This window comes from Taurulus bubalis (genome assembly GCF_910589615.1).
Source record: "Taurulus bubalis genome assembly, chromosome: 14".
NCBI classification, from domain to species: Eukaryota; Metazoa; Chordata; class Actinopteri; order Perciformes; family Cottidae; genus Taurulus; species Taurulus bubalis.
In genome coordinates, this window is record NC_136602.1 from 9,252,300 (window position 1) to 9,396,478 (window position 144,179).

Here is a 144,179-nt window from a genome sequence, read left to right on the forward strand (position 1 = left end):
ATCTGCATGAAGATCAGGGTGTAGTGAGGGAGATTAGTTTGGGTAGAGGTAAAGGTCTAGTTAAAGGGACTTCCACATTAGTTTGACGGACACATCGGTCTCTTTCGGTGCACTAGTTGATCTAGGCAACGCCGTCTGATTTAGATGTGGCCTTTGACCTCTTCTATTATGGCAGGGATAGGGGACTTTGTTACTACTTCATGTGAGGGGTTTCTGGATCATCGCACGAAAGATTAGCTCTTGAAAATTGCAGAAAATTATGATATTGATCTAAGTGGTTTTGGTGATAAACTGCTTCAGGAAAATGTAACGGCTGTTGTTAAACTGCAGTTGGTTGAGAAAGGGGTGCTGGTTGCTCAGCAAGAGGGACTGCGCCAGTTAAAAGCTGCAAAGGCACTTTCAATTGCATCAGGGACCCTTATCTTTGAGCGGCAAAAATAATTGCTTTTAGTTATCTCATGAGAAAAATAAACAACAATTAGAACTGTAAGGCAAAGGATTGAGATTGAAAAATTGGAGGTGGATAAGCGAGTGGTGAGATCTGTGGTAAAGCCCTGATGCAATTCATAGCTGTTTGGCATCCCTGGTTTCATACGAAGGGACCAGGGATCAAATCTTTCTTCTCAACTGAAGTCCATTTTTTACGCAAAGTCAAGGCGCTTTGGAGCGGTTTCCCCAAACACTCAAGTCTCCTTTGTTCTCGTATTGTACTGAGCTAGAAGGGAATTGGGAAGATGGGCTACGGTGGTTGCTTTTTGCTGCACGGGTGTCCACTGTCTTTGAGGGTGGAAGGCGTCGGATCCGACCACCAACCTTATTGATTATGTGAATGGGTGTATGCACCGACTTTATTCTGCAGGGGAGCTGGCAAAACAAATGTTGGCTGCGAAGAGGTGGGCTAAAATGAAGAAGAGGTGTGATCGCCGGGCTGAGATGCCTGAGTTTAGTGCTGTTGATTGAGTTGTCTCTTTGTCCGTTGGTGCGTTCACCCTTCCAGGCAAAGTTTTCTGGTCCGTATACAGTGGTTAAACAACTATCTCAGGCGAGAATGATTTGATTTAAACTCAAAACTGTTCAATGTTAACTTCCTTGAACCCTACTATGCTCACTCAGCTGGTGCACCTGGTGCCTTCCAGCCTGAACCAATGGCAGCGAGTCCTGTGGCTGATGCAGTGGATGCAGTTTCGGTTGAGAGTATTGATGCTGTTCTTCAACCTGCTGAGGGGTCTGGTTGGCTAAACAATTCAGGAACCCTCAAGCGGTTAAAAGTGTTGTTTGGTTATTTGCCAAAAGCACGGGCTGAGCACATTTTTTTAAGTATCCAGATTTGTTTGGGAACATGCCGTCCCGCACTAACTGGGTGGAGCACGACATTGATGAGAAGCGCAAATATTTAGATGCTGAGATAAAGTATGACATTGCGGTGCCTTCATCATCAAGCTGGGCTTCTCCATGTTTGTTGGTGCCTAAAAGTGACAAGAAACCCAGGTTCTGATCAGATTTTGGAAAGATCAAACAAGGCGACATAGCCAGATTATTTTCCATTGCCTCGTATGGATGACTGTGTAGAACAGGTGGTTGCTGCAAAGTATGTCAGCAAATGTGATCTGCTGAAGGGTTACTGCCAGGTGAAGTGGCAGCTTTTATCACTCCATCTGAGCTGTATTCCTATGAAGTGACGCCAGTCTGGTTAATAAATGGACCAGCCACTTTTATAGGGCTCATGAATCGTGCAGTGGCTGGCCCGGCCGGATGATATAGTGGTCTATATTGATTCTTGGTTTTCCCACAGGCAGCAGATTAGAGCCCTGTTTGACCGGTTGGCAGAGGCCATGTTCACAGTAAATCTAGCAAAGTGTGAGTTTGCTTGTGCAACTGTTACTTACCGTGGTTGGACAGGGGCATGCGGCTCCTGTGCTTGTCAAATTCTTGGCAGTGAAGCGGTTTCCATGGCCTGCCATGGAAAAAGGAGCTCATGAGAGTCTTTGCGATGGTAGATCTCATTAAGCCCATGCCAGTCTTTTGACATTATTACACAATAAAAGTAACAGAAATTGGTATTAGTTCTGGAGGTCGTGTTGGGCCTATATCAAAATAAGCTAAGCGCCTTCTGCTGGTGGTCTTAATTAAATACCAACCCAATGATTTATTGACCTTTTCTAAACCTATGGAGACACTTCAAAACTTGGCATAAAAGCATGTGCACAGTACCAGCTGTTTGGTGTTCCCTCATAATACTTTGCCCTGGAAGAAAGTCTTGGTTTTGTTTTAAGTACATTGTACGAATCAAAATATATTGTTGCGAAGGCCCACATTTCCAATAATGCAGAGCTAGACCGCGCAGCTAAATTTGCCTTTCATGTTCAAAAATGTAAATGTTTTGTGATATGCCGGTTCAAATTTTGTTACATTATTTCTGTGCTAATTTCTTCAATAACGTATTCTGTTACATGTTTGGGGTTTTCTTTACTGTGAATACTGACATTGCTTCCTACCTCAAGATGTGATATTAGGTGCAATATTATCAATCTGATGAATCAATGAGCAAATGTAAAAAAAAAAAAAAATCATATTAAAAACATTACTTCTGCCCTCGCGGCAGAGCTCACATTACTCATCTACAGCTCATAACCTGGTATTTTCACATTTTGTATTATCTTTTCTACAGCACTTTGACACCCTAGAAGCAGCGGCCTGCTGTTCTTTTCCGTAAGAGGCTTGGCAGGAGTAACCATACAGAGCCACCCTGCAGTCTGGATGAATGTCTCTTGATTTCGGCTGCCCAGCTCCATAAAGCTGCAGAGGTCAAAGGCCACCTTAGCACCCAGCAAGGCCACCCCGAGCCTCCAGTGCAGATTCCTGCTTGGATTAGTTCAGGTTGCTGGCTTCAGCCACAAGAGAGAGCACAACAACACAGTAGAAAAACACAGGCTACACTTCAGTTGTATCAGAACGCTCAGCAAGCCTTTGGACAAAGATATCCTCATGTCACTCTTATGATGGGCATTCTGACGAGTTTGTATGTGAGAATGAGCTACAGTTACCTGTTAGCCTAATGTGTCGTCTTTGCCCCGTTCTCCTCCCACCACAGGTTATTGCACCCGCATTACAAAAGGTCTACCGTGTTAAATGATCCTGGAGTGATTGATATGGAAAACACTGCTTTGGTCCTCAGCCAGTTAGAACCGGCTAAAACCATGTCGACTACTAGGAAATGGAAGTTACACACCGACAAAGAATCAAGAGCCTGTGTGGAAGAGGCTTATCACATGATGCCGTTTTGTTACAAATAGATCATCATTGATACGAGGATTGACTTGCATAACATACGACGTTGTTTTTTTTTTGTTTAGCAAGCCCAGTGATTTAGGATGACATTTTAATGTTAAGTTGTGATGTTGTGAGGCACAACTGTAACAGATTTATCAAAAAAGATTGAATCAACCAAAGACATGAAGCCTGGCGTCTGTGCTGACGTACTCCACATAGTCGGCCCTGGCAACAGGCCGGAGACGACTCGTTCCTGGCCTGAAAGTAGGACATGCAGTCCTGCATGTGCTACATATTTAGAAATATGAAAGATATGTAGCAAGTGTACACACACATTTAAAATATGTAGAAACTGAAAAGCTTCTTCCCCACAAAACAAGAATATCCAGGTTAACAGTTTCTATCTTATCGGTTGTCTTTTCTTGCACTAAATAACATTACGACCCCGCCTTGAGCAGTTTCACATGGTTTTATTTTTGCTCTTGAAGAAAATGTATATTTTCAGTAATTTGAGTATTACGTTATTTTTCTAGATTTAGGTGACCAAAACTAAACAAGGGACTTACAAAAATATGCTCGTCAGTCCCAAACTCTGGCTGCAGCATTGAGCTCGTCACGAGGCTGATGGGAACGTCATTAGTTTTACGAGTAGACGGTCATTATGTAAAGTATTGGACAAGAAGAGAATTGTACCTGATGACGGTGCTAAAGATGAGAGGTCAGGGGATCAAATTTATTACAATGTATCCTCTGAGGACCATGAATGTCTCAACCAATTTGCATACTTCCCAAAAGGAGTCAATGTCAACCTCATGGTGGCACTAGGATAAGCATGAGGAGATTACTTATGTAATAGCAATTATGGAAATCTACTATTTCAGTCAGAAATTGCAAGGTTATGAACTATGGTAGCAAGACGACAATAACACATGTAATCGTCCGGTGAAGCAAAACACACAAAAAGATTAATCCAATTCAGATTCAGTGCACCTGTTAAGATCTGCCAAATTCAGTGACCGCATCAAATCACAGTGTCCCTTCAGGGAAATAAATATCAGAGAACAGACTGATAGTTGCAGCAGTTCTGAAGTCTACAAAGCTTACTTATCAATGTTCAACTCTATTTATCAGATTACAAATAAGTAGCAAATGTTACCCATATAACTGACAGTTAAAAACAGAGGTTGTCTTCTCAAGAGCTTTAATCATACATAGAAATTTAGTTCAACAGTACCATTCATTTAGAATGTTTTAGCAGTATGTATATTTAGTGTAAAGAGCATCGTTTTTTTTCCTTTTTCTGATGAGGAATATCCACAAGGATGATAGAAGCTTTCAGAAATACACCAGAAAAAGCTAGAAGAGCCGAGAGACCGAGTACATGACTATGTTGCAACACCTCAGACTACATTTTTAAAACACCTCAAAAGGCGACATTTATCTGTGGTTTATGTACCAGTGTCCATCCTCCTGGATGCTTTTTTTCCTTTTCATTATAACTGAAGAGCAGCAGAGCCTTAAATTCTTTCAGAAACTAAATAACTGTGGCACAAGCTCGGTTTGATCAATGCCCTAGAATGGAGAAAGTCCAAGCAAGGTTTCTACGACACCTCTTGTGAACCTAGTCAAAGCTGCGTTAAGCTTGGGGTTGGGGTGACGCGTTGACATTGTTGCAGAGACGAAGGGGGTGGGGTGAGCTGGAGTGGAGTACATTACTGCAATCAAGTGTCATATTATAGGCATGAAAAGAATCAACAACATCCATCTATCAGTCCATCCATTGATCCAAACATCCAACCTATCGGAAAACACCACCATGAAACATACTTTATGTGCTGTTTGTGCTATCTCAGAAGCGCCACAACATCAATTTCAACCAGCTAAAGTCCCAGGCAAAGAAAGAACAAAAAAACATCATGTACAAGACAGAATGTGGAACAGATAATTGGCCTAAAAATCCCAGAAGTGATTATTTTTCAGTCCATCCATTCCGTTTAAGAGTAGTTAAGTAACGCCACGTGTGGATTTGGCAGACGGCTGGCTTCACCGAGGGCGAGCCCCCGCCTCGTTCCTTTCCCCTCTTAAGACATCTGAAGCTGCTTCTTTTGTGGAGTTGGTAAAGAGTAAGAAACGTGACTTCCAGAGCTGGTAATGATGGAAGCTGCTGTTGCGGTAGCGTCGTGGCATTCAGCGGGCGCTCTCACGCGCAAAAGACAGAGACGGCGTGGTGCGTTAAGGCTGGGAGGGAGGCTGCTGTGCTGCATGCTGCGACATTGCAGCCGGGGAGGACATGGACTGGACCATGGGCTGGGCGGGTGGGTGAAGCGGAGGCTGAGCCTGCTGGGCCCCTGAGTGCGTGTTGGGGGAGGGTGGGGGCGTTGGACGTTTGAATTTGTCGGGGCTGTTGCTTCTTCTTGGCGAGGGCCTCTGTTTTGAGAAATAGAAAACATTTTTAACAAATATGCCTCATCTTGCGTAACACAACCACACAGCAGAATTTGAGATGACTTTATTAACCCCGACGGAAATGTGCCAGAGTTTGATCAAATATAAAAACAGAATAGGAAAAAAAACAGTAGGACAAAAAAATAGACATAGATGAAAAGCAGAGTAATAATTAGTGTAAAGCAGTAATGCTCACACCAGTGCAAAAATAGAATAGCAATACAATTGAGGTAAACATGGTAAATAGAAAAAGTGCATTTCAACATTAGAAAGGGTTCGTACACATTTTGACCAATGGATTTCCATGACTTTTAACCAAATTTTCATGACTAAACATTTTGTGACATCCCGGTGTATACATGAAAAAGTGACAAAATGTAGTATTTAAACTAACAATGAGAATTGCAAAGCATACAGTATACCTTAATTGTCACAAATGAGTCAGACAATAGTTTGATTAAAAGAATAAACATTTATACATATACTCAGCGTATGCCTGCTTATATTTTGAGCCTCTTTCTTTTAAAAGCATATTTATAATTTCAAACTGAGCGTAAATGAACGGCATGAACATATAAATATAACACATTTCTATGACTTTTACATAACTTTGGGGTTTTAATTTTTTTCAAGGACTTTTCCAGGCCTGGAAATAACGATTTTAAAATTCCATGAATTAATGTTAGATTAAAAACCGAAAAGTAAACAAAAACATTTGAAAAGTAATATAGTGCATTATATTGAGTAATATTGTCAATGATATTGGAAACTAATAGGCTGTTAGAGGCAAACCGAAGTGTTTTGAGAATGTCAGTCCGACAAATAATAATAATAATAATAATAATAATAATAATAATGAGAAAAGCGTTTTTAAAAATGTAGGTTTAGGCAGTTAAAATAAGAAACTACGCTTGGATAACAGCATGTAAAAAAGAAAAGAAAAAGAGGCTATTTTATTTTTACAAACTACAAAAGGAAAATACGATTGAGAGTGCCGAGGCCGCTTGTCTTAGTCATGGTTTCCCTTCTGAGATAATGGTTATGACCTGACAATTGCAGTTCCAGTCAGACTGGAAAGAGAAAAGAAAGAAGGGGGTTTAGAGAAAAATTAATTTGTCTGAGGTTCTGTCCTTGTTTAACTCTTGGGTGGTCTGAGTGGTGATGGGAGAGATATGGTCTGTACATCCACATAGATCAAGAGAAAATGAATGGATGTCAAATACCACAGAGGGAGAACACAAGAAATGGGGGTGTGCGAAAGAACAGTGGGAAGAACAGTTTACTTATGGAAGGAATAGGCTGCAATGAAAGGACTTAAAGCATAATTATTCAATACATTCTTCTGCCTATACAATAATACACCATCATGTTTTGAACCCTACAAATGCTGCATACCCTTCTTTATCTTCTATTGCAGCGGTCCCCAACAACCGGGCCGCACCGAAAGAATTAATACAAAAAGTGAAAAAAGGTTTGGAAATATATTTTATTTTGAAAAATGACCGGATACATCCGTCTGTGCGTCTGAGCCTCTTGACACGTCAAGAAGTCATGTGATACGTTACCCCAAAAATGAAACTTAAAATATATGTTTCAACTCTGCCGGTGTTCTGGATTAAAATCAAGGCAGATTATCCTGAGATGGCCAAAAACCTCTGAAAACCCTGCCTCCATTTCCAACAGCTGTCTTTGTGAATCAGGTTTAAGTTACGGAGTAGACTGGACCCTTCCCATCACCCAGAGATGGGACCGGCTCGTAGCAGAGAAACAAGCTCAGGACTCCCACTAATTCGGCGTAATGGCGAGTTGTATTTTTATGCATCTTATGATTGTCTTTATGCCGCTCGTATCATTTTATTACATCATATTTAGGCCGGTCAGTGAACATAGTCTTACACGAAACCGGCCCGTGGCACAAAAAAAAAAGGTTGGGGACCGCTGGTCTATTGTACTCTTAAAATTGCACAATCATTTACTAAATGAACATCATGCTGTATTAAAGAAGACTTGAAACTAGCGATTGAAACCATAAACTTAGGTTTACAACTGAGGAAGTACTTTGTATGTGAACCAAATATAACTGGTACATCAACTGTGTACCGCAGACAATGCTTGGCTTCAGCCATTCATAAAGTTGTGATTATGACAGTTGTGCATCCTCAGCGTGGCGTTTTCTGGAAGTGGAATATCTCTTAACAAAATTGGCTGAATTTCATTATCTCCGCTAGGAGGATCATGCGATCAGTGGCATCTGTCTGCAGCTAATCCTGCATTCAATTTTGGGTGGCCAGTTATGGCTGCATGCGCAGTGGTTCACAATTTCCCAAAATATATTTTAAATCTCTTCTCAATTGGGCTCCGGCCAGAAGGGGCCACAAGTGGATTAATTAATGAATTAATCTTCATAAGATTCTGAGTTGAGATTCTTTCTTAAAACCATCTAAACTAACAGCAATTTTAAGAAATATTACTATTAAGACACATACTTCAAGTCATGCAGACATAAGTGGACACAGTTTATGTAAGTGTCAGTCATAACTGAAACTAAAAATACATTGGAAGGCGAAGAATAAAGGCTGTAATGAAAAATAACTCTGGTATAAAACCATAACATAAAACATAAACATAAAAGATAAGTTGATGAAGAAGAGTGTGACTCAGGTGAGATGAGGCGTGTTGATTCAGTTATCGCTGAGTTAATGAAGAGATAAATGCAATGCCGACTGGACCTTGGGACATTTATGGAGCTAAATGTTCTATTTTTTTATGCCATAGCAACAATATCGGTGCGATAGCCAAGCCAGTTTAAGATCTGCAAATGTTCACACCCATAATGGATGAACAGTGTCGGCTTGTAACCTTTTTTTATGGCTTATTGATATAAAAAAAGGACCACAGTTTCACTCATAACTGCGAGTGCAAACAATACATTTGTTTGATGTCAAATGTAAACCTGTGGCACAAAGATTTGATGTCTTAACTGTCTGAACTAAATGTTTGAGTTTTGGGTTGCAAACTTCCTGACAACTACAACAAATATATATAATATTGTAAAAAGAAGAAGAAAATAAAACATGAGCTCCTGGGAACCATGCACTATTTGCTAGACATCTGGTTTAGGAGGCGTGGGTGGATGTTACTTACGGCTACGGAATGAGAGGAGCTTCCGTGAACGTGCAGGGCGGGGGTGTTGTAGTGGGAGATGGCAGCTCTGGACAGCGTAGCTGGAGGAGTGAAGCCAACTGTGTGGCTGCCATATGAGAGACCTGTGACGCAGACAGGAACATGAGGAGAACGTTGCACCTACTGTACGGTCTTTTGTTCCAAGTCTTTGTATTGAACTAGAAATTAAACTCTGGTTGTTGAGACTGAGGTACAGCTAATTCTCTATTTTACACCAGGTATCAGGAACAATAGGTGAATTAAATTTGTACCTGGCTGGCAGAACAGAAAAACAGCTGCACTCTGTTTTATCATTGTGCAAACATTTAGGCTGTAAAGGGATATCCCGCTGAATTACTTTTTTGCTAACTTTAAACAACTCATTAACAGCAATGATACACCAAGTGTACAATTCTGCCCCCTGAAGCCATTTTCAAGGAACTTCTCAAATACTTGATGAATAAAAAATAAAACTTTGTTCTGGTTATTTGGTTTCGTGTTCAATAATTCACCAGTTGACTCAAGGCAAATACCTTTTTTTTTTTTTAAATACACAACCACCTTCTTCTGTGAATCTTAATTAGAAAAAACATTGTTTGCTGTAAATGTTAATCTTTGGTTGCTAATCTTTATTACAAAGATTAAGCTTGTTTTCAGGAAACAAGTTGTATTAATTGATGGCAATTATCTCTGATGCAATATAACTTCTTGACTGCTGGATTTCCTGCCAGCGCAGATGTGCTCACCAGGAGATATGGGTCGGCTGGAGCTGGGGGACGGGCTGTAGGGGATGGGGCTCGACACGGTCCGCGCTCGCAAGCCCTGTGCAGACATCTCGTTGAAGTACCTGAGGATGACATGACCAGTCAATGAAAATACAGTCGATTTCAATGTGCAACACCACTGAGGATTGATGATAACGCTCCTTTATGCCTACTTAAAATTGGTGTAAAAAAAGTACTCAATTCAGCCCAAATGGTATGTGAGACAAACACGTTTTAAAGTCTCTAAAGAAGAGATATTTAGCGGAGATTGATGAAAGAACAATCTAGTGTGTGCATGATGTTTAGAGGTCTTTGGTTCTTTTCTAAAATACAAGCTTTGTTTATTTAAGGGCCATACTGGTGCTTTTGTATGTTTTACGCCCTCTTGGCACTGCTGGAAAAGGTTGCAAGTTGATTTGATCTTTTATGGAGAAAAAAAACATGTGTATTGTTCAGAGGTGTCAAGTAACGAAGTACAAATACTTCGTTACCTTACTTAAGTAGAAATGTTGGGTATCTATACTTGACTGGAGTATTTATATTTCAGACGACTTTTTACATCACTCCTTACATTTTCACGCAAATATCTGTACTTTCTACTTCCTACATTTTAAAAATAGCCTCGTTACCATTTCATTTTGGTTTCACTCCGGCTTGTCATCGTTCAAAAACACACACAAAAAACCTCTCTGCCCCGTTGCCCACAGATACTCTGAACCCGGAGCAGCTCTCTGAACCCGGAGCAGCTCTCTGAACCCGGAGCAGCTCTCTGAACCCGGAGCAGCTCTCTGAACCCGGAGCAGCTCTCTGAACCCGGAGCAGTTCTCCTGCTCCAGATGAAACGAGCCAAAGTGCTCGTGTCTTCTACCAACAATGAGCTGCTGGCTTCACATATTACAAAAGTACGAAGTACACGGATATAAAACTAAGTCATTAATAAATACATGGACAAATGCCTGTACTTTCGGGTAAATGGTTACGGTACGCCGTTAACAGGTTACGCTTACGCATGTGCGATTTGACATACTTTAATTTGCCTTGTATTGTTGTATTTGGATATACTAGATAGATAAGTATTTTTTTATCAGGTACATTATACCGGGTAAAATATACTCGACGTTAGTGATGGTGCTACTATTTGTAGCGTTAAGTGTTCTAGGGTTAAAAAAGCAGCCGCACAAAAAAAATACAAATTATAGTCAGACAAAAATTAAATGAACACCGACATAACAGGCAATAAAGTCAGTGCAGTAGCCAATAAAAAAAGATAACAATGAGATGACTTGATAGATTATCTCATATGTACTGAGATGGAGCAATGAGAGTGGCTTTGCGACTGAAGCACTAGAGCCGTCACAAAAAACTCAGTCAAGTTCACAACGAACTGGAGAACCATCTGGGTATCACTTGGGTGCCTGAGCTTTTAGAAGAAAAGCGATCAAAGAGATCACACTGAAGAGACCAAATATTCTGTTCGCCAATAGAAGGCAGCATTTGGCTCCTGATAGTTTGGCTCTTTTTCAATTACATTAAGCAAACACAGATCTGGGTAAATGAAACTAGGCTCAAGCTAATTATGTTGACGTCGCCCTGTGTCAATATTGGCGTCTTAAGCAATCTTGGCAGCGGCGGCCTGAATCAAAACTGTGCGGCAGTACTTATCAAGTGGCCAATGAAGCCAAATGCCTCTCCAGTACGCAAACCACGCCATGTACAGAAATCAAGTCCCTCTCAACGACCTCACTTGATGGGCCGACGCGTGTGATTTTGCACCCCTGCATTAGGTTATTGTGACCTTTTTTATAATCTGGATCCTCTACCTCTCATCGTCCATCTCCAGACTGGATTCACTCTCTGACAGTTGTCTGCACAGGGCCTCCCTGCGCTCCATTTCTCTCTGAAGCTTTCTCTGCAGCCGGATGTTCTCCTCCCTCATGTGTCGCTCCTCCTCTATGTACTGGGCTCGTTTCTCTGTATCTGGGAGGGGACAGACAGAACACATTACATCAGTTAAAATATTGTCAGGATCACATCCGTGCCACTAAATATCAACATGAAGGACAACAATATTAGAATCATGTCAGAATTGTTGCACAATGAGCCAAAATAACGTTGTCTAAATTCTGTGCAGATATAATTAAATCCCCTTCAAAGAGCAACCCTGTTTGTTATCCAAATTCTCCTTCACAAAATAAAGTGAGTGGGTCACTGCCGATAACAATTTCCGATAAGGCGAGCAACATCATGATATTTTCCAGTAGCAATTCTGGCAGTTGACTCAGAGGTTGGACTGAAAGCGCCCTCCAGTGGCAAAAAAAGAAGAAGCCTAGACAGAATGCTGAGACACTTCCAGGGATGCGAGCAGACTTATTTTCATTAATCAACTATTTTCTCTGAGATATAATTGCGCTGAATAAACACTTCCGATTGTCTAAGCAACGAACAAGAGTTATTAATTTTGACACAATAGCTTTTGCTGATGTGTTGTTGTACTGCGAGATGCTTCGGCTATTTGTCCACGCCCTATGAGCTTTAGTAAACCCACAAACATTTAAATCTGCAAACAGTTGATAATGCAGTGACCATTATCTGCTAGTCCATGTGTCTTTGGGCAAGATACCCAAATTGCTCCTGCATGCAGTGCCTGCGTTGTGTGAATGTGTGCAAATGGGTGTTAGACTCCTGATGGGCAGGTGGCTCCTTGCATGGTAGCTCTCGACAGTGTATGAATGGGTGAATCATGGCATGTAGTGTTAAAGCACAAGTCTACAGCCGGCCTGGGGTTCTAGCTTGCTATGTTAGCAACAGTCCGTCCTCATGTTGTATAATTAATAGATAGGCTTTTAGATAAATAAAGGGGGGAGGGGGAGTAGTAGTAGTTTATGACCAACATTGACTTTCATAGATGCTTGTTGTTGATCACTGTGCATTTCCACTTCTTTGTATACCCTAAGTACCACCAGGTGTTATGTGACCAGTGAATAACAAGTAGGTAACAAAGATGTAAAGCAGACCGGTTCTTTCTGGTCTATGGAAATCAACCCATGCCCAGGTGTAGGGTGAATGTATATTTCAATGTCATCGTGTCAGTCAGAGGGTCCGTTTTACTAATCACATCCTTAATCAACACTTGATGGCATCTGCCCCGACAGAGCCTACACTCCCTTAGATCATCGGACAAGTTGAGGCCACTTACGTTGCAGCTCAGTGGTGCGCAAGCTTTTCTTAAGCCTCTCCACCTCATTCTTCAGGAAACGGATATGCCGCATCATGTTCTCTGGCGAGTCTATCTCCATGGAAACGTCTCTTGGGGAGGGAGGAGCTGATACGGGCTGGTCCAACTTCTCTTGAAGGATTCTAGTTCAGAAAACAAACAAAGAACACTGTTATTATAATGAATCGACAAATGATGGGCATGATGACTAGCTTTTACAATCTTTTCAACCTTTTCTCATTTAAGACATCCTCAGATTGATTTGAAATGACTCACAATTACAGACAAAATCAGGCCCTTCAGGAAGGTCATTATTCTAAGCTAAGACCCTTTGTTTTTGGTGACTGGCAGGCATTTTGTGTGCCTGTGAATGCGTGTGCGTCCATCAAGACAGAAAATGGACCAAAAGTAAGGATGTGCGTTTCACCATGTTAAAAAAACAAAGCCATATTAATGAACTACTACAAATACATTAAAAAAAAACTAAATAAGCTATACAAAACAATTACTGTATTAAAACCTGTTAAATGTGCAGTGACGTCACATTTAAAAGGTTTAGTAATTAAAGTGTAATATAAGTAGTTTTACACATGTATGTCACAGCCAACCCATCAGGTGTCATACTTATAACTAGTGCTACAATTCCATCCAAATGTATATATTAGTTGATCAACAGATGATCCACTGATTAACCCACAAGATGTTGCTGAAAACAAGCTTTGAATTCAGGCAGATTGTTAAATGTCCATCGTGGTGGACATACAATGTGATCATTCCCCACCTTTTCTCCGCCTCCAGTTTGTCCATCCGTTTCCACAGTCTGTTGACCAGGGCTTCTTGTTCCTGCTCTAATGTGTTCTCAAGATCGATCTTCTCCCGCCTCAACTGGCAAATACAAGAAAGAGTGGAGAGTGACGTTCAGAGGTAGAAAGACCTTGACGTTGAAAAGAATCCACGAGACCGCACACAAATAGACTAATGAAAACCAAAAGGTCTCCGTCCAGATAAGCTTCTCTTTTACAGAGCGACAGACTCTATGGCGGCTTGTGATAGAAAAATGGTCTATACAGATGTCTTAATTGCAAGAAAATGATCCTAACGCTGTTAGTGTTTATGTGGTGAGGTTAAACATTAATTTAACTCCTGTGTCTGTGCTAAATGCACAGTGGTATTAAGCATCAGATAGATAGATAGATAGATAGATAGATAGATAGATAGATAGATAGATAGATAGAATCCATCACAAAATAATTAAGGTTGACAAAAACATCATGTAGAGATTGGGAAGATATTGTTTGACAATAACTACTGATTGATTATAAACTTGAAAAGTCTGATACAAACACACACATACACACACACACACACACACACACACACACACACACACACACACACACACACACACACACACACACACACACACACACACACACACACACATTCATGAGTGAGCAGCACAATCCTGTCATCAGAACATGGAAACACATGTATTGGCTTCAGCAGACACAGATTTGACTCAGCCACAGACCAAAATGTTCTTTCCAGCTAAAATGGGAGTGGGCCAAATTAAAGATGGTGAAATGTTGGCATCTTGCAATACCACAACTGGACAGACGAGTTCAGGAATATAATGAACGGTTCTTGCTCTGGCACAATTAGCATACCTGTTCCAGGGTTAGCTGCTTTGAGATGGTTTCATTCTCCATCTTTTTTATCTTTTTCATGAGCTTGTTAACCTGGAACTCTTGCTCCTGCTCCAAGTGTTGCTCCAACTCTGCCTTCTCATGCTGGAGCTAGGATGGAAAAAAGAGGAAGACAGTGGATTAACAGAGGAAAAGAGGAGGAGGTGGATGAAACAAGAGAGATGAGAAAGAAGGGAGAGGGGAAAGAGCACAAGAAGAGGCACATGGTGAGTCACATACAAACTATGCAATGACCACAGTGAACAAACACACTGGTGTCAGGTCATCACATTTAGCTTACACATTCAGAGTTCAACAAAACAGGAAGCCAATGATACAATTGTACCATATTCATGGGTAAACTTCCCGGAGGAGAAAATAATGATTTGGCAAAAGAAAGTAACCAACGTTGGCAGATCACCAATACAAAGACAGGGTGCGGCTCAGCACCGATTCAAAATGGGATGGCTGTGTGATGAATTATATAAGCAATTACTCATTACAGGGAAGAGATGTAAAGCCATTCATAGGAAAAGAGTGGATAGGGCAAAAATAATCATTTCCATCATGCTACTAACAGAACCAACTAGAACACCTCAAAGCAAGGCAGTTGATTTTAACTTCCAATGATTGCATTCATACTGTCGAGTGCTCTGCTGAATCCTGGCTGAAAGAACAAGCCACCAAGTCTTGCCACACCCAGTGCAGCCATTTTTCTTCCAATTACATGTATTGTTTTGATAATATGTCTCCTTTCAGCCAAAACAACAGCCAGCCATAAAAGACTTCCACCCCACTGTACTGTGAGTGGCAACTATGCCTGAGTCTTTTAGTTTCAGCCTATGGACACCGTGCAGAGATATGTTATCCTACTTGGGTTCTCCAAGCAGAGGCTGTTTGTAAGAAATACATGAAAAGTGGCAATGTGCTTATGTCTGCATAATGTATATAACTCTAAAAACACAAATTTAAATTGGCACATTACAAGATTCAAGACAATCAAATTGACAGTGTGTAGCTCATAAACTGTGCTCAAAGGGGGGAAAGGACTCAAATGCCTGCTGATGCACTTGCATCATTTGGCATTCAGAAAACTAAAGTAAAAAGTCCATCATTAAAAGTAATGGTGTTTTCAAAAGCTCTTCTGCACAGGAGCATTTACACACCATCTAAACTAAAACGACCACATTTGCTCAACTCTCCCTCAGTCATCACAAGAATATAACATTTTAGTATACAGACACACTTTGGGCCATTTGTCAGCACCAAGTCTACGGACAGAGACAGACACAAGGCTGTTCCATGTTGAGTGAGAAGAAAGACAACAAAAGCCCAAACAAGTCCATCTGTATGACCTTCAACAGGGGCTGCTGAGGCATTTGCATGTATCCCTTCCAGACTCCCACTTATTTAAACATCAACAAACTATTAGTCAGCCTACGGATAGCTATTGAAAGTGAGAGGGCATGTGTCTACGTGCTGTGCGCAGTTGGGAATATAAGAAGTGGAAAACAGACAACCAAATAACCGGCAGAAGGGAGTAGAGTAATTTGAGAGTCATTTAGGAGTAGCTAGCAGCCACAGTGAAGTTATCTTGAGGCAAGTACCAATACTGTTGATGAAAATGCAATAGCTGCTGTTCCCTCATACTTGCATAGACACCCACCAGGCAAGCTGAGGCTGTACACGACTACAATACTGTAGCCAAAAACGTTACATAATTTGCATCATCTTTCCATCAACCAGGGTGAAAGTTGTAAACCGATGTTAGGGTATTCATCATGATGTCTGGGGCAAACAACTCCAACCAGTGATCACTTACATTCATGAGTTTCCTTGACAGTTCATTGGTGAGAAATTCCTCCTCCTTCTCATAGTTGACCGCCAACGTCTCCTTCTCCTTCTGGAGGGCCTGGATCTTCTTGAACAAGGTGTTGCTGATAAACTCTTCTTCCTGCTCCGCTCTTGCTTGCTGCAGGACAGAAACAAAAGAGAGACCATGGCGCAACATCAGTGAAATACTCTTCTGAGATCTTGCACATCACATCCTGATTAAATTGACCACGAGCTGTGCATATATAGGCGTACTGCAAACATACGCAGCAATCAAACAAACTACTGCAGTGAAATCTCCCAGCCAAAGAGGAAGCAGCATTTTCCCTAATGACTCAATGGGTGTTGCAGTGCTGACAGTGAGGGGAAGCGTGAAACATGGGCCACTGAGGAAACGTGTGGGACAGCTACACCAGCTAGCATTACAGTGTGATGATCCGCCTGTCCTGGTTAGCTCCCGTCTCACATTCTCCATCCGCCTCGTTCTTCGCTGACCTCAAAGCTAAACACTTGTTTTGCAAGCTGGTAGAAGGTGGCAGTTGTTTAAGAACAATAAGGGGGCAAAATAAAAGCACGCAGCTATTTGAGCCTCACGTTGACGGGACAGGGTGTACTGGGGCTGACTTGCCAACATATAAGCCTGGCATTTAGCTAGCTCGCTAAGTTTGGCCTACATACTTCCTCATCTATTCGACAGATCGGTTACATATTAAAGCTGGGGCTGATAAACCGAGCACGAAGACATGACGCCAACGCGGCTATTTATTCCCCCGGTTCGCGTCTCCTCGTCGGGCATAAGGTGGAGACAACGTCTAGCTCACCAGACAGCTAACACCAGTCAGTAACTTGCATCGTGAGGTGCCCACCTTGTGTTTTACCGCAGTTTAACTCAACGTTGAGCTGCCGTGAGCAAAGATGAGCAAACCAAAACAAAGCCAACTGGCTGTAGCTGTCCAGCCACCACGTTAGCCCGCTGGCTAAGTTAGCTACACAACAAACTAGCCTTAGCTCGTGTTAAAGCAAAACACCAGAGTGTTGCTTTCAAATACAGATAACATGCCCACGCAGCGTAACCCTCCCGGTGTGTAAACGTGAACTAGTTACCAGTAGACCAACATTAGCCACAGCCAACGTGCTGACAAATGCAATATAAGAAGTGCATAGCATCTAGCTAGCTAGCGATGCTAACGTTACTCACAATGGTGACGCTGGCTTTGCGGAGGTCCCGATTCTCCTCCTGCAGGGCTTTGCACTTGAGTTTGAACGTCTCCAGCTCAATCTTAAGAACTTTGTTCTCTTGCTGCAGAGAGGCCAGGCGGTTCGTCAGTTCTTCCAGACGAAACTGTGAAATGACTATGCTCGGTTTCCCCGAATTGGAGGCGGAGGACGACATCGGGGTGGCCGAGCTGCTGCCCGCTCCGTCCGTGTCGCTCTCGCTCGCGCTGTCGGCCATGGCTGTGCGACAGTGAGGGAGTGTGTGTGTGTGGGAGAAGACGACGGCAGCTGCAGCGTTTGAGGAGCGCAGGCAGCAGAATGGCACACCGTGTGACCTTGCTCACGCGCGCCGGCATAGCGCCGCCACCAGGATGTCTCCAGTACCGCACACATAGCGTCCATGACACAGGAAGCTGGAACCTTTCATACTTTTTGTTTACCTCCTCCTCCCCCAGGTGGAGCTTGCATCTGATTGCCAATCGAGCAGAGTGGGGCAGCTTGACCCTGAAGCACAGTTGTTGTGCCCTGTCTTGTGGATATTCCTAAATGCATTTGTGTTTATTCAAAGCACCACAAAGAGAGGGGATGCAATATGGGCCAATCTAGCTGTGAGAAGATTTGCTCTACATACATACTCTTCTACCTACCGATTATTTATTATACATCTACAATACATAATCAGTAGGTAGAAGAGCATTTCACAAAGAACAGACTACTACGATCAACTGGACAGTTCCACTAGTGTACATATTTTCTTAGTAAGTAGTCTTTTAGTTACAACTAATTAGTCATCATTTGCATAAAGCATCAATTTAAAGTGAGATAGGAAATGTTAATAAATCAATAGTTATCATCTGCATAAAACATACATTTAAAGTGGGATAGGACATGTTAATAAATCATACATGTGAGAGGCAAGACTTGGTGAGACTGCTTTGAAATAATGTTTACATTTGATCATGTATTGTGGCTCAGGAGTTAGAGGGGTTATCCTCTAATCAGGGTTGGCGGTTCAAACCCAGACTCCTTCTGTCCACATGACAAAGTGGCCTCTGGTTTTATAAATGCAGTCCATTAATTACTTATTCAACAGAAATGAGCAATATCCTCATGGGGAACTCTTGTTTATTGGCCCCACAAGGTGGTGCGAACATAGAAACAAGCAGCACTGGAGAACTTTGCTCAAGGACACTTTGGTGGGCAGCACATAACTCTGTGTCTCTCATGACATCACTTGCATTGGTTACATAACAAAACAATGCTCAATGACACAAAGACAACACGAGAAACAGTTGTATTGCGAAATCAATGCTTTTTTATTTTTTTATTTTTAGGTAGATTTTTTTTTTTAAAGACGTCTGAAACATTTGTGGTGGCATCATTGCTGCTATAGCCTCTAAAATACCTTGAATAACCAAAGTGCTAGAATAGTTACATTTCAATGGCTTCACTCTGTTAGTAAGAATTGTACATCAAAAAATCTGCTCAGGTGAAAACACATATCAAACAAAATTGACAGTTCAGCCATATCAAAGGATCCTCTTCCCCCTGATTGACACAGTAGTATAAGGGGATGTGGTACAGCACCCTACCTGACTTCCTTTACAACCCCCCCTCCCACCCAAAAAGTCACATAATTTTAATGTCCACAGCATAGACATCAGCATACTGAGCCATTGTGCCAGTAGAACACCACACTTGAACTACATGGGCATCTAATGAAAACCAATACAAAGATAATTCCTAATGTAAAGTAACATTTTCGACACTGCATATACAGACTCTCAAGCCTAAAAAGATCACACGTTTCAGAGTTAAACACAATGTATTTAATGCTTAAATAATTGTTTTTGACCATCCAGTGTTTTTGTCATACAATATGCTATTCAGAGCTACAATCAAATAATGTCTTTATGTGTCCTTAATGTGAGTAGGTTTTAAATTAAGGAAATACTTCACCAAAAAAGAAATCGAATATGAAATGCCCCAGTTTTCCTTTAATGCCACAGCAGCCGTTATAAAACCAAATTGACACACTGCTAAAAATGATTACAAACAGTCTAACAGTGTACAGAGACTCCTACACCTTATAGCCAATACGCACAATACAGTTATAATTTTACAGCGAGCCAGCCTACTAGCAGTACATTCAGATTATTTCGTTCTTGTAGCAGAAGCTGTCCTCCGGTTTTACATAGACAGACAAGACATCACACCCTCAAGAAGCTATCAAACTCTTTTTCATCCTCATCCCAACATGATCAATGTTTTAATGGTATTGTTTTTCATTTTAAAGTATAAAATCGGTGACAAATGTTTGGGCTATATGTGTACACAGACAAAGGGGCTTATTTGTCATTTGAATACAATGTTAGCAAACCTGTAAAAGTTGTACTTAAAATAATGTGAACAGCATGCATGAAAATATGAGTACTCTGAAAGGCTGCATTTTGTAGGATTTGATCCATTCCCACTTTGGGAATTACTGGAATTTGATTTTCTGGAAATTCCCTTTGTTAAAATCAAACCAGCTTTTTTTGTTTTCATGTACAAACATTATACCTGCTCTACTAGTTAATTATACAAGAACCTGTGAAGTTACACTCAAAACTTTAAAAGTGGAACCGTTTCAATACGTTTTGAAAGCACTTGAAGAGGTTAGTCTCCTCAGTGCATTCTCAACCCCTAGCGTACACTTTATTAAGAATTTTACACATTGTAATTTTATATACAGAAAACAGCTTTTGTGTTAGTATAAGTTTTAAAAAGGAAGAAAAAAAATCCCCAAACAATTTACATCCTGACAACAATGGTTTCAAGAAAAAACTATAAGGCGAGTGTTGAAGTTGGATCAGAAGTGTTCCATTAGATTTAGTTTTTTTGTGTTATTGTGTCTACTTCATTCTTTCCACCCACCTTGTGGATTGAGCTCTTGTGCCATCTTTGGTCACAGTTACACCTGTGTGGTTGTCGGTAACGGAGTCTTTATCGTTTTCACAACAAATGGTGCTCCTCAAACAGAGCTCTCACACAACACCGGTGGACCGATGGCACGTATCGTTTCACACAAAACAGGAAGCAGAATCATTGTCCACGGGTCCACCGCAGTCAGATAGGCCAGAACCTCCGGGTCCTGTCACTGTCAGGAGGCGAGTTCTTCATGCTCATGTGTAAGTCAGAAGGGTCAACTCCGCTCACGTGAAAACCGTTTGTTTGAAGCAGATAGTTGCAGACTGGACCCTGAAGACGCCACACTGTCGCTTTCTAGCCCTCTGAACTCGTCCTCCCAGGAAACTTCTAACCTTGTTCCTGGACATCTGGAACACACAAAATAGTACGTCACATATCTTTTCAATGATGTACCCCCGGTGAAATAGGTGTTCAGCCAAGCACCCTCAACAGTGCAAAATTATTTTTGGTTGAAAAAAGATCTAATACACAGTGCTGTGCCATCAGTGTCTAATTTAATATAGATTATATACATTTATCTTCATGAACATACACTTATATTTTATTGAATATTTATGAAATAACTATTTTAAAGGATTTTTGAATGGATGCTAATTTTTAATATACTTTTTTGTAATCTCACATACGCCCTGGAGTGCCTTCATGTACGCCCAGGGGTACAGGTACCCCCATTTGAGAACCACTGCACTATTGTAATAACTTTATGTGAAAGCACAAAAACGATGACGATCTTTCAATCCTCTGAATGACAGAATGACAACACGTTAACACAACCTGATATAGTGACCTCGGTTACCATAGAAACTCTTTTCAAGGCTTCACAGTAGTGCCATATTTTTTTTCTGAGTCAGTTTTGTGCAGATGGAATGATTCACTGCAAACACAACACACAGGCGAACAGCAGCAGGGATTAACAGTCTGGCCAGTGGGATAACACACTCTTTTTGGATGCTACAATGCTGTTGTGAGTTGGGGATTTAGTGGACAAAAACAGGCATGAGGCAGTATAATGCTGAGGTGTTTACCGCCGTCAGCCCTGTTCCCTGTTCACACACATGGAGGGCAGAAATGTTGCCAGGGGGATAACCAGGCTCAGACATCAGTCAGCCTTTCCCCTTTTGAGTCTGTCGGACAGCGAGACAGAACCACTATCTGGGGAGGGGTAACCTAAAGGGATAGTTTGACATTTTGCTTTCTTGAGATCAATGCCACTCTCATGTCTGAAGTCAGGTACAGAGCTGCTGCCAGGAGGTGCTTAGTGAAGCATAAATACTGGGGGCAAAGGGAAACAGCTAGCTTGGCTCTGTCCAAAGTAAAAAAAAAAAAAGAACTCCCAGCAGCCTGGCGCATACGCCATAAATGTTTTCTAGCTTCCAGGTTTCCTCACGGGGGCGTGTGGTCCACTGAATACGCTCACTAGTGTTTAACCTGCCAGGCCCCGCCTGCAAACCGCTGCTCTGTTGCATTGTAACAACGTCACAGATGTTTAAATTGCTTTTCTCGGCATGAGGAAGGTTAAACAAATGGATAAAATATTCACAATAAAGAATCATAATTGACCTTGTTTGCAGTTTGACATGTCCTGTCAACAGTTTTACAGACGCCTCTTTTTCAATAGCATGCTGCAGGGATGACGTCATTTTATAGGCCAACCCCTAAACTTCGCACTAGTTCCCTCGTAAAAAAATAAGAAGGGATTTTTCGACTGGATTTTGGATTATTGCATGATATTAACATGTTGTATTCGGCAAGATACGCTGCACAAATAAACACTACCTTTATGATTTTTAGAGCATGAATGCAATCGGCAGAAGTGACTACACCACGGTTGCATGAGTGTAAGTATAAATACAACAAGGCTGTGAAGGGGGACTAGTCGACGGGATACCGCTTTCCACTCTCATTTAACCACTTTCTAGAAACCGGCTTTTTAAGACACGTAAAAAGCTTCAAAGTTCACAAGACGGCCATCTACTGACACATACGATATCGTAGAACAAAACGTTAAAATCCCTTCAGCTTGTGTTAACCACAGATCTTATTTGGGACATCTAACCAAAAATGCATTAAAAAAAAAAACATTGACTTTGAGATATGGGAACCGGAAACTCCTTTCCAGTTCCTATTATAAATATATAGCTAATACACACATACAGGTGAAAATTACTTTTCACAGTTTTCGGTGAAGTTTCGTGCTGTAACAATGTTTTGGCAAACCACAGTGTATCCGTGTATCTTCTGTGCAGCATATCCACGGGTTGCCTGGCAACCTCACTGTGTGTGATGTCATGTCTCCTGGAAGTAACTGCGCAACGCTGTTGTTAATCAAGAAGCAGTTACAGCACATAACTCCCCCTCAAGCCACAAAACGTTATTACATTATTGTACGAGACGCAATTAGCAGTGACGGTAGGTGGATTTCTGAACTTTGGAGCAATTCAAGCAAAGAAGAGAAAAAAAGCCAATAAGCATAATTGCCAAAATGTTAATTTCAAGGGAAGTGTAGAGAGTGAGTGTGCACTGAAGTGAGGAGAGTTTGAGGACAGTACAACTAAATGGGACCAGAGTATAATAGAGCTGAATGTTTTCAAGAAGAGAACTTGGGAAATTGCCCAAAATTGGAGCCGGTATGAATGTAATCATATGGAAAGAATAATGTACAGATACTGTACACGGATTCATTCATACTCTACACACATACGATGCTAATTGTGTGACGGCACTGTACCTGGTAGAGCACAATCATCCCTATGAGTGTAGCTTTTTATCCCCTGATCGTCTGTCATCCTTTCTCCTGCTGTTTCTTGACCCTGCTGGCTAGAAAACACAAACACACACAGAAATATAGTTGAGACGTGGCATTCTTATCTTCCGATAGGAGGGGGAAAAAAACAACACACAAACCTGGAACACAAAACTGAGACAAAGGAGAAAACAAAACCCTCCACACTGTAGGAAAAGCAATCAGAAACGTGCAGGTTAGTAGTAGCTTCATTGTTAGGAATATTATTAGGAACCCAAACCACACAGCAACCAGACCTGGAGGAAGACATGTTATATTACTATGGAAAGAGATAGAAACAAAAGAGGCAGATGGTATTTTCACTGCAGAGTCACGGCACTCATTAGTCATATTGTTGACTAATCGGCTCAATACTTTAAAAGACCATTAAAACCACACAGTCAGGAGCAGAGTCAGCATCCCCTTTGTTATGCAAACACAATAGACACCACACAGTGTCAAACCACAGCATGCACGAATGCACTTCAAATGGCTGCATTTACGTTTTTTTGCGCAGAAGAGAGATCATGAGGACAGTTATCCTGAACCAGTTAATCCAGTGTTAATCAAACATTCACCTGCGCCGCTGGAGGAAAACAGGATCACTCTGATCCTCTGTTTGACTTCATTGTTTATCTTAAAGCTGCACTCAAACAGCAGTGAGATGTAAAAATAAGGTGCCTGAAAATCACATGTGGTAACAAACTGGGCTTTTTTTAGAGACAGATTTTCATTCTCGACCTCTTTAACCCCAATTTCCCTCTTAACAATCCTCCTAAAGAAGCTTTAAAGTTCCAAAAGTTATTTCATTCACATGCATGACAATTTCACAGAGTATTTATTCTGTATCTGCTTGTTCCAGAACGAAGTGAAATATTTAAAAAATGTTTTTCATATCAATGTCTGATTCATTACATATGTCCAATTGTTCTTTTGTGGTACAGCCCCAGTTTGTGGTTGAGGCTGATAAAACAGTCTTTTTTTTACATTTAGTCTCACTGAAGTTGTAAGCCTAACTTTTGTATTATCTGTGAACCTTCCACCAGTTATGTTCTCCTAACTCCTGATCCAGTCATCCCATCCAGAATAGACCTTGAACCCAGGAACACAGTTCATGCCAACCTCTGACCCGTCTTCCTGCAGAGGACTCTGCTGAAGGTCTCGGTGCCACCTGTCACCTCCTTGTTTTTCTGGTGTTGGAGTAGAAACGCGCCGAATAACCTTCCTGATTACCTGCCCGTGCAAGAAGGATGTCAACAAAAGGAAGAAAAAAATCTGATGGAGTCTGCTCCCTGTGACGAGAGCTGGTTAAGAAAGTGATTAGTTGTATAAGTTATACATTACTTTTCTACTGACGAGGTTACCATCGTGGTCCATATAGTGTTCCTCTGTCACAGTCTCGCCTGGGATATTCTTTGCTTGTTCTCCCTGCAAGCATTTGTGGTTATCACATGTATAAAAGCTCAGAAAGGGCTGATTCAAATGTGAACAATCCTTCACCATCACCACACCGAAACATCACTTCAAGAGAGAACCGCCACGTCAGAAAGAGGCTGAGTGCTACTTTAGTTTTCAACCAGCCAATCTAAAAACCATGAGCTGTGAGCTATGTTGTATAGTCATGTACACAAACATGACTATCACTGCAGTTATAAACTATCAGAACACCAAGCAATACCACTACAATGCACACCAGACTGAGCGGTACAAACCAAACCAAAGCTCAACCCAGCTTCTCTTCGAGGTTTTCGAAGGTACCTTTATAATGAGACGGCGTCTGAAGATTCTGGTGGTTACAGTCTGTTCATCCTCTGAACCGGAATCTACACTAAATAGCTGTACAGGAAGGTTTTTATAAGATCATTACACAAACAGATGGAGGGAGTCAGGAGGAGAAAGCAGCAGGAAAAATGTGTTAGTTGAGACATTTTTGGTGATGTCCTTTATGTACTTCAACTCCACGGTTGGCTGTATGAAAAAAAAGAGAAACCTGCAATAAAAGCCTGAAGTTTATGTTTCTTCAGCGCAATTTATACCATAGGTTTAGACGTGTCTCCTGCAATACAATATATCGTTCTTTCGTAGCTACAGATAATTAATTATGTACTACGCTGTTTTAAGGACTGTTTAGGGTATTTTTAAATTGGTTAATTCTTATTACCTGGACTTTTTTCTCCGACACTAGTGCTCCCTCTTCCTTTCTGCCATTCGATGATTCCGACGAGCGGTCCTGAGGTGAGTGCTTTGAGTTTTTGCCGTTCTGTCGGGACCTCCCTGATTCGGCCCGAGACGAGGAAGTGATGGAGTCACTGGAGTTCTCTTGGCTGTTGGCGAAGAAGCACAGAGTTCATTTTTTCACAAAAGTGAAATCATTTGGAAAAATATGTTTTTTGTGTCTGAAAAGAAAAAAGCAGTAGATTTCAAATTCAGGTTCACAAGACCTTTTTTGTCGTTCTGGGAGAGATTGTGTTTGAAGCCTACAGTTTGTTTTATACTTTTACCTTTCCCGCCTGTCGAGCAGGTCCGAGCTGACACTGCGGCCTGGAGTCGGTGGTTCCACATTGACGCTGGATGAATCACTGTGCCAACCTGAAAGTGAACACACTTCTTTTTCTGCTTGTTCAATCTGATCAAGAGTCTCTTGAACACTGGCCTCGGGCATCTCTCTGTCCTCCTCTTTCTCCTCTGAGCCTTCTTCTTTCTCCACCTCCTCCAACAGAGATGCCTCTTCTGTTTCTCTGTTTCCCTCCTCTTCTTCCTCATTGGATTCAGACTCACTGGGCTGACGTTCCCCGAGCGCCTCAACCCAGGCCTGAGGGGAGATCGGAGCAATGGTTCGTTGCTCGGCTGCCTGGTCCTCTTCTGTTGTCCCACAAATATCTCTTTCACTGCCACACAACCCTTCTTCATCTTTAAACTGCAGTTGTCCATCTGTGTCATCCTGGTAGACCCTTTCCCCACTGCCCCCATCAACATTTTGAACCTCAGCAGTTTCATTTATACCCTCTATGACAGCCTCGGCCTCTATTGCGATACAACCTTTTTCCACCTCATGTCCAGTTTCTACAAGATTATACTGCTCCTCTGACAGATTCTGCACCTCCTTGTTCCCATGACTTATCACATCTTTCTCCTCCTCTGGAAACCCCTCCTTCTGTTCCTTCAAAATGTTATTCTCTAGTCTAGACCTATCTTTTGTTATCATCTCACATTTTCTTTCCACATTTTTAATCAAGTCCTGTTCGATCCACTTTTCCACAAATTCATTTCCCTCAGCTAACTCTGCTGCAACCATCTCAACAACCTTCTCTATGTCCACTGTCACTTCCTTTTCACCTCCTTTAAAAAATAAATCCTCCTGTGTTACATTGGGGGAACCCATATGCACTCCTCCATCTCTCATTTGTGGTCTGTCGGGCGATGAAGGGGTTATGGATGATACTGATGAGAGTGAAGGGGAAGATGTGGAGTAAGCCATGTCGATGTCTAACTCACACATCGCAGGAAGGGAGTGTGACTTGGGCCTGTGGCTAAACTCCTCCTCCTCGCTCAAAAGCAGCTGGTCGTTCAGAGCGATGTGGGGCTTTATGACCTTGGGAGGAACAGGATCAGGGAGTACAAAAACTGGGGCAGACAGGGCCAGCTCACATGGTCTGGGGGGACTCCTAGGGGGGCTGTCTGGCTCTCTGCTACCGGGCTCTATCTCCGGGCTCCAGGGCAGGGGCTGGGGGTGGGAGTCAGCCAGTAAAGGAGTGTCTGGTTCTGGGTAATGGTAGCGTTGGTGGTGTTGGGCAAAGGAAGGGTTGGGGGTGACGGGGAGTTCGGGCTCCAAGAAGTTGGGGTCAGAGTGCAGTGTGGCGGGGGATTGCAGCTCCGCTAGAATGCTCTGATAATCTGTTGGTGACAGGATGACAAATGTAGAGACATACACACACCTAAACATACCACAAAGGAAACATAACACACACAAACACACACACACACCCTGACACAAACACTGTATGACGTGGACGATGGCACAGAGGTTGAAGTGTAAAGCATGTATCCAGACAACCACTAGCTGAGATGATGATGTGTCACAAGCTATGGCAGTATGACAAATTATTATCAAACATACCAAGTAAAATGTAATACATATATACAATACATTTTGAAGTATATATGTTTGAAAATGCAAATATTTAACACTTAAACTATATTTAAGATATATATTTAAAAAAAATGTAATCATAAAAGCAATGTCGTGTCCATCAATAGTTGATTTCAGGTGAGGTAAGACATTGAAATTGGGATACATTAGTGATGTAAGGCCATATTAATCATGTAGTGTGGGATGGGATGAGAGTAAGATATTAATATTTGCCAGGGTGTTCGGTTACATGCTCACATGACACAGTTGACAGATGAGATATATGAGAAGGAAGAGGGGAGAAGAAGAAACTAAATAAAGGAAAGAGCATGCTAAATCAATATTTCCATTGTTGAAGGGTCAATGGGGGTTCGAGTTGGAGGCGGGGAGATGGATGGAGCAAAACTAAACTGGCAAGCAGGACAGGGAGACAGGGAGCGGAGAGGAGGGGAGGAAGGAGTGGGGCTTGGACAACGTGACCCAGAGGCAGAGACGGGAGGGAGAGTAGACAAGGAGAGAGGGGAGACAGGGCGAGAGGAGGCCAGCTGGGTCACAAGAGACTCTTTTCTTGGAGACACAGTGACAGAAGATGAGGCCACACCTGAGGGTGAGGAGGAGATGGGAGGAGCAGGTGTGATAAGGGGTTCAGATGGTTTAGGGGCAATAGAAGAGGGCATAAGGGTGAGGATGGCAGGTATGGTTGCTGGTATAGAAGGTGCAGTAATATGAGAAGACGGGCCAGAGCTAGATCCGGATAATATGAGAGAGGAGGTGTTTGGTTCAGCAAGTGAAGGGTTTAGAGTTGGCGTGGTTAGTGAGGGGGAGGTTGGGACAGACGTGGGAGAGCACGGAACTGAAGAAGGAATGTGTGAGTCAGCAGCAGGTGAGGGAGGTAGAGGTGAGGTGATGAGGGGGATTGGGGAGGATGGGCAGGGCGAGAAAGGGAAGGCAGGGGTCTGACGAGGGTCAGCAGGGGGGCACTGAGGGATGAGGCGTGGGTGACGAGGGGAGAGGGAGTTGGTATGTGCTTGTTTAAATAGCGCTGGAGGTGCCAAGTCTTTGAGCGAAATGGAGGACTCGTAACTCGGAGAGCGGCGTGGGGAAAAGGGGTGGAGTGAAGAGTGAAGTGCTGCAATGGATGTAAGGGGAGTGGGTGGCGGGGTTGGGGTCACCGATGGACAGAAGTGGATGGGTGTCTGCAGGATGAAGGCAGCTTGAGTGCTTCTGGGGGTTAAGGGGATAACCAGGCATACTATAGGAATGGAATATGGCAGGATGTATGCAGAAGAGATACAAAGAGTTAATTAGAAGAAGAAGGAAGAGGAAAAAAAAAAGACATTTGTTTAATGTGAAACATGCTTGCACAAGAAGACAATGGATGATGTAATGCAAGGGTGTGTAGAGGAAGATGCAAATGAAAGATGGATAAGGACAGGGCAACACATGGCTCTTAATTTGTTAAGAGCTGTTATGTGCTGTAATCAGCAGTAGATGCTGCTGTGGGGAGGCGACGGGAGGCAGGAGAAAGAGGAAGAGGAGGCAGTCTGGAGAGATTCTCTCATCTATCCAAGGAAGGCTCAGAGGAACTGGAGGAGAACTAAACTAAAGCAACAGAGAAAAGCAAACTCTACAGGGTTATATAATTTCTACTTAAGTCAGAAGTAATTGGAAAAAAACATTTAAAGTAGTACGTAGTATGCAGCATGCACTTATTGCTCATTTGTGACAACTGGAAACACAATTGTGATTATTTGCTCTGAGACCTGATGCTGATTAATTCAACAGAAGCCAATTAAAATCAGTGCAAGTGTTAAAGTGATATTAAAAGCATGGTTATCATTTAGTGAATTGAAGACCAAGACATTTATATTTAAAGTAGAAAACCATAATCATTTAAACTGTAAAGCATGGAAATCAGGAATGCATTAGGAGCCAGTTGTCCAAACGAAATCCAAAGCTGACTATTAATCAGCTTCTCTAGAGATTTGAACCAGGACTATAAATGTCATCCATGCATTGACACAACAAAAAAAGGAAGCAGGGAGAGGTAAGAGGTCAGCTAGACGGAGCTAAACTTTACCATCAGCCTGATCCCGGAAAACAGCGTTATCATCGGTAAAACATCTCGTGCCTGAAATGTTACCATAGTCAAATATTGGGCCCTCCAGTAAAGTCACAATATCCATCCGATTGACTTTGGTCAGCACTGAAGTTAAGGCATCCGCTGCAGAAAAAAACAAAAGAAAAGTAATTTATTGAGTCACCCCTAAAAAACTAAGGTTTGTAATTATGAACAAAACATCTTAGGCCAATGTAGCAATAAGCTTGTCCCTATATGTAAGCATCTTGTCCGGGTTGATGCTTAAGGATATCTAAACAGTTGACAGGTTAGAGAGATGAAAAATACAGACAGAAAGAGAGTATAGACAGAGAGTGAAGGTGACTAAGATGGACTACACAGACACTGTGAGAAAAAACCTTTGTTTTAGTGGACTAGCATGAAAAGTTTGTCTTCTCAAGGTGATTAACTTTTTAGCCATAAATCAAGAGAAGAAAGACTCAAGAGAAGCGAGAAAGAGACAGATACATTTCTCAGATGTAAAACAGCCTTACTTGTGGCGTTTTTTCCTTCCCGACTGACCCATTTCTTAAGTAGCATGAAGCTCTGGGCTGTCAGAGAGTTGGGGTTCTCAAGCCTGACGTGATTGATCTCATCCACTGTGAAGTTCATCTCCCGAGCCAATTCTGTGACGAGACAAAGACAGCGACTCAGAAATATTTAAACTTTAATGTACTTAAATATACTTGCTATTTATATTCAAAACACACATCAGAGGGTAGTTTAGATAGCCAACATATATTCTTTGTAAATTACTCTGTCAGCCTGAAGATGGCAGTAAATAACAGGGTTTGAGACCAAAAGAAAAAAAGTTAGGTAGAAGCAGATTAAGCAAGAGAAAAAAAAAAAGATGCAATGCAGAATGTTTGTCACCTGTCCAACTGAGTCCCAGATGATCTGCAACGATAGCCATTCGCAGGTCTGTTCGTTCACAAGGACTCTGGGGACCTGACAAGATAGAGGAGAATGACTCATCAATAAGATTCACATTCTTCTCTCCCTATACACTTATTTTAGAGAGAAATAAACATGTACATAATGTTCCTTTTCTGGCCACTTGTTCATTAAAATTAAATATATTAATTGAGGTTGTGTTCAAATTATACTACAATGGTTAGCATATGAGTGTTATATGGTTGTAATATGGGTTAAATTAGTTCCCCAGGATGGCAAGAAAAGGATATTTCACACTAGAGACATTATGGGCAACTGAAATATGTTCATAGAGTAAGTGGTGCTCTGTGACTGTTTGTGGTATGTATCCTCTAAGCAGGCAGTAACTGTCATGAGAATCACACAAAACAAAGCATAACATGACTGTCAACAACAGACTCATTGCTCTACAAATCTAGGGTGGAAAGATCTATGTTAGAATCTAAAATGTCAACATGCGAAGACGCTTTTGTGTTATTTGCCAACGCTAGTCAGCTTAAATGGCAATTGATAGCATGAGAAATTCTGTAAGGACAAACTACAACAATAACTTGGTAGCCACCCCGCACAGACAGACAGACAGACCAGGTAGTCAAAAAAGGACTGGTTGTGCCAGTGGACCAGTCACAACTACTGGCATGCTTAATCTACTATACAGCAGTTTAAAAGGGTTGAAAGAGGGGAACAGAGAAAAGAGAATCTTGCAACAAGGACAATACAGTACACAGTACATCAATGACAAAAAAATAAATTTAAATGACAGCTACTGTTCTGAAGAGAATATGTAAACACGCCACAGGCATTCCAGTCAATTCATTAAATCACGATCACAACGATGTCATGCAACTAAAAGTGAAATATATAAATATATAGATGTATTTTAAACATAGTGTGAAAGTTTTACAAACTAGGCTTGATCTCCGCGATGGGAGGCGTTCGAGACCCTGTGAGTCCCTGACTGCCCTCCTTCCCACCAGTCCGCCTACTCCTCCTGCTCCTCTCACTGCCGGAGGCCCTGTCCGTCGTCGCCACCTTTGCCCTTACGGACGCGGCCCCGGCCTCAGCCCTCGAACCTCTACCAGACCTGGATGAGCGGGAGGGCTGGGAGGGCTGGGAAGGCTGGGAGGCGTCCGACAGAGAGGTGCTCCGGGAGGTGCTGTCTTCCTCCGACTGCTCTGTCTGCGTCTTTTTCTCCTCGTCTGACAGGCGGTCCACCAACTTTAGCGTCTCCCCGCTAATGCCTTTAAAGTATTCGATCGTGCGCTTACAAACCTCACTAGGGTTCTCCTGTCTGTCCTTTCTACATGCTCCATCAACTTTTACATTGCTGACCTGATGTCTATCCTTCAATGGGAGCCTTGTGGGCAACTGTATGGCGGCTCTCCCTGTATCCAATGCCCTCGTTGGCTGTGAGGTAACCCGAACTGAAACAAGTGAACTAGCTGCGGCAGCAGGGCTGCTCTTTTTAACATCCTTGATGGGTATTCTAGACCTGGGTTCTACTTTGGCTATGGCTGGTTCTCGTCTCTTCCTGACCTCAACCTTCACTGCTTGTTTGGGCTTCTGTTTGCCGATGGCTGTTCCCTGCGTGTGAAATGACCAACCTGATGCTTTAACTGGAAGCCTTGACTTGGGCGGCTTCACTTCACTTTCTTTGACGGTTTCACTTTTCTGCTCTTGCACTTCACTGCTGCTGTGTACTTCCACTCTCTCTTCTACATCCCTACAGCATAGTGTTTCTATCCTGCTAGCTTTTTGAAGAGTGGGCTCAGAGGAGGACTGCAAATTAAACACTACACTGCCACATTGAATGTAGTTGGCCTGAACACTGGAGGACTCAAGGTTATTGTTGTTGTTGCAGTTTTCAGAAGGGAAATCTCTTCTCTCTAACTGGGAGTCAGTGTGTCTGCTAGACTGGCTCTCTGTACACTGACCCTCTATACTGATGTATTCTGGCACCATCTGACCCTCTGACATCTCAGCTTTACAATCGGTGAGATCCCCTGAGTCTTTTTTCACAGTTATAGAGGCAGCTATGCCCATCTTAATAGGAGTGCGTAATTTGGGATCAACCTTAGAGGCTGTGATTGTGCATGAGGAGGCGGTCTCAGCTATGGCTTCACAGGTGGGGGCATCAGTACCGGTATAGCCAGTGTCACTGCCAGGTTGTGCAGTGCTGCATTTTGCTGTTGTTGTTGCTGGTGTTGGTGGTGTTGTGCTGCTGTCTGTGGTAGTATCTATAACATTCACCATCCCATCTACTGTGGCCCTCTCCCCTGACTGAGAGGAAATTACCCCCAGGATCTTGCCCCCTCTCCCCTTTTCCCCTGTTTTAGGGTCAGAGGAATGCTCACCAATCTGGAAAAACTGAAGCCTCTCTTCAACAAAGTCCCGCTTGCTCATGTCAATAGCACCACTGCGGGTCATCTCAAACATCTTGCCTTCGTGGAAAGGGAAGGGGTTAGGCTCACTAGTTGGTGTGCTCTCATCAGTTGGGGTTCGAGCGGGGGTTGTGTCAGGTGTTGTAGCCTGTGATTGGTCCTCCACCGATAAACCAAAGGGCTTGGGGTCCTCATCTTTTGCTTTGGACTCAAAAACTCCATCATTCTCACCCCCTTTGGTTGACCAGGGGTCAAAGTCCAGGCCTTTGGTGGCAACAGTTTTAAAGGTTGAATTCAGCTCCTCTTCAAGTTGGTAGCCAAAGTAGTTTTCTGCCAAGCTCTGCCTTTCTGGATGTCTTCCTTCAAGGGTATAATCTTTCTCATCTCCACTGGCTGAGGATGTATTGGTTTTAGTCTTTCCATTATCTTCCTCACATTTCTCTTCCTCTATCACTTCAAGCTTGGACTGGCTAAATGAGCGGTCGGTTATTTTCCCATCATTGGACAGACTAGATGTTTTAGGGTCCTCGGTCAATCCATCATCTTCATCCTGAAGGTCATACCCATCCAAAGAGTCAATTTCAGTAGCATCGGTGTCATGGGAGAACTCAGCAGTGGTGGCCATAGAGCAGTCAGTGACTGACTGGTCATTGCCATTTTGGTCAGAGTCAGCATCATCCTCCTTTTCGACACCATTGATCGCAGACTCATTATTTCCGTTTTTCTCAGATTTATTGGGCTGTTTCTCTCCATCTTCTTTCATTTTGAAAGTGTACTTTTTGACAGGGATGGGATGGAAGACTGACTCATCATCACTAGAGTCACTGTTATCAGCTCCAGGGGGAATGGGGGATGGAGGCTGGACCCTGATGATAGGCTCAGCTAAGAGGTGCCTATCGTGCTCCTCTTGGAGGTTCACCTCAATCATTTCTGTATCTGCCTCAGAAGAAGCACAAGAGCCCCTTTTCTCAGGGTCGGACTGCTCTGCCTCTAAAGGAGGAGGAGGTGGAAACTCTATGTAAGCCACTCTTTTACCCCTTGACTTTTGTCTCTCTGTTTCCTGTTTTCTACTTTGATTTTCTGAGGAAGCTGGCTTTGATTTTTCCTTCGAGGGCCCCTTGTAGATGAAGGTCTTCCCATCTTCCTCCTCAGACTCCTCTGTGATAGGGCTTGGCATGCCAGGCATGCAGCCTATCACAGAGTCTGGTGTTCTTGAAGCCAGACTCACGTCCTCTGTGCTGGGGGTCTCGGGGATAACAGGACTTTTCCGAGAGCTGTCAATGAAAGTCACTTGTTCTAGAGTATCTTCTGGACTTCCTTGAAAAGATGGAGACTGCTTTTGCTTCACAGTGTAAAATGCACCCCTAGTCTCATGCACTGTCCTACTCTCATGGCTTACTATCTTTTTGTACGTTCCCAGCTGCCCCGAAGCCGTTTCTTTTTCATACTGCTTTCCTACTTGGATGCTAACATACACAGGTAAAGGTTTAATATCTTTGAACCCCTCTGTGACAACTACAGGAGTTAATTCATCCAAATACTCTACTTGGTCACTATCAACACCGTTACACACAACATTCGACAGGCTACCGTCTGATGAGTCTGTGGATTTTCCTAGTGATGATCCACGAGTAGACTTGTTGGATTCAGAGCTACTATGCAACTGATTTCGAGCTAAAGTAGGTACATGAGACCCTGTCCTCTCATGGGGTTCAACAGAGGCATCTAATTTTAAAGTGGTGGATTTGTGATTTTCTGAGAAATTAGATGGCTTTCTTATAGGAATTTGTGATTCCGAGTTTTTTTTTAGACTATCATTGCTATTTGGACTTTCTCGGACAACGAATTCTGTGTAGATTATTTTCTTGGTGCTTTCTTGTCTTTGTGAATCACTATTATTGCCTTCTTTGATCGAATCATGGATTAAAGACTGAGATAATTTGGGCGATTGGGGTTTATAGGTCCCGTGGTCTTGGCTCTCCCATGTTTTGAATAACTTTTTCTCTTCCTGATCTTTTCCACTGGTCTCATGCTTGGGTGAGAACTTGTTTGATTCACTATCTAGACGTCTTCTCGGGTTTCCCGGACTGTCTGGCGTTTTTGGAATGTTTGGACCAGCGAACACCTGATACACAGGGAGCTTACTTTCCTGGAGTTTCCTGATTGGAGGATTTGAATTTTGGCCACCCTGTGGACTCCGATCTTGCCTTTGAGCCTCTTGTTCAAACTTTAGCCTCACTGCACTGACTTTGGAGGAAGACATTTGAAAAGGTTTAGCACTTTCACCTGTGCTCCCCTGTGATTTAGTATCTCCTTGTTTTGTTGGGTCTGATTCGCTGTACTGCACCAATACTCTTCTCTCTGGACTGCTGGGCAAACTAGCACATTTCCTGTCACTGGAGCTGAACCTGTCTCTAAGCCTTTCTCTACTCCACTCTTCTCCACTACCTCCATTCCTATAAGATGCCCTTTCTGGACTGCTGTGTGTAGAACTGGGCCCGGATCGTGATTCTCTGAAGTCTGGTCTTCGAGATTTCTTTTCTGGAGACGAGAGCTCATCATTGAGTTGTTCTGTTTTCTCACGAAAGAATTGAGATACCTCACTGAGTTTTTCCTCTGCCTCCTTTACAGTCCTGTCCACTCTGTCCTCATACATAAGCTGTTCTCTCTCCTTACTTTGTGTGTCATCTGACACACGCATCCAAACTGATTGTTTTGGGCTACCAGGCTCAGACGAATACTGCAAAAGTGTCAGTTTGTCAAAGTTATCATCAACATTGGCCACTCTTCCAGATTTATCATACACATTTCTCGACGACCTAAATACATACTCTGTCCTTGGTCCAACTGATCTACCCTCACTGTGACTGCTTCTTTCTGGTGAGTGGAAGCGAGACCTATCTCTCAGATATTCCTCTGTGTCAGAATGAGACTGATCAAATTTCTCAGAGAGGAGCATTTTCTCTGCAAAATTATAAGATTCTCCCCTAAGCTCTGACGCTTCATCCTCATTGTACTCTACAGATTGCTGGCTAAGTAGCTTCAGTGTTTTGTAAGAGTCATCTGCCATTAGCTGGGCTGAACTAGGGCGACTATCTTCCTCTTGTGACATGGGTGTGTTCACTCTGGGGGAGTCAAGGTACACTGGAAGGGATTCCTCTGGCTCCTCCTCTTCCTGTCTATTCCCTGGGTAGTAATACATTTCCTTCTCTGCATGGTTTTTTGTCTCTCTGATGATGACCTCTGTCGGTTCTGTTTTATTGCCTTTTTCAATGTGAACCTCAATTATTCTTTCAACCTTGGGTTTGGAGTTGATGTCCTCAAGGACTCTTTGGGATGTTTCCTCATTGCCAGACTTGTGTTCAAACAGTCCAGCCAGCTCTCTAGAAGGGTCTTTGCCTGACTGAAAAGCCTTCATTATATCATGCACAGACATAGTTTCCTCACATCTCTCCGATGCTGCTTCTTTGCCAGGCGGTTTGTGGTACACCATCCTGGTGGTGGTAGTGATGTGAGTCTCCTCCTTTACCCTCATCCCTTTTCCCATTGGATCCTCATCAGGGATGACTTTTATTGAATAGCATTTATTCTGATCTGGAGTTAATGTAGCTTGATGACCTTTAGAATCTGAATCAATATATCGGACAGAATGTGCATCCTCCATTGCAGGTTGTTTGTTATCCTCTGGAGGCTCATAGCTCCTAATGACATGAACAACCTCAGTCCTAGTTTCAGTGATTACTGGGGGAACTGGGATATCCTGAAAAAGGGCCTTGGGGCCCAAGCCCTCAGCACTCTGAGGAGCAGAAGGTGTCCTTTCACTCCGGGTCTCAAAGCCACTGTCTGAGAGGGGACTTTTATCCTGTTCGTGTGAGATATCGTCAGGGGAGTCTAGCACAGTATCTGCACCAAAAAGCGCACCTGCTACTTTACTGATCTCTCTGTCTGAAGATGATGAGCGCATGTTTGTTGGAGGCATTTTGAGCTTATGCTCCTGAACTGCTATGGTGGGTTTAAGGACACGTTTCTGCTTCTCCTTGCCCTCTCCTTCTCTCTTTCCCTCATCTGCTTTATGTTTTGTGTCATGCATTTTGGAGAAAGAGCTGCTCCCAACATCATTGGTCAGGTAGTCAACCACTTTGGAGAGATTAAAATCTCTATCTGGTATTGTTTTGGATTTTGCTTGAGGAACCACAGTCTCATATCTTGGTGGATAGCTCCAGTTGCTTGGTGGTTGTTCAACTTGTACTTTTGAGAAGTGTATGTCATCCAAAGAACCTCTTGAAACCTTACCATCCTTCACAGCGTCTTTGGTAAGGATTTCACTCACTTTTACCAAATCTTGTTTTACTTTCTCCACAATTCTATATGGCTCCTCGTCCTCTATCCGAGCCTCTTTTGAAGAATCAGACTGAAATCCTTTATTGGCTGTGGAATTTGGGTCTGTCTGCAAAATGGCTGACATTCGTATCAAGTCCTCTTTCATTTCGGCTACATCTTTCAGGATCTCTTGGCTGGATGAAAGTGGCGATGCGGTATTTGATTTGAGGCCAGCAGAAAAAAGAGGCGCTTTGATTGGGGAGAGAGTTCTGGCAAAGGAAGACTGAATCTGAGCATTCACCTCAACGGGCACCGTCTTCCGCGGGGACAGAAGGGCAGCAGATGACTTGGACACCTCAGGTAACTTTTTAAACTGGGGCTCAGGCAGCACATTAATAACAGAGTACACTGGAACAGTCATTGTACTGGATGTTACAGTAGTGGTGGTGTTAGGAGGGGATCTCAGAGAGGGGTAAAGGGAATTAGAAGCTGATGATCTAATGGACTGATATGAGGAGGATGGTGAAGAGGACAAGGACTTCAAGGTGCCATAGCCCGCAGAACAAGAATTAAATGTTTTTTCAACCTCATCAAAGGCAGCATTGACACTTGTAGTCGCAGCATTGGTGGTTGCTTGTATTCTCTCTTGAAGACTGCTTGCGAGAAGAGATGTTGGAGATGAAGAGCGGTACTGTGTAGGTGACACAGTTCCATTGATCAAAGCTGCAGCACTTGGTGGGGTGTTGGATTTAAGTGGTGACGAAAGTGAGGAGAACAAGTTTCTTGCAGGGCCAGTGACATCTGAGGCAAAGGAACGCACAGAGGAGAGACCAGGGACTGTTTTAATGGGTGAGGAGGAAGATCCTGTGCCACAAGAGCCCCCCATTTGGGTCTTGTATGGCAGGGGTGAACTGAACATACTCAGGGAAGATTTGGGAGAGGTTGGAGGGGTCATGCTTATTGACGTTCTCTCAAGAAGAGGGCTTCCTCCTCCAGAGACAGTTATCGGGGAGGTCCTAGCAGACAATGCTGCCAGTCCTTTCATGGATATCGTATCTGGGGCGCTTCTACCTGGTGAGGCCAGGTGACTGGGGCTGACCTGCACTGGGTACTGGGCTTGCTGGGCTACAGTTTTGATAGGTGAGGAGATGGTTCTGTAAGATCGGATAGGAGAGGCCATGTCACTAACTGACTTTACGGATAAGGCAGGTGATCCCGGGATGTTGGTCTTGATTGGGGAGGCAGAGTTGATGGACCAGACAGACTTTAATGGAGAGGCAGAGGGCGTGTTGGATGACGAACTGGAGAGGGAGCCAAACCCAGACTTGGCTTGGCAAGGGACGGCGACAGGAACAGGCGACCACGCCTGATAAGATCTCGTTGAAAAGACAGGTTTGTGAGGGTAGCTAGAAGGCTGTGTTCTCGGCGAGCTCCGATCAGTTGTTTCTTCAACAATAATTTAAATAAAAGGCAATAAAAAAAGTAAAAATAAAATGTAACGGAAAATAAGTTGAAATAAAACATAAAAACCAGAAAGAGAAATTTGAGTCAGTCAGAAACAACATATTCACAGCAGCAAGACAAAATTTTACACAGGAATTTTAAGAAAGGATCCTAGTTAAAAACCTTGGATGATATGCAAATGATGGCCTAAAATCATTGACTAGTGACAAAATACATCCGATAAAGAACAGAGCATGTATTGGAACAAAATGTTTGACATGTGGAAGACTTGACAAAAAATGACATGATAACCAAAACTCACAATTCCATTGACTTTTGATGTGCTTAATCTATTTGCCTACTTGCAACAGTGCCTTTTACTGTACATGTTTGCTTGACATGTGTTCATTTGGTTTATTTTCAATGCCAGAAGATGACCCCACAAGTGTATACCATAAATACAAAAAATCACTTTACTTGTTTAGTCATGACTTAAAATAAATAAATATGAGGTTGCACTTTACAAACAAGTTACAGTAAGTCAGCCATGCATGCATGTCCAGCATGCCCTGCAATTCAAGTCATATTTGAATTGTGTCTTTTTCAGTTTATTCAACGTTTCTCAAGATATATCTATGAATATAATATTGATCTCAACATCTCTCTTTAAGAAAAGATTTGGATGGACAAGACTGGAATGATAAAACAAAACACAGACAGTAACTAAACAATTGTCAAACTTCTGTGTTATAGTATGCATTATAAAAACTGCCCATACAAATCCTGCTTTAGCAGTCTAAATGAAGGGAACTCACGTTAATGTAAAGTGCAACCTGTTACCACATCAATATACACAGCCGCACACAATCATAAAGCCAATAAGAGTGAAATGGTCAAAGAAATGAGAACTATTCAAAAGAATATTTTTATTCAACATGAATTAAAACATTTGTGTTGAAATGATAAATGAACAGACAGACATTGATTCCCAGTGTTTCCACAAATGTGAAATAACAGAACAATTGAAACAGGGAGACGTTTTGTCAACATGGAGTGGGTAAGCGAAGCGTAACACACAATAAACCATGCAAATGTTTGATGAACGACGGATGTTCAAAGAGTATGTGTCAGGTGAATAAAATAAATGATTGATGAACAAGTTTTGTCAGGTAGATCTATTTCTATACTAGGACTATATGAAATCAAATATGTACACTGTATAGAGGGACCTTTAGACACTAAAACTAATTAAAATCACATTAACATCTGAAATCCATAAAAAAATTGATGCAAGTAAAAATGGGAAACTCACTCGCTGCTGGGTCGGTCAAATAGCTGTAGCGCTTACGCAAAGCTAAGGAGGCAAAGGTATGACGTCGTTCTGGCTTTTCAGTCTGAAACAAACAAAAAAGAACAAAAGATGCTTTAACATAAAAAATATGGTGAAATGTGATTCGGATCTATAAGAATTAGGTCTAATATATTAATGTTAATTTGTTAATTTAGATATCTCAGTAGACAAAAACTGTCTTATTTTTAGTGTATCAGCACATGCTGTTAGTACTGGCACAAGGAGACACTGCAGGTGTACTGTAGTGCCTCCTCTGGAGAGTAATACATCTCTTCACTCACTGCATTTCTCAATGTCATAGCTTCAGACAAAATGTGCTTGTCTGTATGGCCTACTCCAGTAAGTGGTCAGCATGGGCATAAACCAACTTCCAGTTAGTTAAGGTGTGTGAAACGAATGTTCTCCTATTATGAAAATGCATTCCTCACTCAGATCATCAAATGTGGTAACACGGTACACCTTCCTAAAATTGAACTAATAGTAATAATTGTTTGATTTCAATATTAGGACAGTGATACAAATTTAGCCCGGTCTCCAAAAATTATGTTTATAGTTGGACAATTCTGCATTATGGAATTTACAGTATCATTGCCAGTGCAATTAATAGTGTGGCCTTTATGTAACAAGTCAAAAAGTAAGGAGGAGCGATGAATGTGTGTCTATATTTCATCCGCCTCTCCCACAATCAATGTGATGTTTAAACTATGACTTTTTACAAATCTTAACATAATGAATTGCAAAAAAAAACAACTCAGAACAAGGCTGAAATGATGATACAGCATGTCTTCAACCTCAGCTTCTATAATAAGTCTATAATGAACTGTGTAGCCAAAATACAGACACTCAGACCCTTAACGATAGAAATGTCCACGTTAAAACAAATTGTTTTGATTGCACGACCTCTACACATTCAAATCAAGCATCATACTATATCATGCTTTCAATCTAGCAATGGCTAAACATTTTATTTCATTACTATTTTTCACCAGATTTAACCATTTCTCATCTTTGCCCTGTGGGTCAAATACATGCTATTTTCCTGGTTTCTTCTCAGGTTATTGCTGCTGTATAACGGAGTACTGCAGTGTTTGATGTAATTTATCAAAATCAATGTTCTTGCTAATCATTGACATATCCCTAGTACTTATTATACAGAAAATCATTTTATTATTATGGGGATTATTTCTCCATTTAAAAAAACAGTGGCATTATGTAAACAAACTGAAATTTAAAGGGTTAAAATTCTAAAAATGAATGCATATTTGGTTGTTATGATCAGTACTAATGTTGGAAACAATAAAGTAGAAAACAATATCAATATATAACTTCATGGCAGTTGTTTTAACAAGGACATCTTTGTCCTCTAAGGACTTCAGAGCATAAAATGGGATGCACAGGAGTGTTGTTGTTAAAAAAGGTTTAATAACCTTCTGAATTCTCCAATGTCAACATTCTGTCTGACGGGTGGGTCAATATATTTATGTAGAAGTGATATCACACACTATAATGTAAGTATTCAAACATAAAAACAGCCTTATCTCCCTTTGGTTAAAGTCTCCTATAAATGTTTTGGCATGCAGCTGAGTTAGTTTTCGCTGTCGCAAACAAGCCAAGGACAAGGGTGAAGAAGGGAAACCCCAAAACAACAAAACAATGACTAAGACTAAATGATAAGAGTCAGGGTTTCATCTGAAGTTGACAAAAGGTACCATAGTCCTGTGTGAAACTTCCTATGAGTTAATAGTACGAATGGAGACATGGTGATTTCCTGTTGGACATGTATGGAAAGGAAGATAGAGATGGAAAACAAGCTGAGGTGTGGCACAGCAAATTGGCCAATTGTCAAATGAAGACAACAACAAATAAATCCTTGCTGATTAAAACCACTGCCATTTCCACTCATGCACTACATGGGGTCACTTCAGAAATCACGTAGCTGTGTAAAAAAAACATGCAGTCCGAAGCATCTTTTACACCAAGGTACAGTACAGGGACAAAATATCTGCGACACGCATATTTACTACAGCATCTGCAGTAAAGCCAACAGAAAGGACGACAAAGAAGAAGCAGTTCCATGTGATGATGAATAATCTGTTTTACCTCATCATCAGGATCAGACTCCAAATCCTGTGGTATTCCAAGATGCATTGCAGGAGAGGAAAGAGATGACACAATGGAGAGCAGGGACGTTATAATGAGCGGGGAGGTGGAAATAAAATTCAGGGGATGAAAATGGAGCAGCAAAAACAACAAAAGGCATCAGAATAAATCTATGGGATTAATACAAAATAAACAGCAAAGTAACAAAAGCAGAAGCAAAATAAGTTCAGTTTCTTGTGATCAATCTTGTGATCAATCGATACCACAACAAACAAATTATTCTTATGTACCCACAGTGAGCCAGGCAATAGAACAAAGCACGATGTGCATGTGCGGCTGCATGTGTACGTTGTGGGGTCTTATGACTGGCACAGGCTTTAACACTAATAAAAGACACAAGCAGCAGGCACTCATTTCTAGACCAAATGCACTTCAATGGCTCCTCTTGATGTCAGGACAACATCGCTGTCTGTATTTCAATTTCATTTACATGTAGATGGTATGATATGGCCTGGATGAGCTATTCCAACATGGTGACCCTACCTTCTTGTGGGTTGGCAGTGTGATATTCAAATTGCATATGGCAGTCTGTGGAAGGCCTTTAATGGATTTTGGCTCTCTCAGGAAGGAGAGGCGGCCACATGGCTCCTGGCCCATATCTCTGATCTGCAGAGGACAGCAAAAGGATTGCATCATAAGTTGACCGTGACAAAAAAATGTCAAGAACGACCATGCAAAGTGGAAAATGTGTAAAAAGAAAGAAGCATTTCTTCCTTTCTCAAGGAGCAGAATTTTTTTTTTTTTCTCCCTCTACTGAACATTTGGAAATTGTCTCACAGTATATAGATTCAAGCAGCATGCATTTCATTTGGCATGTATCCCCTTCCATGTAAAAAAGACTAGGACAACAATTGAGTTAGTGTGTAGCTCTGAACATTTACTGCAAAAAGAAAATAACTATTGCTATAAAGGTCGGCTGATTACCAGAGGATGATCGGACATTTCTGACATAATTTAATCAGCGAGGCACATTTACAAAGCAGAGCAGAGTGAAAAGCAGAGAAAGTAAGATGGCAGAGAGAGAGAGGAATATAGGGGGGGGGGATACATGTTATACCTTCACGTTGAAAGGAAGCCTGTTTTCCTTGAAGGAGAAGAAGTTAAAAACCAGCTGTTGCCCACTTTTGGTGAGAGGGGACAGGTTGCCATAGCAATCCACATGGATGGGCTTGCCCTCGAGAACCTACAGAAGTTTACAAACCAACATGCGGTTGATGGATATTGATGCATTGTATTTCACAAACACGTCATGATTTGTTTTTCATTTCTCATCCACATGAACACACGACCCCCACCTCGATATCTTTGCTCCGGGCCACTTCCTCAAAGTTCTCCTGCTGCTCGAGGGTCTTGTCCACTTTGTCGTCCGTCATGCAGAAGCAGCGCAGTCGAGCCTCAATAGCGTCGTTCATCTTGGCGAACACCACAAACTTGGCCAGGTACGGCACGCAGATCAGCTCCCGGTATAACTGAGACGCTAGACTCACCGTCTCAGGAATCTGGTGACAGTCTGCGAGCCAGAACCTGTGGAGGAGAGGAAAGGAGAGGAGAGGAGGAGAGGAGAGATCGGAGGAAAGAGGAGAGGAGAGGAGGGGATAGGAGAAGCAGAAAAAGAACGACAAATCTAGAATGAGCCACGTGAACAATTTGCTTGATATGAGAATGACTTAAAACTGATTCAAGTTTTGAACTATTTTTGTATCACACTGAAACTTAAGCAATGAATCAAACAAGCTGGGTTAAAACAAACACATGACAGCTGTGGAGAGATCAACAACAGGGTGCTCAGTTAACATCAGGCTGCACACTTGCCACATGATCCCAGTCTAGTTCATGACTTTGAGTACTATAACCATGAAGTTCGGTTGCTGAGGTCAGTTTAGGGGCAGGCCTCAACAATGAATGGGTAACGTGACTTTGTACTATTTTAGGCAAAATGCGTAAGTAAGTGTAACCTTGTTAGCATGCAGGGCCACAGAGAAACGTGATTTAACTTTACTAATAAAACCGTGAAGAGAGCACCGGGAGGACAACAAACTCAAAATGAAGTCACTTAATTAATTAAGAGTCAGCCAATAACATGTAGAGTCAGACTCTAGAAGTGGGGAACTAGCTCTCCTTATGTCTGCAGTGAAATAGAAGATCAGGAAAAGATTTGATGCTCTAGTCAAGAAAAATGCAAAACAGCTGCCCAGAGTTGAATTTTGCCAACTGACAGTAATGTGAGTTTTTGTCTTGTGATATATTTTGGGATTCACTGCCAACTTTTCGTTGCTTCCCGGTAGTGCACTGTCACCATTTTGAGGCACACTGAAATATCTTCTGGCAGTGATTTAAAAATTCCTTGGATGTACTTGTATATTCCAGAGGGGTAGGACGAAGGCTGCAACTAATTATTATTTTCATCATCGACTAATCTGTCAATCATTTTCTCGATGGGTCATCTGGTCTATTAAAACTTCAGAAAACAGTGACCCTTTAGGCCTGGAGCCATTCCATTTTTGTCAGTTTTGCTTGAAAAATGACTTCATTATCAAAATAGTGGCAGATTCATTTTTCTTTTGAACGCCTAATGTACTTAAGAAAATTAAGAGAAGCAAGACCTCAACTGCTTTGTGCTTTGTTTATCCAAATGGTAGAAGTATATATTTTATATATTTCACAAGAGCTGCAATTAAGTGTTAATTACTCAGCTTCAGAAAAATAGTTGTAATATTTTTATAGTGATCAAATGCATGGCACACTATGAAAAAATCTAACAGTATGTGTTCAGTATGAGTCTCACCTGGCCGACACATTTGTGGTGAAGGAGACGCAATCGGTGACAAAGGACAGCGGTGTGGTCCCTGTGATGTCCTCCCACTGGGCCGGGGACGTCCCTCCTGCATGAAACAAGCACCAAAAGATGAGCTCACTACCTTTCCAACCTTGCCAGAGCTTGAGCTTTTGTAATCCTCATCCTTTTATCTTCTTAGCTCTTCATCTTCTCTCTATCGACCAGTGGCTTTTGACATCAAAAGTAGACCTGATGTGCCCACAGCTATTCAAGTCACAGTGAGTCAATAACCCTGTTTCATGTAAAATAAATGGATGAGCAACTACGACTGGTGTCACTAAAGACATTTATGAGCATCTCAGGATACAATGTCAAAGTGTTTGTGTTAAATAACCTAATGCTAGGCCTGTAAAAGCATTTTGGAGCGAGGCACTGCTGCAGTGTTGTCGTGCTCTAGTGATCCTCAGGTCCACTTGCCTGTGATGCTGCAGAGCAGACGCAGGCAGGGTGGAGCGTCGCCTCGGTGGCCGCTGGGATGGCCTTCTGCCGATCGAGGCGGGACAGGGATCGTCATCGTGATCGGCTTGTGGAACTTTCTCCTCCTTGGCTCAACAGTGACGATGGGGCTGAAGGTAGCTCTGTTGCCAAGGATCGCCCTCGCCATGTCATCTGGCACAGGCTGGGCCTAAACAGACACACAGGAAGAGAAAAGGTTTGTTGGAGAAATGTTTGGTCAAACTTTCCCTGAACTTTCTATGAAATAGAAGCGTCAAGACGGGTGAGGCAGCATCAACTATTCAACCACAAATAGGTCAGGCATATAAATAAATAATAGGTTCAGTGGGCAGTAAAAGCTGAGTCATGAAACAGTTGCAAGATGCAGATCTAACGAGTCCTGCAGTACCTGCAGGCCAACACGGATCTTCTTGGTGAGCGCCCCCTGTGGGAACGAGGCCTGGACCATGGACACGGTGCTGCTGGACAGCAGGCCTCCGTCAGGACCCATGTGGTTAGACTCCTGCTTGATCCGCGACACCACGGCAAAATACTGAGGGAAATCGGTAGTGACGATGCGGCAAATGCGCTTCTTCTCCAATTCGATAGGACTGTCCAACTCTGTGACAGAAAATGTTACCCTCATGAATGTGTTTTTAAGCCACATTTAATGGTTGCTGTCTCTTAAAAATTCACTAAATTCTAGTCTGACAATATATCTTAATGTTAGGTACTATTTAGGTATGACATTTTGGTCAGTGTCGCAACAAAACAGGACAATAAATAGGCTAAACAGAGTGAAAGTTAGCTTTTCTAGGTCACCAGCTGACATATAGCCCTGGGTTATGTAGTGTAGGTTTTCACCTTCAGTTTAGTTCACCTTCATCCATTCACTGCGGACACAACAACTGTCTTTGTACAAACTGTCGTTGATAAATGTTAAAGCACACAGAATAACCTGTCCTTTACCTTCGTCCATTCCCGTAAGCAGTTCAAAGAGGTCTTCGGATCTGGCATCAGACTGGTGCTCCTTCCACGTGTCACCATTGTCACTCCTCAACACGATCAGCTCCCTCTCTTTCCCCCGCATGGACCCAAAGTGAGGGATCTCCACAATCACCGGACTAAAAGAAAAAATAGAACATGATAGAACTTAAGTAAGTAAAAGAAACCCCAAACGTAAGGGCAGCTTTGAGGTTTTAATGATAAGTCTAGTTAATTAGCTGTACTGGCAAGTCATGATATTCTAAGTTGATGTCAGAAAATATCTCAGTTTTTTCCCCTGGCCTGTTGAAGACTCATAAGAAAGAAAATCCCAAGTGTCCTACCCGAGGAACTGAGCACCCGCTGGTCCGACCTCCACCAGCCGGCTGACTAGCCCCTCCCCCTCCACCATGGGTGGGGGGTAGGCCAGCTTGTGCCTTTTGGCCAGGCGGCAGGTGATGCGTGTGGGCGCCGTACACTTCCGAGGAGGGATGATGATGCGCATGCCATTGTGGCGGCTGCCTCTCATGGAGCCGCCGCGGGCATCCACCATGAAGCTGACCAAGAACCTGCAAGGTGTTAAAAAAAAGCAACGTTAGAGGAGGAAAAGACGCAGACAGACAGATAGAAGGAAGCTTTACCACGGACACAAGTGAGGAGGACAATTCCCATGCTGTGATCACCGTACACCCAAATAAAGAAAGGAAAAGAGAGAAAATAACCAAAATAGAGAAAAAGCAAGAGATAGAACGATTGGAAGAAGAAGAAAAAAAGATGCTTTGGGTTCTGAAAGTTGGCAGATCTCACCTTCACGTGCCTCAATTTAGAACATTAAACACAGTTTGAAACTAAACAAGGTGCTAATGAAGTTGCAAAAAGTTTAGTTTCCACTCCTGAGGCTGAAGGTGAGACTATTGCCACATTTCAGTTCCTCTAAAGCAACACATATTAAAACACCTGCGCAGATGTTTCACCAAAATAGATATGTGATATGTGATGTGTCTTCAAATATAGAGCAGGTTTTGGCATCCCATGTAATCATTGACACAAGTAAAGAGTTAAGATGGAGTAGGATGTATTCTTTATGAGCAGCCCTTAAGCCTAAAGACAAACGTGGCTGTTATGTTCACTAACAGTGTTATGTTATGCTTTTTCTCTACTGTATGCTGGAAATAGCAGAATCCCTGTAAACTGTTGAGGAAGATTTATTTTCAACGTGCGCTGTGAGAGGAAGAGATGGCACATCGATGAAAAAAGACTCCCAAACACGTTGACTACACACTTCTAATATCTAGGCAGTGCAAATGAAACACCAGACCACACGGATGAGACGAGCACAGAGCGGAAGAGAGAAGGCCAAGAGGGGAAGAGAGTGTCGAGGTGAGAGGGAGACAGAGGTGGCGGAGTGAGAGTGGAGTCACTGCAGCATCGTGGGTAAGAGCAGCGAACTCAGTCATCACCTGGAGTCATACTGAGGGAGCGGGGAGGAGAGGCTGCAAAATAAACACAATGGAGGCAATGCAGGAGGCAAACCCCCAGAACCTAGTTTTAGTATCAAGGTTTCACAATCACTGTTGGGATCTGTAGTTACTAATGAAGATGGAGGAGAGATTAAAAACGGCAGAGGTGGAAAATCAAGGGAGAACACAAGACACACTGAGGACCAAATTACAATGAATGAATAAATAAATAAACAGACAAACACACATAATCTAATAATGAAACTGGACATGACAGATCCCAGTATTTCCTTTCTGAGCAAATGGTGCATTAAGTTCTGTACAAAGACAGCGACATTCATCCAGAGCAGCATTTTTACGATGTCATATATTCAAAGTATGTGAATGAGAGCAAAATCTTATCTAAATGAAACACACGAGTCACTGTGACATGAGCTCACATGGAGTCTGTTCTTTGTTTCTGTGGTGACGGGAATAGAACTGATGTCAGTGAAGCAGAGGGTGACATCTGGACCATGTCTTTATACTTGTGGTATGACATGAAAGCTTTCAGAGGATAGACTGTGTCTTTTGTTGCTGTAATGCAATGTGTACAATAGCAGCACTGCGGAAAGCCCACAGCACTGCATCATGTCTGCATCATTGCTGCAGGGTTTGCTGAATATTTACTCTTGGGGGGGGGAACAAAAGACAATACACCGGTTGTGTGCACAAAGCATAGAAAATGTATCATTTATGCAAGTTGTGCATGCTGTGTATGTGTGAGCTTTTGAATGTGGTGTATGTATGCGTGTGCAGTCTGGTAAACAGATCGGATGAGACAGTGCAGCTGGTCTTACCCGGAGTGAATGGGACTGGACACAGTGTTGTGGCTGTGGCTGTGGTCCATAGTGTCCGGAGTCCAGCTGTAGCGCCGCATACACTCAGAGCTGTAGTCTCTGGTCACATCCAGGTGCTGGGAGGGGAAGAGCCGAGGAAGAAGAGATACGTCACGAGAAAGAGGAGGATTGAGAGCGGCAGATAGATATGAGGTTGTAAATGGAAGGAAATATGCTCACCAAGAACACAAAAAAGAGCTAATATGAATCATTGTAGGAGATAACAGTTGACAGACATAAGTACCCTCCCTTCCTTTTTTTTTACGACCCTCGATTCATGCATGGTATGGGGCAATGAGCTTATAACATTCACGGCTTCTGAACTAAATTGGTCACAATCAGGGCAAAAAGAAACTATAAATAACACAGTGAATATGCTACACTGAAACGCACAAAGGTTATGTGCAGCAACTATGAAGGCCTTGAAAAACTAGAAACCAGCTTTAATAAATGATATATGTGAACATCGAATCATGAGAACTCACGTACGCTGAAAGAACATGAACATGGGAACGACCAAAATACAGACCGGCACTAATGAATGAGATGACAACGGCATGGATCCAAAACAAACACATATACAAAACTCAAGAGCAATGGAAGCTGAACCACAGGGACTGAACAAATAAACAAAACTGAGGAATGAGTCGGACATCCGTGAACTCTTTATACCTTATTGAGTGGGTCAACCAAGTAGGAAATGTCTTTACAGACACTCTGAAGCTTAGGGGAGAAGAGAGACAGTTCAGAGGTCACACTGAGGGCACTGTGAGGTCCAGACAAAGGATCACGCAGCTTTGTTTCACTGAAGGATTCAATTTCCACCAAAACAAACATGATCCTATCTCTGTGAAGATTAGTTTTACAAATGTAGTCAAACAATTCCTATATAACTGAAACTTCATCCAGCCTATGTAGCAGATTATTCAAAGATGAATGGACCACCATGGAGGAAAATGTTATTTGACCTCATGTATATTTATGATATGATACCAATGTAATGGGAAGCTCTTTGGAAGTCCAAAACATTTGCTTATTTTGTTAAAGAGAGTTGAGGGAAGTGAATATTTTGTCCATGTCTAGTTTGAGATATTGGGTCATGATGTCATTGAACTTGTTGGTTATGTCACTAATATTGTTTATGAGAAGGTTACAGTTTCTGTTTTGGCTCCAACCAGCGTCGGACAGGCGAGACGAGCTCTGCAGAGCACTGCGTTTTTTCCAAGAGGAAGCAAAGAGAGGCCTCAGAAAGCCCTGAGGTGTGAATAAACTCTTCGTCAAGGTGTGATACACTCTCCCTCAGCACTTTGGCAAAAAGAAAGCAGCGCGTCAACGCTGCTTCGGTTATGACCTTTGTGCAAGACAAGTAAAGCTACCCGGATTTAAATCTACCCAGCGGGTTTTCCCTCACCAGGCCACTGACAGAAAGACCACCAGGGAATTTGATGAAGAAGAGACATTAAAGCTTGAAAAACAGACAGCTGAAGATACAAAGGAAGGAAAAAGTGAACATCTACAGAGAGAAGGAGAAAAGGGCAAGAAATTGATCTTACCGTGTCCTTCGTGGGCGCCAGAATCTCTTCGATCATCATACTGTCCCGCGCATAGGAGCTCCGGTTGAGTGTGTTGGACCTATCCGAACTGAAGGAGCGGAGGCTACATGTTACCACGCAACCCGGCGCCGTGGGCAACAACAAGTGACGGGCAGGGGAACACAACATAAAACAAAAAGCAAGGAATCCGTTACTACATGCAACCTCCAGGGAACCAGCTTTTTTTATAACTGGACGGAGAGAGTCCAAAAGTTATAAATGGAAAATAGAGGGAGAGAGAGGGAGAGAGGCTGTGGAGCCCGCAGTTTGACAAAGATAAGAAAACTGCAGCAGGTTATTCAGAGATGGAAATGTGAGCGAGGTCAGTTTGTTTGCATTGAGAGATAGAGGGGAAGAGACTGAAGGAGAACACAGACGGCTGTTCAGAGGTGTGCGTCAGGAACACTGATGATCACTAAGTGTGTCTAAACGATGAAATATGACAGATTTGGGGAGAGTACACGTGTGCAGCTCGCTGACACATTTCTTGCACTGACAGTAGAAAGAAACTGGGGCAGCTCAAAACGGTTCAATCTGACTCGAGCTCAAAGACTGACACTGCTTTATTCTAAGATTAGCAGCTGACCTAGACCTGTTTCTGAGCAGCAAAAGACACAAAAGGGAAGCTGGTCTTTTCTATCTGTCCTGCTGCAGTCTGCTTTATGGCTGGGTGTGCGGTGACGTGAGCCTATTTGTGCAGCCTCTTGGGCTCAATGCGGTGCTGTAGATTCCTTTCAGGTCCTTCTTTGTGCGTCCTGTGCTGTTTTTGCTACAGGGTTTTTTGATCAGAGCAGAAGAGCCGACGCACAATCACGACACAGACATTTACAGTCTGCTGCGCACTTGTCTGGGCATATAAACAACGTATGTGATGAGTTTTTGGATGTGTTTGTGCCCTATGAGGGGCTTGCGAAGAGATACAACTCCGAGCCATATTTTGAATACTGTACTGTGTGTATTGATGTGTCCTGTGTGGAGGGGGGAGAACGGGCATGCGAGGGGGGCAAAAAATGCAGAGCTCAGCATGTTTGAGTGGGCACACTATTCAGCACAGAGAGAAGCCCTTTATTCAGCACTGCCTGCCTGCCCCACCATCGAAGTTACCAAGCAACTCTGTGCGGCCTGAATGGACTCGCTGGCATGGCAGCACTACCCCGGCACCACCCTCTGCTCTCAGCCCGACTCTGTTTGTTCTTCACAGCTTCCTCCTCTTTCTCATTCTGTCCATCCTCCTCCCCTCCCTAAACACTTCTCATTTTTCTTCTGTGCTTCCTTCTAATTATTGTGGTTGACTTCTTTATTGTCTGTCATTAATTTCTGCATGTCATGCCACCGCTGTCCCCTCATCTCTTCCTCTGTATCTACCGTCTCTATCACTACTAAGACTGCACCGTTTTAGGCAACAGTTCACTCTCCTCTTCCACACCACTACATTCCATGTTGATCAATCTGTCTGCCTCGCTGTAAACTACACTTCCCATTATCCAAATAACTTGATTTTTCTGCCTGGCATCTCCATGTGTACACCAACGTACTTGTGTTTTTAGGAAGGCAACTCTGTGGACAATCGTGTGCGTCATTGTGCGTACATGTGAGGGGTTGTGCGCAAATGCCTCTGTGTACGTGTGATGCCTGTGTCGATGATTTCTAAATGCAGCGAAATCTCAGGCCGGTAACTTTCCATCTCTGCAAACCATAATTTAAGATCCATGTTAATCCTGAATTAAGTATCTTTATTTACTTAGATTTAAATAGATGGGATACAAGGGGGCGGATTATTAAGAAATGGATGTGTTTGATCCCTGGAAGTTACACCCAGTGGCACTAAACAATTATACAGTGCCACTTAACAATAAGCCACCTTAAAAAATTATAGAATTATTTCACACAAATCAAACTAAATAAAAGTCTGCAAAAAACAACAACAATACACATGTGGCTTTTATTCTCTCAATCTCTCTTCCAGAAAGATTGCTTCTTTTCCACACCTGCATCAAAAACATGTGGTTTTCAGGAAGAATTAGAAAATATGGTGAATGGCGATCAGCTAAAATGGAGCGACGATATCAAAAACACGTGACGGCAAGAAAGTGACAAATCTGTTACCACAAACAGAATGACAACAACACTGGATGATGCCAGTGTCCAATGGATGGCTGATGGGTTGGGTTAGTGGTTTTAATGGGTGTAGGGTTGAACAGGGTTCATGGGTCACAGGGAAAGGGAGGAGGGGGACATCATTCACAACTAATGACGCTTACTACTTCTACAACTACTACTCTGTTCTTACCTGAGTCTAGGGCTAGAATGAGGGACACGGTGCAGGAAAACAAGGAAAAGAACAAAATAGAAGAGTGAAAAGCGAAGCATTTTGAAGACATTCAAGCATGATGTGGCTTTCATTTTTGTTTTCATACGACATTGATGCTGAGCTTTTGCATGGTGGTATGCTATGATTAGTTCATTCTTGAGTGTGTGTGTGTGTGTGTGTGTGTGTGTACAGCCCAGTCAAAAAGCAAACCAATGTTGATGTCATAAACAGAAAGTAAAGAGGAGGAAAGAACATCATACATTTGCTGATCAATAAATAAATAAATATAATATATATATATATAATATATTTGTTTTGCTTACTGTTCTTCTACTTCATATGCAATTACACAAAGGCACCTGCATAAAGGATCAGTTTAAGTATGTGGAGTTCTAATTTGTAGCAGATGGAGGTATTATTTTTTACAAAGAGACCCTTAAATAACAATAAACTGTTGACAACAGTAACAAAAACTTGAGTTTGAGCTAATAACTGAAACTTCAAACCCTTAAATATGGTCGCAAACCACTTTTAACTCCCATACTATTTCGAACTCTTAACAACCATTCACACAGTTCAATTCAAACCTCTTTCCAGTAAACAACCCATTAAGCTCGTCAAACATGTTTGTTTATGGAATATCTCCATTTAATTCACAGTTTCCCATGTTTTCTTGTGACCCGCTGATGTAAGCAGCTTCCTGTCACAGTTAGTGTCGTTGTTTTTATCCATCTAGGCATCACAGTCCATCTGCCATCTGTCCGTGTGGCTACAACATACACTCCGGGGCCGCACGACACTCGTCCTGTGTGCTGCTGGTGTGTTTTCACTGGAGCCTGACAGCTTTCCACTACGTACTTTGTTCACTATCTGAAACTGTAGTTAGGCCTGTGTCCAATCTGGATGAGCAGCTTGTTCACGTAGAGTATCAAAGGCCTCACCATTCAAAGATGCAGCTTATATCTCCTGTGTGACACTATGGGCCATTTGTAATCTTTGCCTGGGTTTTGAATGAGGCCAGATAAAACGCTGAATCATTTTGCCGGGTTGAATCATTGGATGGCAACTTTCCAGCTGCTTTCTCCAGCGATTTCCATTATTCTGTTTGTGTGTGTGCGAGTGTGCCCGAGTTTCTGTGTGTGTGTGTTGGTGGGGCTGTAGATCACATGCTTTGTTTCACCATATCTAATGCGTAGGGTGAACAACCACACCATCGATAGCAAATATATATATATATATATATATATATATATATATATATATATATATATATATATATATATATATATATATATAAACCTAGCCACAATAGTCTAATGACAAGGTGGAAGCTATCGGCATTGCGCCAAAGAACATCAGTGATATTCATAATATAAATGACAGGTGCTTACCTGGCTGAGCGGGCTCCTATGCTGAAACCCATGTACCCCTCCTGAGGGAGAGAGTCATCCCCCAGCTCTTTGAGGTCCTGGGGCCGCAGGTATTTGTCCGTGTCCCCGGTCAATGCATCCTCACCTGGTATGGGGGATGATATCATGAAATCCCCTTGTTAACTTAAAAAAAAGAATCCAGGCAAAGAGAGGTGATGCGGCACCTCAGGAAGAAAAACAAGACCTCACTGCCGATATCAGTCTCTCACTTATTGGATCATAGTACATAAAGGAGGCCTTGGATCATGTATCTAAAGGACTCTGTTGTTTAACCCAACACACCTCACTGCAACTGCATAGCCCACTGCAACTTTACCTCTTCATATGACAGTGACAGAACAATAACAACAACATGAAGCTGGAAGACTGAGCATCGCCGATGCTTGGCTGTTTTTAGAGGTTAGACAGTAATCATTTTGGAGAAAAATGACATCAGAGGCAGCAGCAAAAAGCCACTTTGCGGTATATCTGAAGCTCTCCTGTAAAACCAAACGCAGCTCTTTTCGAAGCACTCAGAAGATGGAGCGCAGCGGGTTTAACAGCGACTAAAAGCATGCGCACAATAAACAGAGAACAAGCACAGAGTGCAGAACCGCACCGCACCTCGATCGGCGGACCGGTGGACGATGACACGCCGGTCAATGAAGCCGGCGGAGCGGCTACTGTGTTTCCCCTTCTCCCTCATGTCGGGCTCTGTCCTGCCTGCAACACTGCGCTCCTTCACCGCAGCCCCTCCCCCTGCCTTCAATACTGCCGCACTCCGCTCAGACACCAGCACCAGCGGCAAGATGACAACAATAGTAGGCGTTTCCGGTGTCACATTTCAAAATAAAACCGTCGGGGAAAGATTTTTAGGTTGTCAAACCTCACCTAAAACAATGAAATGTGACACCTGCTCTTCAACATTCGGACGCGAGTGACCAAATGAATTCCCTAAAATGCTAACATTATATTAAAAGTTTAAGTTGTTCATTCATGTGCTTCAATTGGGTCTTATTACACAAACGACCAACGTCTACTGTCTACAATAGGACAATAGACTAAAAGAAATGCAATATGCACATGATATGTGCGGCCAAATGCTTTGAAATAAATAATTGAATCAATATCATTAGGTTCAATGTATTCAAGAGTGCATCCGGCCTGCCAGGGGGTCCAGTCTGGCCCGCAGGGTAATTATTAAAATTGCAGAAAAAAAAGGAAAAGAAAAAATAACTGCCCTGGGTCTTGAACCACAAAACCTCTAAATTGTAAGACAGGCATGCTAACCATTGAGCCACTCTAGAATTCTAAAATTCCATTCTAGAATTCTAAAATTTCATTCTAAAATTCCATTCTAGAATTCTAAAATTCCATTCTAAAATCCCATTCTAGAATTCTAAAATCCCATTCTAGAATTCTAAAATTTCATTATAAAATTCCATTATAAAATTCCATTTATAATTCTAAAATTCCATTCTAGAATTATAAAATTCCATTCTAGAATTGGAGCACTGACATTACTAGAGATATTGCTCAACTGGTCGTATTCATTCGTGGTGTTGATGAGATTTTTGCGGTCACCGAGGAGTTCCTTGAGTTGATACCCATGACAGACACCACTACAGCCAATTACATTTGTAGCGCTCTCGTTGAAGCGCTGGACCGGGTCGCAGTGAACTGGACCTGTGCTGTCAGTGAGGCTACAGACGGTGCACAATCAATGATCGGGAGAAAAACAGGTGTTGTGACAAAATTCAAGGAGAAAGTACAAGCTGCAAATGGAGGATAACGTTGTTGGACATTTCACTGTATTTTGCACCAGGAGGCATTGTGTTGCAAGTCTTTAAAAATGGATCACGTCATGAAAGTGGCATCACAAACGCGTCACAAAGCGAGGGAATCTGCAGAGGAGAGCTCAGGCAAATAAACAGTGGGCTGATGTCTGAATTGTTGGTCTTTATGTTTCTAGTTTATTGTAGAAATACCTTGAAATAGGGTTTATCATCCAAAAACCTCCACCAATGATTTAAACATAGAGAAATATTGTCGTTATGTATGCATTATTATGCTATGATTTTACTGGTCCGGCCCACTTAAGATCAAAATGGGCAGTATGTGGCCCCTTAACTAAAATGAGTTTGACACCCCTGGTCTAGTGTTACCACATGTATCATGCAAAACTTCGATATCAACTAAAGAAGGAAGCAGAAAGCAAACTAACATAATATTACGGTTTTAGAATTCAAGACAGGCTGCATAGCTCTAATTCTTTATGCTTATGCTATGCTTTTATTCTGGTGGTTGACTGATCACCTCACTTCCTGTGTTTTTCTAGCTGTTTCTGTCTGACTTCACAGAACTGGAAAACAATTGGCTTCCCGCTGCTGTAATGTATCATCGTCCCATTCAAGCTCAGTTACCCACCACACACACCCACGTCCACACACACGCTCACGCGCACGCACACACACGCGTGCGCACAGACATCCTATTGTTGGCTATCATCTATGTACCAAAGTCACCGCATCAAACCTCACTCTTTCTCTAACTAAGCAGTAAAAAACGAAAAATAAATGTCCGTAGCAAGTAAAAGGCTGAGTGAATTGCCATAACCTTCATCATCCAATAACATCCAATAATAATAATGAATACGCAAATAATAAAAACTCCACTTTCTGTCTCTCGGTCGATCCACGGTGTGTATGTTTTTCTTCTTTCTTTCTTTTTACATATCAGCCTTCAAAACGCCAAAGACAGCCATTTAAACTTCCTCTAATGCTCTAAGGACTTACCTTTGTTCAATGCAGCCATTATTGATCACAACTCTTCTGATATCTCCTGCGTTATTTCTATTTGTCTAAAGCTCCGTTAAACGTCCCCGGTATGAAAAGTAGATCCAGTGAGAGGCGAGGACTATCAAGTAGTCCATTCAGTGCTTCTGGCGCTGATGGAAAACGTTGCCCTCTCTCCACCCCACGCACTTAACTCCACTCAGACCAAGTTGCGCGTTTGCCGCCGCGGTGCGCACATCTCTGCCGCTCTTTCTCCGCAAATAAATACAATTCAAGCTCTCTTAAAGTTCTGAAAAAGTGCACATTGCTGGACAGAAAGAGTAAAAGTCAAAGCAATCTGCCATCGGCGGCCACACCGGGGTTAATTCTCCTGCTGGCGGCTCACAAAGCTCATCTCATGGGATTTAAAGAGAGGACGTCTCGGTGCGCCCTTTGGCTCACCAGCATCCACAACAAACTCCGGCTGAAGAGAGTCAACAGAAAGTGTTTACCGCTCTGTGGAGAGCAGATCAGCTGACAGGTCGTTTGAGAAAAAAAATGCTTGGGAACCTCCGCAGAGGAGACATTGACGGAGAGAAGAAGAGGACTCTCACTGGACACTCCTCCTGTCTTTTCTTCCTCTATGGTGGAAATCTGGCTGCATGTCAAAATAGAAGTGGGGCTAAAATAATGACAAAATAACCATCGTTTTGCAATTCGAGCAACATGTCTCTTCCTTCTACATGTTGCACACACTGACTAAAACTTGCACAAGAATATGTATATTTAGAACATTTATGCAAGAGGTGTTTGACAGTTAAATACCAGTGAGGAGGATACTCAATATATGACAGACAGGAGAGCACAACAAGGGGTTAGGTTGCTCTCTAAAGATGGAACAATTAGTGGCCATAGGTAGTAGTCTATACAAAGCACGACATGCGCACGTGATTACACAGGCAGGCGCCACACACACACACACACACACACACACACACACACACACCAGGATTGTCCCCCACAACTACATCTTAATAGGATTGGCTTTAGGATTAAACAGAGATGTGGACACTCTTTACTTCCTAACTCCCTCTCTTACACACTTTCTCTCTCTCTCTCTCTTACACACACACACACACACACACACACACACACACACACACACACACACACACACACACACAGATGAAAGATCGCAGGCCTGAAAGCAATAGCTATTGACGCCGGTCTGGTGCTGCTTTCTATTATGCACACAGTATAAACAGTTCATGAGGCCGTGGATACTCTTATTTATATTGCATGGTAGTGATAACACATCGACTCGTAGATTTGCCAATGAGGATCTTCATCATGCAGCCAGAGCGCTAACTCTTCCTCCTCCACCTGATATGTCCGTGCACGTAACTTGTTGATTCTAGCGGTGTCACCTGACATAGAAACTCCACACCCCCCTCCTATACTGTCCCCTAAGCAACAAGCTCATCAATTTTACAGGCCTGTTGGCTCTGTGGTTCCAAAACAAAGGGCAGGCGACTGAAGTGGGCAGCCCTAAACAATGTGGCTTGTTCTGTAAACTGGGGGTGGTTCTTGGTCCAGCAGATTTTCTGTCAGGATTTCATTATTTTTATGTAATTTATTAAGATTTACATGCAGTGAGACATGATTGATTTATTGAATGCATGCAGGCCTTTTCATAGTCAGCTGAATAAAAACATAAAGTGAGTCAACTCCTTCAAAGAGATTGCAAGCGAATGAAACTTCACAAAGAGTCTTTTATAAGGACAATCACGCAGACTGACGATGTGCAAGAAGTTAAAAATAACAAATGTGTTTTCAAGTTGCCGTGAAAATAACATCAGCAGTGTCAGTTTGTGAAAAGAAACAGGACACTAAATAAGCCAGAAACCCAAGAGCAGATTCAGGGCGAAAACAGCTGAGAAATGTTGATGCTTGTTGATAGATAGAAACAGCTGAGACCGCATTCTGTCTGATGATGGCTGGCTGAGAGTAAATAAAACAAAAGAAGTAAAATATCTGCTATCTGACCCTCCTATTGGCTCTTGGGATGAGAGTATTCTTTACATCCGTATTTATAAACTGCATAATAACTCAAACACACGATCAGAGCCTTTAGTGAGTTTGGCTGTATTATGTTCAAGCGAGACAAAACAAACAACAGAACGGTGGAGGCAAACTGGTGACAAATACCTTCATCAACATCATAAAAGACTCCTCATTGAGCATTTCTGGCACATTGGCCCAGACTGTGTGATTTGAATACACATGCAGTGGCACATGAATGTGTTAATGAAAATGGCATCACATAGCACACAGAAACAAGTGTATGGAAATCATGCAGTGTATTGATATTACTTTATTTGTAATCAAATCCGGAAGTCAAAGCAGCGGTTTGCAAGTATCAAGTGATGTGATTTTAGGACTAAATGAGTGAAACATGGCAGAATAAAGCAGTTTGAGCATTCTTTACATACCTTCATCGTCGGACATGTCGAGGAACTCATTCATGGTCTCTGGGACATTCATTTTGTGTTTTTCTGTTGCACTCTGTAAATGTGGCGAAAAGATGGACAACCGAACAATTATTTTTTGCTAAAATAACACATTATTTTTCTGTTTTTTTTTCTGCACAAATTCCTGAAACTTTAAATCTGTTAGAGATGAAAAAATACAGTACATTTTTAAAAGAATATAATATATCACTTGATCATTTGAGTTCCCTATTTATACTTTTAATAATTTTAAGACTGTTATGACCTGAAACTTCAAATATTTTAGAGAAAACTGTAGTCAGTTAGTGACAAGTTCAGCATTTACATTCTAACTAAAGTGTGGCCTTCACATTATGTTTCCTTATATGGACATTAAACTAAATCCTAGCCGTGGCCTCTGTCAGAGGAAGAAATAATAATACTGTTTGTTTGAAGGCCAATTTACTCCACACAACTGAGCAGGCTGCAGAGTGAATAATAGATCCATCCCACAAAGGTGTAGGGAATCGACCTTGATCTTCAAGTTATTTCACTGTGCACAGAGACAGTTATGACTCATACACTTTGCAGCTGATTGTGCAGGATCCTCATTGACCTCTTTGTCCGTCTCTTCACTACCCCCCCATCCTTCGACCTATCTTCCTCTTCCACTTTCTCCCTCCCCCTCTTTTGCCCAGACACGTGTGTGTGGTCAGATCGCTGTTAGTGACCTGCGCTATTTGAGGAGAAACCTTAAGCTCCGATCTAAGCCCTCTCGCTCTCTTAATCAGGACAACTTCACACATGTGACATAGCGTGACTTACTTTCTGGCTGTTTTAGTCCAACAGCGACAAATTCTCGAGACCATTTTCTATAGCATATCGGAAGGTTTTAGCAACAAACATCCAGAATTGTACTATTTATCACACATCGTCCAAGTTGTTGTTTTTTGTTGCCTTGCAACTCCTGATTGCAATGCTTTTTGGTGGCTGCTGAGATTTACAACTTTGCTAATGATAGTTTCAAGTTGATTTTAAAACAGTTCAGGAAGGAATAAACATCCTGATTGCTGCCTGAAAAGTAGCAAATCAATTAAAAAACGTCTACTACTTTAATGCATTTGATTGAGTAAATGTATGCAAGTATGTACTCGTCAATTTGCTAAAAGATGCATAACTGAGGATGCTTCTCACTTTTAAAATGTCTTGTTTTTCCTGGGTACTAAAAAACCTCAAGAATTTTTCAATGACGCAAATTAACCTCAGTGTCACATGCATGTGTTGTATCTGGCTGGCTCTTTTATTCAACCTGTTTCCGAGTTATAGAAAAATACTTTATCGGTGATGAGATAGAGCTTGTGTGCATTGAATCATATGAGATGCCGAGAGACAAGTGTCTCACCATGGTGGTCAGGTTTTCATCTGTCACGGGCCTCAGAGTGTCCACCACAGAGATGTATCCCAGGCGACGGGCGACTGATAGGGCAGTGTTCCCATTCTGACCAATGAGAGAGCAACAGGAAGTTATTCACACGAGGTGTACAGAAAACACAAAGGAGCATTCAGTATCTCTTCACGCTTCAGCTCTGGTGCAGTGTGTGTGTGTGTGTGTGTGTGTGTGTGTGTGTGTGTGTGTGTGTGTGGGTGTGTGTGTGTGTGTCTGTGTGTTTGTGCACTGACCACGGTGAGCTCGTTGGCCAGGGCCCCTCGCTGAAGCAGCAGGTTAATGATGTGGGTGTGGCCCTGCTGAGCCGCTTGGTGTAGAGGAGTGTACCCGTTCTAGAAAGAGATACACAAACACAGTCAGGGAAAGAAAGAGAAGAAAGATTCAAATTGTATGAAATCTGAATGTGAAAGAGCTACACAAAAACAGTAACATATGACCGTGCATGTGTGTGTGTAGGTGGGTGAACATGTGTTTTTCCACCTTGGTTTTGCTATTGGCTCTGGCTTGGTTCTGCAGCAGGAAGTTTGCCATCTTTGCGTTGCCATAGTGACAAGCCACGTGCAGCGGAGTGTAACCCATCTGTATGAGGAAGGGACACGGACGTTAAAGGGCGAGGAGATGAAAAGGGAGGAAAATACAGGTACGCATGCTGACTGGTGGCCACAATTTAATCAACAGTGCCATCTTTGACTGTAAATACAACTTAAAAACTGCGTATTTCATGTTCTTGTTGAATTATGAGTACAGTGCATAATGCTAATGGATGAGATCAGTGAGTGAATAACCATTTGCTGTAAACAAGCGTTGTGTCAGCACAAATATACACACGCATGCACGCGCGCACACACACACACACACACACACACACACACACACACACACACACACACACACTACATAACCTTGTGTAAGTCCAACCTTCAACTGCTACAGGTTTGTCTCAGTGAACGTGAGCAGTCTTTTATGGGGCCTGTGTGTGTGTGTGTGTGTGTGTGTGTGTGTGTGTGTGTGTGTGTGTGTGTGTGTGTGTGTGTGTGTGTGTGTGTGTGTGTGTGTGTGTGTGTGTGTGTGTGTAAATGAAGTGAATGTAACTAACTGAGTGTGACTGAATATAAGTGCATGTACGTGCCCATGTGCATGTGTGTTTGTGCTGGAGTGTGTGCCCTCATAAAGACATGAACACCTTCCTCTCAGGTATCAATCCTTTATTCATCTATCACCTGAGATGATTGCAGACAAGTGTGTGTGTGTGTGTCTGGGTGCAAGAGTATTTTTCTGATGCCATGATTAGACTAAAACTATACAGGAAAATCCACTTTAAATAGAAAGAAAAACACAAAGGCAATCGTATAGTCAATGATGTGTGTAAATAAAAAAGGTTATACATCAAACCCCAACTGTAAAAAGTGATTTGACGACCCGTATCTGTGTGAATTTATAACATACGGGCTGAGAAAGCGCTACCTTTGTTTGTGGGTCGACATCAGCGCCGTGGTTGAGAAGGACTTCTGCCACGTTGACCTTGTCTTCCTGTGCCGCTAAGTGGAGTGGTGTAAGTGCGCTCTGTGTATGAGGATAGAAACACGTGTGAGAGCTTGTGGGAGCACATGAGACTGAAACATGCCATCGCTCTCAGTAAACAAGATGCTGAAAACCAATGGTCGACATCTACATTCTAAAATGAAGGTGATAACAGCGAGGGTTGGTATTTAGGATTATTGTCTCGTAGCTGGTTACATGCTGATGCTCCGTCACTGATTTCACCTTATTGCACATGTTGACGTTAGCGTTCTTGGTGAGCAGCAGGGACACCAGGTCCACGCTGCCCTCCTGTGCTGCGAGGTGAATGGGGCTGATGCCTTGCCGCGTCACTGCGTTGGTGTCGGCGCCGTACTCCAGCAGTGTGGTCCCAATGTCCATTTGGTTCTTTTTGGCAGCGATGTGGAGCGGCGTGTAGCCATTCTGAGGCAGGTCAAAGAGATGCAGGGGTCAGGAGGCTGGATGGAACTCTTCTTTTACTTTAATAATGGATTATTTGATCTATGGTATGGTATGGTGGCTTGTTTTGCTCAGTGCTGCTTAAAACAGGGATGATTTCCATCAGTGTTTTCCTCTATAATGGATTTAATTCCATTCTGAATCAAAAGTTGAAATGTTCATTCATTATAGACTGCAGTATAGACAAGGTTGTAGGAAAGATCACTATGGCTAGTCATTTCCATTCAAACAAAACATTTGAAATAATCACAGGAATCAGGATTGATAACCAACAGATTTTTCTGCATCGGAGGAACCCAATTCTAAATCAAGACACTGACATGAAGCAAAAACAATGAGCTTCTCCCAAAAAAAGGTCAGATAGTTCAGTAAGTTCAACATTACTGCAACCACATAAGTAATAAAGCGGCATCAATCTCAACATTTAGTCGTGACATCAAATACAGTTGTGTGGTAAGATTTAACATAATGGTCTCAACTGTCGATTGATTAAATTTACAATCATGAAGGTTGAAGTGACATTTTAATTTAACATTTTTCCTTGTAAATCCCACTCCCAACTCCCACTTTGAAGAGCTTGTGAATAAACATCTTAGACCTCAGACACAATCCCGAGATGAACACACAGCTGTTCTGACTCACTTTGGCCACCATGGAGAGGAACTGCGAGACTGTATTAAATTAAAGAGGGCGTTTAAATAGATTTCCCTGCTAGGAACTTCACTGGTGGTAGTGTGAGCTGCAGGTGAGCTTTATTCAACTCTCTGGGCAGCCTTGAGGTCCACAGAGGGGTGGAGTGATTTTAGCTTAAAAGAGAGTAAAAGGCCGAGGTGAGTCACATATATCTCTAAGGTCGTCGCTGTCAGCTGAACTCACACGTTACTTCCAAACTGTCCTCTTTTTTGAGTCAATTTCACGACGCCAGCTCATCCTGTCTTTAGTACAGAGATACGACGCATGCACCAGGCTTCTGCTACACGTCTGTGATCGTGTACTCCTCGCATGTGAGTGAACAAAGGGTTGATCCCTTTCCAAAAGCCCTCAAATTAGACCAAGCACACCAGCTTTAGCACAAAGCCGAATTAAACACAATTTATAGAGGGTGAAAAAAATGACCAAGTGTGTGGGAGGGAGGGAGGGAGGAATAAAAAGAGACAGATACAGATTAAGAGAGAGCTAGCAGGAGACAGTGACAAAAAGGGAAGACAGAAAGCAAGGGTAAATTAGCTTTACAAGCTTTTGTCCCCTCTTGCGGTTGACAGTTCAGCCAAAATAAGGCATTTCCTGCCATATTTCAGTTGGCAGTTCTACCATTCTGCTCATACTCGTTCTGTGGTTTGGCCAGACGGCCAAAGCCTCGCCGGAGACAAGCCACAACTTCACCATATGTCACCGACCATGTGTGTTTGTGTCTGTCACACATTTCAACAAGAGCAGTAACTTTTCTCTTGTTTTCCTTTTTTATTGGTAAGCTCTGGAACCGACTTTACAAAAGAGTGGTTGGAAGTTTGAAGCCTGGATTCATTTACGACATGTATAACACATCACCAGTCCGTTTCACATGTGCTCTACAGTTTTGTTTGTTGTGAGAAATATGAAAATAAAGCATCCAGTAAACCACCAAGCCCAATATGCTGAGTTGAGTGATTTCAAAGACTTTGCTAAGCTCAAATAAAAAGCTGCACATTCACTCACAACATCAAAGACTAGTCAAGATGGAATGGGAGAAGATGGGTGAGCATTAGATCTTCATACATTACATACAGAACATTGTTATGGTCTGAGATGGAGCTGAGGGCACAAGCCAGATGAATTCATTGTTGTATGTGTGTTGATGTGTGTTTTTTGTGAATACCTTGGCGGCAGCGTGTGGGGAAGCTCCCTGATCCAGCAGAAGCAGTGCCACTCTCTGATTATCGTAGTGAGCGGCTACATGCAGTGGAGTTAGCCCACTCTAAAACACCCACGCACACGCGCACACACACACGCACACACACACACACGCGCACACACGCGCACACACACACACACACACACACGCACCCACCCACGCACACGCGCACACACACATGCACACACGCACACACGCGCACACACACACACACACACACACAAGCACACGGCGATAAGTAAACTGAAAGCACCAAACCAACAGAATGTAGAGATGTGAAGAGAGATGGACAACAAACTGATGAGAGATAGTTAGTGCAGGAGAAAGTGTAGAGCAACAACTTCATGCTGTAATCTGGAAGCAGCAGCTAGGGGGCGCATGTCTTCACTGGTTTATGAAATGTATGTCCAATTTGCCATCTTTGCTCCAATATCTTTTTTTGTAATGGTTTATTTAGCTTTAGTAGGATCATGTATTCAACACATAAAGGAATACTTCAAAGCATTTAACACTATCGGACTAACGGTGAACCCAAAAACAATCACAGCTGATGCAGCAGAATTAGAGATATTATCTTTTATATTCCAGTCATTCTTCTTTGTAAAAAATGTGGCGTCTACATTACCCACAATGCAACTGAACAGCTGTTAGAGATACAATATTTGACCAATGTAGCCACAAGCCACCATCTTCAAGCAGAGATGACGAGCGGGCTACAGAAGTCTGGTCAGCTCCACACCACCAGATGTGTTTTAATTTTTCAAATTGTAGCTATCAGACCCAACCGATGCTGACTCAAGTGACATCGCTTGAGGCAATTTATCAGACTTTGAACACCCCCTTCCAGAGTCACAAAAGGCTTAAAAGGCTTACATCTAATTGGAGATAGATGATTTTTATTAGTCAGCGATGATTCAATAATGAACTATTCATATTTTGGTAGTATGCCAGTGGGAGTAGCAGTATTAGAGTGCAAGCAAAGCAGTAGCAGTATGTTGTTGTTATTGTTTTAGTCGAAAGATCTCCTCTTTACATGTTTTAAGACACTAAAATACAATGCATGAGTATGTGCACTCTGAGTTACACCCAAAGCATTGCATCCACACAAAGATCTCCTTCCATCTCAGGACGCGAACCGAATCACCGAAACATCCCAAATATTTAACAAACACTCAAATGTACGCAGTATATATCCTGATAATCTCATGAGCTGCTGTCATGTGTTGTTTCAACTCTCCTGGAGACACGAGAGACATGTACGACATTTTGAGTCAAAATGTGAGGAAACCAATTCAGTAATTGTCTTTCTTCTCATCTCTAAAGAAAATGTGTGCAATTCTAACTGCAATAAAGGCCTAATTTGGCTTTTGTGTTTGGACTCAGTATTACAATGGGCTGATTTTAGCATGACACCACCAAGAGGCATTGTGGGAGCTTCATTATCATACCTGACTGCCATTATGTTAAACGCTCTCAGATGGTTACACACACTAACACTATAATCAGTGCCAGTAGGCCTATGCTAAGTAAACGCGTCAATATGTGTGAGTGCATGTGTACACAAATGCGTTTCTACAAGGGTGCATGTTGAGGTGGAATGAGTGCATCATCTGGGGAATAAAAGCAAATCTACTCAGAAGGTTTTTGCTACAGGACAAGCATCTGTTGGCTGCGTTGTCCCAAACCTGCCGTTCCTCCACACAACTTCCTCCACCACTGACTCCGTGTCTCGCTGCAGCTTGGAAATTACAACTTGAAAAGGGTTCTGCTTATTCTCTTAAAGACGGGTTGGATAAGGGCAGGCGACAGAAAGACTTGCAGGATGATAATAAATCACAGTATCTAAATTACTTCCTGATCTTTCTTCGATTTGTTCGCCAGGTCTCACCAGGAAAGTTGACTGTTTAATCCTTTAAATCATTACAAAGCTTCAAGATAACTCAACAGCTGCATGTGTATACTTTATTATTGATGCTTTCTTCTCTGTTATGTGAGGTGATCTTTCACATGCAGCTTCTAATAATCCAAATAGAGGTTTTCCTAGGACTTTTTATCTTTTATGTTCACTGGATTATTTAAGGAGGGTTTGAAAACTATGGCTCTGATCGTGACACACCTTGGTTGTAACGATGATATCGAAATTTAGAGCTTATACTTTTCTGTGTCGGAGTCTTTTTTTAATCTTCTGCCTAATATGTGGATTATTTCATGTGCCAGGTCTCTCCCTTTCCAGACAGCTAATGTTTTCTAGCAGAAATACATTCATAAACACCCATAAAAGTTGTTGTGCACGAGACCTCTCTTCTTTTTAAAGACATCTCACCTTTCCAGCAGCATCAGGCGGGGCTCTCTTCTGTAGGAGGAGACTGGCCACCTCCATCTTGCCGTACTTTGCTGCCACATGCAGGGGACTGAACCCTTTCTGTTGAACACAGAATGAAATACATCAACAAAATGAGAGGATAGAGAGGAGGAGAGACGGGTATTAAAACAGGAAGTGAATGTTTACTTTGTTTTGGGTGAGCCTTTGCTGGCCTCTTCTTCATAACAACATAGTTTCTCACATCGTTGTAAATAGCTCATCTGAATGGTTAAGTTCAGTGTCCACTTTGACTTATAAAATAAAGGATCTGTACCCGAAACATGTCTGCAGCAGCACAACTGAAACATGGATTTACTGCAACAGTTGCTAAGTTTGTTCTCAAACTGAAAAAAGGTATTGTTTCAAAACACACTGTTTCATCCGAAAAGGAAAATGTATGTTAGCTGCAATGTTTTTGCATTTTCTTTGGATGACATTAGACCGGTGACATTATTATTCAAAAGCATTGTCGACCTGCTATATTCATTCAAGAAATTCAACATTGAAAAACGTTTTTAAATGTTCAAAAGGATATTTAACTATTATAAATGAACTTAATTAACTACATTAAAACTTGCGATAACCTATAAATGAGTATTATCTGTGAATGACAACAAGGAATGTGATACCCTGAGAAACGGAGGCAAAGGCCCTTATATTCGTGTGCGTTCCAGATCTATAAATGTTGTATAATGTGATCCTGTGTGTGTGTGAAGACATTTTAAGAGATTAGGTCATATTTTTCTGAGGAATGTGACTCCCACAGATTCCCATTCCACGCTCTGAAACACTTGACCTCATTTGTTTTGATTGTTTTAGTATTCATGCAGCTTATTCAGTAAAGGTTCATTTTAGAGAAGACTAGTTTTAAATGTTTTTAAATGTGTTTCTTAAACATCACAAATGGGTCAATTCATGGTTCCATCCCACACCAGATTCGTTTGTCGTTTTGTCGTAGAGCTGACTCAAGTGAAGTCCCAAAAGATGTGTGTGTGTGTGTGTGTGTGTGTGTGTGTGTGTGTGTGTGTGTGTGTGTGTGTGCATGTATGTGAGAGAGCGCTGGCACCATGGGGTTTACCGCTTATTAATCTGTTCCACTGACAGAGGTCACCTTGAAAGACAGCCCACAGCAACATACAATCACACACACATACACACACACACACGCACACACACGCACGCACACACGCACGCACACACACGCAGAAACCAATTCCATGAAGTCTGCTCTAAATCTCTTTTTAACCTTGATCCGTGCAATTAGTCACATGTCAACCAGCACCACCAAAAACTGACATCATCCGTCCATGTTGGGCTGCACCTATGCACTTAAGCACTGAAGTGCTGTCTTACATTAGTGAGCCAATACACTAATACTGCCACTGACCTAAATGTGAGCACTACAATTCCTGTGACTCCTTTATGTGACAGAACTTCACATGTTTGAGCATTGAATACGCTGGTTATCGGTCTCTATGAATGCTGTTTGTTGTGACAGAATATTTCAGCAGCAACAAACTGACTGATGAACATAATAAGACAAGCATCCTGGAGACTTTTGGGTACTGGTGCCCACTAGTGGACATATACGGCACTGAAATAATAAAGCTGCTCTGTTCTGTGACACTTGGTTCTTCAGATGTGTGTGTTTGTGTTTGAGTGTGTCTGTGTGTGAGTGTGGAAGAAATCGAGACATCCAAGTGTATGACATCATGACGATCCTCCATTGGACTCACCTTCGTCGAGGAGGAGAGCGAGGCTCCGTTCTCCAGCAGCATCACAGCAACATCTTGGTGTCCTTCGCGGGCAGCCAGGTGAAGGGGGGTGTAGCCTGAGGTGGTGGCGGCATTGGCCGAGGCGCCGCACTGCAGCAGCTGTTGGACAATGTCGACTTTCCCCAGCCGACTGGAGATGTGTAACGCCGTCTGGTCGTCCTGCGCAAAGGGGAAAGTGATTTTTAGCCCAGTATTTCATCATTGTTTTGTCTTGTTTTCTCCCCGACACCGTGATTAACGATGAGGCTCAGTGTTCTGACCTTGGACTTGGTCTCCACCTTGGCTCCGTTCTTGAGCAGGTATCGGACCACGTCTGCCTGACCTGCCCTGGCTGCCATGTGGAGAGACGTCTCTCCTCGCTGGAAGGAACACAGACACGGTTTTCAGTGGGAGCTTTTCATATGTGATGATGTGGAATTTATCAGGACTTAACTCTTAACAGAAACATGTACTTCTAACAAATGATCCACTCACTACGTTGGTCGTGTTAGGTGAGGCCCCGTGGTTTGTCAGTGCATGGACAATGTTCTCATGGCCCATGAAGGCTGCCACATGGATGGGCGTGAGGCCAGACTGGAGACAAAACAAGTCCAAACAAAGACAAGCTCTATTAAAGTCACAATACATACAATAGTGAAGCTCAGAATAGTTAAAAGTCAGCGCACTTCGGGTGCCAAGTGCTAACAGATAGAGAGTGAAGTAGAAAATAGTGCTCAGTACCTCAGTGACAGCCTGGATAGACGCTCCATGTTTTAGCAACAGCTCCATCACTTTCACTCTGTTCTTCTTGCAGGCGATGTGAAGCGGAGTGAAACCGTTCTGCACACAGAAAGACAGAAAGGAAAGGTTGGTGTGAAGCTCACACTCACACAAGGGATGATCTTTCCACAGTCACAGGATGTACAGTATATGCCTGCTTTTACTTGGCTGATTAGGTGAAGCACATCTGCTAGAACATAATTGGTGCAGAAAATGTTAGTTACATTAACTTTTTCTCTCTTCATTTTTCTCCTCCTTCTCATTCATCATTCCCAGATCTCTGTTTCTCTTCTCTTCTGCTTTATGTGACAGTTTATTTTAAGAGAACTTTGTACCCCTTAGTATCTCATTCTCCTTTCAAACCAACACACAAGTGCAGCCAAAGGCAAACGGCTCATTATGACATAACAAACCTGCACAATGCAATTGTAAAATAGCATTCAAATATCTCCTTTGCGCATTGCCTCTATTCATTTTATTGATTACATTCTTCATGAAGGACAATTCCCCTTTTTTTGCGAAGAAAAACATTTTGTAGGAATGTTTAGTAGTTTTAATAGACTTGAAAATGATCAAAATCAGTCACATTTCTATGAGTGTAATCATTCTATTATATCATATTTCTATAATATATTATATTACTGCTATTATTATTATCATTATATCAAATTGACCCTGTCTTTTTGACAACTATAATATCAAAATGTGTCTTCATCATTATGATAATATCTGTTTGACACTTCATTATTCACTTTATTTTCTTTGTATGCATACAAAGTATGATGTACATAATAAATGTATTATGTACATCAATATACATTTCTGGTCTTTGTTTTTTTATAACATAAATGAAAAGATTCTTCTTCTGGTTAAATATAGTGACGTATTATATGTTAATTTCCTGGATGCTTTTGTCCAATATGACCTGGTCACTTTCCACACCCCTTCCCTCGTGCAGCCCTTCATTACATTACATTAAATTTCATATAGCTAACGCTTTTATCCAAAGCGACTCACAATAAGTGCATTCAACCATGAGTACAAACTCAGAACAACAAGAATCAAGAAAGTACAATTACTTCAAGAAAACCCAACTACAGAGTGCTATACCTTAATTATATGCCATTTAAGTGCCACTAAAGTGCTACTATTTTATTCAAGGTATAGTTTTTTAACTTCCTCCCTACCAGAGCCTTGGCGTTTGGGTTGGCCTTCTTGTCCACGATGAGCTTGGCCACCTTGTAGTGACCACAGTGGGCAGCGACGTGCAGCGCCGTCAGGTAGTCGTTGGTGACGTCGTCCACCGGTACGTCGTGCTGGAGCAGCAGCTGGACGCAGTTCAGGTGGTCCCCCTGAGTGGCCATGTGGAGCGGCGATAGCCCGTTCTATAGTGGGGGGGAGAGAGGTAAAGGCAGAGAGAGTGGGAGAGAAAGAGAGAGGCAGACAGAGAGGAAACAAAAAAGAGAGAGAGAGAGACAAACACACGCAGACGGACACATAGACAAATGGACAGACAGACACAGTAAGTTAGGTCTCGGCCTCGCGCTGCACAGACAGACTGTGAAGGAAGTTGTTGAGAAGGTTACAGGAGCATTGTTATAACGAGGCCATTACAACAATGTCTATTGTTACACTGGTCGTCCTGCGCGGTGCAACTGTGGGCCTACGCGGCGGAGACAGGCCGCTCTGGAGAGGTCGCACAGACGTTATGGAGACAATGCGACAACAACAGACGTCAAAGAGCTCTGTGTGCTGAGGAAAGCTAGTTCATACAAACATCTGTATGACCTAGTTATTAACCATGTGTGCCCTGTTTGAAGGGACATGTGATCTATATCTGTTTTGTAAGAAAAAACAAAATGTGATATGAATTTGTTCCCTTTCCTAGGCTGAGCTAAGCAGCGGCTCCTGAATTGATCGTCCCTGTAGCTACCTTGGTCTTAGACAGGAAAGGAGCTCCTCGGTCTAGTAGGATTTCTACCACTTGCTCGTGCCCGCTCCTCGCCCCACAGTGAAGAGGTGTCAGACCATCCTGAAAATGAGAAGAAAGACAGCTAAAGTGTTAATAAATCACAGAAGATTGAAAAAAAATCATCATCCATGCTTTTCTACAAATGTTGAAAACATTTGATATGGATTGACTTGTTGAACATTGGAAATTAAGTTTGGTTCCAAAATATTTAAAGAATTATTTTGAACTCTAACAAAGTTGAGACAAATAAACTTCACACTGAAAAGATGAAAAAGGGACATTCCAGACAAAGACACAGCAGCATTCACCACAAACTTGATATTCTTTTGATCAGGACACCTATGCATAACAAGGACAATTAAACATGTTCATGTGTGTTTGTGTGTGTGTGTAATAAAATCCAATGCAACAAGGGTGGAGAATTGAAAAACAAACGATATAATTCAGCCACATGTGATCGCCATCATTGCCATCAATGCCATCATTCTGAATGTCTTTCAGTTTTCTGAGGAGAAGTGGTCTCACCTTAGTCTTTGCATCAATTTTGGACCCTCTGTCCAGCAACAACTTGACCATGTTGCTGTTGCCCCTTTTTGAAGCCACATGAAGCGGTGTGATGTCATTCTAAACCACAAAGAGGAAACAGGTGTTAGGATTCAGCCGCCAAATTAAATGTAATTGTATATTATCTACACAGAATCATGCACTGGCATATAAAAGTACACAATTAAATATAATTTATTCATTACATATACACCATGTAATCTTTTATTTTAAGTTGTAATATAAACCCTACACTCTGCTTATTAGGGTACATAGTCTTTTATTATAAAGCCAACAGCTGTGTTTAATTTATCTCCTCTGCTTTTAACTCTTTAGACCTGAACCTGTAATCAGAGTCAAAAAGCAGCACAAACACAAACACAAACACTCGCTAGCTGATATAATTACGGGCCACTGTTGACTCTGGTTAGCTAATGTCTAATAATGTGGAAACAAACACTTTCTTGCGTTACAATGTGAATGTCTCAGTAAATAAAAAGCAATCCCACTCTGCTTATTATTATAAAAACATTTCTTTAAGCAAGAGTGAAGCCTACAGTGATACACATATTATGAACCCTGAAAGGCACATCATTTAATGTAACGTATACTGCTGTGGACTTTATTTAAAGTACACAATGGTATGATATGTATCCCAGAGCCCACTTAAAATAGATGATAATGATGCCTTTTTTCAGTTGTCATTATTTACAGTGTGTAACAGTGAGAATGCACACACAGCGAGGTGCAAACCGACTTGAGTGAGCTTCAAGTCCATCAAACTTAAAACACACTTTGCACATACTGTCATGTTTTATTCACTACAACTCAGGGTGCTGTCTGACGGTTGTATACACTCTATTCATCAATTGTGTGATCACCATAGATATTAAGTATACAAAACAGCCCTAACATCATCTCCATTTAACAAATGCTGTGCCTAATTTTTCACCAACACATCATATTCAAATCACTTGCATGTCTTTATATTTCTGAATATCTTGAACAAGTCAATCTGAGGGGAATTTGCCAATACCATTCTTTAACAAAATTTCCAGAATCCAAATTTAATCCAGAATGTTCTACCTCATCCTTTAACCCTCTTGGGCAATATGAAATTCCAAAAAGCTGCCCTCTTAAGGAGCATTGTCTCTAAATCCTCCTGTGAATTTGAGGGAGATGCCTCAATTCATCTGCAATGTAATGCAACTCGTCGATCTCACATCTGTACAGGATCACTGTGCTCAGCATATGCAGCGTAACACTCCCGTTTACCTGTTATGTTGGTAGTACCCCTCCCAAACAGCAGAGGGCAGAATAAACTCACCCGAGCCATGAAGTCCACAGCAGCTCCTCTGTTTAGCAGAAGCGTGGCCACATTAATGTTTCCATAGTGAGCCGCGATGTGGAGGGGGGTGAAACCACTCTGAGGATTGGAAGAAAGGCGAACAACACACACACGTGCAAACAGACAAGCAAACATTACATTACAAACTATGAAACCACCACACATGTGCAGTACAGACCTGGAGCTTTACAGCAGCCTACACGGGTCTACAGTTGACATACAGACAAGGACAAACGCTACTATACACTGTTCCACTGACACCTGACTTTCTCCACAGAGGCAGAGAAAGTCTTTTTTTTTTTTTAAATCAAACATGGGGCCAATGGTATGCTGACAAGGAGAGGGGTTTTAGATTCAGCATACCATATGGGCTTCTATGTGCTTTCATGATCACACTGGGCAAAGTAAAGTGAAACTATATAGGCTTATAACTCCAGTTTGACGGATGTTGTTTAATAATTAATCTCTGCAATCTAGATCATCTCATCCTGATACTTTTAGGGTGTAAGTAATGTGTCCTGCAAATGAACCTAATGTCCATTCGTTACCATCTTAAATGAAGGTAATTTCCTGGTAAACCCCCTGGCTTAGTAAGCAGCAGCAGCTGTAAAAACAACAGAAGGACACTGGAAACAATCTGTCCAATAAGAAGATGAATCTCACAAGCTATTAAGCTATTTAATCATTGGCATCCCACTTTCAAATAACCAATAATCCAGAGGAGAGCAGGTGTATCCACTCGGCTGATATCTAGTGTCTCCGAAACCCCAACTAATAACTCTATGACTTTGAATAATCTCAGAATTTATTCATACACTCAAAAAAAAAATCTGTAAATTAACCAAAAATTCAAATGAAGCATGATAATCCATCTTTTTATAGTGAGTCAATGACTTTCTTTCATCTTCCATCAGAGTACTATGTAAATATTTTCACCACGATGCAGGAGCCTCAGATCACAAAGCCATTTTCTGAATGAATCACATCAGATAAGTGTCCAGTCTGCCAAAGTCAGACACAATGCCAACCAAAACAGGCTCACACAAAAGGTGGCCACCTGACTTTGGTGTGACGAAGGGGGCCTTGTTCCCATAGAAGCAGTGTTGAGGTAGCTTGTCGCTTTGGTCCCATGCAAAATGCTTTAGATGCAAGGGTTGGGGATTAGGTTTGACGATCTAAAATCAATAGAGCGTAGTAAACTAATTAGATTAGCTGTCTGTTGCTAGAAGGCTGGGTTCCTTTACAGCTTAATGGGGATTTGGGTTGCCATGCAGGTTATGTACAAACCGCTGCTTTTTAATGAATGATAACCACTTTTCATGCTACCACTGGTTATCATGTTAATCGGTTTCATGGAAGGACTGTTTCAGGACACATTAGGACAACATTTTGTCAACAATCACTATGAATTTGGGAAGAATAACAGCCGCAGCTTTGGACACCATGAAACCATTAGAATCAGCTCGATACCCAAGCCTCCAGCCTCAGGATTGACTAAACCAGTATTAGCGAAACATGCACTTTTACTCTGGCTTTCTCAATGGCTAAAGGTATCCATTACATGAATGACGAGATGGAGAGGAAGATGAGACTGAGGGAGGTGACAAGGGGCTGCAGAAACACAACTGCATCAAGTCAGGGGCACTGAAGTGTTTGTTTGTTTGGTTCTTCAGAGTTTTTATGAGCTGCGATGGAGAGACTACATAATGTACAGAGTAGAGGTGTACCTCTGTTGTTCTATTCACCATCATCTACAGAGTCAGCCAAGAGAGGAGAGAATGGGCAGTTAGCGAGCAAAAAACAGAAAAGGGCCTCCACTGACATGAAGTGGAGGAGCAGAGAGAGGGGAGAAGGAGATCAGTACAAAACAATTTATGGCAAAAAAGTTAGGATTTTAAATTTGAGAAAGACATTGTCAAACCAGAATTTTTTTCCAGAATGATCATAAAGTATATTCACAAATTCCTGTGTCTGTCAGCTGAACTTTCTTATCTACAGTGAGTGTTATTCTGATCAATAATGTGATTTAATAAACAAAAACAAAAAAAACGTACTTCTGCATCTCTCCCCTTTTTGCCAAAGGATGAAAAAGAGAAAAAAGGCAGCAAGAAAAGAACTGACTTCGTAAATCAAAGACGTCAATAATCAAAGAAACCATTAAACAATCAAATAATAATAATATCAGACATAAAAAAAAAAGAAACAACCAACTGAAGATCCACCACGTGGCTGCATCAGCGCCGTCACTCACCTTGGACTCAACATCTGCGTTGTGGTCATTCTGCAGGAGCAGGGCCGCGGCCTTGGTGTCATCCTTGCGGGCAGCGATGTGCAGGGCAGGTAGGCGTACCTTGCCCTTTGTATCGTTCTCCAGCAGCAAGGAGACCACCTGGTCATGGCCCTGCTGGAGGGCCACCGCCAGAGGAGTGAAGCCATCCTGCGTGTGGGGAGAGAGAGGAGTCACTTGGGCTGGAGGGGCGTCGTAATGCATGGAAGGTGACGCGGCGGATATGAGATGGTTGGTGTGACTGGATGGATTATCATTTTGTGGCAGGCAGTGAGGACAGCAAAGCAAGACCCGTGAGTCCTATCGGAATTTAAAAGGTTATTAATGGTCCAATGAATTCCAGCGTATTTCCTGTTGTTTTATAAGATTGTTTATATAATGTACAAATGGTACTTTAGTCTGAGAACTATTTGGAACTTGATTTTCGTCACTAAAAACCCCCACTAAAATAACTCAATTGATGGGAAACATCAAGTCTAACTGCAAACATTTTGTTTTGTGTGAGTTTTATTCAGAAACAATCCAGAGAATACTTTATGATTGTATTTGGAGGTTACATTTTCCATCTTTATGTTGCCACAATCCAATATCTTCTCACTGAGGAAAAATAATCATCTGGAAACTTAAGATAGAAAGTTTAACCTTTAGTCTGATCTGCCTGGACAGGATATAAATCGTAACATAATAACCCATGTGTCAAACAGATGTAGAGATTAATGTACACTTTCAGTGTATTCTCAAGCCTCCTCGCCATATAGGACACTAATGCAAGTTACATAATGAGATAAAGGGTTGAATAAAGGCTCACATCTATCTCTTACACACATTACTCTCATAATGCATAATTCAGCTGGAGGCTCCCTGCTACAGCACTGTGTTGCTGCATACCTCAATGTCTGTGTGTGTGTGTGTCGAGTAAGTATTTGTGTATGTGCATATGGGCCTACACTTATATATCATGTTTATGTGTGCAGGTTAGTGAGTTTGCACATGTGCAAACATATTCTATGTGTATCCATGTCCTGAAGGGCATCCTGTGTTCAACCATGTAGCCCGTAGATGCAAGCTAGTGGACTGTGCTAGTGTGCTTGGGTATTCCATCAGCCCCATCAGCTATTTGTCTCTGCATGTGCTTGTGCCTGTGTGTGTGTGTGTGTGTGTGTGTGTGTGTGTGTGTGTGTGTGTGTGTGTGTGTGTGTGTGTGTGTGTGTGTGTGCGTGTGTACGTGTGGGGACTGGTAAGTATGTGTGTGTACAGGTTCCACAGGCTGAGCAACGTAAATCAGAGCAGTAACAGCAGCAGCAGCCGTGGAGGAGAGGCAGCGAGCGAAGCGGACCTCATCTGTGACCCACTCAAGGTCACTCTGCCTCCACCACCATACACTACCAATCAATGATGCTCTCCCTAGTCCCTCATGAGGAGATGCGGAGGGAGGGAGGAGGAGTAGGGGAAGAGGAGAAGGGGCAGGCAGAGGAGGATGGCGGAAAGACAGTGAGGTAGTCAGAGTAGGAATGTGAGACAGAAAGGACACAGAGACAAAGGAAAGTAGAAAGAGACACAGGCAGATGCAGAGTGAGTGGGGTCGGGATTATCAAAGGAGGAAAGGGAGGAAAGAGAGGAGAGGAGATGAAGGTGGTTAGTACAACAGATGTAAGGACCATACATGACCGAGGCAGAGAAAATTCATGGAGACATACTTTAACGGTATAGAGAGGTGCACACAGGACTTGCAAACACACACACACACTAACAAACAAACACACACACACACACACACGTGCGTACAGTACCTCAGTAGCCATACTCTGGCTGGCGCTGTGCTCCAAAAGGAACCGTACCACCTCCAGGTGATTCTCTTGGGAGGCCATGTACAGAGGAGTGAAGCCATTCTGCACACAACATAGACCAACACACACGCACATTTACATACAGGCTTAAATCTTTGCTGCCACTCAAAGAGATAGACGTTTCCTTGTTTTGGTCTCTTATGGTTGATCTTTTCCTTGTTTCATTACACTGAATGCAATGTAAAATATACCAATATGCCTTAGATGATGACACTTGTACGACCAAATTCTATAAAGGTATTTCAAAATCTAGAGAGTGACACATACCCAGCCACAAAACAAAATGTTCAGGTAAAGTCTAAAAGACTTTTGTGTGGCTTGTACGTCTCTAGTGGCTGTTTCAGGGTTTGCTTCGAGCAGAGAGAAAGAAGGTGCGTGTAATCTTTCTTCTCACCTTGATCTGATAGTTTAATTTAAAATGCAAGGGCATCAGTTTCCCGGAGAGGCCTAGTTGGCATGATGCCAGATTGTGTCAACGAGGCTGTTTCCACTGAGTGATTCCCCTCTGCGTCAGTGATTTCACGACACAATATCACACAAACAAATGTGTGAACTATAATTACATTTAAGTTGCTCCAGGTCCTACATGTAGACCAACCTCACTGTCATTTTGACATTGTTGTGTGTGTGTGTGTGTGTGTGTGTGTGTGTGTGTGTGTGTGTGTGTTGTTGAGTACATCCCACCTGTGATTGTGAGTTGACGTTGGCTCCATTTGTGACTAGCTCTTTGACGACTTCCGTTTGGCCAGCCAGCGAGGCTATGTGCAGAGCAGTGTTTCCTTTCTGGATGACATGGAACAGGCAAAGGAATGTGTGTTAAGCTCTGCCCCACCTGTCCAATCATATTGCTTGTGTGTGTGTGTGTGTGTGTGTGTGTGTGTGTGTGTGTGTGTGTGTGTGTGTGTGTGTGTGTGTGTGTTTGTTTGTCACTATAGTCTGTACATATCCATGTCAGTCTCCATGTGCACCAGTGAATCCCCCCACGCCCACCACACTTTTGTACTGCTGACATTCCAGCTCTGGCATCCCCCTGCCTGCCCTGCCAACAATGTGTCACTTCGGATGCTCCGTGTACCACATAAACAAACTCCCCTTGAGCCCCGACCATAAATAAAACTACAGGAGGCGTTTTATGAACCGGTACGGGTCCTTCTGAAGGCAGATTCGACCTCTAGCCTTTCTTTCGGGCGCGTGATAACGGGCTCTGGTATTCGACAAGTGCTGTTACACAATAGTGATCATCTGTCACATGTACTGAATACTGGAGCAAGGAAATCAGATAGCAGGGCAAATTAATAAAGAGACAAAGAGGCTGGTTGGTATAGAATGTAGCTGAAGACAATCACGTGTGTGCTCTACTGAGTCTAAAGACCTTTCTGTAATATGAAGCAGAAAAAGCAATTATTCTATTAGTTTATGATATGAATTATACATTGACATTTGGTTACATTATTGTGTATGACAATATCTCACTGATTATGTTTTATTAGAGATGTTTGATATAGATTTGTTCCCACAGCAGCTTTACTGGAGTGTATATTCTTTGGAAAATGGTAACTTTATGTCTTTTTAAGACTTTTATGGCAACTAATTATACAATGTAAATGCCTCCTCTGCATGTTGGACACAATGCCATCATCTTAAGTGTAAAACAATGCAATCTAATGCAATAACTATGCAATATAGAGAATACTACCTTTGAGAAGCCTACATGATTCAGCTTTTGTTGAGAACGGTATTGATTGAACTTCCAACGCCCTCTTCCCAAAATCTGCCCTTGAAATTCAAAATCTGCTCACAGTATTAAAAGCATGATTTAAGTTTGTATGTCTCTGTTCTTCAGTGAAAGAGGACTCCACTGATTTAGAAGTGTCTTTTGTATTGAACGCATTTTTTCTTTCCTACATTACCCACAATGCAACTCAATCACAGACAGTTTGGTCAGTATTCCGGTGTGTTGTAGTAGTAGCGGCTAATGTTTCCTCCTTTTCAAACTTGTAGTATTCAGCCCCAAATGATGTTGCCTTATTCAGTGACAAATATTTATACGATTTTCAGTCTAGTGAAACACACAAACTCAGCCCCAGAAATTGTAAATAAAGTGAAATCAGCATCTCCCTGACAGTCTCAACATCGTTAGCTTCTTAAGAATAGCATTTTTTAGCTGCCAAGGGGCTAATGAACCGAGGACACGGCCTCTTGTTTAACTCTCCCACAACAAGAGCAGCACAACACAATAGGGGCGGATATACAATTAACTTTAGCATTAAACACCCAGACAGCCTAAATGCTAAAACACTTTGTGTTACTAAGTCTAGGTACCCTAGATAGCACTGCCTCCCTAATTGTCTCCATCAGCCGTATAAAAGAGACACTGATAGGCGTTAGGGTGCAGGCGCTGGATTCCCAAGATCTCAAACTAATCCCTCAGCATCCTCAGGGTCACAACAGAGAGAGGCTTTAATTGGGGAGATTTTCTCCTTGATCTTGAATATTTCATTGTGTCCTCTGTTTATGTCAGCACGAGGCATGTGGCCTGTGGCAGAGAGGCTGAACCAGACGGCTAAACGGGAGTGAAAGCCTTCTGGGCTCAGATCTGAATAATGTGTTCAGTGGCTCTCTATCTTTACTCCTTTTGGCACTGGAGTAAAGATGCTTCAAAGGAAGGGACCCTCTACTGATGAATAATACTATTACAGTACATAAAATACAACACTTCTGCTGCTTTTGACTACCTTGTTCTTTATTACATATATTTAATACATTAAATTATACTGAACTCCCAATGTTTCATTTTGACATAAGTCTTATTTTTACTTTTTCTTGCAGCATTCCCCACTGGGATCATTAAATATTGATCCAAAATGTAACTTTAAACGAAGGCTGTACACTTGTGCTGCAATACATTGTCGACCTACGACATGGAAAAGTGCAGGTGTGATTCCAAAGGGCACTGCACACACTAAATTACCTTTTTTTATAATTTTTTACTTTGTGTGGTGTTATATGGAGCGTGTGTGTTGGGAAACGTGCGCCGCAACAACGTTGGAATTGTCATTTCCATTCAGTTGATTTGTGCTTTTTTGCGTGCATGCAGTACTAGTTTAATCATCTTGTCTCTTACGACAGGGTTCCCGTGGATCCTTGAAGTGTCTTAAATTAGATTTTCAGAAACATTTCTCAACAGGATTCTCTAGTTTTTAATTTAAAGATGATATTTTATACATTTCTTCTCTTTGTTAATGGTGTTGTGGTAATTGATGTAGGCTCTCTGCAGATGCTTGTTAAGCTCAAAGACTTCAAAACATCGTTTTGCTGCAGGCGTCCATGTTTTCTCGAACAGATGCACTGGGATGCTTTTAGTTTGTAAGTGGGTAATACCTACCCAGAAATATTGACTTCCGACTTACAATGGACTGCACTATCACAGTAGTAGTAGCACTGTAGCAAAGTGCAGCCATGTTTTGGTCTGGATCCAAATATAGCTCTCCGTAACATCAGCTGACATAGGGGATGGGGTGGGCCTTACCTTTGTGGCTGAATCCACATCTGCTTCCAGCTTCAGCAGCTCAGCGACAACCTCCACATGCCCCTCCTTCGAGGCTAGATGGAGAGCGTTCAGACCATTCTGAGAAGGAAACACATTTAGTGCAGTCTGTGTAGCTCTTGCACAAAGACATACTCATGGGATAATGTTAAGTTGCAATATGATATGATGAAATGATACAGTATTTCACCTAGAGGGTGATACTGCTTGTTCAGTTGAGCCTTTGAACCTTCAATTTGAAATTATGCCGATGCAGCAGTATGGTGATAGCATGTGTATGTGTGTGGAAAAGAATAATTTAAAATTGTTCTCAACCCCAAGGAGGACAGACACTCGCAAGAACTTTTAGGTTTCTTAAAAAGGGTCTATAAAACATACCTGATTGCAAATGTTAATCTCAACCCCAGACTTGAGGTAGTCGAGGACCTTTTCTAGGTTTCCGGCCCGGGCAGCTCGCAGGTAACTGGCATTGCTGTCAGACTGGAGAGGAGAAAGCAAAAGCAAAGAGAGAGTATAAGGATGAGAGTACGTAAAGTCAGACTTTAACCACACGCTTATCTGCGTCAAACTGTTACCTATTAGGCATACGAGAGAACAAAAGCACATACAAATGTCAAAAATGTAATATACCAGGTAGAACTCTGTCATAATTTCTCAGGTATCCACAAAACATCTCAAGAGGGGAAAAACAGAGCCAATATCCATACACACTTCAGATTCATTGTCACATTAAAGCCAAAGTCCACTGGTGTCTCAAATTAAGGCATCAAAAAAAGTAAATCCATGAAAAAGCGATCCGAGCGACCGCACATCATCCCAACAATTCACGTCATCCAGCATCATCCATCAGAGCCCACCGAGCTGTTATTTCAGCTTTGTTAAATCCAAATGTCTCCGATTCCCAAAGGTAGGAAGTTTAGCGCCCGGGTGGTTCCTCCAGCTGCCTCAGAGACCTCCTCTACTCAACTGAGAGCTCTCTCTGAATCCACCAGCAAAGTAGTTGTATGTGTATGTCGCTGTGCTACCGGGAGCAGAGCCTTCTCTATTATGCTTGACTGTCCTTTATTTCACTACAGAAATAGAGCTTTGCACACCAACAAAAAATGATGAGGCAAGCATATTTTTGCCCCTATAACAAATGGTGTGTGTGTGTGTGAGAAGAGAAAGGGAGGGAGGGAGGATAAGAGTAGACAAGGAGATGGAGAAAGCTAAAAAGAGAGAAGACGAAGAAGAGAGAGGTTGCGTTTCTCTTCTGTATTCATGTTAGCTCTGAGGACATTTGGTTTGACACTAAGTGACACACAGCAAACTCTGCACATTTTGTCTTCCTTCTTCATAGCAGCCTTGCAAAGAGCATTTTGTAAAACTCAGCACTCGAGCTGCTGAGAGAACGAGGGAGAGAAGCTGTGACACGCTGCTTCATAATAGAGGCTCAAAAAACAAAGTCCCCTGAATTATCAAAAGCCCCAGACCTGCTAAATTTAGCCTTGCGTCCGGTGACACTTAGGATAAACTCAGCCGGGACAAGCGGTACAAGCGGTTATCCAACATTGTACTCTCTCCCTCCGCCGTGCTTTTCCAGAAATAACTCTGGCAAACATAGAAGGATCTGACCCAAAGCCAAAGTGTGAGTGAACAAGACATCCAGCATCAGATTGTTCCACTGATAAGCCGTATAAAACTGCGAGAGGAAAATATGTGTGTCTGTGTGTGCTCATGCACAAACTAAACAATGGCAGATGAAGCAGCGTTAAGTGGAAGTCATTTCCTGTTTACAAGAAACCATTAAGCTAAAGCTCATATCAGCCCACATCTAGAAATGTCTTCTTGCTTTTTCCAACCACCGAGAGAACAGTTTGACAGCACTGAACCACTTATGATCTTTCTGTTCTTTCGTTCTGTTCTTCTGGCCTGAACCATCATGATCACTAGATTGTATTTCTGTTATTCTGGATGTCAACCACAAGAAAAGACCAACGTTTCCACAGCGAACAACATCAAACCAACCTGCAACTCATCATCTAAATATGATTAAACTCAACATCGTAATTCAGAAGATACAAAGACCCCTATACTCTACTACAAGTCAGTTATGGACTCCAAGAATCTGCGTCCTTCATGGTGACCTTGTTTGGCTCCTCTCCATTCTAAACCCAGCCAGCAGACCACCTCAACACTTTCACTAAAGTAAACTCCTTCACTTATTCCATGATAAATCTAGGTGATGTTCACATCTTTATGATATTGACATTAATCACAGTGACTATTGGGTACCAGTGTTGCACTGCAGGAATGAAAATAACATCTTTGTGATGTGAAAACATGCTAGAAAGATGGGAATATAAAGTCGGATCAAAGTGGTCATTTCCTGAAAAGAAACTTCATCCACTCTCTTTCAACGTTTACATTTGACAACTTCTTCTTTTTCTTCTCCTCCTTCTTGCCGTTCCTAGTGTTTAAACAAATATTTTCTGTTTGAATACTGTATGTATGTAATGTATGTAGATGTTGGTTTTTTAAAGAACATCTTCTTAAAATCCAAATATTTTTCCACAAGTTCAAACATATGATTGCTATATTTAATCTCACATGTATTTCCATGGTACTTATAAGATGTAGAAGACCCAGCAGAACTACTGTATTCTTTCTTTTTTGTGTGCATTTTATAATGTCATGTTTATCTGTATCTTGCCTGTACACACCCCAACAGTGGTTCCTGTTTCTTATATAACTGCAGTGAGTTTGATGCTGTATACAGAACGCCTGTGGGACCTACAACTCTCCGGCTTTGTTGCACGACAACTACTCCGTGATTTACCCAATACAAAGGTGTGTCACTCAAACATGTCATGTAATACTGAAGTCTTGTACTCTTCTTTCAATCGTTCAATGCATATATTTTAAAGAAGGCCATAAACTGAGACCAGACTAGAAACAAACACTCTCACTTTAGAAATACATCTGTAAAAGTATGGAAATCTAAAAGCATTTTTTTATTGCACATGCTTTTTCATAGGTTAGTCTTTCAAATAACACAGTTCTCTCTCCTTCTCCTTCTGCCCAAGCTTAAGTGCCAACAGATTAAGTAGTCTTCATCCATAAGTCACTATTCATTGCTCTCGTCAGTTTATCCCTTAATGCCTGCAGTGAAAACCAGCGACCAACATGTCCAACCCTCCATGCATATCCCAGCTTGGTCCAAAATGAGGGATCTTGAAGTCTTTGTGAGTGAAGCATTACGCAGGACAGGGCAAGAGATTAGTAAAAGAAATATCATTAAGCCTCCACAGATCAGAGGTTCAAAGAAAATGGGGCCATTAAAGACTAGGTTAAGCCTGAAGGAAAGCATTAATCTAATGTTAGATAGAAGGAAGAGGATATGAGAGAGAGGAATCTGACACACAAGTGAGTGGAAAAGCCGAGAATTTTGCATTCCCAATTACAGTCTTACATCGTCAAAAATGCAGCTAATTTCCATGTGAGTCGCTGTAAAAATGACAATTAACCATCTCAGTTCTAATTAAAAATGCCCTCTGGTCACTGACTGGTGTCTGCACATTCTCCTTAACAGGGAGAGGAAACACTACATTGCAATGACGCCTTAGTATTGACAGTTGAAGGGTCGTAATACGTTGGTTTGATCAGATTACTACACATCTATTCATTCAGACTTTTCGATCAAAATCCTTAAAGCTGAAAAACCCATTAATGCTCAATCTGCAAAGCCTGTAATACAGCCCAACCTATATATGTGAGGCAGAGACCAACATCCGTAACTGAAAGTGTGAAAATATCCCCTAAAGGATCCCTACATTTTCTTTAAAGAATTGTTACGATGATGTTTACTATTTGGAACATTTGGGGATGAAAAGACAAGTGAACTTGACACTGTTCATAAGGACCTCTGGACAGAAATATCTTGTTACTTATTGTCCGACATAGTACTCTGATACTGATACATCTGCGATAGTAATGGCCAATATATTGGCCTGACCAATTTAATGATGAAACCATTTTTCGTTATTAACGGCCCGAGCACTGCAAGCCATCTTCCACCGTTCCACAATTTTTTTTTTATTAAAAATAATATACCATTAAGATCTTAACCACTTCTGTTATATCAATGGTGGCCAATTAATGAGAAATCTTTCTATCTAGCTTGGGGAAATCTTCAAGTTGTATCACAGTTTAATACCACATACTAATATTCAGCAGGTTTTGTGTACACAGTGTTTTATAATGGAAAAGTGACAAACTAAGAATACTCACGAAAGATAGAGTGCATATAAAACAACAACACACTTGATTATTGAGTGATGTTGATGAACACTACTGTATTGTCCCACAATGACTGACTTTGACAAAATAAATGGAGGAGCTACTGTAGCTACAAATTATTAGAAAAATATCAAATAGCAAATATTACAAATAAAATGCATTCATTTGTTCTCTCTTTTTTGAAGGTTAATTGGCCATAGCATTCCAAAGTCACAGTTTGATGTACAACGTTGTATTAGAAGTAGTTTATAGTATGGAATTAGAACACAGTATCTGTCATGATCTCCAATAGAAGACGGGCTACTTTTGGGTGGTTCACATTGTTCCATCTTTCTAGGCATAGAGTTTTTGGAGCTGCAGAGCGTTTCTATTTATTTCTGCTGAATCTGTACTATGTACTCCCTCTCCTCGTGACATCAACACAGTGATCGTCAAGATGAATGGAGGATATTTAGATGTATAAAGACTGATGTCCCCGGGCCGCCAGACTGCAATGATGTCAGTCTGGCACTCGAGCGTGTAACACAACAGAAACCTGTGCAGCATTTCACACTGAACACAAGTCGAAGAAGGAATGCATCAACACGTTTGAGTCTGCACACAAGAACAGTGTCGACGAAAAACACATGCAAGAAAAACATACACACAAACACCGACAACACGGGGAACGTTGATGTCATTGCTGCAGGCTGTGGGTGAACTGAGCGAGCTTACAGGAGGAGAGTCAGACGAGCAGCGGCTGCATTATTTCACCATATCCCCTTCTCTCCTGACAACACAAAACACACAAATCGCACAAAGCCAGGGGCATCCAGTGGCAGGCTACAACACCCAGCAGTGCCAAGGGACATCACCCCACCAACTATTTCTCTGATCTCTAAACTGTCCCCTTTTCTGCCTAGCACCTCATCCGGATTCCTCTCAAGGCAAAATATAGTAACGCCATTGATTCATTAATTAGTAAGGCTTTAAAGAGGTGTGGATGCAAAACAGGCTAGTGGCAACACAATTCATGCTAATCTATAACCCGAGATTTTAGAGCCTCTGATTCAAAAGATACACAATGTTCTATCTACAGAGCATAAACAGCTGCCTCACACCTCTTATGGCTGTAAATATCACATGCTGTTACTCTAAAACATCTCTCTATTGGAGTAATGCTGCTAATGGAAAGCACCACAAAGAGGAAACACGTGGGTTAATGTGTCATAACCGCTAATGGCCACTAGGAGGAATGACTGTGAGAAACAGAGAGTGAGTGAATGACTGAAGCTGAGGTCAATCCTGAAAATACCACAAACAAACCTTACATCCAACACCACCTGCTTTTATTCCATCGTCAAAAAATATATTTGGGAAATACATTGTTTTGCTGTCTTGCAGAGAGTTACATGAGAAGCTTGATACCAGTGTTTGTACGTTGAATATGAAGCTGGACCCAGGAGACTGTTGGCATATTTTAGCATGCAGACTGTACACAAGGGCAAACAGCTTGCTTTTCTCTGTCTACAAGTAATATATAATATAAAAAATGCTCACGAATCAACACATTCAAACTCATCTTGTTTGTTAAATGTCTGAGAAAGCACATAAACGCATTCTCCAAAATGTCAAACTATTCCTGAAAAAAAAAAAAGTATCCAACTAATTTACACAGACCTCTATATACCACATGAAATTCGACAATTCACTTTCAAGACTCCCTCAGGTTGGATGAGAAACACCTCCTGCATGTAAATACGCTACAGACAAACATATTACACTTGACATCTGACAGCAGCAGATTGCTTTTCCATGTCCATACACACCCAACCAGTCAGAATGAATGACACAGGACATTCTAGTGGTTTGCTGCACCACTGAACTCACAACATCAACCTCTGAGACATCAGTAACCTCTATCACATTGTGTTCAAAACAATACCAAATCACAATCACTAAGCTATCAAAATAAAAAATATATATAACACTTCAATCCAAATGTTTGCATTACTCACTTGTGTTAGGAAGACAACACCTTCTTCAACAGCCATGTTCACTTTCTCTCCCACCTTTCTGTTTCTCCTCTTTATGAAGAGGAGTGAAACCTGAGCTAAGAGTGGCAAAGCAGCCAACCAGTCATCTATTCAGTCAGTCAGTTAGCGCTGTCCTTATCTTCACCTCATGGGCGTCCATCCCACTCAGAGCAAAGAGCAAGGTGCCATTGGCTCAGGTAAAGAAAATCAAAGCGCACCAACAAACGTGAGCGCTGGAGGTAGAGGACACAGCAGCTCCTTCCGCTGACTGATCGATGCCCTGCACATGATGAAGAGGGGTGGTGGGAGGAAAGAAGTGAGTAGAGGTGGAGGGGGCTAAGAGCGTGCCGGGTGGAGAGCAAAGGAGGAGAGGGGGTCTATCTAAGTCCTCAGTGGTGACTAAACAAAGCGCTGAGTGTCTCGCTGCCTTTCACGCTGCAGAAAGGACACACCACAAATCCCATCTGCTGCCTCCCTGTCCTCCCTATCTGTATCCTTTTTTTTTTGTTGGTTAAATATGTCAACAAGGGTAAATCCCTGCAGCCTCGCAGAAGCTGGCCCCTGCCCTACAAAGCACCTCTGAGAGGGGAGGGTGCAGGAGGAGCACCCTGACTTACCATAGTAGCTGAGGCTTCTCCCTCCCTCTCCGCCTCCTTCCTTTTCTTCCTCACCTTCATCTACTCTGAAGGGGGTGTCAGTGTGATCTTGCTACCCAAGGTTGGGGAGGCGAGCAGGGAGAGAGGCCAAACTGAAAATAGCAGCTGAAACAAATACTTTAGCGAAAATGACTCGGCTGTGATATGTCAACACGCAATCCCCCCCACTCTTCTCTCTTGTTATCCCACCCACTCTCCCTCTTTCCCTCCCACTCATTTTCTCTGGTTCACTCTCCCTTCCTCCCTCCTTCTCTACCAACGGCTCTTTATTGTCATCCTGCTTATCAGCTTTCCCCCCACTAACAAAGACCAGCGTGACTGAGCGTGTGTGTGTATGTGTGTGTGTCCAGGCTGGGCTAGCTCTACCTGGTTGCATGACATCCACCACAGGGATCTCAGTGGTCATATGTGTGTCTGCTAAAGCGGGTTTACAAATTCAATAACAGCAGAGAACAACAACAATAACACCAGACACTATTTTGGGATGAGTGGGCCGGTGGAGGGCGCCCCCGAATAGTCAATGGGGACACTTTAACAGAGGATTAGGGGCTTTTCCTCTGGCATTAGGGACACCCTCTGTCCTCTCACCCCTCAGCAGACACATCCCACTGCAGTCAGCTGAGTGAGAGCCGGGGATAAAAAAGATCACCCCCACTGATTTCTCCTCACAAATCCTGCTCCAGCACAGGAAGATAGCAGCCAAGTAGATTCACCGCTCTCCTGGAAAATGTACATAAAGAGCGTGAATCTGATTGCTATCTGTGATCTAAGACAGTTTGGGCAGCTAAGTGAAAGATGCAGCATAACCGTGTCCATGTTATATGTTTGATCTTGGGTTATTACACCTGTGGGAGTGGTAAGTGATCCGATTATCTTATCTTGGAAAACCACCCACAGCTGTATCGCTAACCTTTTTTCCCTTAGGGAAGCCAAACTGTTTAGATCAACCCCTATCACTAGACTGAATGTTGATAAGAGCATTGGGGATCAGGACTCCCCACGGAGGTCACACGATAAATATGAGAGGTCATGAGATGATAAATCTGGTAGCAAAGACTCAAAAAACATATTCTGCTTCACAAAATTGTGTTTTTTAAGGACTTTTCCATAATTGTTTAGCCCCAAACGTTCTCAGACATTGTTAAAATGTAATCATCTGAATAGGACAAATCGCTCATAGCATAAAGGAATAGTTCAACATTAAGGAAATCTATTTAGTCCCTTTCTTGTTGAGAGTTAGACGAGAAGATAATTGACCGACATCCATGCAAAAACAGAACTATAGACTCGAGGTTGTCAGGTAGTGGTGGAATTTTTTGCAATCATTGTACTTTATAATCCGGCACATATCAGCCATCTGGTTGCGAGCTTTATTGATGCTGGTAGGGGATTTCGTTATTTCCCCCTGTTTCCAGTCTTTATATAAGCTTAGCTAACCGGTTGCTGGCTGATGTCTCTCTATATATTTACACATGACATCTATTGCTTCTGTCCATCCGGGGAGAGGGATCCTCCTCTGTTGCTCTCCCGAAGGTTTCTTCCCTTTTTTCCCTGTGAAGGTTTTTTTCTATCTTTTTGGGGGGAGTTTTTCCTGATCTGATGTGAGGTCCCAGGACAGGGATGTTGTATGTGTACAGATTGTAAAGCCCTCTGAGGTGAATTTAGAATTTGTGAGTTTGGGCTTTACAAAATAAACTGAATTGAATTGTATTTACCATACAGACGTGAAAGGGATATCAACCTTTTGAACTCAATGCAAAAAAAAAAAAAAAAGAGTCAGGGAATAAACTAAAACACTTAAGAAAAGATCATGATCGTGTTTAAAAAAAACAAACACTGATTGCTGGTCTGTGACAGGATGCGAACGTTGGTTCCTGAATTATTCGATAACAACATAATTCCTACTCGGATAAAGAGATGCTTTTGTTGTCAGAGGAAAATCTGCTCTCATCGGATGTGTGAACCAATGATGTGATTCCAGCACATGGAACATCCCTGGGACACCCCGCTATGTGGACACTCTTCCCTTCTGCCTGGTGTTTTGATAATAAATGATCATATCACACCCGTAAGCGGCATTTATAATGCTGTTGTTCTAGCAACGCTGCCTGTAACATCACACACACACGCACACACACACACACACACACACACACAAACGTACAGGACACACATGCAGCCGTCCCTCCCTCTGCCACTGCGTTTACACTCTGTCACTATTCCGGAGGAATGGCACCACTGCATTGTGGGTATTTTCCAGTGCTATCAACTTTCAGGCGAGAGATAAAGAGCGTCAGAGGCAGTCAGGAGGAGGGAGCGACAGAGAGTGGTGTACGTGAGCGCTGAGCGAGGGAGTGACAGATGCTCTGGACCAGAAGAGGCGAGTTGGACATGTGATTGGTGGATCACACGCTCACACCGCAGTGAGCAGCCTTCCTTGGAAAAAAGACAGGGTTACCATGGTGACCGGGGGAGGGTTACAACAGAAGAGAAAGGGAGTCAATAATACTTATGGAAAATTATCTCTTTTGAGACAGTTATGCTCACACAAACACACGGCCCCCCCAATTGAATATTTTAGTTATTATTAGCAAGAAGTAAACAATATAAGACTCAGAAGAGGTTCAATGTGAATAAAATATTTCACATATATTTTAAGTAATACTTTGCTCCAGAACTGTTTTATGCTCATGGCATCCAACCCTAAAAATATGTTTATGTATTCAAAGGGAATAGAAATGGCTCTGGGCAAATCCAGTTTCAAGTCTCCCGGCTGACTTCCCTTTCCTGGTTTCACAAACACGCTCTGCAAGCTCTGCCATCTCAGAGGAACCGTCGAATATCACACCATACTCAATCTGGGGAGTATCCTCAATATTTGTCGATAGACAGCAGATATTTACTGCTCCTGCTGCATGGAGCTCACTCAAGGGCACAGCTCCCCTCTGTCACCTGGGACATGAAACCGTCGGGGGAGGGAGGCGGGGAGAAAGATAGGGAGGGAGCTGAGAGGAAGGGTAAAGGAAAGAAAGAGGAGGGAGCAATCTTGAAAAGAAAACTAGGTGAACCATTCAACTAGAGCAGAGAATTAATCCTCACGCAGCACTAATATATGTTCAGATTTATTATCAAGTGTATTACTTTATTAGAAAAAGCATCTATGTAAAATATCTATTGATTACATTATTGGGACCCCCTTGGAAATGAGATTCAACATTTCAAATCTTATTTTTTGTGCTTGCTGTTAAAATGTAATTATTTCCCACCGTATCACCATACTTTATGTACTGCATTTCCACTACTGCTGCACACGTGAAGCCGCATGTCTCTCTACTGTTGAGGACGATGATGCTGACCCTGACGTGGGGAGAACTTGAATGTCGTATTGGATTCCATCCAACTGACTCGTCAGCTGTTCAGGTGAAATCTACACACTAGAGCACCGCGCTTGATCAATAGCTGTCCCGCCAAAAAAGTTGGTTGAGAGGAGAGAAAGTCAGAAAGAGAAGAGAGTGTGAGTAAAGCAATAGGAAGGTTATCCGTATGAGAGATGTCGAAGAGTGTGAGACAGAAAAAGAAGAGAGGAAGACACATATATGGCGACAGAGACATGAGTTAGAAAACAGAAGGACAGGGCTCATGGCCAAACTGAGACGAAAGAAGAGTAAACAACATACCAACGTTTAGTTAAATCAAACAAAGTCAGAGACATCAAACTCCTCCTCTTCCTCCTCCTCCTCCTCCTCCTCCTCATCATCATCATCATCATCTACCCTCTCCTCCTCTCCCCTCTGCTCCTCCTCCTCCTCATCATCATCTCCGCTCTCCGCCTCCTCTCCCCTCTGCTCCTCCTCATCATCATCTCCCCTCTCCTCCTCCTCTCCCCTCTGCTCCTCCTCCTCCTCCTCCTCCTCATCATCATCTCCGCTCTCCGCCTCCTCTCCCCTCTGCTCCTCCTCCTCCTCATCATCATCTCCGCTCTCCGCCTCCTCTCCCCTCTGCTCCTCCTCCTCATCATCTCCCCTCTCCTCCTCCTCTCCCCTCTGATCCTCTTCCTCTTCCTCCTCATCTCCCCTCTGCTCCTCCTCCTCCTCCTCTAGCCTCCGTTTGACCTGCAGCAGACTGTGTTCAACAGTCAAACACTGGACTCTGGTGGACATGCTGGACTCCTGCATGACAATTGTTTGAAACATCGTAGGTCTCGCTGTGAGATTCTCTTCAAGTGTCCACGGCTGGTGTCGGGAAAACAAACTAAAAATAGACCTTCAAGATGTTTTGTTGCACTCAAATGCAATAAACCGCAACGGGACATGTAGTTGGCTCACATTACATATTAGGCTGATTTTTACAATGATTGAGTCTTTAATATATCTAGCTGTGCATGCAAACACTTACATCTGAGTAAAGTGTAGATCTTTAAGTTATACTTTTGTGTTAAAAATGTATAAAAGGCTGGTTTAATGCCTGCTTCTTTATCCTTCTTTTATTTGCAGTTAATGCTTGTCTGCATGTTTTGTCTTTTATTGCCCTTTGTACAAAAGTGAGTAAGCTGCTCTACTTGGAAGATCCTGTATAAATAAAGGTTGAATGACTGAATTAAAGAAGATGCATTTCCCATTATATGATACAGAAAAGATAAATCATACAAACATATATATTGTGCTAACGTGCGTTGCTGCAAAGAAAGAAAAAGAAAACACAGGAGAAACAAGCTGTGAACACAAAATTAATATCTTATCACTGAAGGTTGACATAAAGTTGACATACGAACTTTGGAAACATTTTCCTATTTACCGAAAATACACTATCATTCATGTGGTGTAGTAGTTCTGTTCAGCTGATGAATGTAAATCCAGTAATTCTCTCTCCTTTTTGTGAAATATCTGTCTCTTTAGCTGTCTGCAGTTTGAATGAATGAATGAACGTATGTTCACAAACACTAAGACTAGGAGTTATTAACACAATATAAATGTGTCGTATACCAAACACACCTCCAGCTCCTACACCTAGCCTTTCATTTAAATAATCCATAGTGCATATTGCTGAGAAGCGAAGCCTTCCCGAGGTAATGACTAAAGAGAAGTCCATAAACCATCTTAAAACACATTTTGTGTCAAAAAAAGGCAGTTCTCAACAGAGACATTCTCTTATGAGTGTCTTTCCACTCTTTGTGATTCAGTAATGGAACATAAAAATGCAAATGACCAGCCAGTAGATGGACGGAAATGACTATTTCCAATAATAAGAGTCAATCTTGTGTGAACAGCGGGTAGTATGCACGAACTGTGGGAGCTGAAATTAAGATGAGTTGTAGGCTGTACAATTGTGTGTGTGTGTGTGTGTGTGTGTGTGTGTGTGTGTGTGTGTGTGTGTGTGTGTGTGTGTGTGTGTGTGTGTGTGTGTGTGTGTGTGTGTGTGGCTTTGTATGGAAGAGAGAGAGAGAGGAGCATGTGACGCATTAATTTCAGAGTGTGGGAAAATGGGACAAAAAGAGTGGTCAGTCAATTGAAAAGTCATCATGAAAACGGGTTGCAGTGCAAACGTTGATATCACCAGGTTTGCTCATCACAATCTTCACTAACTACAGTTCTCTCCTCTTCCGCTTTGATGGATGTGTGTTAGTGTGTTAGTCTCAATGACTCAACATTGCAGCCACATGCTCCCCTGGTTACACAGCATGCATGGATTGATGCTGTAATGGAGATACAATATAAAAGGGCGGGTACAGAAACGCAAACTTTACACTTATGCACACACACACACACACACACACACACACGCACACCCAAACCCACACATACACACACATCCACAGGCCACAAAGAGAACATGGATCAATTACATTCTTCAGTTTCTCTGAGTGTCGTATAAACTTGAGCAGCCTGAACGGATATGACACGATTAATCTAATCACAAGATTGACTTTTTCCTCCGACTCAGTTTGTTAGGGGGCTGAGCCCGTTTGAGCTGCAGGGTATCTGTTACCAGGACGTTAGATCCACAATAAGAAGCAGTAAGAGGAGACACAGCTTGCTCCCAGAAAGTACTGTATTTCTTGAAAATGGCTCTCTATGTCTCTTTCAAAAACAGGTGCATGATTAAACCACTTCATCAACTGCTGGCATCAATTCCTCCCCTCAACTTGGTCAAATTATTTCTGGTGGAAAAGACATGAAAGCGATGAAGGCACGGATGTGAAAAAGCTTTCAGAATCCTTAAGCTCCCTTTTTCCTTCCATCTTCCTCTCTCTCCCTCTCATTCAAATCTTTACCAATTCCCCTGTCTCTTCTCCCTTCCATCCATATTTCCACTGTCCCTCCATCCATTCTGCAGGCATTTATTCTTGGTCAGTGGGTCTCATTTCCTTCCCTTTGTCTTCCTCATACACAGCCTTCAATGTTCAATATCTCTAAATAATGTATATTCCAGTTGACACGTTCTCCCTCCCAACTCTTCAAATATACCGACACTTGGTCAGTAGCCCTGAGCTTCAAACTATGGCGCTCTGGGTAGGTTACCCTCTAGTGTCAGTTTTGGAAGTGTGAGTGTCAGTTTTCGAATAGTGTCTTTAAACTTCTGAGATAGGTTTACTTGCTTTTTAGCTTAGGTTTATGCCACACAACTATTTGGTTAGGCGAAGGAAAAGATCGTGGGTTGAGTTACTTAAACTGCATTGCAACTTTTATTCTATTTTTGGATTTTTTACCGTTTTTTTATGTTTTAATGAATGTTTAAATCTTGTTTTCTTCTGCATTATGTTTTGATGCTTTTCATGGTTTTATGTGAAGCACTTTAAATTGCCTTGTTGTTGACATGTGCTATACAAATAAACTTGCCTTGCCTTGCCTTATGTGGGTTTGCATGTGTCCAGACTGCGTCAGACTGTGCTATATACTATGTAACATTCTAAACCACCTGACATCAATGAAGTTTCTTTACCTTATTTTTAGCCTCGGACACGTCCTATCTGTTCCACTGGGTCAGCACCACAGCCGGGCTACAGTAAGTGAAAACACTTTGGAAAGGGTGAGAGACTGAATATCCATCTGGCTCCTCAATTGAACAGGACATGGTTAAATTGAAGTCAAGATGACTTTCAGACTAAAATGAAATTTGAAGGAGTCTTGTTATATCTTGCCAGTCTGTCTGTTCGTTTCCCTTCCCAATGTCCTGATTGTTGGCAACTTATGTCAGACACACTGCACTGTATCTAGAGTAGGTGTGTGAGTGTTTGGGACCGTGTGTGTGTGTGTGTGTGTGTGTGTGTGTGTGTGTGTGTGTGTGTGGTGATCATGTTCTTCTGTCCCCTATAGCAGATAGAGACCCTCTACTCCAGTCTTTATGAGAAGGAAAAAAACAAGTCTAAAAGCTTCTTGTCCACATTATCACCTACTGTATCAGAGTGTGTGTGAGAGAGTGTGTGTGCGAGAGAGAGAGAGAGAGAGAGAGAGAGAGAGAGAGAGAGAGAGAGAGAGAGAGAGAGAGAGAGAGACCATGAATACATCTGTATGGAGAGACTTTTGCAAAACTCATCATGCCTTTAAATTGAGATAACCAGACAAAGCAATTGCAGAAATGCCCCTGATATATTACGGAAGTAAAGTCCTGCAGTTTGGAAGTTAAACACATTCCTCCCCGACCGTCAAAAACTATGTTGTAATCTTTCAACTACAAATTTCCCACAGCGCCAAAATCAAAAGCAGGCTCTCATTGTCAGATGAAGTCTGCCGGAGAAACAAAACAAAATCTGCTGTAAATGTCACATTCTGTAGCTTTCACCATAACATTTTGATAGCTCGTAAAGCTATCTATAAAACAAAAAGAGGTCTGTTAATTTGGCCTGTCGAGCGGGGCTGAATGAAGCTGAGAGTGCTGTAACTGTTTTCGCCTGATCTTTGGCAGGCAGCGAGCTCCAGACGAGAGCAGACCACGAGCCATCTGTCCCCCCTGAACCCCCTCTGTCTGCACACACACACACACACACACACACACACACACACACACACACACACACACACACACACACACACACACACACACACACACACACACACACAGAGGCAGGCCGACATAAATGTGCACAAAAGGACCTAAACTAAACAAAATTAGGGGACAATATTCTAATCCACCATGATGACACTTTGACACGAGGCCAGACAAAACAAATGCTCCACCCTGACACAGAGAGAGGAGGAGAGGAACGTGAAAGGGCAGGAAGAAGGAGTGTGTGGAGTGGCAAAGGGGATTTACATTCACCAATACAACTGCTGATCTTTCATTTATACTAAATCTGTGTACCTTCGTCCACAAACACAGAGGTTATTACACATTACAACCTCCCATACGGCAGTAATGGCCTTTCAGATCCTGCCGTTTCTGCTCCGCAAACAGCAGGCTATTAGATGCTGAAACAGCCAGCTGCCCCTCAGGCAACACAAAGTAATAGGTTGTTGAATGGGGAGGCCCAAATCTGTGGTAGCAGCACTCCCCAAACGTGCCAACAAGACAGGCAATTGTGGGTGTTGAGAGTAAAGAAATTCACCTTCATTCTGTCGCGATGAAATGCGGTCAATATTCCAAAACACACAGCACTACGACTGCAAAATCCTATTCAGCCATTCAGTCAGCTGTTGGAAGGCAGCAACAACTCACATAAATGATGGCATGAGCAAACCATCAGCAACATAAATCCACGAGGTCACAAGAGTTCAAGGGGTCAACCGTGTTAAGCTTGGCCTGGAGAAGGATTTCAATATATTTAATGGGACAGAGCAGTGGAATGGGCATTCAGTCTGTCTTCTTGGAGAGACTCATTTAGATTAATAACACCAGCAGATGTCAGTGCAACAATCCTGGTCCCGACACTAGAGCGTAAACCAGGGGCCCGTCTGGAATGATTTGCCGGACACGATCATGCAAGCCACATCTTTGTCCTCTTTTACACCTCCTTTTAAAACGCACCATTTAAAATGTACCTCAATAATTCCTTGGAGCGTGTGTGTAATACACACTGTTTACTCTATTAGCATTTTATTGGAATATGTATGTTGCTGTTGTAAAGCACAACATTTATTAGTACCATTATTAAACAGAAAATCATATCATGTGACTTTCTATAAGAGAACAAGATAGGTAAACAAAAAAGCTTTTTCTATAGCTGTTTCTCTTTTTAACGCAGGCTATGCTTACAGTATGAGGAGTGTCTCTCTACCAATTGTGCTGTGTTTAGCACAGGACACGGGACACGGAAATCAATAGAGGGAGGGGTACAGGATGATCCACCTCTTCTCCTCTCCGGGTTAATTTTTGGTGGCCTTTCTATCTGCTAAACACTCCAATATTAAATTGGATCCACTGGTATACAGTAAAACAGTCACCTAAACTTGGGGTGAAGGATGCGAGTGAGCTCACTTACATCACACACTTGGATGGGTATTTGGCAAAACAGCTTGAGCATCGTGCAAGTCAACATTTGGTGGTTCCAGGAGCTTTTACTGTGGGCGTAAACACAGCCGTTTATTTAGCGGATGCAAGCTGTCAAACAGAACTGGCTAAAGGTGCAGCTCATGGTTGTTCTGACCAATTATTACCCCGTCGGATGCTGTACAGTTCACAAAGCACAAACCACAATTATTAAGTATGCAGTATTTCCTTCATAATATGGTACACACTGATAATAATCAGACAAAAGCAATCCCCACTGAAGCTATGTGTATCCTCATCAATAGCATGATGAAAAACTACCATAATATTGATGAATTATATCAGACAAAATTCAAATCAAGCACAATGTCAAATCAAAAACAGCTTTGATCCAATATAATGAGAACCTACTACATTTTTCTACCCTTGGTGGACTAAAATGTGTTTGAAAACCAGAATTCAGACAGTGCTGTAAGTAGTAAGACACAATAATCATCAAATAATATGTATTTGAGTTAGATTAGAAGAGTGATACCACTGTAGCTGTAGCTGTAGCTGGTTAGTTTAGCTAATCACGAAGACTGGCAGCAGGGGGAAACAGCTAGACTGGCTCTGTCCAAAGGTAAGAATATCCACCTGTCAGCACCTCGAAAGCTCACAAATTAACTTGCTGTGGTTTTTACTGGGGGTTATGTGCTTATGTGGGGTTATGACTATTCCCTGGCTGAGCGCAGGTTACCAGTGGAGACTCGTCATCAAACTATTCCTTTAATGCATCACATGCACAGTAAATTCAATATCTGGGTGAGAATTTGATGATAAACAGTGGTTGGCATATTACTGTGTAACTGTCAGAGTGGGTGAAAGGCAACCACCAGTAAACGACTGGTGGCAGGTGGGCCTATTGTCCTGCACAGCAGACAGTTTATATTGTGGGTGGCAGCACTTTTACTTCAGACCAGCCTTATTCCTGTAGCACTAAAATCTGTGACTGACATCCTTGTAAAACGTCCCCGCCTCCCTCTGTATGAGAGCGTGTTGGCTGACCCCCTCTGACCCGCACGTGTCCGTCCATCCATCACACACAGCCAGAGCTGACTGCTCATCAAGGCCACAGCCACGTGTGCGCTCACACACACACACGCTTAAAAAAACAACACGTACACATACAGTAGGCAGTCTTGAACACATAGTTTGTGCAGTGTAATACACTTAGTGTACAATGCAGCCTAAGTGCACACACACGCGTGCACACACACACACACACGCACACAAACTCATTTTGCCAACTATGATACATATACATGCTTCAGCAGGTAGCGTCAAGGTCACAGCTGAGCAGAGAGACTAATGACCTATAATAAGACCCAACCTTGACTGATGGGTACAGTCAGATAGCTTGTGTATAGCGGCCAAAAGAGCAGCACACACACACACACACACACACACACACACACACACACACACACACACACACACACACACACACGCACACACATGCACACACACACACAGTGCTTTGCTCTCTGCGGCTCAGCTCTGTGTCTGCAATCTTCACTGAGGTGGATTTTGATCTGCCAAACTTTTTAATTTCAGCTCATCTTTTTTTAGCATTCTCGTCTTATCTCTGTCTTTGTATTTAATGTTTCTGTTTTTATTTCTGGCCAGCAGAGACTTCCTGAGGAAACCTGTTTGATCAAACAAAAAAATGTAAATACAGATGATTTTCTGTTAACATTGGGTGACACATTTTTCCTACAAGTTGGTTACTTTGTGGGGACATTTCTCTTGACATGCATGTATGTTCCCTCACCACATGAAGGAGATACAGTACATACGGTTTCATAGCAATGAAACTTTACCACGTTCAGAATGGTATGTGTTCCCATGAGGACACTGTGTGGCTCAAATGACCAAGTCACATTGGTTCAGTCTTCACCCCCACACACCTTGACTCCTACGTGTAACATGTGTGTAAACTAGCCATGAATGCCGAATCAACGCCGATTCAAGCCCTGACACATGCATTTTGACATTTTGATAGCCACATACTGTATTTTTACACAGAAAATCTACAAGTATTTAAGTAAAAAATAAAGCAGAAACACACACTTCACACATTTAATCAGTCATTTGAACTACAGCCACTCACTATACCAGTTGTAAAACAGCCTGTGACTATCTAATAACATTAATAGTGACATTGAATTCAAATTATGCCATTTCATTCAGTTGACTGCCACCAAAAAGACAAATCAACAAGATCTGACAGGCCTTTAATTTCATTCTAAATCAATACATTTCATCAGAGATATGAATATATTAAAAAACTCCTAAATGTTACAGAAGTCATGCTGACCCTGAGAGAAGAATAACAAGCACAAATGTTGTTGTCTACTGTGTCGTTTCTGCTTAGTTTCAACACTGCTCTAATTGGTCACTTCAGCAACTTGTGTGTCTAACGGGTGGAGCGGCTATTTGTCTGTCAGGCGGGAAGGTCCCAGAAAATGTAAAAGTGCACGGAAGATGTCAAGATGGCTGATACAGAGACAGCTGACAGAATCCCCATCAGCAACACACACACACACACACGTGCCCCCCCCCACACACACACACACGGTGACAGCAACTTAGTCAGCAGCAACACCAACAACAACCTGACTCATATTGCTGCGTCTCGGTGCATCAGATCAAGCCTCCATGCTGACAGACAGAAGAAGAGTGCTACACACAGAGACAGAGAGGACGATGTAGTGTCCACTTTTTAATAATGCAGTATGCCATTTATTATAATAAACTAAACTAATGATAACTTGCATTGTAGATCAATTTGTCATTTATTTTTGCAGTGGATCAAATCGTTTGGTCTAGAAAATAGTGATAATGCTCATCAAGGACAATTTTAGAGCCCATATTTTAGTACTAGGGATGCACCGTACAGACGAATCAAATCAGAAGAAGACAGTGAACCTACAAGTACTGAATAACAATCCCATTGAATTGCTCTCTTTCCTCCAAATTAAAAATCAGTACAACTAAGTAAGACAATATTATTCACCAGGGTTAGCTGTGGCACAAAAAACGGCAATATGACTAATGAATGCAACTTATTGCAAAAACAGAGACTATGACATTAAGAGAAAAAACTGTATTTAATGTGGATCGGTGTAAAAAGTTGAGTTTTTTTCAACAGAGTCCATGCACAACTTGTTTGCTATGAAGCGAATGTATGTCTTCGATCCCTGAGCAGGAAGAATAAGATCTGCATCTTTCCAAAACCAAACTGTACACAATTTATAAAAAGCAGCAAATCCTCACATTTGAGAAGCTGGAACCAGCAGATGTTTGGTATTTCAGCTTAAGAACTGACTTCAACAATTGATTAACTTTGTGCCAAAGGACTAATCAATACATGAATAGAGACAGATAGTTAAAGTATGCTAATAAAGTTATCTTTGGTTCAACCTCAAAACTTCCAAATCCATATCTGTTCTAAAAGAGTGACAACGTGACAACAAACAGACCGTCAGCGATGTTGCAGCTCTCGGTGTTGTTGCTCACTTCCCTCCAGGTGGGAAAACGGCTGGGTAGGATCATACTACTACTATAGATTCAGGATGAAACATAGATGAGAAGGATCACAGAGAGAAGGTTTCTGTTTCTGGTCTCTGAGTTCAGCTGAACAAAAATATCCAGAGTTTGTCAACAAGGCGATACACAGGGAGCCGGCTAGAAGCAGCTGGAGGGCTTTTTCTATTTCCAACATGATGGTGTTCGTGAAAGCGGCAGTAACCCAACAGAGGTGAACGAACCACCAGAAGAGGATGAAGGTACTTGAGATAACATGCTGTCTGTTAAATGGGGAAGAATTATAAATCAAGTATGAGAATGAGATAAATTGTCGTTATTTCTGGGAGAGCAGGCTGGTGTGTTGGTAACGAAACGACTGGGAGGTTAAAGCTGACACAGTAGAGATTAAGTTTCACCGACATCATCAGTAAACAGTCATCATCACTGCTTTATGTTTAACATTAGCAGCGTTTTAGTGGTGACAGATCATGCTTTATTCCAGTAACAGGACATGCTCAAGACAAATTTCCCTTTCAGACATTATTTTCATCATTCATGAAACTAATCGATCGATTGTTATTAGGCCCGGAACTACCGATTATTTTCATTGGGAATTAATCTGTCGATAATTTTCTTGATAAATTTGTCATAAAAAAAAAATATGAAGACATTACATCAGAGAATTTACTACTTTTCTTAAAAAAATTACTCAAACTGACTAATAGATCATGAACATAGTTGCTGATTAATTGAATTGTTGACAACTAACTGATTCATTGATTAATCGTTGCAGCTCGAATCATTATATATGGAAAATGTCTCAAAGCCCAAACTAGATTGCTTGTTTTGTCCGACCAATAGTCCAAAACACTATTTTGGGGGAAATAACACAACCAGCAAATATTTACATTTGTGAAGCATTATATTATAACTACTACTAAATGCCCAATACAGTTTTATGATGTCCAATCTGACGTCCAAAAGCCAAAGTTAATTTTGTCAATACCAGTTCTGATACCAGTTCATGAAGATATTAAACAGCACAACCACACAATTGAAAGCTAAAACCATTTTTTGCTAGAAAAAATACTTAAACTAATTGATTATCAAGTTAGCTACTGATTACTCTTCTGCTGATAAACTAATCTAATAATCAACTAATCCTTCCTATCTAGCTTTCTAAGTCCTGCCTTCCCTTTTTTACCCACCACATCCTGCCTGGAGCTTAACTGAACTTTTTTACTTTGACTTGACTAGTTGTTGGTGGCTTCCCTCTCCTCCCTTGTGTGTTTCTGCTGTTCAGTGTGAGTGATAGATTCCTGGCAGGAGCAGAAGGCTCCGAGGGCAACAAGAGCCGGAGCACAGCATCATCCTGATACCTGTTCTGCCCTGAGGGTAAACTTGAATCCCAACATGTACAGACAATGCCCCTCTAGCTCCGATCCTTTACTGTCATTAAATGACATTCAGGCCTTCATACGCATATGTAAACCCAGTTTAATTACACAGAAAATACCAAAAAGCTGCAGAAAATGATCTAATAAAGATGAAAATAGTCCATGAATACTGGGTCGCCTCCAGTAATGTAGCTAATGTTCAAGTCTGCCTTAAAACACACTGATTAGTGATCTTAAAATGAACATTGGTTGTGCTGCACCATAACCTCTCTAAGTACACAAAGTACACATCAACAGACACAAGAGACAGAAATAGCATTTTTAAAGTCAAAGGTCACATAAAACAAGAACAAGTAGCAGTTTACTGTAACGACCTCATGACAACGTTTAAATAATCTTTGATGCTTATTGACGAGACTGAGCGGGGTTACCGTACAATGACAAGATGAGAGAACAGACACAATTCTTTGGTAACAACTTCAGTCATCGATTTATCTCAGGGACAACCTGGAAGAGGGCGAGAAGGGACAGAGTAAAAGAGGAAAAACTCAGCAGACTATGGGTTTAAAATGCAGGACATTTTCTAGTAGGGGGGTGGGCACTTGGAACGATATAAATCACCACTTTGCTCTGTTCCCAGCCTCATCCTTGAATTTCAGACACAATATGACATGATTCCTCTCTGGCATTTCTAAATCCACCACACAGCAAGTTTATGGTAAACCAGGTTGTGCTTCAAGTCATCTGTCAGTGAGGACAGTACGATGAAATACACTTTCATCCCACAATATGCTGTGAGTGTTCACTGGTAACATAATCCATACATGTTTGGGCAAAGCTGCTGGTGAATAATTCAGTATCAAACGTTAAGTAGACAAAATGCTTCAATTCTGGCTGTCCACACAACTGTTAGCAGAAACACAAGGAATGCAGCCAAAGACCTCTCTTGTGTGTGTGTGTGTGTGTGTGTGTGTGTGTGTGTGTGTGTGTGTGTGTGTGTGTGTGTGTAATGTTCTACTGTCTAAAGGTCTATTTTTACAGTGATCTGACACACAACAAGCTGAGTTAAAGAATACCAATCCCACCTTGGAGCTACAATCAACCTTTCCCCATCAGCCGGCAGTACGCTGGGATACTGCGTTCAGGTTTAAAGACATACACTACTAGCCAGCAGATGACAAAATACGATCATTCCTTTCTGTGTTTTACCTCCCAGTGTAATTCACAGTACACCCAAGGCCACACACACACACACACACACACACACACACACACACATACTGTGGCAATACAGAATTTCCTTGCTCAGATTACATCGCAATAAAGACTGCGACCTTTTCACACTAAATTACCTCCTTTAAGGTGCAATGGAGTCTTTCCCTCGGGGCTAAAAGCTAAAATACCGATTTTGTTGTGACAAAGAGATGCTAAGAGCCAGTGTTGTAGCTCAGTCTATTAACTGGACAATGCAGGAGGTTTATTCTGCTTTAGAGGGTAATCATACACATTTCAGAAAAGATGCAGTTCATCTTTGCTAATGAAAAAAGAGCAAAATGACAGCGGCATAGGTGAATGAAGTCTGCACATACTTTCGCTAAAACACAAAAACAGAATCAGGTTGGAGCTTGTTCAGAGAGAAGTGTGCATCCATGTTTGGGGAGTTGGATGGATGGGTTTGAGGGGGTGGGGGTGGGGTCATATTTTTTTCTCTAATCATGAATCTAGGCGTTTTTCTGTTCCCAAGGGAGTCCTGCAAATGCCCCCCTCCCTCCCTCCCGGCTGCCACCTCCCCCACACACACCCTCTTTTGCTCTCCCTCTCTCCGTCCTTTCCTCCCCCTCCGCCCCATGCGAGGGAGCTAACTGTGAAGAGGTGTGATTACCATCGATCTGTCCAAATACAGCCCATTTCCTCAGATCCAGAGCCGTCAGCTACAAGACCAGGACCACACAGCACTGCCCCTGCCCAGGGACATAGGCTTTTTGGGGGGGAGAAAATGTCAGGGAGACTAGATGAAGGATCCAGAGCTGCTGAGGGAGACAGTAACTATACAATGCTATGGTATCACACAAATACACTGACTTATAACAGGGGAATCCTGTTGAAGATTTTTTTTTATTGCTGGGGTCTTGAACAAAGTCGTGCGGGTCAACAAAATTGATGACCACGTGATTCTTGTTATCACTGCATGTGACGGTGGAGTGGCAGGTGGTTAAGTGGAGAACAGGGAGACGGCGTTGTGCTAGAGGTGGGGCGAGCAAAAGAAAGTAATTATCAAGCCGTACAGGCGTGAGTCCCAAGGGTCAACAGAGTTGTGTGTGTGTGTGTGTGTGAGAGAGAGAAAGAGAGAGAGAGAGAGAGAGAGAGAGAGAGAGAGAGAGAGAGAGAGAGAGAGAGAGAGAGAGAGAGAGAGAGCATGACAGCACCATTTCAATAGGATAAGCTTTATCTGTGAGTGTATGAGAAGCACCTGCCATATATGCATAAATACACACACACATGCGCATGTGACACACCATTTGGCGCGTTTAAGAGCCTGATGGAAGAGGTCTGGCATTGATGCACAGTAGGGGATTAATGAGTGTGATGTTGGGGCGGGGGCGTTGTCTCTCTCTCTCACACACACACAAACACACACACACACACACACACACACACACAAACACACACACACACACACACACTGCTGCTTCAGTGAACAGTGAGTAGTGAATAGTGAATGACCCCAAGACAGACTTGTGCACCAAATGGAAAGAAAGGAAGAAAGAAAGAAACGATAAATGTGTTAGAGCTGCAATGATTAGTCCACTAATCAATTAGTAAATAATAATAATAAAAATAATAATCACCAAATATTTTGATAATCTAAAAAGTAATTCAAAGACTTTTCCCCTATTTTATGACATTCTAAGACCAAACGATATATATCAATCGTGTCACTGCGGGACTAATAAACAAATATCTAATTATCGTAGTGAATAATTGACGGATTAATTGATATAAATGGATGAAAATAACCGTTAGTTGCAGCCAGTGCCACGGTAGGATTTTAAAGTGGGAGTTATATCAACTGCAGGTGAAATAGATAATGTGTCCACGTTTGAGTGGACGTCTTTTTTTCCGTCATCGCCTGACGCCCATATTTCTATTCTTGTCTCTTTTCTCTTATTTCTTGTTTTCACAAAGTCACCTTTTCCCCTCTCTCCTTTCTGTATCTCCTCCACACCTGCTCCCCTCTTGGCCTCTCTTTCACTCACTCTGTCCTTGCCTCATCAAGCCTCTACTCTCTTATCGCCTCCTCTTTCCAACTCCTCTGTCTTTGGTCTCCCTCCCCTCCCTCCCCTCCTCCCCCTTACATACCATTCAGCTCTGTAATCACATCATTAAGCAGCATTACTGCATCTGTGAATAATCTCACGGTGAACCGCACTTACTGAACTCCTTTTCTGTCTCACCCTTCAGCACCAGAGGCGAGTTGGACCTAGTTAAATGAGATGAATGATGGAGTCATGAGTCCACGGTGTACTTGTTCAGAGAGGAAGGTCCAACAGTTTGGTCTAACTTAGCGTTGCTTCACTTGGACGGCAGCAGCTTGGGAGATGCTTCTCTCCAACATCTGCTCCTTCCTGTCCTTTCATTTGGCAGATACATAATTGTTCTGTAATCCTGCATCCTTACAGGACTCAGGATGGGACCAGTTTATATTTCCAGTGAGCCAAACTGCAACAACTCAGTCCCGTATCCTGCTGTCACTCAGCAAGATTTGAGAATCGAGCCTCTGACGCCACAAGAATGAATGAAACACTCAAACTAATTCATATAGCAGTAGAATTACACAGCAAGATCTGTTTTTTGTATATTATGTTCTCTGTTCCAATAGCTGCAAGATCTACAGTATATTGTTACATTGCTGTAACTAACAGTTGTTTTCATTAACGATTATTCTGCCAAGTATCTCTTTAATTAATCACTTAGTCCATTAAACTCCAGACAATAGTAAAAACAAAATGGCAATTATAATATCTTAATCCCAAACATATGTCATCATATTGCTCATTTTGTCCATCCAACACTCAAAACCCTATTCAGTTTACTGTCACATAAGAGGAAGAGCAGTACATCCTCAAAACAGAGAAGCAGAAGAAGGGAAAGCTTGATATTTTATCGAAAATAAATGATGGAATATGTAATTTAATAAGTATATTTGTTGATCGACTAATCGTTTTGGATGTATATGCAGTGATTTTGTCAACAACTGTTCAAAAACACATGCAAATCAAGCCAAACGAATATATTCATGTCTATATTATATATATATATATATATATATATATATATATATATATATATATATATATATATATATATATACGTATATATATATATATATATGTATATATATATATATACGTCTCCATATTTTCAGATAGATTGAAGGACGAAATACTTCTTTATAGGTTTAGATAATTCTCCTCATTCTAAGAATGATACAACACTCTGAATTAGCTGCATTCTTTTGCAGATGAGATTCAGTGAAACACATTTCTTGTATTCTTGTGTTCTCCCATTAAAATGCAGTCAGCAATTTAAATATTTCAAATGTGTACATGTTATTATGTGAAATCACATCCAGTAGTTGCACACAGGACACCACATCAGCGTGAACGAGAGGGATGAAGAGGAAGGAGGGTGCACATGGTTTTGAAGAGCGTCAAGAAAGGCGCCAATCACCTTCAAATAACCTCTAGGCTTACGATCATGCTCTCGCTCTCTCTCCCTGCCTCGATACAGTAATTCGCTCCATTTCTCCTTATCGCTCACTCTCTCCTCTCTTTCACACACACACACACTCACTCTCTCTCTCCATCTATTAGTCCTTATCGCTTCCTCTTTCTTTCTACTTCTACATCTTCCTCTCAATGCTTTTCTCTCTCCGACGCTGTAAAGCCCACTTCCAGCGCCCACGTGAGTGTTAAAGGGTGCTCTGTATGTCGTGTTGAACAAAAGGTCAAATCACCTGATGCACAAAAAAAGGTGAAAGACTGTCAGATGAACCAGACCAGGAACCACAACTAGACAACATGGATTTTTGTTTTCTTTTTCCCAGCGGTAGGACAAACAAATCCCCACATACACAGGTTTCCAGTTACGAAGGCTCCCTAAGAAATCCCATCACACACACACACCATCCCCCTGCACTAACTCTGATTTAGGACCCTTGAAGTGGTGGATCAATAATTAGAACAATCCTTATTACACGCTCTCATTTCCCCTTAGAGACGGAAGCTAAAGTAGAACAATAGCAGCAGCGTACAGTAGAGTGAGGACGCTGTGACGCACCACCATCGGAGGATCCTGCACGTTTCAGGCCGTGTTTCATACGAGCGTGGGGACTAAAATGGACTGATGTTGTTAGTATAGGTGTTATATAGTGTTTATATGTGAATGTACGGATAATATGATACAGCCATGTAACAGGAATTGCCAAGATTTCGGTTTGTCAGTGTGTCAGAAAACATCTGTTCAGTGGACCTCGGGGGATTTGGTGACACAAAAAACAATGACGAGTACTGGTGTCGTGTTTGCGGATACATTATCAATATCCAGTCACGGTCAGAGCTAACGTTGGGTAACAAGGTACAACATATTCTGATACGGAGAAAAAATGACTGTGGATTGCATTGTTCCTGTGAAATCCCTTTGCTTAGGAGTCCAGTGTGGGCGTGTTGAACTCCACCACTACCAGCTACATAAACTGTGTATAGAGACATAATTATTGTAGGGGAATACATTGAATGGCGACTGAAGAAACAATGCCAACCAACCATTATCAGAAAAGGAATTCAATTTCATACAAAAGGTAAGGTTTATGTATTTTTTTGAGGCCATTTTGCCAGGGAACCTTTACAGGGGAGGTCATTTGACATAGTCCAAATAAATCAAGAAATTCAAACCTACCAGTCTGAAGCTAACTCTTAGTAAGTGCTTGATCTTAAACATAATGAACTTATTGCTGTGTCACAATCAAATTGGAATTTCTAATTGGCTCAAAGCTAATGTGGATGGGATTAATGGACACAATATGCTTGTGTTATTGGCCCCCACCTGTATTATGCACTTTTTAATGACGCAGGACAATATTATAATTTGTAGCAAATCATTTTGGTGAACCTCCACATACCCTACTTTGAGAATCAGTAAACCATAAGCTCACTGTCTGCTTTACAATACATGTTTTTTTCCTAAAACATACCTCTTGCAAATAACTACACACAGTTATCTACATTAGACACATTATTTAAAATTAAAGCCTGTTTGCGTTATCATCACCACCATTGAAATACCACACTCAATTATCAATCACCTGCACCCAGAATGCACCTGCGAAAGCATCTGTAACCAATTAGATCACTTAGAAATCAGAGCTCGAACACGTTTGCTCTTTGGTGTGAAGAACATTGGAAACTAATTTTAGAGAGAGTTAGAGGACTGTGATTGAAATAGACTGTATTGTGTTTGTCATCTTTAGTGAAAGTAATTGTGTCTGATTCTGTTATGAGTATTAAGAATACACACAATTGTTTGTTTTTTTTCTCTCAATTGCATGTGTGTTCACAGCTTGACTAGCCATTCCTCCTGTCCATCCTAGACCCTAACAGATCCCTTCCTTCCAATGCAAGTGATGAGTAACACATTTCACAGTCCTCGTTTAGTGCAAAATTGTATTTGATATCCTATCAGATACATCTTCCAAAGTTACAGCCTATTTATGCTTCCACATACAGCTTTTCCGCCCTGAGCTGCAGTGGAGTAATGGGAACAAAAAGAGTAAATTATGTACTAAAATGGGAGATAAAAACTTGATTTGACTTAGTCAGACTGCTGAAGCATCACATTAGTGTAACTTCAGATACAAGTCTAATTCAGAAGAGGCAGCATAGCGTGTTTTAAATATCTCTATATTTGCCAAAGCTGTTCTACAAACTAGACAAAAGCTTCTTAGTTAAAACATCGAACTAACTAAATGGCGTACATCACAATCCAACTGAGTAAATCTACTATAATAGCCTTCAATTGTCATTATTTCCACAAACAGAAGCTTGGCAGCCTCCTCAAAGTCACGCTTGCGCTGTCCAGCCGGTGGCCATCTTGACGGTGAAAACATTTTCTAATAGTGGGAGGCGTTCCCAATGCCAATGCAATTAGCCGAGGCATGCATGAGCACCAAATTCATTAACCTCCATCTTTTATGGGCTGCCGGGGAAGGGAGGAGGTGAAGCAGTGGGTGCGGGGAAGGAGGAGCGAAGCAACACGCGTGCCGGCTTTGTTTCAGCCAAGAAACCAGAAAGTGAGTGCAGAGAAATCTGGGAATGAAATGAGACGGGAAGAAACGAAATATAGGAGGGGCATCTTTTAAAATATGTATTGATATTATGTTTCTTCTCTCGCTGCCTGCCTACAGCCTGATGGCTCTTTTCCCTCACGGTTTACTTTCCCTCGTTGGGCCAAGCAGACTTTGCCTTGCTGCTGTTGCCATGGGCTCTGAAGGCAGCACAGGGCTGACATCCAATTTCAACACTGCCATTCGCCTTCCAGCAGTCGTTTCAAAGTCTTGCTTTAGAGTCACTATACTGTGATCCGGATTCAGACCTCTAATGAACAGTGATGATGGCAGTAAATGATGATCACTGAGGAGCTCTTTGAAATTCATAATAAAGGGTGACCATTTTTTCAAGCATCCAATAAAATATAAAAGGCACAATATTAATAGAATCATAGAATCTCCTTGGAAGATGAGCCGCTGATTTGACTGCAGAATGAGCCTGTGGAAAAAAAGCTAGCACATGACCCAAATAAGCCCTATGAGAGAAACAATAGGTACTGTACCGACGCACGCGCTGTGTACCGGAACAGTGTGTAAAACTGGGACCTGGCAGTAGGAAACCTTTGCTTTACTTCTCTCTCTTTCTCTCTCTCTCTCTCTCTCTCTCTCTCTCTCTCTCTCTCTCTCTCTCTCTCTGGGAATCCAATGGGGGCTCCTGGCTCTAGATAATGTCATTAGAGGTAAAGCAGCTTGGAGAATTAATGTAATGGGGGTTTCCCGTTCGGATGACCACTGCGAGTTTTCACTGACTCTCTCAGAAACGCTCATACGGCATATGAAAATGAACTCCAGCATTCGTACAGACACACACTCCTAGATAAGTGTTCTCTTTCTTTCTCTCTCTCTCTCTCTCTCTCTCTGTTTCTCTCTCTCTCTCTCTCTCTCTCTCTCTCTCTCTCTCTCTCTCTCTCTCTCTCTCTCTCTCTCCCAGGTTAAAGTCCCACTATTCCCATGGTGCTCATGGTGGGGACTATCTCCCTCTGCGCTGCTTTCCTAACAATACACACTGTAAATACGGAGACACACTACACCAAGTTGTTAACCATCTGTAGCAGGAATCCCTCCCCTGACACCCTGGACTCCATTAGGGCCACACTAAACCGAGCGCTGTCTGATAAAAGCAGCAGGCCTCATGCCTAACTATCACATGCACTTTGTTGATCTATTTTTGCATTTTGATAGTTGTTACGGAGGCTTTGTCCACAGATTACTCCCTGCTTTCTGCATAACCCTCCACCATTGTATTTGAGGGTCTGAATTTGGAATTCATTCACATATTGAATAATATGGAGCAAAAAAAGTGATGTCCATGACGTGCACAACATTTTACAGATGCACAAACAGATAATTAAAAAGAGTCCAAGATCTCAACTTACTGCTCACTAAACTATAGAGTTTAGTGAGGAAATGGTGAATGAGTGAACAATGGAGTGAGCGAAACAGCCTCAATGGACTGCATATCATGTTTATTATGATATGAACCCAAACAAGCAATATAAACACTATTTTCTTGTGACCTTATAGCACAATATTTGATCCACATGAAAACAAAAGCGTAGCCATTAATGCTGAAGAATCAAGACTGGAATCTGCTATCACTCCCAAACTGGTCAGACCTTGTATACATGGAATAAATGGCCATACAGTAACTGGCGTAAGCATAAAAAATGACATGCAGTGTATTTCAAGTTAAGTCACATTACTGAAAGGCATTTTAGGTATGTATACAACGTAAATTAACCATGAATCAACCTTGGTGACTACGAATGGGAAGACTCACCACTTTGCATTAACAAGTGTTCTCTGTACCTGCTCCACCATCTAAATATAGTGTTTGTAGAGCTGTGAAAGGAGTGAGTCAAAGCAGTTTGTTGCACAATGTGCACCTAAGAAGACCACATCAGTTTAGCTACAAGACAAACATAAAAGGTTTGAGGCTGAGTAATGGAGGGAAACTGACAATGTAACCTGTGACTGTAATGCCCTTTTATCTTTTTTATAGTCTTTCTGCATGTGTGACTCTTTCGTCATGTATCTCTATAGACTCTGACACCTCTCAGTCAGTCTATTCTTACTGTATAGCGGACACCGTGAGAGTTGGAAGGCCACCAGCAGGGTAAACAGCGCACAAGCAAGGGCAGCCAAACTACTGCGGATCTTTGTGTGTGCTGGAGAGAGAGAGAGTGACCGACAACGATGGCCTATAGGGCACATCCCTCAAGTAAACGACTGACAAACAAATTAACTTTAGTGTTTGACTTTGTTTTGTGCATCATTAAAATGCAACAGCGTGAGCCAAACAAATGCGCTAATGAAAGAAAAAGTCACGGGAGTTAATGGACAGAGAGGACCTAAAGGTGATGGGACTAAGACATAGAAGGGAATGAGGGAGAGAAGAGTAGATACGAGAGAGCAGGCGCAAGGATGCAGGGCATGCAGGCCGAGGTGAGAAGGGAAAGTTTATTATCCTCATGGATGGTGCTGTGAACAATCCAATCAATACAACTCTTCTCCCCTTATCATCTCTGTCTCCTGTTCTCTTCTATGAAACATGACCCTTCATAAGGAATATACACCTCCTGTGCAGATCAGCATTTCAGACACGTATCATTTTCACACATACATGCACACAAACATAGACGCAAGGAGAAAGAAATGTGGATGTATACGAGCAAGTGTACAGATCCATGAAGTCACTTGACCTTATGAATCTTTTCTCTTTTTTTGGGGCTTCGCAAAAGATTAGCCCATGATAGATCGCCTCTTGTTTATGCTGAGGTCAAATAACGTTGCCAGCAGCATAATTCAAAACCGGGCACCCATGGGCGCAAAGTTCAGTAAATGTCACTGTTATTGAATAGATCTCTCACGGTCAAATCTCCCCACATTCAATACGCAGAATGCAATGAATGCTTTTCTCCAAACACTAGAATAGCACAGACAGCGAGGAGTTTATTATAATACATAACTGAGGGCAGCCTACAAGTTAACCTTTTTCTATCAGTTGTAGCTTAGAATTTGCTATATATTCTAGTTAAATTCTCCGACTGGTCTGACCAGAGTAAAGAGCAGACACTGAAGCAGGGTTCTCTGCAAGCTGACATGCAAGAGAGGAGGAAGAGGAGGGATACCCACGTGCATTTCAGTTCCCCCTCCATCATATGAAAAGCTTTGTCATCAATAAATCACTCCTGTATGCATTATACATGGCTGTCTGTGCATCCAAGCACACGCGCACACAGACGCAGACACACACAAGCTAGAACCCACACAAACGCACTCATACATTTCCAAAACCATGATCAAGTGAGGGAAAAAAAACACGAGAGGTGTTTGACCTTACACTCTTTGCACCTGCCAGCATTCATCTAATTTGGTATGAAGCCCACAACAAGGTTAAATTACGCCGATGAAGCAATGATTAACAAATCGTACTCGACACAGGGTGATTGTAACAACTGACCACCTTGATTCTCTTCATAAGAAGTAAGGATGTGCAAATATTCCAGGAAGCCCTTTGTGTCACGTAGTTCTACTAAACGGACGGACAATATTCGGAAGCGTTCAAAGAGTCCGAGGCAGGAAAACAAAGCGCTCCATGTGTCCGAACAGCGTTCGCCTCATCTGGAGACGCGTAGCTATAAGATTATCATGTACTAACAGGTGAAATCATTTTAGACTTTGAGCCATCGTGTATATGAAGACATACAGGCACAAACATTCTGCAAACACCTCACATGCTTCCCAACAATAAACACACAGACTCCCACATGAAGAAATAGGGGGACACCATCACACTCACTCACAGACACACACATTTAGTACACAAGGTCATAGATGCTCTTTAAATTGGACTAGTGTAAAAAGAAAACCGAGACTACACGTGTCTTGAATTATGTGCAGATCTATGACGATTTATGACGAGGCAACCTCCAAGCCCAGTTGATCTAGGTAGTCAAGCTGAGGGAGCTGTAGCGCACACACACACACACACACACACACACACACACACACACACACACACACACACACACAGAGAGAGTCACGCTCCAATGATGCTGAGCGGAGCAGATGAAGCCACCAGCCAGCCAGCCCTCGTCTGTTACCTTTCTCTTTTGTTCCCGGGACGCTGCTCTCCTGCTCTTCCTCCGCTTCTCCTTCTCGTCCTCTATCGCATTCACATCCACTTCCCCCCGATTCTTCTTCAATTGAGAGGCCGCGTGAGCCATGATAGGCAATAAAAAAATGTAGAAGCACCACACACTACACACGCGTGCCTCACCTGAAATCCCAGAGAAGTTCAGGGACTATAAATTGACAAAACCGGGATCTCAGAGGAAAAATATCGGGGTAGAAAAGGAAAGGGGGGGAAAGGGAAGAAAAATGCCCTCCTTGAAAAGGAGAATGGAGAAGAGTAGGGTATCTTTCACTTTGTATGTATATCCTGTGTGTCCTTTCTTTTGGTTGTTGCTCTGGTCTGGTCTGCTCCCTCTCTTTTGTTTCTTTTTTTTTTAAAGTGATGGGAAGACGGGAGAGAAGAGACAGCAGCTTCTCCTCATCTCCTCATCTCCTCCTCCTCCTCCACTGGCAGTGTGAGAGGAGCGCGTCCAGGAGAGGTGAGGACAAAACCGGATGGAAAGAAAAGAGACACGAGCATCACCAGCACAGAGGTGGAGGGAGGGAGGAGAGAGAGAGAGAGAGAGAGAGAGAGAATGGAGGTGGAGGGAAGAAGGGAGGGAGGGGAACGGTTACTACGGCAACCACACTCTGTTTCAGTCCGTCCTCTTAAATGTTTCTCTCTCTTCCTCTTTCTCTCTCCTCTGGTCCTTGCTGCTGTACCTCGCTGGTTCTCCACCATGCAGTTGTGTGTGTGTATGTGAGAGAGAGAGAGAGAGAGAGAGAGAGAGAGAGAGAGAGAGAGAGGGGGTGTGAGTGCATGAATGAAGCAAAGGCACCGGTTGGAATAGCAAAAGGAAATGGTGGCAAGGAGCAACAGCAGAATGAGTATGTGTGTGTGCATTCATCTGTGTGTATGTGTTTCTATATCCCCCACCTATTAACTATCACTCACACACACACACACACACACACACACACACACACACACACACACACACACACACACACACACACACACACACACACACACACACACACATTACCAGCTGGAGTTGGCTAAATGACAAGATGGGAATGGGGAGAACATGCGAAGGACGCGGGTAAAGGTGAAGAGGGAGAGAGGGAGAGAGGGAGGAGATATAAGAGGAAGCTATAATTGAGGATATTATCCGATATTGCTATGCAATTGTTTCAACTTTGAAAATGTGTGCACTCACACCTGGACATAACGTGTAACTCAATGGCAAACCAAACCAAAAAATCAACCAAGTGAAAGTCACAACCAAGTAACAAATCATCAGTGATTTAATAAATAGAAATAAATGCCTATTTGACGACATTTCTGAGTTACTGAATTCCGTCCTGCGCTCCTCTAAACTCAGTGTGGTCATCCCACCATCTGGGTTAATTGACCTCGCGATGGAGAGGTCAAACGGGACCAGGGGAGCTTTTGTTTCACCAAATCACTCGTGAGGGACAGAGAAGGAGGCGGAGGAAGAGACCGGAGAGAAGATTTACACTGAGAGAGGGAGAGACAACAAAAGACCCTTTGATTTTCTGTGACTGAAGAGCGGAGAAAAGAAAATGGGGAGACGTCATATTTAGGATGTCCTTGACATCGGCCGTGCTCACGTCAGACGTGGCAGCACGGAGACAGACGCAGCACGCAGCGGCCATCTTTATGTTTCTCTCCTCCGCGTGCCTGCGTGTCAGAGGCACCTAGCCTGGCTGGGTCCTGTCAATACAGGAAGGCTGCCTCATCACAAGCCTGTCTGCTTTCCACACAATCTCCTGTGCCTCTAAACTGTACATATGGACTGTATGGGAACCATGCGGAGAAAAGCTGAGAATGAGAGCAGATGATCGGTCACTGCTGCGAGAGAAAAAGGAGAACAACCCTGCAGGGACAGATGACAGGTTTAGCCAGTGGACACCAGTCATGTAATGATGTGAGTGTGAAATTCCCTTTTCTCTTCCTCAAATATATTCACCCTCCCAGTCATGTTTCTTTCTTTTCAGCCCCAAACACCAGCCACCAGCGTAAGGGGGGGATGAAGCTGACTTAAAGCCCCTATCATGCATCAGGGGGTGTCACATTATGCCAAATTATCATGCGGTTGCTAGGCGAGGGCCAATGGGGTGGCTTCAGGGAGGACAGGATGGATGGATAAGGAGCGTGAAGAGGTAAGAGGAGGGATTGGGAAGGGAGGCAGTAGGGGGCTGGGTGCATGTGTGCGAGTGTGTGTAGATGCATGGAGGAGACAACAGGGCATATGTGCACATGATAAACAAACCGCTATTTTGACAATAAAATGCAAGCCTTTGTCCCAAGAGGAATCATGATTACAATCCTCACACAATTACACACAATCCTCACACAATTACCTATTGCTGAATAGAAATGTAGTGATGATGGCACAAAAACCTACGTAACCCCCCCATAGCCAATAGACTTACTCGTAGTAAAAGCCACTGCCAAGGTGTCCTTTTTTTCAAACCCCAGCATTTTGCAGGCAAAAAAAAAGCACGTCTACTACAATAGAGCAGAGTTGGCTGAACTCTAGAAGTGGACGTTTATTGGATATTTTCCACCGTTTTCCAGGCACTATGCCATACACATACAGGCAGAAAAAAACTACCACAACCAGAATGATGAATCACACACAGAATGAAGAATATTTTGCTTTGGTGCATAATTAGGATGGCAATTTTCATTTAGTATCAGGAGTAGCTAATAATTTGAGCTATAATGATCGATGAAGATGATCGATGGAAAAATCAATTGGCAACAATTTTGATAATTAGATTTTTCTGAGATTTTATAGATTATCACGAAAGAAAAATAATAGTTAGTTGTCAATGAATGTGACAATCATTATTATCTATTATTATTATCATAACATTGAGGATATTGAATCCATCATCACTCATTCAGGAATCTGATCAGGAATTAAATAATTGTTTAAATTGAAGTATCCCACTGATTAGGAGATTATGAACATTGAATATACAAGCAAAGCAAACTTTCCACTTCCTCATACGTCTTCAGACGCCCATGAGGCCATGCTGCCTGGGTCAGTCTCTTATCTGTGGTGAGTCTGTGTATCTCACTGGTGCCTCTCCCACGGGTGCAACAAGACCAATCACAGCATCAATCTCATTGGCCTCTTTGACCTCCGCAGCCGCAACAGTGTGTCCCCGAACACACTCACAAAAACAGGCAAAGGAAAGGCGACATCTGGTGGGTTTGAGCTGGACAGGTCACTGTGAGGTTACAGAATAACTAACACCCAGGAAATTACACTGATTCCTGAAATTAAGTTGTATGAGATTTAGATTTTTTTTTGTGGGGGGGGATTTTTTTTAAATGGAGCTAAAAAAAGCTCAGGGGCCAGATTTCCTATTTTTGTCCCACCCATGTTAGGCACACGTTCCTGTGACATAAATTAACCAAATATTTCTTGTGTTCATTTGATCGCTTCATCTATATTATTAATTGACATGCACAAACACAGTCACCATGCTGCAGGAGTTGTAGAGCAGGAACTGTGCATGTGCTGCCATGTATAATATCTGTTTTGAGGTTGTAATGTAGGAAAAATAATGAGCAGGGCGTCCTCTGTGGTCCAGGTGGGCTACACTCATTATTTGTAGTCTGCTGCCCTCTAGTGCTCAACAGCATCAACAGTCCAAACACGGTCCCGATAGGGCAGGTTTGGTCTGATACACTGCATACTTTCATACAAAATATGTTAGAAATACGATCAACACAAAATGTTTCAACCTAAACTGACCTGTGATTAAACAGCACCATAACAATTGTTGAATTCAGGTAACATATCCTAAAAGTGTTTATGAAAAAATAAAATATATGAATACATTTCACCTGTCCATCATGTCCATGCCTTCACTCAATAAATAATCTCTATTTTCAAGATTTAAATATTTTTGTTTTCCCTCTGCGAAAGGCTCTCAAACCTGAAAAAATAAAAAAGATCTTCACCCAGAGTCCTACTATGCAATCTGTATCTCCTCCTTTCCTCCCTCTGGTGGTTCCAAATTGTGGAGACATTTTTGTCTGCTCGGACTCGACTGGGAACGCCTCCAGGAAGAATAAAAAGAAGCAGAGAATGGAGAGTACAAAAGGTGCCAGGTCAAATGGCAAGAGGTTTTAGACTGATGGGAAATAGATGCACCCACACAGAGCCACCCCACCCACCCCTTCTACAGCACCTACACTTGGCCTGAAGGCTTATACATCAACATGGGGGATGTGGTGAGAGGTGGGGGTTGGATATACCAAATCAGTATAAACATAGAAAAGAAAACAGAAGAGGGGTGAGAGCAGAATCAGACAGTGTGTGAATGATGTCTGCAGCCTGGACATCAAGGTCACAGATGAAGACAAATGACGGCGGTTGTTTTGGTGAGGTTCTTGTCTCTCGGCCAAACACACAAAGATGTGCGCTTTAACCCAGTTAGCTAATAGCTACAAGTAACCTACCTAAATGTGTGTCACGACCAAGCGGTCCGCTTCAAACCAGACCAAAATGTCCTTCCATGTCTTCCCCACTGAGGGGCAGACAGACATTCACAGTGGAGGGAATAAGCACACTAACTGAACTACGGTCACAAAAACAGATAATGTGGGTCATATTAAAGCCATTAAATGAATTGATCAAGAGAAAATGAAACAAAAATTAATCAGTGGAAGGGATGTCCAGGTTTTTAATTGACAAACATTAGCCACGTTTTCAAGCAATTTAAAACGACAATGTGGTTTTGGTGCAAGAAAAACATGTGTTATTTACAATAAACCACTCACAAGCAAAAACTGCAACGCATTTCCTTTTGAACTACCAAAGAAAAGGTTATTTTATCCTGACAATAATGTGAAAAAGCTAGAAAACTGGTCACATCCATGTTGCGTCATCGGCCGATTCCCCATGAAGCTAGTGTTGTGGAACAAAGTCACTCTGAAGAAAAGCAAAAAATATAATCAAGCATTTTAATTTCCTCCGACAATATCTCCAGGCTATTTCAATGACTTCATTGAGCGATCCAAATAACAACAAGAACCAACACAGTTGCCTGTTGATTAAGAATTTCCGTTAATCAATGGGGAGTTAATTTTTTGGCGGAAACCAGTGGCGGTCTGACGGCGGCGACTGTGCAAAGGGGGAAGTGATTCCTTTTCTGTTTTACACAGAAATGGCAGCAGAAGAATAAACAATTTCACGGTCTGTTGGGAACAGTTATACACGGCGTTGCACAATCACACCCAGTTTCCTCCTATTATTCACATGCTGCTTTGAATCAGCATACCATACTGCAATAAGTCATTTCACCAGGGCACAATTCAGCAGAGCGGCTTTAGAAAGTAGGAAATGTGTTCTACAAAAGAGCGAGAAACTGAATTGGTAATCTTCATCAGGAAGGTAATTATTTAAAAGTGATGCAAAGTTTACATTATTTCACTAGCAGAAATGTCCGATGGGTATCCTGTGCACTTCTCTATTAAAAGTGTATCTTAATTCTCAGTACATTGCTGGTGATACAGTAAGTCCAATTATGAAATGCTGTCCAGGAAATGGTCAACATTATTATATTTGTGGCTTCACAGAAACATCCATTTGGGCATTAATAAAACACAATGTCCTGATAGTAAACATTATGAGCCGGCCTAAGTGTTTTTTAATTGAAAACAATGGAATAATCTAATGGGAGGGCAATGGGAGATGAAGGGAACAAAACACAACAGGGAAAATGGAGGTGTGACAAAATGTATCTGCACTGATGGCGAGAAACAATACAGAGAGAGAGAGACAGGTGATATTGCGACTTGTTAATGGCTGAATACAGACGTCACTGACGGAGGCCTCACAGGTCGTGACCTTGTCCCTCCAGCCAATCACAGGTCGAATATTTTGTCTTCTGGGATATGCCTTGTCACCACGGTGACTGGTTTCTATCACAATGTAGTCCCTTAACAGTAACGAGTCCTCAGCAACTCTCTGGTGGGCGAGTTGGTGGGATATTCACAGGACACATCAAGAAAACAAAAGTTTCCATGGTTACCCGGAGGTTGATTTTGCTGACGTGGGAATTGGAAAGGGTGTTAAAAGGCGGAGCGCTGCGGCAGTTCTCTCTGCAATCATAAAACTAAAACACTCAATGTTGTCATCAAAGCATGCAAATAATGGTTCTTAAAAAAAGCGTCATTAATTTTGGTAGCAAATACATTTATGTGGAATTAAGAACCTAATTATGTAATCAATGTGTGTATTGTACTGAATTGTGACTAAAACTGCAGTACTTTCTAGATTTCTTTAAAAGAAATCCTGTGATTGCAAAATCGCAGAAACTGAAAGGAGCTGCAAAAGGCATTGCATTTAAATGTGTTTGTGGAATAATGAGACAAAATGATGCAACCCAAACAGTTAGAGATTTTAAGGCTGTACTTTGTGTGCTGTGCTCAGTGATTTGGAGGCTGATCAAAGGCACGCACAGTGCCTTCCTCCCATGCGAAGCAGCAAAAGCCACCAGCACCATATGTGTGTGCCCATCAGTGGGTCCACATGCCATATGCCTGAATGTGCTGGTGTCATGCTTTCTCTATGCCAATCAACTCACTGTCCTCTCAGCAATAGTGGTCATTAGTGTAGTCCTGGGGTGGGGGGGTGTGTATACATGTGTATATATATATGTATATATTTATTTATTTATAATATATATATTGTTTTTTTAAGTTCATGTATGTAGTTATACATACTATGCAAGTCTGTACTGTGCAGCAGTTTGGGTTTAAGTGACAAACTGAAGCAGTGTGTGTAGAGAAGCTCCATGTGTTTGTGCAGGCGTAACCTCACTAGACCTTGTTACTGGAGTTTCAGGAGTAGTGTGTTTGTGCAGCCCTGTTTCTCTCCCTTAGCTGCTGGGCAGTGGAATATCCTCCCCAGTGTCGTGTTTCCCCCGTCATGATGGGATCATAGAGATGTGCCAAGAAAGCGCTGCGCACAGGGAGCTTCACTCATTCTCACACGGTACGCCAGCCCCATATCAAAGTATCGTCACACACGCACAAACACACAAAGCAACCACCTGGAAAGTACTGCCGAACCCAGAGAAGCCCAAATTATTGAGTTACTGTGTGAGTGCACACAAAGACAAATACATTCCACACACTCACACAAGCTATATTGCTTTTCTTCACAGAATAAAGGTCAACTGCCACCTGGCCATTTACAGTCTGTCATTTTGTTTTTGAGCCTGGAGATATTTACCATACTCCGAGTTTCATATCACAGTGTGCACAACAAGCATTTCCATACCTATCACTCAAGTATTATGAGTTATATGTATGTATATCTATATCGCTCAATGTTGTGCCAACAGACTTAAGGCGTATTGGCTGATGTACTGTGCAATTGATTTTAACAAGATACTGCGATGTGAACATGTTATTTAGTCATCAAGTTGCCATAAATATAATGTTTCATGCATGCATGTCAAAGAAATATTTCAAATAAGCAATTCTAATATCAATGCAACGTACTCTATTTTTAGCAGTATCCTCAAAGCAAGGTGACTTATAAATACTCAGTACTATCAGCTTCTCAGTGCTATTAATTACGTTGCTCTGGTGCACTTTGGGAATAGTCCAGCAGGCAGAATTGCATGTGACGCGTCTGCCATTAAGTTCAATGTAGACAAATTCCATTTCATCAAAATTGTGTTTTCAAACATTTCCATTTCCAAAGGTTGTCTGTGACTAGAGATACTTCCGGGACGCGTTTCCTGTCAAAATAAACACATGTAAGTTGTAGAATGAAAAAAATCCAACCAACAGGAGTTTTCTAGTAGTAACCTCTCGCCTAGTAACAGTTACAGCAATCATGTTTCATCACATGCAGGCTTAATTTTCAATCGCTGAAAAGAAGAGGCTGAATGTCGGCCAGAAGTGCTAGTCATCTAGACAGCCGGTGTGTGTGACCGACTTGTGGTGTTGGAAATGTAGCACTACTACCCTTAGCCCATCCCATTTCTGGTATTAGTGTTGCCACAAGGTCGAGATGCCGTCTGATATGGTATCTGGACATTAGAGTGCATGGAAAGGTTACAGATGGAGTTTATTAAAGTTTTTTAATTGGATGCAAATCAGCTAATTGTGTTTGCAGAGCAAGAGCTGAGCTGCAAACTCTGCAAACTACATGTGCAAGCAGACATACTGCACATACTAACAAAGTCTGGGTCATGTGCATCCAATAACCTCATCTTACTCACACCTTAGCAATAGTCACCATGCAAAAACACATACACACAGACACACACACACACACACACACACACACACACACACACACACACACACACACACACACACACACACACAAACTGATGGTTTGGATCCAAGGCACGGCAGTGGGAAAGATAGAGGTGGTGTAAATGTCAAGTCCTCTCACTCACCACATTATCAAGTTGAAAACTGTCGCCCAACATTTCCATCCCATGCCTTCACCAATTGCATACAATTCTTGTTCCCCAAAATATATGATAGAAAAGTCTAATTAAGTGTTTCTAAATAGTCATTAAAATGATACATACAATTGCTTGAAATCTTCTCAGTTCAGGAAGGGTCAAACAATGAACAATATTCATTGAAATGCTGGGGGAAAAAACACAAACACTCTCCTGACCTGAAACCCATCTATATTCAATGCACTGATGCGGTTTCATGAATGTGGAACTGAGAGCATCGTTAGGTAGCTCAGAAAACAAAACCAATGTCATTCTGCAAGATAAGCCTTATAAGTCTGCCAACATCACACAGAGGCTATCATTCGCTCTATCACTGAAAGCAATAACGCACAGAGACGGACAAAGAAAGGAAGAGAGAGAACTTATCAATGTTCTCCCTCATAAGACATAAAGCTGCCAGATCTTGCCAAGTCTGATAAGCAACATCCAACGCTCTCTTTCTCTCCCTGCTACTCATTTCACCCCACCCAACCCCTCCCTGCTGCTCCGTCGTGACAGCTGGGGCCCCAGTCCCACATCAGTGGAAATTTCCTAAAATGTCACTCCAGTAGACGGCCTGAGTGATTGTATAGCGTGGGGAGTATTGCTGCAAAGGCCATACAGACATGCAAACAATTCTCCCTCAGCCCATTGTCCCCAGTCCCCACACGATGGCTGTCACCCCAACTTCAGCTCTTCGAGGCCAAATTAGTCCGGCCATGCGCATCTTTCTGTCTCAAAACCCCACTGTGCCTCGCCTTCCTCAACCTCTGCATATTGTGTCCTCACCTTCTCGTCCGTAGAGTTCAACCTGTCGTGGTAACTTAGCCAGGGGCCAGAATGAAAAGGTGATGGGTCAGAGGAGAAACAGGAAGTCTATGCTTCAATGGTTAATATGATATAACATTGGGAAATTGGTTTAAAAAAATGGAATTCAATCAGACTAACCACTTATAAATGTTCATGATGCAGGATGGTTAAGTAAATATTTGATGATTATTTTATCTACTATATTGTAGCGACCCTGTACTGGTGCCTGTCAGTGGGGAGGGGCCGCTTGATCACCTCTCGCTCTCTCCGGCCAATCATGGGGAGGCAGTGTGCATGATGGTCGGGTTGCGGCCCTATGATTGGTGGAGCAGAGGGGAGTTGGGGTGTTGACCTGTCGGGGGAAACGGGACGGTCAAGGGTGTGAGACGAGTAGTCAAGTAGCAATGGGCTGTTGTTAGCTGTTCTGTAGCTTCGGTGTTGATGTACCTTAGTCTCGCCAGCCTTGTGGACAGTTACATGAATAAACCTGCAGTACAAGGAAACCAGCGGTCTACGAGTCGTGAGTGTGGACGCTACAATACTATATGTTTCTTAATCAAGAACAAGAACAGTCTGCAGTGCTAGTGGCTCTGTGTGCTTTGAGCGCTAACATTAGCATGCTAACATGCTCACCATGGGAATGCTAAGATGCTGGTGTTTAGCAGATACCATGTCCATGATCATACTTCAGCATATTAGCATGCTGATGTTTGCCAATTCACACTAAATGCAAATTACAGCTGAGGCTGATGATAATGTCATCAGTTTTGTAAATATTAATTTATAAACAAATTACAATTTTGACCTGATGACGGTGCTAGCTAAAAAGTCAGATGATCACCAAAATGATAACAAGTCAATCTGTCAGTCCATTCAACAGGTGTTGTGACGTTTCACCAACAAATGTGATCTCTGATGCAAGATGGATCATCAAAGACAGCAGGATTCATCTTCAGGGGAACATGAATGTCTGTAGAAAATGTCGTGGCAATCCATAGTTGTTGATATATTTCAGTGTTGACTGAACTGGTGGACATACCTACAAACAGATGGTACCATGTGTATAGCTATGTTGCAAGCGTGGCTCAAATTGTAAGTGAAACAAATAGAGAATGCATTAGTGTTTGACCTCATCATCCAGTAAGGTAGTGACATAAGTGGCACATGGTTCTTAACATGACCTCACCTCATTTATCTGCTGATCCAACTAGCAGATAAATAGGTTCAGTGTAGTTGTACCACAGCCCTGTTAGCCTAGCGTTTGCAACTGTGTGGTCAGTTGTACTGTAAGTAGGTCTTCAAACAGACGTGTAACAAGAAGAAGAAAAAAAACACATTCAAGCCCACGTGACTGTGCTTTTAAACTCACCCTTTCAACTCCTTGCATCTTCAGTTAATCCTCACCGTCTCTGACATTGTCTGCAAGTTCACCAGGTGCAACAAGGGAAAGGGGATCGAAGGCCATGAACCGACTAAAGCCGGGACAGTGAGGGTGTGCATGAAGCCCAGCCCAACCCAGTTCCGCTACAAGTGGCAGCAGGAGTTACAGGCAGTTAATCAGACAAGCGGTAATCTAATTAGGAGATCAACAAATGTGCCTCTCAGTGCTGAAAAGGAGGACACAACCCCACAGACAATAGAGCGGGTCAATGCCATTGTGTATGAGGACAACGGGAGTGATGGAAAAGGAGTGTTATAGGAATAATTCAGATCAAAATGAGGGTCAATTGTGCAGCAATAGCACTAAGCTGTGCCTACTGGTGGGACTTTCTACTGGAATGAATTGTGTTGGACTAATTGTTGTGGTGACTTCATGTCTCAAAGCAACACGTTCCTCTGAAAGTGACAAATTGTGACTGTGTTTATTCGTGTGAGTTATAAAGCAAGATATTTGACATTTTGGAGGTTGAAAAAATGTGAGTCATGGCACTGGATGTATCTACGATGACTACTTGTTCTTTCTAATTAGCTATGTCAAGAAATTGTACCTTTGCAAAGCGCCCAGCTGTGAAGGGCTATTAAAAGGTAAAGTAGTGGAGACTGACAGCACGTATGATGAAGCCAGTGACCACAGTGAGGCTTCATGATTTTCCACACCTCTTTTGGTCTCCATGGAAACAAAGACAAGTACGTTCACGCACACGGGAGCCACAAATAGATCATCACAGGGGAAGAGAAACACATGCGTGCTGCTACTGGCACTTCACAGATTCCAGTCCAGATGTTGTCAAACCCCCTAGAATCAAAGTGCTGTTTATATGTTTCTTATTCAGAGAAGGCCATCTCATGCCCGCCTGTCTTTCACTTTGTCTTCTATACAGCATACAGCCGGATGAAAAATATGTCAGACACAACTGTGTCTGGCATATTTAACTACTTTAGAGCTATGCTGCCAATCATTTTAATCCTCTATAAACCAATTCAGATCCATTTTCAAAGGGTTCATATTTTTTGCCTGTCTAAGCATATTTTGACATTGGCTGGGAAAATTTAATTTAATTCAGTTCCAAAACAGGATATAAACAGTGTCGGGTGTCGGCTGTGCTTATAACTATTAAAGTTCTCATAAATAAACTGTTATGCTCCCACAGAGAACATTTGTAAACTGGTATAAACACACCAAGACATTGTTTGTTCAACTTAGCAGTTACACAAGTAGGAAAGGACTTTTGCTGTCAAGCTCATGCAAACAGTGACTGCTCTGTAACAACAAGTTTTCTGACCTTGGCTTAAATGACAACGCATTAGATTAAAATGTTTGTAATGCAGTTTTTAATCAGTTTTTAGAGAACAAAGAGTTGGCCATACTGATAAAGTATCTTGTGCAAACATAGCTCATTTGTTCAGTTCACTTTGTTTCATGCAGACATTTGCTGATGCAGACAAATACGCTGATGAATGTTGTAGAAGGGAGCAGATGATAATGTGCCACTGGCTGACACAGACAGAGGAGGTGAGCATCTGAGACGGGCACAGACAGAGAGAGGGAAGTCTATCCTCGTCAACATCAGGAAGCACCGCCGTCTCCGTCTGGCCTGTATCACTGCTCATGCCATCTGCTGTACTGAACCAACGTAATGCGATGCAACAGTAGAAACGGTAGAAATGCACGTTTGCAAATGGACAGACATTTTCTCCACCATACACATACAGTAACACACACACACAGGCATGCACACACACACAAACACACACTCTGGGGGCCTCGTTAGAGTGCGCTAGCAGGCAGGTTCCAGATGCCACATGCTGTGCTGAGTGGCTGCTGGCTGAGCCAAAAGAGGAAATAGACACAGGACTTACACATACTTCCAGGACTGAACCGTGAAGCACATAGTGATGCCCAGACAAACAAAGAGCATGTCAATGGTGATCGGTCTGTTTTACATTCCTTCTCCAACCTCTTACTCTCGCTCTCTCTCTGTCTTAGGCTGCCCGGTGATCTTTTTTGTCGGCAGCCAGAGAGTGACGGGAGCTTTGATGTCGAGAAAGCGCGTCTGTGTTACTAGGCTTCTTAGTAAAAAAGAAAAAAAAAGCTCTACCCTCCTTCAGGTTTTCACAGTTCCTTTCCATCACTCGGAGGCAGCTGCAAGAAAGCGAGGAGGCTGACACTGAAGGAGGAAACTGAAGGGGGAAGAAAGAAGAAATGAAGACAGTGAGAGAAAATGAGAGTGAGAGTCGTGCAGAGGGAGGCAGCAAATGCGAGGCGAAAAGGAGGTCAGATAGGGGATAATGCTTTATTGCATTGAGAAAGAGTGTGAACCACTGAAGGTGGAAGGTTTCACTTTGGTTTGAGAGGCAGAGGAACATGGATTGACGGATGGATGGATAAACTGGTTGAAAAAATGTGGCGCAGTATCATGACGTACGAGTGAATTGAAGGTTTTGTTGTCTAAAATAGATCCTTTTAAGCATCTCCTACTCAAAGAAAAATCAACAACATCACAAGAATATGCTACTGTTGGGGCCTTGGTGCAACAGACCGTCATCACGAGTCTGCTCCTTGTGCAGAGAAACTGAAACTCTCAAAAGTGTTCAAAGACAGTAGGAAAAAGCAGACGAGAATTCTTGAATTACCAATCTATGTCATTACATTTTCTGTCAGACAAACTAATGTCTGGTTCGGCCTTTTCACTCACTAGCTGCATGATTTGTTTTCATTCTTTCTCCCTCTCGCGCTCACACACACGCTCACTCTCTAATCACCTCCCTTAGAAACGTTGAGGTTGCGCGGTGCACTCCAATACAGATTATCAGCCGCTTGACAGCTCCAATTAGGTGGTATTATAGAAAGAATAATAAGGTAAAGCCCCACTGTAGAACGTAGACGATTCCTCCTCTCCAATCTCGTCCCCGTTGACACCGTACCGTACAGAACATCCCTTCACAACTTGCCGACACACTCCCCAGTAGGCTAATCCAACTACAAAGTTGAATATTTCATCGCAAGAGAGCAACTCCCTGCCTCGGCCTCAAATGCCTCTGCTTTCCCCCCCACCTCCCCTTGTTTGCTATGATTTATCAAACCATTCAACCCAGTGTAAACCCGTTTAGGTGCTGATTTCTAAAGTGGAGCAGAAGTCACGTTAACTTAATTTGCCTCTGTCTACCACACCGCCAGCCACATCCCTTCAGCTCTCGGAGCATTACTCCGTCTCAGGCCTGTGTAGGGTCAATACTAATGTTGTCTTTATCCAATTCAAACTGTGACTGTGCTGGTAAAGCAGACAATTAGCTGACAGTTTCGGTTAGGAAATAATATTTTCTCTGAAATGTATCAGAAGTTTAAGCACACACAGAGAGCTTTTCTTACAATTACCCTAATCAGAAAACTATCTGGGTGTTGTTGTTATTGAATTAAATGCCAGATTAAGAATGAAATACCAACATTGAGTTACATTCCAGCAGTGTAGCCTTGTAGCAGATGGTAATGTGGAGGATGACATTTCTCAGAGATCACCTGATTGGATGATGTGTGTGTAATTAAAATATGCCGCTTGAAATGTCTTTCTGGCCATGCTTCTTTGGGTATGTAATACATTTTTGACATTTTTTACCATCTGGGCAACTGAAGTAGGGCACGAGGGGAACTCTGGAGACCTTTCAGTAGCCAGTTGCTCAACGAGATGCCTCAAACTTCATGTCTTGCATTCAGAAATGACGGCCGTTATAACAACAATCCCACAGGTTCTCTGTGAGATGGCTCTCGCAGTGTTGTTGCAATCTGTGTCAGACTGTACGATACTGAATTTGAGGCACATCAGCTGGTGCAATTAATGCCCATTGAATCACATCACCATGTTGAAAATGAATGCAGATAGAAGCAGAGACATGTGATCAATTTGTGTCACCCATGTTAAGACCAAGAGTCCTCTCTGAATTACATGGTTCTATTTAATTTTAATTTATTTCAGTTATTTTAGAGACAGTGTTGGTGGAGCCTAACTTGCAAACAAAAGGTGATCTTCTAAATCTAAGTGAGCATGCTGCACATGCCTGCCATCTGGCTGACTAAACCTCAGAAAATCCCACCAAAACACGTCTTTATTTATCAGCCCAAATGGTATATGAGGTATTCTGTGCTGAATAATCAACACTGCCTGCAAACAATAATTTGCAAGCACAAAACTGCAACATACACTGCAAATAATATGTTGGAAGGCCCGCTTAATGTTTCTGACTTGTATCAAGTACCAAATAGCAATATCTACGGCCTTCAATAGTTCTTTGTCCCATTGTACTATCTGTCGCTGCTGTTGTTTTACATGCCTCAGAGAAGCTTGCAGAGAGTTACAAGCAAACCATGACGAATAACATTATCAATCACAGCCACAGTGAAACATAGGTCTTTCCAGAACCGCTCAATCCCTCTCTGTCTTGGCCAGCGAGGAGGATGTCTCCGTTGTTTAATGACACTGAGGAAGGAAATGGTTTCTCTTTGTTCCCTCACAACTCCATTACTGTCTCTACGGGTGTGCAGTACTGAGCTGAAAAGACTATATCATTTAGTAATTTTGACTCAATTTTTTGTTTTTTGACACCGAGTTCATCTTCCCACTCGCTTTTATATAACACCCTCCTCTGCGACTGTATCGAAGAGGGCAGCGATTTTTAGACGGGCATTTTATGTTGAATGTTAGAGGATTCAGGTGCATGTTCTGTAATACAGTCCCCAGGAGCTCTGCATTGGGCATTCCTTGGCTTCTATCGTCCTTCTTTTCTGTTGTTCATACAGGTAATATTCAGTATCCGGGATGTCCACATTGTTAAATTACCCCCGTGTACTTTATAAGTGGTTGACTTCAGCTGTGCTGGGTAATTGATGATGGATGAAGCAATCATAAAGAGTCTCCAGCTGGTAAATCTCGACTTTGCTTATTCTCTGTGGGTAAACTAGGCCATCTGGGATGAGCTATAACTATGAAAGCATACTGGTCCATGCTGGGCTTGACAGCAAGGAGATCTCGGCCGTGATTTATTCATGACACATGTGGGTGAAGACTCAGCCTTCCTCTCTCCTCCCTCAGCTCCCCCTTTTCCCCAGCTACCTCCCGGACACCATCACATCATCCTTGGTGCTCTATCCCACCACACTGCCCACATGGCCCCTCCCTGCCTTCATTTTCTACCTACTCATATTAATCACATCAAATCACCCAGAGAAATTCATTTTCACTCTCACTGCACGTACTGAAGGTGTATGAATAGACATTTTAACTGCATGATGAGGTAATGTTGGATTTTAAAAGTAGATGTATTTTAATTTATTAATTAAAAACTGAATTTGTAAGGTGCAATGTCATGCTCAATGCTAATAATTAAAAAGAGTTCATGCTTGCGAGTTAGACGAGAAGATAACAAGAACATGTCTCTATACACTGTAAGTATGAAGCTACCACTAGCAGTCGGCTAACTTAGCTTAGCATTAAGACGAGAAACAGGGGGAAACAACTCGCCTGCACACTGGTAGTAAAAGAAGAAGGCCATGAAGCATTTTCTCGGCCTTGGACTCATAACTTCCTGGAGTCCTCGCTGTTGTTCAATTTTGTTTTACCTTTGAGCAAACTAGCCTTTTGCCCCTATTTACAGTCTTTATACTCAGCTAGCAAAATATCTAAGGTACAAGCATTATAGTGGTCTCAATCTACTCATTGAATTCCCAGCAAAAAAAGGAACAAGCCTATTTCCCAAAAGATTTAGCTATTTCTTCAACTTATGCAATAAAATAGGTAGCAAATCCCTGTTTAATCAAATTACTAGCACACTAATGATGTTTGTTATGGGAGCTGATGACAGAATGGTCTCTGTATCACCTCTTGTAAAGTGTCCAGGTTGTTCTAATAAAATTAACACGCACACGCACACGCACACACACACACACACACACACACACACACACACACACACACGCACACACACACACCAGAGGGTATCTTATTAGCAGACTCACACCCTCACAGCTGGAGGTTGTCCCATCGAGAAACTCTGTGACTATAAAGAGAAAGGAACCGACACACCAGTCTTCTGCAGATACACAACATGCACACATGCTAAACTTAATGGTAACACACATAGTATAAATATACATACACTGCCGTTCAAAAGTTGTTGTATTCATAACTTGTATCTTCTTTCCTTTAATTGTGGCTATTTTGAGCGAGGCAACATTCAGACACCAAATGTATTATTTACTTTTGCACTAGTTTTGGCCCCAAAAGAAGAAGAATTCAATTATTAAAACTTACATTTTGTCGAAATGTTACATACCAGGGGAGTACACTGTTATCACTGAATTTCCCCCAAATATCATTCAATACTGCATTTGTTTTCCAGTACACGAAAGCATATATATATATATATATATATATATATATATATATATATATATATATATATATATATATATATATATATATATATATACTGTGAAAATCACCATGTGAAACTCCCACATGCCTTATCTAAGCCTCGGGCATTGCTACTTTCACACTTCAGCTTATTGCAAGCTCAGTAAACACTGTTCAGACACAGTGTGAGTGTGTGTGTGTGTGTGTGTGTGTGTGTGTGTGTGTGTGTGTGTGTGTGTGTGTGTGTGTGTGTGTGTGTGTGTGTGTGTGTGCAACGATGCACTACGGTCATGATCAATGATCAATTTAAAAATCCATAATTCCCTCTCCATTTCAGGTAACCACCCCTATCTGTACTGAAGAAGTGCTTTTCAATGCAGAAAACACAGTTTTTAAATAGAAACATGTCCCAGTCATGTAGTTTTAAAGGAGAAAGATATTTGCAGAAACATTGATATGAATGTCAATCTTCACAGACAAAGTTGAGCACTCCCACGTAGCAGCTGTGATTTGAAGCCAACTTCCTGTCACGGTTCTCAACACAGCTAATCAGGAATTACTGCTTGTTGGTTAGCAGGAAGCATTTATCACCTTCAATCAATTCACTGTCTAATGCTCATGCTATCGCCCGACAAAAACAACAAAAATATAACCGAGACAACATCTTTATTCTATGTCCGACCTTATTGAGACTTATTGGGAAAACATACTGACATCCCCAACTGTCCTCGGGAATCTGAAACACAATAGTGAAAGCTGGCCCAATGGTGTGCACCGTTTTCATTAAATGGGCCATTACATGAGTATTGTTTGGACAGTGGACCTTGGACATACAGCAATAACATCTTGCGATGGGTGTTGCTGAGCGAAGCAGGTGATGGAGCACATCTAACCAATGCCCATTAAAGTCAATGGTGTGGGTGGGAATGGATGGTGTGTTGGAGAGAGGAGAGGATGAGGTAAGAGCTGCTTTGAAGGTTTTCAACATGGTAACAAAAATTTAAATTTTCTGATCAATAATAATTCAAGTTTGCTTGTTTAACAGAAAAAGTCCAAACTGTCTCCGGCCAGATAAATAGCAAGCAGAATGGGGGAGCATGACATATCATCAAATCAAACCCACATTGGTCTGTCTGCAACAGAAATTGAGTTATCAATATCAATATGAAGCAAATCCCATCAGTCTGGCTCCTCTGCTATGTAGCTGGGAGAGTAAAAGGAGAGATGAAGGCAGAGAGTGTTACAGAAGAGATGAGGTGAACATTTTTGTTCTTACACTGAAACCTGACAAATGTCACAGTTTCACTACAGCAGCAAGGAGATGATTGCTTGAGTTATGTAATAATGTGATAGTGGAAACTGTAGCGGTACCTTCGCTGTCACTGAAGCCCCTGGGAATGTGGATCTCATGCCTTTAGGGGTTTATTTTAGGTGTGTACACATGTGAGCGTTCACTTGCATCTGTTCTTCAAGTCGTATCCTCCCACTTTTTTGCTCTGCTTAACATCTCAAAATCCCCTGTGGTTTCACCTGTCTTGAATTTCTACACTCTACTCTCTTTTAAAGATGGGATTCTCCCAGTCTGTCTCTCATCCATCATCATCCTCTGCCTTGCCTCCTCATTCTTTTCAACCCCCCTCCCCAATGCTACTGTACCATCTGGCTCAGGTGATGTTGCCTTGGGGCTCGCATTACGCTGCTGTCAAACCTGAACTGAAGTCTAAAAAGGGGAGCTTTTAACATGGTCCTCCCAGTCGGCAAAGCGCCCTCCACCCCCGCACTCCTCCTCTGTGCTGTTTAAAGAGCCCCACTGATGGGGTTGGGCCTTGTAGAAAGCCTCCAGACCGCCTGGGAAAAAGCATAAAAACCATGAATAAGGGAAGTAAAACATAGTGGAACCCCTGCTGACAGAAATCCCACTGTTCATGAAAAGTTCAATCTTGTCAATTCAATGACGAAATGCATAATGTTGGTACTGAACGTATCAGTCAAATGATCAGAGACATCAGCTGTAATTAGCCAGTATAGCTATATATTGAACTATCATCAATCATGACCTGTCCTTTGTTTGACTTAAACCCAACAAAATGCGTGACTCAGTATGTGAAACCCACCTCCCCTGTTTTATTTAACCCACTATCCATCCGGACCACCGCCCTTTGGCTTCTATGAAGTTAAAAAATGTAGCACTTTTTAAAATGTTCCAACAAACATAATCCAAGCAGCAAGTGTGTGTCCCTCAAAATGTAACCGGTAAAACAAAGTAGTAGTGTGTAAAGAAAGCAATACTTTAGTAGCACTTAAATGGCACTTACTTATAGCACTCTTTAGTAGGCTTTCTTGAAGAAATTGTACTTTTTTGATTCTTGTTGTTCTGAGTACTTCATGGTTGAATACACTTTTTGTAAGTCGCTTTGGATAAAAGCGTCAGCAAAATGTAATGTAAACGTAAGAGAGAAACACTAACATTTGACTTTATAAAATCATCAATGAATTACATAATAAGATGATCAAACATGATCAAATATTTCTTCGTGGAGCACGTCTTCAGGATGTCTCCCTCACCTGGTTTTCCAGCAACAGTTTGGCACAAATAGTGCTGAATTGGCAATCTGCTCTAAACACAGCTTCAGCTCTGTGGCGATCTATCAGACAATTTTAATTTCAGAGGAAGCCAGATCCTGCTGTTAAGTGCATATCGTCAAGCTGAGAGCCAGCAGAAAGGTCTAAAAACACATGGCCTTTTTGGGAGAGACTGCAGCTACCTCCTCTGCCTGTGATTACACAGTTCATCTTTCATTTAGTTTACCTATTTTATTCACCAGCAAGCTTTCATTCTTCCTTCCATGGAGGAAGCAGTGCGGGAGCCATCTGGCTTGGCTCCACTGTGGACGTATCCCCGATCTCACGATACATCATCTGAATTATATAAACAGCACCGTAGAACAAAAGGGACTGTGACGGATGCAGACACCCCCCTTCCCTCCTTTTCAATTAATTAAACTGTAATTTAAGTTCTTTTAATTACAAACGACATTGGGTTGTTCTGTCATCGGCACCATTCAGGTCCTGATAGAGCCACTGCTGTGAAATCTGAAACTGAAATCTAGACTGTTTCACCCACTACAGCTTGCTGTACGCATTTATTGTGAATACACACACACACACATCAAACACGACAAACAGGAATTTGCATCACGTGACGAGATGTCTTTTGCCTGATGCTTTACTGTGGGAACTAGTGTGGGAATAGTGTGATCTTTGTCATTCCTCACACAATAGCTATAGTGTTATAGTTATGACCTGAGCCTTATTAGCGCCCCATACATCCATTTCTGTGGTGCTAATTTTGCAGGGAGAACAATTAACAGCCAGTGCATCTGTGACTCATGTTAATTTAGTATGGACTAAAAATAAACCAGCGATCTTTAACTGTTTGCATGAAGTGTTTTTGTCAGTTTTCTTCCTTAAATTTAAGCCGTAGTAAAACCACTGATTATAAAATCAGGTGAGACAACGCTGCGGTCACGACAAGGTCGGCAGACAACACAAGTGAGCATAAACCACTGTTATTGCTTTTGGTACAGAACAAAAGCTTTTGATATCCTGCTCTGTTGCGTTTAACAGTTGCCATGACGACACCGAGTCAGGAGAGGCTTAAGGAGGATCCCAAACTCGATAAAAGGGGTTTCTAAATCCGACAGTGGAACTCTCTATTTCTCTTTTTCTCTCGCTTGTTTTCCATTACTGACTCGCACTACAGAGTCTTTTGAAGAAGAGCTAGAAAAAAGAGTGGAAGAGGAATGGAAAGAGCAAGAAAATGGAGCAAAATGTAAAGAGCCTTCCGGACGGAGCGGTGGGAAAATGGAAGAAGCTGCGGGGTTCAGGAGGCAACTGCCAGCAGAGAAACACACCAGAAGTGTGGATATGAAGGCAGACATTATTAGCCAGTCCATTATTAGCCAACCAAGCAGCCCGGGTTTCAAATCTTGGGCCTTATTTTGCATTCAAATTTGGGGGTGAATCAGTGATTTCATTCATATGAAATGGTTGTTTTTTGTGTTTTTTTGCTGCATTTTGATTAAAGAACACCCAAAATATTATTCAGCAAACCGGAAATTTTGCAGTTAAAAAAGTTTATTTTCTTATAAATGATATATTTTTTGTCTTGGACCGTTACCCCTCTCCCCGTTAGTTTGTCATTATTATTATTTTTTTGCCAACAATGGCCCAAATACGACATCACTATTTCTCAGACTGAGGCCTGACTGTGTCTTAATTATAAAAGAGGTTTTGACATGTGTTTAATAGAGAGAAGCATTGGTATACCAGATAACCGCCCGACACTGGCTCTGGCTGTATCTTACAGGAAGAGAGACTCAATTTAAATTGCGCTGAACTCTCACTGGTATTGATTCATTCTCGCCAACAGAACATAAAAAAACTCACCGAGGCGTTTCTTCCAATTGCTTGCTTTTGTTGTTGGAGGGGGCGAGTGAGGAGAGGGGTTCGTGGAGAGATAGAGCCAAGAGTGGCGAGCCTTTGATCGATTAGGTCTGGTTCAACAGCCGTGTTAGTTGGCCATGGCTTCTCTATTTCTATTTTTATGTTTGCGTATACTGTATGATTGTATTCATACTGAAGCCTGCTCGAGTATATAAACGCATGTCTTTGTCCCATAACAAAAGCTGCTTAGGGTTTCTTTCCAGAAAGGTGACTTGTAATTAAGCCAGCGAGCAATTAGTTACAGTAAATCAGTCAAATCACTGGTCAGTAAACAAGGCAACCAGTCATTCATGCAGGATTTATAAAGGCCGGATTATGCTTGAAACGTTTGTACAACGTGTCGCCTGACCGCATCAGAAGGCGAAACAGTTTAAAAATAGTGTTTGTACACACAAAAAGTGGCAGAACATTTTGTGAGATATTCAAGCCCTTTCTAACTTTCTCACCCCCACACACCTGGCCAACCGATGCATCAATTCATTTCAGGAAATTAGGAGTATTGAGGGAGGGGATGTTTCTGGAGTTATCTGACCATCCGATCAACACCCCTGATGAAGCACACTGGCCCCACGCTCCTCCCCTACAGCCGTTTGGGAGGGAGAACTCCAGAATGACGGAGAAAGAATCACCCCTCCTTCACACTTCCCTCTCCTCTTCCTTTCCATCTACTCCTCTGTCACTCTTGAGCTCACACCTCGCTCGTACTTCGGCCTTTTCGTCCCTCTCTATTTCACCTCCTTCTCTGCCGTCCATATTCCTCTCCCCTGACTCCTGGTCTTCTTTTTCCACCTCATCCCTTTCTCCCTCCCTCTCTCCCTCAGTGGAAAGGGAGGAGCAGAGACAGTTAATCTGAGAGCGATGGAGCTCTGACAGGCTGATCTCTCTGCCCTCTCCCCAGGGCGTGCAGCTGTGCCCAGGCTCTGCGACGCCTACCTCCCCGAACACACATCCACACAGAAACGGCAGGAATACAGCCACCTACACACATGCATGCATACATTTATAGAGGTTCCGAGGGAGCACACATGTGCACTTACTCACACCTCCACACTTTGATACAGCACGTGTGCATGTGTGCGTGCAACTTTATATAAGGCATCACATTTCTATGCTGTAACCAGGATACACTGCAGAAGCAAAGAGTGTCAAGGAGGTGATGCGATGAGGAATCACAGGTTACAGGATTTGTTTTGGCCTGATACTGACATCAATATTCAACTTCAATTGAATGTTCTGGTGTTTTATGTGTGTGTGCTCCTGCAAAAAGTTGTGGAACAAGCTTGGCATGATACCCAAAACAAGTTAAATATCATTTGACATTTGAAAAGCTCTTTTCATGTGTAATTTACCAATTTGTCCACGTTTCAATCTTGTGATGTCATCAGGCTTTTGCCAAAATTCAACACTTTAGTGACGCACATATTGTGGCCAGTATTAACGAACACGTTAAGCCTTCGTTAAGCGCTAGTTCTGCAGCTAATCCTTATTTTCATCCTTTTAATCTGGATCATTATCATGAATCTGCCGAATATTTCCTTGATTAATCAGTAGAGGAATATAATGCTTCCCCGAGTCCAAGGAGACATCTTAAAATATCTTATTTGGTCCGACCAAAAGTTTAAATAAAATTGTTTAGTTATATGAAACAGAGAAAAGCAGCAGCCAATCCTCACATTGCTGAAGCTGAAACTGAGGAATCTTCTGGATTTTTGCTTGAAGATGACAAATGATTCATGATTCATCAAAATATTTGTGGGTTCTTTTTTTTGTTGATCAGCTAATCGATTAATTGTTTCAGCTCTCTTTAGCAGAATACTGTATTTACTATATTTCCCCTAAAGCACACACATTTTCTCCACGTACTCTCTGCCCAAGCAGCCTGTGAAGTATTACCTTTTACCCCTCTGAAGGATTTGATCTGTGCCAAGTCCATTAGCCTAATCTGGAAAAACAAAAGCAGCACTTAGTTTGCTTCGTCTCTCTCTCTCTCCACACACACACACACACACACACACACACACACACACACACACACACACACACACACACACACACCCACACACACACACACACACACACACACACACACACACACACATCTTCCATCAGCACGTTCACCAGTGCAATGCTGTTATCTGTGGGATGTGATGTGCCATTTCTCTTTGAAGGCACTGTCACAGAACGGCTTATTTCACCAGTCCTCCAGACGCGGGGCTCTCTGTCTCTGGCAGGGTTTTTCCACCCAAGACAAAGAGCAGAGCTGCCCGAGTCTGGCTGCCTGGCTGTCTCATTAGGAACAAGACAACAGAGGCAACACAAGAGACTCATGTATGCAGTCCATTGAAAAGTGCAAGGATGAGGGAAATGAGCTGAAGTCATCTGTCTCTTTGTGTTTGTATTTGTCGTCTTTGCTTCTGATGTATCTGTAGTGCCATAAAACATTTACCAATACATGTTCAGTTGGTGAGAAGCTGCCGTATACAAGCTTCTATGTCACTTATAGCAAATATAGAGCAACAAGTATGACCTCTTCAAATCACTTTTTGCTGTAAGTATGAAATATACTAGAGGAGTGGCAGCAAAATATACTGACTGGGGAAATATGATCAGCAGCAGTGGCTCGGTTGTGACAGAATATCAATGTTTCAGTGATACCACATTTCTCAACTGTCTCCCTCCATCCATATGTATGACAAAAACACAAAAACAGTATAAACATACAGCACATCTTGCAGTTGAGGGAAGCTTATTTTTGGAAGATAGAAACCTGGAAAAACTATGCTGTTTTTAAAGCACCCGTTGGTGTGTAAGCATCTCTTATATAACGATATGTTTACTTTGCTGAGGAGATTTATTCGGAGAAGGCATTGGTGTGGGCAAACTGTACAGTTATCCTGAGCTCTACTTTCTCTGTCCGTCATCTAAGTTTTGCACAATAATGCACAATAATAAACAACTATATTCTTCTCAGTTTGCCTGCTCTTCATTGGATATCATGTATATAAACATAAGGGGCAAATATGCAAGTCTCTGATAATATAAGCATTTTGTTTCTGCTTTTAGTCATGCAGTTGAATTATATTGAGCTTATTTATTAGGATTCTGGAAGTGAGCTACTTCTATATTAAGTCCCCAGGGGTCATTTGTCTTGCAACCACATTTCTCTCCCTTATTTATTTCTCCTTTTGTGCAGAGAAAACGGTTCCATGTCCAATTTAACTTCACTAAAACCCAACCGAGCACAACTAACCAGATGTCCAGAGACAAGAGTGTACTTCATGCATGGACAAACACACACACACACAGACACACACACACACACACACACACACACACACACACACACACACACACACACACACACACACACACACACACACACATTCAAATATTCGATTAAAGGGTTTTGCTTGACCCAAAAGAAGCTTGTGTGTGGTGGGAATATATGCAACTAAATTCCTGTTAATACTCTTTGTGTGTGTGTGTGTGTGTGTGTGTGTGTGTGTGTGTGTGTGTGTGTGTGTGTGTGTGTGTGTGTGTGTGTGTGTGTGTGTTATGCAATCCTCATTATCTCTATCACTACATCAAATTCTTATCATTAAGCCTCTCTGAGATCATAGAGCATTTAGAGAAACATCAAAGTGCTACACAAACTCACTATAAAACACTCACAAATGCACACACACTAAACTTAAACAGACACACACACACACTGATGAGCACAAACATCCACTAAAAGGCAGACAAAGTTTGGTGTTTGGGGATGATTTACGACCCGCGTCATAATCACGATAAGTCTGGGACCTTCAGTCAAAAGATGTTTGATTGTATCCTTGAGCTTCCTCCATCACAGCAGCTGCCTCATGAAAAATATATTTCTGTTCTGGCCACCAAGTTCACCAGTCCACCCCCTCTTCTCTCTCTCTCTCTCTCTCTCTCTCTGTCTCTCTGTCTCTCTCTCTCTCTCTCTCTCTCTCTCACCCTCGACATCTTTCGCTCAGAGCAGAAACTAGTTGCCATGGCTACAATCATTAACACATCTGGCATAGTTATCTGGCATGCACATGCGCACTGAGTTAAGCGCAGACACACATGGACGCACGTTTGTGCATGTACACACAACAAACAAACAAACAGCGTACATATGTAAAGACGCTTTAATATGCATCGTTTTGCTGCATTGTTCTCAGTTTCACGGCTGCAGTCTGGAGCTCGTGAGGCAGAGATAGACGTGTTGAACAGAGAACTTTTGGTTTGTGTGATAATCCCATTAGTGAATTCAACCCAACCTCCTTTATCTTAATCTGTTGGGAAATGGAGTTGGTGTTGAGAAGTATTTAGTATTCATAATTTTAGGACGTTCCAAATGGATATTTAACGTTCTGCCTAAAAACATTATTTACACTCATTTGTCTCTGTGTAATGAAGAGCAGCATGATCAATACCAGCTTTCTGAGGCAGATACAGATATCCACACTGAATAGTTTATAAATCTGAGATTATATATCATTGTTTAAATACATTGTTTAACATTTACATATAAATCACTGTCAAATACAAACATAAGCACAGTACTGTTTATACTGTCATATCCACCCACTTTGTGTATATAAAGCAATCTGTTACATAAATCATGCCATATTTATACAAACACCCTTTGCACTCTGCACCATTGCACTATTGTCAGAGAGTCTACATATTATTGTACTTTTTAAATATAAATGTATATCTGCGTATAGTAGTTAAATGTTCATATTTTGCATTTTCCCAGCGTCATTGTTCTTGTTTTAACAGTTTGTATATGTATGTGTATGCAAATTGAGGGCAAGAACAAAACTCAATAAAAATCTTGTATCACATATTCCAATAAAGTCTTTCCACCGACTATGTGACAGTCCTTTAAGTCAACATTTCATAACCGAAGTCAACACTTAATCTCGTCTCTTGCCGTCAGTGAGGAACCAGGCTGACAGCTTCACCACTGAGGGTGGCACAAACCACAGCAGCTGTAAATTATTTAATTGGAAACACTGAATATTTCTACTCCTCAATAACAGATGCACTTAGCCTTGTTAAATGTACAGTGTCTATCTGCTGTAACTGGGCTTCTCTGCTCTGCTTTGGTCTTTCCCTGTCCAGCAAATCCCTCATCTCAAGGGCCACCTCGAATGCAGCTTTAACCCTATCCACGCTCAAATGTTCTGGAAGATTCTCGGTATGCGTGTAAACGGGTGTATTTTGTGACACTGTGTATGATTAGTGGCTTTCGGCACACAAACACATTTATCAAAGGCCGTAGTCACACTGACACAACATCATGAGAGGCACAGGAGCAGACGTGCTTCAGTTATGCTTCCACCACGAATTCCCATGCTGAAAGCGTTCAAACTGTGAACCACAACCTATAAGTACACACGTGTGAGCACAAGCACACGCACACACATTCCGATCCATAAGTCAAAACATGTTTCTGTGGCTCCAAACACCTTCAGAAGCCATAATAACAACTGCTGAAGAAAAACAAGACAGCATACAGCGCGTGTCTCAGGTACACACACACACACACACACACACACACACACACACACACACACACACACACACACACACACACACACACACACACAGATACCTGTGTGACGCGTGCACCCTAACCCCGAGGACATCCCCTTGCTTCCATTATGCTCTCTTTCCACTTTACATACCACTGCTCCATCAGCAAATCACACACACGGCAAACCAACAACCAGACCAACCAGTCGCTGTGTCAGAATTATTATAATAACTGCCGGCTGACAGACGGCTCTTAAATGAGCTTCGGTGGAATTCCAGGTGAGGCTAAGCAAACATTTCTTTCTCACGTTAAAGCCACATGCACAGAAAAATGTATATACACTTGTCGGTAAAATTCACAGGAATACAAGCGGGTGTACAGGCTGTACTGTAAATAAACCGTCTCTTGAATAACACGAACAACACTCGGTCTTACACATCTGAAATGTGCTGATGAATCAAGACTTGATGATATTGAATGATCAAACCAAAAAAACATGTTAAAAACCAGTAACAACATGGTCAAACACGCCTTCAGTCACTTTACAAAGGGTTCTACAACCTCACCTCACCCAACAACCTCATACTTCCCATACAAATGCACACAACATATATTTTGCTGATCTAAAGCGACAACTGAGCAAAAGGAAGCACACCAAGACAAAGAGAGCTCTTCCTCTCTCTTACCTTTTTGCCTTTCTTCTTGCGATGTGCTGCTTTCCCACCGCCTGCTTTCTCCTTAGCTTCCTCACTCATGTTCAGAGATCTCCCCCTGTTCCTCTCCTCTCCTCACTTTTTTTTGTTTTAATCCAGCATGTAGGAGCTTGAGGAGTGGAGCGGCGAGCAGCTGCTGTCTTCACTGGTGAAACGTTGCCACAGAAATGTCCATCTAGAAGCAGCGAAGGAAGGATTGTTCCATGTAGAGTGGGAGTGTGCGTGAAGAGAGGAGAGGCTGGGAGGACTGTGCTGATGCTCTCTGCCTCCTCCTCTTCCTCCTCTCCTCTTCCTCTCCACGTTCACAGACACACACACACACACACACACACACTCGCAAACACACTTCCAAGCACGCTCGTCGAGGTCCACTCCCACTTGCTGCCTTTGCCGTGCGCAATTGGCGACCCTCTCCAGCGCACTCAGAGGCAGGGTGTGGAGGCAGCAAGAGAGTAGAGAGATAGAGGATGGGGAGAAGGATGAGGAGGTGGAGGGTGTTGATGTGTGTGATGAAGAGAGGAAGAAAGAAAGAAAATGTGTTCTTGGATGTTGTGCTGCCTACCTGAGCATGAAGACTGGAGACACTCTTCCAAAAGAGATGAAAGACACAACAATGGGAGGAGAGACACACACAAAAAGAGACAGAGTGAGTAAGGATAGAAAGAAAGAAAATGAGGGAAAAGAGTGTGAAATGGTGTTACTGGTGTTAGTGAAAGAGAGAACAGCGTTAGGCTGAGACAGACGAGGGGGGCGTGATCAACACAGTCTCTTCACTCTGCCGGCTGGACCATTTCTGCTGTTGCTCCCTGCTCAGACGTTGTGATATGAAATGAGACTCCCCAGTAGAGCGACGTAGAGAGAGAGAGAGAGAGAGAGAGAGAGAGAGAGAGAGAGAGAGAGAGAGAGAGAGAGAGAGAGAGAGAGAGGGGATCATTAACACGATGCATCAGGTCCTTCCAGAAAAGGAAGTCTCCCCACTAGCCTCTGCCAGCAAGATCAGCTTACTGGAAACTGGAACAGAACTGCACCCGGCACTGGCTGGCTGGTGGATTGAGAGGTGTGTGTGTGTGTGTGTGTGTGTGTGTGTGTGTGTGTGTGTGTGTGTGTGTGTGTGTGTGTGTGTGTGTGTGTGTGTGACAGTCAGACGAATGGGTGAAGAAAAAAAGGAGACGCGCACGCAAAGGTTGATAATATCCAAATAATATCCAATCAACAGACAGAGAGAGACTCCAAAAAGACAGAAAGGCCACGCCTTCCCAGATTCAACAAGCTGTAGCTCTCCACCAATGAAGCATCTCGCTAATGAGGCATGATGAGAGCGAGTGGATCAGGGAGAAGAGGAGAAAATGGGAACAAAAAGCCCTGGGTGACACAGAGGGAGAGATCGGAAGGAGGGGTGAGAAACAGACAGGAGAGAGAAAATGACAGCAGGAGATGGGGAGGAGTGAGGTAGACAATGTGATATCAGTGAAACAGACAAACCAGGGAGGCATGGAGAGGATGAAAGAACAAATGAGGAGGAGACAGAGGCAGAGAGTGGTAGAGCTTGTTGTGATCTCCCTTTAAACAACAGGTTCTTTATTCTGGGGGGTTAACCATCCCTCCCCCTGTCCTGCTCCTGACCGGCTGTATGCCATCCTCACAATGCTGTTTGGTGTCAATTAGGCCTTGGCCTCAAAACAGAGAGACAAAGGCCAGTATCTTTAGAAAATAGTTTTCCAATGGAAATGAACAAGTGGATACAAACAGATGCAAAGATGCATCAACTTGAAAATGCAAAATCCAAAATTCTTCTGGCACTTGCATAACTGAATGATAACAGACAGAATGATTACGTAATAAATCAATCAAACTAATACATGAATCAACGTCGTTAAACTGGTGCTATTGAGGGTTTGTTTATGATTATTATAAGCTTACTGCAGTTAATTAAGACAATCAGGCATTTATATGACAATCACCATATATGTGTGTTGCCTAAATGTGATTATAATATAACTATTAGAGTATATCTGATTGCATCAGGCATCAACCTCCGGGTCTGAAAAGTGAAGCCATTGTGGAAGCCTTTTAAACTTTAATTATTTCTAGCACGGATAGACCCCTCTGATTGCAAAAAGCCGATTGTATGGAAGTCTATGAGAAGTTGATCCTAATTCTCACTTGATTTATTCTCTCAGTAAACATTGCAAACATGCGTTTATGGTCTCAATCGCTAGTTTCAAGTCCTCTTCAATAAAGCATGATGTTAATTTTGTTATTTATATTCCCAT

General features: G+C 42.3%; 2 protein-coding genes across 2 annotated transcripts; both read right to left on the reverse strand.

Moving 5' to 3' along the window:
- Positions 1-3,733: 3,733 nt before the first annotated feature.
- On the reverse strand, positions 3,734-17,832 carry LOC306747023 (coiled-coil domain-containing protein 6-like). Its single transcript, XM_079230014.1, has 9 exons — positions 17,572-17,832; positions 16,363-16,512; positions 14,523-14,651; positions 13,637-13,740; positions 12,838-12,998; positions 11,462-11,618; positions 9,624-9,724; positions 8,860-8,981; positions 3,734-5,697 (listed from the first exon to the last, which is right to left on the reverse strand). Exons 1-9 carry the CDS (start codon positions 17,824-17,826, stop codon positions 5,503-5,505), a joined length of 1,374 nt encoding a protein of 457 aa, XP_079086140.1. The 5' UTR covers positions 17,827-17,832; the 3' UTR covers positions 3,734-5,502.
- A 1,390-nt stretch (positions 17,833-19,222) lies between these two features.
- On the reverse strand, positions 19,223-114,072 carry LOC306746755 (ankyrin-3-like; the record flags this gene model as incomplete). The annotated part of the gene is made up of 49 exons (XM_079229716.1): positions 19,223-20,905; positions 23,287-23,375; positions 24,470-24,573; positions 24,685-24,768; positions 25,099-25,176; positions 25,502-25,664; positions 25,842-27,234; positions 29,550-29,693; positions 30,083-30,214; positions 30,462-30,536; positions 31,430-38,668; positions 39,978-40,059; positions 42,117-42,143; positions 42,660-42,782; positions 43,234-43,359; positions 43,472-43,700; positions 44,962-45,058; positions 45,430-45,637; positions 45,857-46,068; positions 46,417-46,571; positions 46,776-47,000; positions 47,892-47,924; positions 48,731-48,846; positions 49,442-49,492; positions 50,323-50,425; positions 52,652-52,663; positions 54,064-54,187; positions 59,348-59,420; positions 60,747-60,842; positions 61,025-61,123; positions 61,272-61,370; positions 62,256-62,354; positions 62,556-62,753; positions 67,004-67,102; positions 68,779-68,976; positions 69,078-69,176; positions 69,292-69,390; positions 69,538-69,636; positions 70,764-70,961; positions 71,510-71,608; positions 72,074-72,172; positions 73,419-73,517; positions 75,167-75,190; positions 75,691-75,876; positions 77,517-77,615; positions 78,258-78,356; positions 81,103-81,201; positions 81,499-81,600; positions 113,950-114,072. The coding sequence occupies 49 exons, from the start codon at positions 114,070-114,072 to the stop codon at positions 20,886-20,888; spliced, it is 13,929 nt and encodes a 4,642-aa protein (XP_079085842.1). The 3' UTR covers positions 19,223-20,885.
- Between the last annotated feature and the right edge of the window lie 30,107 nt (positions 114,073-144,179).

Excerpts from the sequence above, each read along its gene's own strand:
- LOC306747023 (XM_079230014.1), bottom strand. The coding sequence starts at position 17,826 with ATGGCCGACAGCGCGAGCGAGAGCGACACGGACGGAGCGGGCAGCAGC. Across the intron at positions 12,999-13,636 it reads AAACTGGAGGCGGAGAAAAG|AATCCTTCAAGAGAAGTTGG; the intron begins GTGGGGAATGAT and ends TTTCTGAACTAG. Across the intron at positions 9,725-11,461 it reads CTGGAGATGGACGATGAGAG|GTACTTCAACGAGATGTCTG; the intron begins GTAGAGGATCCA and ends TGTCATCCTCAG.